Source organism: Micromesistius poutassou (assembly GCF_964030765.1).
Source record: "Micromesistius poutassou genome assembly, chromosome: 20".
NCBI lineage: Eukaryota > Metazoa > Chordata > Actinopteri > Gadiformes > Gadidae > Micromesistius > Micromesistius poutassou.
In genome coordinates, this window is record NC_140290.1 from 14,266,168 (window position 1) to 14,378,667 (window position 112,500).

At 46.1% G+C, this 112,500-nt stretch overlaps 10 protein-coding genes and 1 long non-coding RNA gene across 15 annotated transcripts; 4 read left to right on the top strand and 7 right to left on the bottom strand.

Moving 5' to 3' along the window:
* Nucleotides 1-16,712: 16,712 nt before the first annotated feature.
* Nucleotides 16,713-30,192, bottom strand: sh3bp5lb (SH3-binding domain protein 5-like, b; the record flags this gene model as incomplete). The annotated part of the gene is made up of 6 exons (XM_084484454.1): nucleotides 16,713-17,456; nucleotides 19,676-19,849; nucleotides 22,981-23,142; nucleotides 29,297-29,425; nucleotides 29,585-29,647; nucleotides 29,938-30,192. 6 exons carry the CDS (start codon nucleotides 30,190-30,192, stop codon nucleotides 16,713-16,715), a joined length of 1,527 nt encoding a protein of 508 aa, XP_084340580.1.
* A 520-nt stretch (nucleotides 30,193-30,712) lies between these two features.
* Nucleotides 30,713-37,744, bottom strand: gtf2h4 (general transcription factor IIH, polypeptide 4). Its single transcript, XM_084485143.1, has 13 exons — nucleotides 37,481-37,744; nucleotides 37,290-37,394; nucleotides 36,941-37,072; nucleotides 36,613-36,798; nucleotides 36,304-36,412; nucleotides 35,984-36,052; nucleotides 35,596-35,679; nucleotides 34,463-34,625; nucleotides 33,475-33,605; nucleotides 32,757-32,804; nucleotides 32,290-32,368; nucleotides 31,141-31,202; nucleotides 30,713-30,929 (listed from the first exon to the last, which is right to left on the bottom strand). The coding sequence occupies exons 1-13, from the start codon at nucleotides 37,594-37,596 to the stop codon at nucleotides 30,819-30,821; spliced, it is 1,395 nt and encodes a 464-aa protein (XP_084341269.1). The 5' UTR covers nucleotides 37,597-37,744; the 3' UTR covers nucleotides 30,713-30,818.
* Nucleotides 37,745-37,902: 158 nt separating this feature from the next.
* On the bottom strand, nucleotides 37,903-40,839 carry polr1h (RNA polymerase I subunit H). Its single transcript, XM_084484988.1, has 6 exons — nucleotides 40,744-40,839; nucleotides 39,573-39,759; nucleotides 39,278-39,397; nucleotides 39,059-39,159; nucleotides 38,837-38,946; nucleotides 37,903-38,422 (listed from the first exon to the last, which is right to left on the bottom strand). Exons 3-6 carry the CDS (start codon nucleotides 39,393-39,395, stop codon nucleotides 38,398-38,400), a joined length of 354 nt encoding a protein of 117 aa, XP_084341114.1. The 5' UTR covers nucleotides 39,396-39,397; nucleotides 39,573-39,759; nucleotides 40,744-40,839; the 3' UTR covers nucleotides 37,903-38,397.
* A 2,692-nt stretch (nucleotides 40,840-43,531) lies between these two features.
* On the bottom strand, nucleotides 43,532-50,064 carry mgat1b (alpha-1,3-mannosyl-glycoprotein 2-beta-N-acetylglucosaminyltransferase b). 2 transcript variants are annotated; one of them, XM_084484654.1, is made up of 3 exons: nucleotides 49,756-50,064; nucleotides 46,454-47,742; nucleotides 43,532-45,149 (listed from the first exon to the last, which is right to left on the bottom strand). In XM_084484654.1, exons 2-3 carry the CDS (start codon nucleotides 47,324-47,326, stop codon nucleotides 44,448-44,450), a joined length of 1,575 nt encoding a protein of 524 aa, XP_084340780.1. In that variant the 5' UTR covers nucleotides 47,327-47,742; nucleotides 49,756-50,064; the 3' UTR covers nucleotides 43,532-44,447. The 2 variants fall into 2 exon arrangements, with proteins under 2 accessions (XP_084340780.1, XP_084340781.1); XM_084484655.1 differs by lacking the exon at nucleotides 49,756-50,064 and adding an exon at nucleotides 48,773-48,912.
* Nucleotides 50,065-50,213: 149 nt separating this feature from the next.
* vars2 (valyl-tRNA synthetase 2, mitochondrial) lies at nucleotides 50,214-68,639 on the bottom strand. Its single transcript, XM_084484529.1, has 30 exons — nucleotides 68,441-68,639; nucleotides 68,103-68,324; nucleotides 67,934-68,015; nucleotides 67,731-67,831; nucleotides 67,183-67,304; nucleotides 66,688-66,754; nucleotides 66,252-66,349; nucleotides 65,872-65,953; nucleotides 64,644-64,763; nucleotides 64,108-64,216; nucleotides 63,916-64,004; nucleotides 63,605-63,695; nucleotides 62,541-62,668; nucleotides 62,332-62,435; nucleotides 61,556-61,637; nucleotides 61,221-61,297; nucleotides 60,694-60,781; nucleotides 59,204-59,297; nucleotides 58,793-58,863; nucleotides 58,392-58,517; nucleotides 57,792-57,896; nucleotides 56,879-56,947; nucleotides 56,658-56,736; nucleotides 55,142-55,272; nucleotides 54,151-54,303; nucleotides 53,088-53,351; nucleotides 52,656-52,767; nucleotides 52,013-52,212; nucleotides 50,969-51,118; nucleotides 50,214-50,631 (listed from the first exon to the last, which is right to left on the bottom strand). The coding sequence occupies exons 2-30, from the start codon at nucleotides 68,313-68,315 to the stop codon at nucleotides 50,551-50,553; spliced, it is 3,288 nt and encodes a 1,095-aa protein (XP_084340655.1). The 5' UTR covers nucleotides 68,316-68,324; nucleotides 68,441-68,639; the 3' UTR covers nucleotides 50,214-50,550.
* A 67-nt stretch (nucleotides 68,640-68,706) lies between these two features.
* ppp1r11 (protein phosphatase 1, regulatory (inhibitor) subunit 11) lies at nucleotides 68,707-70,545 on the top strand. The gene is made up of 3 exons (XM_084484728.1): nucleotides 68,707-68,993; nucleotides 69,320-69,428; nucleotides 69,895-70,545. The coding sequence occupies exons 1-3, from the start codon at nucleotides 68,916-68,918 to the stop codon at nucleotides 70,077-70,079; spliced, it is 372 nt and encodes a 123-aa protein (XP_084340854.1). The 5' UTR covers nucleotides 68,707-68,915; the 3' UTR covers nucleotides 70,080-70,545.
* A 1,969-nt stretch (nucleotides 70,546-72,514) lies between these two features.
* On the bottom strand, nucleotides 72,515-74,847 carry cUnh6orf47 (chromosome Un C6orf47 homolog). Of its 3 annotated transcripts, none has more exons than XM_084484725.1 (3): nucleotides 74,655-74,847; nucleotides 73,099-74,459; nucleotides 72,515-72,725 (listed from the first exon to the last, which is right to left on the bottom strand). In XM_084484725.1, the coding sequence occupies exon 2, from the start codon at nucleotides 74,004-74,006 to the stop codon at nucleotides 73,104-73,106; it is 903 nt and encodes a 300-aa protein (XP_084340851.1). In that variant the 5' UTR covers nucleotides 74,007-74,459; nucleotides 74,655-74,847; the 3' UTR covers nucleotides 72,515-72,725; nucleotides 73,099-73,103. The 3 variants fall into 3 exon arrangements, with proteins under 3 accessions (XP_084340851.1, XP_084340853.1, XP_084340852.1); XM_084484727.1 differs by having other exon boundaries at nucleotides 73,095-74,459; XM_084484726.1 differs by having other exon boundaries at nucleotides 73,099-74,475.
* Nucleotides 74,848-75,108: 261 nt separating this feature from the next.
* Nucleotides 75,109-77,380, bottom strand: LOC311364923. The gene is made up of 10 exons (XR_014639312.1): nucleotides 77,324-77,380; nucleotides 77,032-77,074; nucleotides 76,800-76,849; nucleotides 76,589-76,625; nucleotides 76,347-76,397; nucleotides 76,140-76,174; nucleotides 75,908-75,957; nucleotides 75,686-75,733; nucleotides 75,450-75,497; nucleotides 75,109-75,332 (listed from the first exon to the last, which is right to left on the bottom strand). It is a non-coding gene; the product is annotated as an uncharacterized lncRNA (long non-coding RNA).
* Nucleotides 77,381-80,390: 3,010 nt separating this feature from the next.
* sacm1la (SAC1 like phosphatidylinositide phosphatase a) lies at nucleotides 80,391-91,494 on the top strand. The gene is made up of 20 exons (XM_084484399.1): nucleotides 80,391-80,433; nucleotides 81,622-81,719; nucleotides 82,344-82,418; nucleotides 82,764-82,891; nucleotides 84,483-84,632; nucleotides 84,922-84,981; nucleotides 85,076-85,109; nucleotides 85,356-85,457; nucleotides 85,831-85,916; nucleotides 86,252-86,338; nucleotides 86,443-86,511; nucleotides 86,641-86,720; nucleotides 86,977-87,075; nucleotides 87,215-87,353; nucleotides 87,636-87,705; nucleotides 87,872-87,944; nucleotides 88,674-88,767; nucleotides 88,878-88,970; nucleotides 89,735-89,792; nucleotides 89,952-91,494. Exons 1-20 carry the CDS (start codon nucleotides 80,405-80,407, stop codon nucleotides 90,086-90,088), a joined length of 1,761 nt encoding a protein of 586 aa, XP_084340525.1. The 5' UTR covers nucleotides 80,391-80,404; the 3' UTR covers nucleotides 90,089-91,494.
* An 809-nt stretch (nucleotides 91,495-92,303) lies between these two features.
* LOC311364944 (tRNA selenocysteine 1-associated protein 1-like) lies at nucleotides 92,304-95,934 on the top strand. Its single transcript, XM_084484453.1, has 9 exons — nucleotides 92,304-92,441; nucleotides 92,757-92,854; nucleotides 92,938-93,037; nucleotides 93,159-93,208; nucleotides 93,659-93,790; nucleotides 94,274-94,390; nucleotides 95,270-95,465; nucleotides 95,568-95,598; nucleotides 95,720-95,934. The coding sequence occupies exons 1-9, from the start codon at nucleotides 92,418-92,420 to the stop codon at nucleotides 95,875-95,877; spliced, it is 906 nt and encodes a 301-aa protein (XP_084340579.1). The 5' UTR covers nucleotides 92,304-92,417; the 3' UTR covers nucleotides 95,878-95,934.
* Nucleotides 95,935-96,610: 676 nt separating this feature from the next.
* Nucleotides 96,611-106,574, top strand: stx12 (syntaxin 12). Of its 2 annotated transcripts, none has more exons than XM_084484443.1 (10): nucleotides 96,611-96,692; nucleotides 97,164-97,335; nucleotides 97,469-97,538; nucleotides 98,551-98,650; nucleotides 99,050-99,187; nucleotides 99,679-99,722; nucleotides 99,843-99,948; nucleotides 100,442-100,514; nucleotides 104,075-104,157; nucleotides 105,003-106,574. In XM_084484443.1, the coding sequence occupies exons 2-10, from the start codon at nucleotides 97,236-97,238 to the stop codon at nucleotides 105,093-105,095; spliced, it is 807 nt and encodes a 268-aa protein (XP_084340569.1). In that variant the 5' UTR covers nucleotides 96,611-96,692; nucleotides 97,164-97,235; the 3' UTR covers nucleotides 105,096-106,574. The 2 variants fall into 2 exon arrangements, with proteins under 2 accessions (XP_084340569.1, XP_084340570.1); XM_084484444.1 differs by having other exon boundaries at nucleotides 96,614-96,692; nucleotides 97,177-97,335.
* The last annotated feature ends 5,926 nt before the right edge of the window (nucleotides 106,575-112,500 follow it).

The following is a 112,500-nucleotide window of genomic DNA, read 5'->3' on the forward strand; positions in this document are numbered from 1 at the left end:
ACACACGCACGCACGCACACACACACACACACACACACACACAGTTCCTATGGTAAAATGTGTGACATACATGCATGCATGTCTTACAAAAAAAAGACATGTAAATCCAGTCGCACACACATAAATACACTCTCTTATAGAGACGCAACACACACACACACACACACGCCCAAACCCGCACACACACAAAGTTTCCAAGGTAAAATCTGTGCACGTATAGACATATAATGTAAACATACAGACACAATACACCTAAACACACACACACACAATTACGCACACACACACACACAATTACACACACACACACACACACAGAACTGCACACACACACACACAGACGTACAGATTTCTATACAGACACATATGCTAATTCTAAAGGGCTGATTATGGTCCCACGTTCACGCAACGCAAGGGTGATTACAGACCCCTTACGTCCTCGCGGACCCTCCTCGCGTCCGCCGCAAAGGGTGGCCGTGCGCCTCCAAAAATGTTAACCTTCCGTCGAGGCCGGCACAGCCTCAAGGGGCTGTGATTGGTCCGCTCACTCAAACCCGACGCAGAACCATAAAAGTTCACGACTGCGTGGAAGCGTCTGCGTGGGTCGTTGCGTGCGTGGCGGGGAACGGCGTGGAACAAATAATCAGCCCCTCGTGCGTGACCAGGATCCAGGGGCTGCCCCACCGTACCGACGGCAGCGTACACTAGCGGACACGCACACTCGCTCACACACTCACACCCAAAACATGTGTGTGTGCGTGGCCGTGGCTGCTCCTGAGCAGTGGGCCGCGGTGGGGTTCTGCTGACCCGTTCGTCTGCTGGGGGGGGGGGGGGGGGGGGGGGGCGGGGGGCGGGGGGGGGGGGGGCGACAGCGCCGGAGATCCTGGGACTGCGACATTTCAAAGGCTGAACCCTGAGACGCAGCTCTTTGTTACACGACAGGAGAGGTAATATCATTTCCCCCCCCTCACCCCCCCCCCCCCCCCCCCCCTCCAATCTGATTCTGAAAAGATGAAAGACATCCCCGAGAACAATGTTATGCAAATGAGAGGGAGACCGAGCGAGTGCGGATGGGAGAGAACGAGAGAAATGTAAGAGAAGAGATGAGGGAAGCCATGGAGAGAGAGAGAGAGTGTGAGAGAGTGTGTGAGAAGAGAGAGAGAGGGAGAGAGAGAGAGAGAGAGGAGAGAGAGGGAGAGAGAGAAAGGTATGGGGTGCACCGCAGCATAAATAGAGAGAGCGTAATAGAGATAGAGTAATAGCCATGAGTGCGGGACGGAAAATAAATGACTTCTTGTCACGTTGCGGAGAAGAGATCGGAACGCAAAGGAGTGTGTGTGTGTCAGTATGTGTGTCTGCGTGTGTGTGTGTGCATGAGTGTAGGTCTGTGTGTGAGTGTGTTGGTCTGTGTGTGTGTGCGTGTGTGTGTGCATGTGTGTGTGTGCATGAGTGTAGGTCTGTGTGTGAGTGTGCGTGTGTCTCCGTGTGCGTGTGTGCATGTGTGTGTGTGTGTGTGTGAGTGTAGGCCTGTGTGTGAGTGTGCGAGTGTGTGAGTCTGCGTGTGTGTGTGTGTGTGTGCATGTGTGTGTGTGTGTGTGTGCTGAGGGTTGGAGTAAGAAGGATAATGGATGACTTTCTGGGTGTTTTTCTTCCTGTGCTCCCTCTTGTCCTTTATCCCCTTCTCCTTTCTTCCTGCCTGTGGCTCAGCGAGCAGAGAGGTACATAAGGTGTAGGGGGAGGAGAGTGGAGTGGGGGGGTGGGGGTGTGGGGGGAGAAGCCTCGACAAGGGGGGGGGCGTGGCTGTGGGGGGGAGAAGCCTCGACAGGGGGGGGGGGGTCTTTAGTGACAACCGTTGTGTGCCGGAGCTGCTTCTGTGACCTCTCTCTCTCTGCTTGGCTGCCCAGCCTGGCCTGTTGCTGGTCCTCTCTCTCTCTCTCTCTCTCTCTCTCAATGTCTCTCTGTCTCTGAGGTGAGATCCTGGACTTCCTTCGTCTGTGTTAAAGCCACCCCAGGATGAATGGGGGTCCACGGTGGGGGGCCTAGTTCTGCTGGGTGGGGGGGCCCAGGTCTGGTGGGTGGTGGGGGGGCCCAGGTCTGCTGGGTGGGGGGGCCAGGCAAGGCGTCTGTTCCTCTGCCTGATGTAGAGCAACATTGTGTGTGTGTGTGTGTGTGTGTGTGTGTAGGGAGTAAAGTCACCCAGCGGTACAGTTACATTACATTTTTGTAAAGAATGATGAAGTAGGACAGGAAAAATGCACAGGAATTAAAGCAGTGTGTGTGTGTGTGTGTGTGTGTGTGTGTGTTTTCAAGGCCTGTTAAAATGTAGACCCAGAACAGAAACAAGGCCTTTTGTAGTCATATGGAAATATGGAGGACATGCTGACAACTGAACCTTCATAACACCCAACATTATTAACAGGAGGAGGAGGAGGAGGAGGAGGAGGAGGAGGAGGAAGAGGAGGAGGAGGAGAGAGCTAGGGAGTGTAGTGTAGGGGTGAGAGAGAGAGAGCTAGGGAGTGTAGTGTAGGGGTGAGAGAGAGAGAGCTAGGGAGTGTAGTGTAGGGGTGAGAGAAAGAGAGCTAGGGAGTGTAGTGGGGAGGGAGAGAGAGAGCTAGGGAGTGTAGTGGGGAGGGAGAGAGAGAGCTAGGGAGTGTAGTGTGGGGTGAGAGAGAGCTAGGGAGTGTAGTGTGGGGTGAGAGAGAGCGAGCTAGGGAGTGTAGTGGGGAGGGAGAGAGAGAGCTAGGGAGTGTAGTGTAGGGGGGAGAGAGAGCTAGGGAGTGTAATAATAATAATAATAATACATTTTATTTAGAAGGCGCCTTTCTTGGCACTCAAGGACACCGTACAAGAGTACACAAAAGCAATAAAAAAAAAAAAAAAAAAAGGAACACTTAAAATTGGTTAAAATTGGTTGTGGTTGTTGGTTGGCGTAGTGGTGGGGAGAGAGAGAGATCTAGGGAGTGTAGTGTAGGGGGGGAGAGAGAGAGCTAGGGAGTGTAGTGGGGAGGGAGAGAGAGAGCTAGGGAGTGTAGTGTAGGGGGGAGAGAGAGCTAGGGAGTGTAGTGGTGGGGAGAGAGAGAGATCTAGGTAGTGTAGCGTAGGGGGGAGAGAGAGGGCCAGGGAGATTGGGCAGGTGGCCAGTTGTAATGAGCATGTGCTCAAAGGGTGAGAGTGCTTAAGTACTGGCGGCATGTCAACAGCAGGACTGCCCATCCATGAAGGGCCGTTTATACGAGCACCCAGAGAGCGGGAGGGAGGGAGAGAGAGAGAGAGAGGGAGAGAGGGAGAGAGAGAGAGAGAGGGAGAGAGAGAGAGAGAGAGAGAGAGAGAGACCCTGGGCAGCATTGACTATTTGATCTTTGTTTAACATGCTCTCCCACTTCATTAGGGTCCCATGAGAGGGGGAAATGAAAAGGCGAGACAGACACATGACGCAATATACACAGACACACACACACACACACACACACACACACACAGGAATACGGAAATAAATTGCCGACATGGAAATGTCCACACAGATGCTCAGAACATCACGTCCTATTCTTATAGCCTGCACGGAAGAATACACACACACACACACACACACAAACACATACACACAAACACACAACAAATACTTAGATGCATATAATATAAAAAATATATATATCTTATAAAGATGTTGCTCACCAATTTGTTTTGAGACCATTCAATATTTTTGATTCCAAAGTTTTTGGATCATTTTATACTTGAAACGGCCACAACATCACATTGACATTAATCAAACATTATTATGTATTCCATTTTGGACCGGGGCGCAAGCGAAAGAAAAAAAACAACAACACATACAACCATGTCCCAATGTATAAACTTCTGTAAGTCAAACTCCTCAGCTAAAGTTTGAATAACGCACAACTTTCCACGGGGAAAGAGGAGCTGAACTCTTACAACTTCCTAACAGATCTCACAGCGCTGGCCTCAAGGCGAGAGGCTAGCCTTTATGTTGAGAGGGTATTGATTTCTCCTCCTAATGGTATTCCAGAGAAGACAAAGTGACCTGGGGTGTACCTTCAGAGATATACTTACACAGCCCTGAGTTCCTACAGCTCGCCAGATAACAGACCAAAAGAACTTCTCTGTGTAACGACCGGGGCTGTGCACTGCAGTCAGGTTTAAACACACGTGTCGAATGGAGCGGCGCAGAAATAGTGTACCGTCATCGCACCTAATTAATCTGGCCAACCGCAATCTTGTCAGTTTGCCCTTCCACACACACACACACACTGTTAGACTTCCCCCTTCCTTCGCATCATCCAGACCCCATCTTTCTATTCTTCACCAAGAATGGCCTCCTCCTGAAAAGTAAATGTTGTGAATGATTCACACCACTGACAAAAGCCCACTCAGCTTAAACCAAAGTACCAGAATCTGCACGTATCCGATACACCTTACGGTGGTGAAACCCAAGGCTTACACAATGGTAGAAAATAGACAAGAGGAAAGAGAATTGACTTTGCACTTTGGTTTGAGAGCTTTTAAAATGAGGAAAGTATAGTGTAACTCATATTACCGGAAAGGAAGAAAACACACAGTCAGTGAGAGAGAGAGACGGGTAGAGAGACAGATAGAGGTAGAGAGAGGGAGTGAGAGAGACAGACAGAGGGAGAGATAATGAAAGAGACAGGGAGAGAGAGAGAGACAGAGACAGGGAGAAAGAGAGAGACAGGGTGACAGAGGGAGAGACAGAGAGAGACGAGACAGAGAAAGAGAGACCGAGACATAGAGAGGTAGAGAGAGACAGAGAGGTAGAGAGACAGATAGAGGTAGAGAGAGGGAGTGAGAGACAGACAGAGAGATAATGAGAGACAGGGAGAGAGACAGAGACAGGGAGAAAGAGAGAGAGACAGGGTGACAGAGAGACAGTGAGACAGAGAAAGAGACAGAGACAGAGAGGTAGAGAGAGACAGAGAGAGAGACAGAGAGCGAGAGAGACAGAGAGAGGTAGAGAGAGATATAGAGAGGTAGAGGGAGAGAGAAAGAGACAGAGAGAGAGAGAGAAAGATAGAGACAGAGAGAGAGAGAGAGTGTCATCAGTAAGCCGCTCCATCCTCGGTGAGTCTGGCAGCCTCCTGCCTCCTGGGCCGTGGCGGCAGGGCGGGGGGCTGCTCATCGTGTCACTATCTGTTCTACATGCCGCCCCTGCTTGTTGTTGTTCCCTTTGGGGTCTCCCATGTCGCCCCCCCCCCCCCCCCCCCCCACCGCCCACCGCCTCCTCCCTTCCCCGTCTCACACCTGCTCGCTTGCCTGTATCCAGATAGGGTCCAACTCTACAAGGAAATGTATTTCAATAATATACTTAAGAATAATTGTGAAAATGATAATAGCATTTTAAAATGTCCAACCATATATACTTGAGCGCAGGCACCACCGCTGACATCAGTGTGAGCAGAGTTCTAATGAGGCGCTGCCTCTAGGCTACCACCACGACAGCAGCAGACGCAGATGTGTTTGTGTGTGTGTTTGTTTGTTATGCCAACCAGGGAGCGGAACACAAGTTGTGTGGTTTGCATCCAGCATAGTTGATTATGAAACACCTGTAAGTGGCAGGCGGTCTTGCTCCAGGGCATCACTGCCCTCCACATTGTTACCTTAATGCCGACATTTTCAGCAACAAACACTTGGCTAGCGTTCATGTTGGCCTACCGAGCTAGTTTCCAGAGAGGTAAAAGCGGGTTGGCTGGTAACCGCAAGGTTGCTGGTTCGATCCCCGGCTCCTCCTAGCTGTCCTAGAGTGTCGTGGTGTCCCTGAGCAAGACGCCCCACCCTGACTGCTCCTGACGAGCTGGCTGTCGCCCTGCGTGGTTGACCCTGCCGTCGGTGTGTGAATGTGTGCATGAACGGGTGAATGTCAGTCAACACTGTAAAGCGCTTTGGATAAAAGCGCTATATAAATGAGGACCACTTACCATTTTGTTTACATGTTGTCCTACAAAGCTAGCGTTCATGTTGTCCTACCAAGCTAGCGTTCATGTTGTCCAACCAAGCTATCCTTCATGTTAGTATTTATTTATTTATGGTTTATTTGATAGGGACAGATACAGTGTACATAGCCAAACTGAGAACAGCTATCCAATGCAAGTATCATAGTGCTTCTAGCTGATGCTAATTTGTTGTCCTACAACAGTCTAGCTGGCTCACTCCAAATGCTCAAACAGTCTTTTAGTTGAGTTGAGTTGTATTGATTTATTTACACAATCTTGTTAAATCAATAAAAATGATCGTCATGAATACACATTAAAAAAATGGAGGATGACAGCATGTACAATGCCGAACTCTGCATTGCTGACTCTGCGCTATCCTGGTTCACATCCTACCTGACAAATCGCACCTCGGGTCACATGGAATGGTCCAAACCCTGCACTCTCGACACTGAGCCTTGAGAGACACCTCAAGGCTCCGTACTGGGACCCTTCCTCTTCTCCCTCTATACTAGATCCTTGGGCTCTGTAATCGCATCACACGTTTTTTTTTCCTATCACTGCTACGCTGACGACACTCAGCTATTCCTCTCTTTCCCCTCCTCTGACAGCAACCTGGTTCCAACACGCATCTCAGAATGTCTGGCAGACATCAGCACTTGGACGACTGCACATCACCTGATCCTTAACCTCAACAAGACTGAGCTCCTCCTTATGCCAGGGAAAGACTGCCCTCACATGGTCTTATTGGTCACTGTCGAGGATATTACGGTCTCTCCATCACCAACCGCGAGAAACCTCAGTGTGGTACTGGACAATCAGTTATGCTGCACAGCGAACATCACCCCGGAGGCCTGATCATGCAGATTTGCCCTCTACAACATCCGCAGGATCCGTCCCTTCCTCACAAGGAAAGCAGCTCCTGGTCCAAGTGCTCGTCGTCTCCTGCCTCGACTACTGCAACTCGCTCCTGGCTGGACTCCCTGCCTCTGTGATCAAACCTTTGCAGCGTATCCAGAACGCTGCAGCACACCTAGTGTTCAACCTACCAAACCCCCCCCCCCCCCCCCCCCCTTTGCCAAAGTTTTAAAATTGCACTCTATCACACCCATATCTACAGTGTCTGCATGTCTTTCATTTCTATATGCTTTTGCACAAGGTGTTGGTGCAAGCAACACACCCTATATAGCAGTCAGTTTAACGTCATCTGCGCACCTATTCTGTTTGTTGCCATACACATTCTGTGTTTGGAGAAACTGGGGCAAAATCAAAATATGTGCTTAAGAGAGGGAAGAGGTGAAGCCACTTCAATGAGACAATGCGTTCCTTTACACAGCCTCGTCATACCCACACAACGCAGCCAGATGGGAGTCTGTCCATGGATTGGTGGATTTGGTCGGTCCTAGCATGACACAAGCTCCATTAGCTTGTGATGTTTGTCGTGCGCGTAGCGCCAATAAGACCATGGCAAGCATGTCAAGTCTATTATTTTGCAACAATGTAATTCTACTTACTTAGTATTTGCCTTTAAAGCCCTCAGAAGGCCTTTTGTCATTATAAATGAACAAAAGTTGTGCGCTGATTTGTTATGGGGATTTGAGCAACTCTTTTGCCAAAGAATCTTTAGATATTAGAAAATTCTACATATATATATATTTTTTTTTTAATATGTAATGCTCTGGGTACAGTTTTATCATTTGGATTAATACATAGTCATGGATAAATCACGTATGATCAATATCTGAATATATAAAATGCCTAAAAATTAAGTTTGGTAACCAATAAATTGAATAACTAATAAATTGTTGGTAACCAAATAATTGTAATTCTATTAATTGATAAAAAAAATGTTTGTTAACTGTGTTTGAAGTTTTAGAAACGAGTTATTAACACAGCAAGACCGAAATTTGTATTTAATTTTTTTTTACATCATTAATTATCTCTCCTTTAACGCACTGATTTTTGTTGGTGTATTCCTGTTGAGTCTCGAGCACTAGAGATTTTGCTGCACATTTAATGTCCTGCATGCTGAGGTGTGGATGGAGGAAGGCACGACGCTGTAGTAAGAAGCTATGAGGTCTCAGAGGCCCGGCAAGGCAAGGGGGGGGCAGACAGTGTTCTGGAGTCTGACAAAGGCTCGTAGTGACACAAGTGAAAAACATAAAGAAAGCCGTTACTGTTTACTATTTGATGAGTACTATATTCATGCTCTGCTTCATAATTAAATGATTATTATCACATCATAATAGTTTCTGCTACATTTTGATACATATTTTAGAATGACGATCCAATTGTGGATTTCTATGAGCCTACACCTATGTAACTTGGACAGGCTGTTGTGTGTGACATACGGCGGAGATTGCTCACTAGTGACTTTCTGGTGTGGATTGTGATGTGTCTCAGCCCCGTGAGGTTGGGAACACAACACTGGGCACATCAGCAAGCATATCACTGCACCTCTGCCAGCACTATCCAAATGCCTCTCACCTATAGCAGGTCCCGCTACTGCAATAAAACCTGATATAGTCTTCCAGATTTATTTAAAAGGCTGCTTCGGTGAGACATCCTGTTTGAATTTATTATATATTCATTGTGTGTTATTACATTCCCGAAGTGCCTGTATCAAAAACAGCCATCGCAATATAGATAGTGTTCGTATTGCAATATTGATATAAATTTAGTAAATTCTGCAGTCCTGGTGTTATTATTAAATCTGTGGCGCTAAATGTGGAAAGGGGAATATGGCCCTGGGGGATTTATGTCCTGCAGAACAGAAACTCCTCTTACCTCTTACCCAAGTGTTTTAATGCCCTCCTATAGGCCTGAGTCATACAGATAACCCCTAATCCCGGAGTGTGGAGAAGGGCTTCACCTTCTAAACGTATTGACACAAGGAGGAGATACACTAGCTCATTAAACCATCCCCTAATAGTGTAGAGCTCATCCAGAAGTATGGATGGACAACACCGCTAGCCCTAGCAGTGCTGACACATGACTATGATAGACCAAATACTGACAGGAGTGGATGTTAATCAAACCAAGCCAAATCAGGGGTAAGAATCAGCTGTACCTACCTTCTAAAAGGTACCTTTATCCTTTGCTTCCATGACGCAATAACATCATGTTAGGTGTCTCTGAAGAAGATAAATTGGATGGGTTAAAGGCAGATGCTTTTGTTCTGATAACCCTGTTCTGTTAAAAGTGGCCATGGTACCTGAACTCAGAATTAAGGATTTTCTCCATGGAAAACCCTATTAGAGAGACAATATTAATGCCAAGATAACATGGAACAGGCCAATATGGAAGGAGTTCCCGATGACTGTGTAGTGTGACCAGGAAATGACAGCAAGAAAAACAGAAAAACTGTGCCAGCCTGTTCCAAAGGAGGGACCTTATATTGGTATTAGTTTAATTAATAACTCAGTCCATGAGTTATTAATTAACACCAAAACAACATAAAATATGCTGTCCTGCTACAGTTAGTTTTCCACTGAGGAGCAGTGATTTGGTCTGGCTGAATTCCTTCCCTGCAGGGGTCGCTAACACTGATGAACAGCAAGCTAGCCCTGCCTCACTTCACTAATGCACTGCAATTAGCCTCCTCTAGGCAGTACACACACGTACACACACAGACACTCACACACTCATTGCAGCTCTCGGCATATAGAGGAATTACACACACTTGCTTTTCCTCGTCTAGTGCACACAGACACAAATACAATGATTCCATATGTAGAGCAATACACACACTAATAACTGACTAATAACCATCTGTGCCTCATAACCATCTGTGCCGTACCGTCGACAAAAAACCATTACTGGACCCAGCAAAACCTTCCATCACAAAGCCGGGATGAAACAAATCACAGCCCCTTTGAAAAGAATGCATTGCTTACGAATGCAAAATATGAAGACGGCAATCATGACTATTCATGGTGACTGGGGGGACCGGACCGCGTTAACCTTTGTAATTACATTAGCATGAGACATGAACGTCCCCGGCGCCACATGTTCCACGGCGGGAACCGAGGCAACGTGCCGGCGTGCCTTCACGGGCCCCCCCTTCGTCTGCACGCCCGGCTGAACCGACGTCAGGGGAAACCACGACGGACAATTAGACGTTACAACGATTCAATCAGCCCAGCTTTCAGTCTAGACTCGGCTTCTGTCGTTCGGTGACATGGAGCCGTCGTGGCAGCAGAGCGAGAGCGTATTGTAAAAAAGCCACTGCGTATCTCACACTTCCTCCAGGACAACGACACCCTCTTTATGGACATTAGTATGCATTGGCGACCACGTACCGAGAGCCTCGCTGAAACACCACCCCGACAATGAACGGGAGTGTTTGTTCCATTCCCCCTCAAAAGCACAATATCTGGGAGGAAAATAAAGGTGTCCGTCTGGGCTAGGGGGGTCATTGATATTATATATTTTATGTCTGTAATGTTTCCACAGACCATTTTTTTCCGCTGTCATATATATATATATATTGTGGCCGGATCTCAGTGGAGTCTTTGTTTTTATTGGAATAGTCTGGAGAATGAGAATATATGATACAGCCTTGGATGAAACCATGTGAAAGCTCACACTCACACTATCTCAATCTATGTTCCCTCATGGGGCGATGTTGTCACAAACACACCATGGGTGTCTCAGAGACTTGAAGGAGTTCACCGAATGTTCCTTTATGCTGAAGGGTAAGGCTGAACCCCATGATGGAGCCTTTAAACACCTTTAAGCATGGCAGGTATTACATCACAAATCCGTAAATCAACATCCTCTGTGGCTGTATAATGACGCATGGCAATTATAATGAAATCTTAATAACGTGTGAAAATATGTGTGTGTGTGTGTGTGTGTGTGTGTGTGTGTGTGTGTGTGTGTGTGTGTGTGTGCATCTTATTAAAAAGCATAAAGCAAAGCTTTGGTATATGATGAACTGACCAATGAATGCATATTGACGACGAGGGGGGCAGGCGTAAAGGTAGCGGTCTCCCCCCCCCCCCCCCCCCCCCCCCACACACACACACACACACACACACACACGCACACAAACAGATGTGCGTAATTGGTTGGCAGCAGCAAGCCATCGTGTTTTATGACCACAAGCCAGGCTGCCATTATTATTAGCGACCGAGCGAGCCCCTACCTCCAGCAGCACCATGGACAGCGACAGAGCCCCTAAACCACCCGGCCAACACAATCACTCGGCGGGCAACGTGGCTCCAGTTCAGCTGGCTTCAGTTGGTGGATTTGATGGAGACATTAGCCAACTGATGTTTCCAGTACAACACATTACACAAACAAGACTCAAGAGTAGTTATAGTAGCCTATAGCGATGCACATATACCCATCGTCGGATTGGTAGATGTTCACAAATCCTATTTTCTAACGACTATTTTGCATGAAACCAGGGTCCACGGATCCGGATCAGGAACCGGTTCAGAAGGAGCTCGGGTCTCCTCGAGACCTGAGGATGATGATGATGAAGCACACAACGCATGGCGAGCACGGAGTAGACGGAGCACATACTGCACCACGATGACACGGCAGAACAAACGGCCAAACTTACTGCGCCTCTGAGTTTGGGGTTGAGGACGGCGGGTCCCGCTGATGACTCGCGGAGGGAGGAGTGCCATGGTCCTCCGGCGGCGTGTGCGCGGGCGTGTGCGCGGCGGCGGCGGGCGGGAGAAAGCTCGGCGTGATTGGACCAGGGGCAGCTACGCGAACACGCACGGTTGAGCGCCAAGAGCCAGGCGGACGGGATGCTAGGCGGCTAGGCTATCAAACACTGTTTAAAAACACCGTTTCACCGTGTTCCAGATGTTTCACCGTGTTACGGGTGTTTAGAGGTCCAGAGCCGCGGTGCGACGCTCTCCTCCCGGGAAAGTCCTCACAGTCCTCCTGCCCTCAGTGACGCCTCGACACTACAGTCAGACAGTTCAGGCTCTCACGCACACACACACTTGTGCTTTTATTAAGTGCGTTTGGTAAACAACGGTTTACGATTTCGTTAAATCAAATATCAAAGTGCCAAAATCAAGAACAAAGTTACACAGGACTGAGGTTTCGGTTAGCGTCTTCCATAGTAACTAAACACAGTGTGGCCGCTGCCTCGGAATGGTACTCACACACGCCCGCCGCCCGCTCTGCTGCCATGCTCCAGAGCATTAACAGCCCGTGTCCACAGTAATGTATGCAAAAGTGTGTTTCATGGAGACTAATGTCCGGAGAGCGTTGAGGTGGATTCATTACACGCTTGTTTCGTGGACCCAAATTAAATCCTGTCAGTACATCAACGACAGCGGCATGGCATCGGGGAGAGAGCGACGGTTCACATAAACGACGTTACACGGTGCACCGCTGCCTCTCTCTCTCTCTCCCTCTCTCTCCCTCTCTCTCTCACCCTCACCCTCTCTCTCTCTCTCACCCTCTCTCTCTCTCTCTCTCTCTCACCCTCTCTCTCTCTCTCTCTCTCTCTCTCTCTCTCTCTCTCTCTCTCTCCTGCTCTCTCTCTCACCCCCTCACCCTCTCTCTCTCTCACCCGGCTCGCTCTCCTCACGACGTCATTGGGAGACAGAGACGTGGCTCCTGCTCTGCCTCCTCCTCGTCTGCAGTAGAACAGCAGTACACAGCCACGGTACGAGGGGACGAGTCGCGGAATTGAGGGGTGGGAGGGTGGTGGTGGTGGTGGTGGGGGGGGGGGGGGAATTAGAGCCGCGCATTGGTTGACGTTCAGACAGATGGCGCGCTCACATCCTAGATAAATAGTGCAGACCTCCCCCTCGCCGCTGATGGCTCCCAGCGACTGACCGACTGACTGTCACTGGCTCAGGGACGACTGTGCTCGGGAGCGATGTCACTTTGATCTATGGAATAATTCTTTGACGACAATAGAATCGTTTCGGTGCTATAGGCTATGCTGTGACTGTTGTGTGGTGGCGGTGGTATTGGTGTGTGTGTGTGTGTGTGTGTGTGTGTGTGTGTGTGTGTGTGTGTGTGTCTGTGTGTGTGTGTGTGTGTGTGTGGTCAAGAGAGAGAGAGAGGAGAGAACTTAAGACATTCTGCAGATGCATTGTCTAGAATAGATGATCCGATTTATTAATTGTTATGAATGAATATTGAATTTGTTTTATATGTAGATATGGTAGCAGAAATAATCTAAGCGAGAGCAAAATAGATCCAATCATTGCTGAGTGAATATAGTCTTAACAAGTGCAACAAGTTGTTAATTCTGGGGTTTTTGCTGAACTTCTTGAGGCAACATTTAAGACTTGCTCATGAAGGTCTTTGGAGTTCACATGAATGGACGTGTTGCAATCAGACAATGACTCGTATCAACCTGAACTCCGGCAGAGCACAGAGCGTTTGTCTGACTATCGATCAGCTCCCTTCAAGCGTGAGGTTTCCTGATCCACCCTGGGGTGCCATGAGACGAGGAGAACACAGCAGCTTCCCCCAGACCAGGCTGGTCCACAAGATGACTTCCCTCCATATCCCTCCACTATCACAGCCTCTGTGTCTTCTTCACATCTCCTGCTTTATCATGAGTGGGTAGACGGGATGTGTCATACTGCCTGTCTGCCACACACGCGCACACACACACGCGCGCATGCACAGGTGCGCACACACACACACACACACACACACACACACACACACACCTAGAAACAGCACCTTTCTTTCAAATATCTTCCTACAAGGTTACAGGAATCAGACTGCCTCGACTGAGACTTAAAAACAGCTCGGTAAAAAGGTCTCAGACAGCAGTTCGAGTGTCTGGAATGAGGCAGTGTTTCATCTGGCATTAGGTGTAGAGCTGTGAGTGTCAGACATTACCAGCCTCAGTATGCATAAATGTTCTCTTTACATCTGTTGTGAGGTGGGTAATGCGCATGCATTTGAGACCCCCCCCCCCCAAACAAAACACAAAGCTCAATGCAATAACGATGCTGAGAAGTCATTGATACACGCATACACACACACACACACACGATAGATGTCAGTTATGGCTTTGTTGACCTAAATCCTCACTATCCCACTACGCCTACGTGTGCTTCCAGTAACAACCCCCCATCATGAAACAATCATTATCATTTACATGCCTCATGTAACTCCCCGTGTGTACCCGCCAAAGGTCACCTGCTCCCACGAGGACACTAATTACCCATCTGCAACCCGCCAATACTAGCATTTATGTATTTAGTATACTTTTTAATATTTGCTTTGGAAGGGGGGGGGGGGGCGGGGGGGTGTAACGTGTTACGCTGCGATGGAAAATTATTGTGGTTGTTAATGTGCTCTACACACACACACACACACACACACACACACACACTCTCTCACACATGCCCAAATAAACCAAGCCATATTAAAATACAAATTTAATAGTTGAAGACGGCTATGAATCCAAGATGCTGATATTGATCATTGAACAGCAGGCCTCTACTCACTCTGTAATCATGACCTTTTTCATGGGCAAATAAAATGCACGCCACAGTCGACATCCAAATGAATAAATACGCAGTTTTGAATCATTTGATTAACTCAATAAATACAGATAATTAGACATCATTTAGAATTAGAGGAGGTGGGGCAAACGTTTACACCAATTTACAACAGGGGTGTATATGAAGCATTTACACATGTACAACCATTCCACCTGGTTAAAGGTGTAGTGCAAGGTTAGTGGCATCTAGCAGAACAGGCTAAATGGAAATGGAATACCATATTCCTCAGTATGTTTTAATTAGTTTATAATCCTTTAATATCAACATCTACCCTCTTCCCGGGATAGGACATCATGTTTCTACAGTAGCCCAGAACGCTAATTTGCTATGACCTATATTTTACAGACTGAATAACACACAACTAATTATATATATATCAAGGAGCTGTAGTAGACCATAAGATCCTTATGTCATACTACTGCCACCTTACAGGGCAGTACAGGTAACTCTCCTACGTCGTACTAAAGGTAGATTTGAGGGGGGGGGGGGGGGAGGAGAGAATTCATTTGATTTCAATCTGGAACCTCACCAGTAGATGTCGCTAAATCCTACACACTGCGCCTTTAAAGTCCAAATGTTTATGTATGTCAGCCAATCCAATCTATTACTTTTAGGCCCAGCCTGTTCAGTTTTGGGCTGACTAGAACATATTGATTGACTCAGAATAAATGCTGTCCATTAGAAACATGCTTCAAGGCTCCACAAAGTGTTTTCCAATCTGCATGTAGGGTGTTAGAGATTTATGTCCATTGTCACATGTTTAATACATTAATACTCCCATTCACAACTATTTAGAGACTGTGGTTACTGTACATCACTGTAGTGTGACATATACATTTGAAAATCAAAGATAATGTCTCTTTCCAACCATAGTATTAATGTTAGCAGTATAGGCAATAACGGTTAATACCATGAACAGACCATCCCATGGATATGTGAGAATATGGCTGAGGGAAGTGGTCATAGAGGCTGAAGGCACCGCAGAGACACAACTTCTCAGCTATCAGTTAATCATGTGAGCCTACTGAGGTAGGGATCATGTCAGTATCAATTATATAGGCCAAAGTTCATGCTCGTTATTCATGTTATTCATGTGTGTAAATTGTCTAAAGCGTAACCTCCAACCACTGGCCATGTTTGACTGAAAGCGGGGGTCTGAACTCCCTGTTCATGTAGCGGACTGCAGTATTTTAACTTAGACCAAGCGGGGGTCTGAACCCTGTTCATGTAGCGGACTGCAGTATTTTAACTTAGACCAAACGAGCATATCAATGTGCAAGACAATCTTGATCTCTAGATTGTTGTTAACGCAAGAGAGCCCATATAGGCATCAATGGCTAAAAGATTCAATAGGAGATCTCCAGAAAACTAAAACCTACAATCCATGATCCGTGTGCGATCATGGTGAGCGATGGTGTTCTCCGGGAATCCTTGTCCACCCATCCCTTTCTCATGCAGCTCCTAGCCTAACTGTAGAAAACACCACGCCATGGGTTGGCATGGCACTAATAGTATTTCCTCAGACTAACCTTAACAATAATACTTAATATGAATTGCATGTCAAGGTTTTCAAGAGAGACAAGAGAATACGTATGGTACACAGATCCACATGTACATGACTATTGTCAGTATATATATAGCGTGGATATATATATTGCGTGGATGTGTGTGTGTGGATAGGTTGATTTTGTGAGGTGGCTGTGACACAGACAGAATGTTACTTTGTCTGCCATAAATATAACAATTTAGAAGAACTATACTTATTTTAAGTCACAAAAAACAAAGATGGGCAGCACACCGTCCATGCATTATTTATGGCTGGTAAATTTAATCCCAGTAGAAAAGATCTTGCACCTTGAACTGATTTATGCAGCCAAGCTCGGCATTCGTCTGAATTCAGAGAAACGACTTATCTTAGCGTAGCTTAATTTAGCTGTCTATAAAACACTGAGTGGCGTTTTGTTGTGTGGCTTGCTTTGTTTGTTTTTGCATTTACTTCGACTCTGTAGGATGCTGTGTAGATAGTCTCCCCAGACGTGAGCAGAACATCACCACAATATGGCCCTCTGCTTAAAGAACCACATCGCCCTTCATTCATTTGCAACTAGTGAACCTGTCAATGCCCCCCCAGAGTTCAAGACAATGGGGGGCAACGTTGTCTTGCATGCCTGAACCCCTCCGTCATCAAAGTCCCAATCTGTTCCAATCTGATCCAATCAAGGCCATAAACCGATCCACGCCTTCATAAGCTCACGCTTCTGTTGTGCTGCTTGACAAAGCTCTCATGTCTCTTTCTGCTCAGTGCACCACTCGTATGAGTCGCCCTATCAGGAGCCAGCAGGCTGGTTCCCGATAGGACGGTTCCTGATAGGGCGGTTCCTGCCACCACGGCGCCCGCCGCCGCCGCCGCCGCCACCTCCGAGCTCTCCGCCCGCCCCCCGGCGTCCCGTCCCCCGTCGTGGCTCGTCCTCTGGCCCCGGGGGGCCAGGTCCCGCTCCCTGTCCGCCTCCTCGCTGACCAGGCTGCCCGGGTCGCTGAGGTCCCCCAGGTGCCCCACCGAGTCGCACTTCTCCAGGTCCGAGGCGATGGTCTGCAGGCTGGCCACCGAGGCCGCGTCCCCGCCGGCGTCCCGCTGGCCCCAGCCGAACTTCCTGTGCCTCTCCACCCACTGCCTGGTCTTCTCCCCGTCGGCCCAGGCGCTCTCCAGGGCCCCGGCCCCCAGGGACCCGGCCCCCAGGCCTCCTCCTCCTCCTCCTCCTCCTCCTCCCCCCCCCGAGGCCCCCGCCGCCCTCACCTCCGCCGCCTCCGCGCCCACGGGAGAGCTCCGCGCGCCGCAGGACACGGGCCGCGCCCGGCCGGCCGGGGCCCGCCCCCTCTGGGCGTGGATCTGCTCGCTGATCTGCTCCAGGTTGCGCAGGGCGACGGAGTAGCGGGTCTTCACCTTGGCCACCCGCTGCTCCAGCTCCACCACCTTGGCCTTGTGCTCCTGGAGAGAGATGGGAGGCTCAGGTCTTCTCGTGTCGGACGGCACTGTGTCAGATCGTGCGATGGGTTCGAGTCACGTAGCTCAGTCGCACAAGTCACGTAGCTCAGTCGCATAAGTCACGTAGCTGAGTCGCATAAGTCAAATAGCACTCACCAATTTGGGGGGGGGGGGGCATCATGCATGTGTCTGAAACACACCACACTGTACTTACTTTTGTTACGATTCTACTAATACAATAGTCCTTGCATTTCTATTAACCGGATTTGTGCCATTTGACAGGTAAACCACCGTCTCATTCTCAGAGATCCTGAAACCCATGGATGTTGTACAAATCTGAACCTGTATGCGCGTGCGCTCATCAAGCAGGGTTCTCTGGTAAGCGGGGTCGACGTGACCACAGGCTGAGACGGTGTGTTCCATTTCTTGAATCTAGATCCACTGGTGTAAACAGCACCATCCTAACTCTACCCACTGGTTATAAGTGTGGGGGCGTCTAGTGAAGCCACTTGCAAGCATCTCAAAGAGCTACCGATTGGCCTACATTCATGTCCAATTAGGAAGCTACGTGGAACAAGCTCAGGATGTAGTGAAATAATTGAGCTCAGGTCAATAATATGCAAATGAGTGTGATGGGGAATTAATCAATGTAGGGGGCAAGAAATGTCCTCCGCCTTCAGAAAAAAGCCTGAAGGACTTGCTCCTTCAAGGACTGGTCCGGGAGATCAAAGCGTCGGATCTTCATAAAAATCGTTAGCCTCATTCATAATTGCCTAAGTCATATTTTGGCCAAATTGTATTATATAACCTAACGCTGCTGATTCACTGTGCCTCATTGTCTATATCCTTAGCCAATCAGAGTGCCTTTTACATTCCATAACCACTATCTGCCTAAGTTAGCTTTTTTGACTTATTTTACTATTTGATGCTAAATACATAATGAAAAATATTAAACTAATATTAGAATATGACTTAGCCAATTATGCTTTGAAGCTCGCGACATGCTAAAGGCCCTTTGGCAGAATGGGTATAAGGATGTACATTCTGCCAAAGTATATTGGTAACAGAGGTTTTAGTGAAAAGAGACGGCTGCCATGACAATCACCCAAACTGGTCTGAACTCGCTGTAGATCGCTCTGGATATAAGAGTTTCTTAAATTACTAAAAAGTTAACAGTAAAAGAATAGTGGTGTGACCTGCAAGCGTTTTGGCATTCACTTGTCATTTTAATCAATCTAACTTTACTGTGGTAGCCACTAAGAATTATACTGGAAAAAAAGGATTGGCAGGATTTTGCAACACACTTTCCCATTTGGGATAATGGAGAGTTCCCTTTACATACTTCAAATCTAAAGTCAAGTCCGATAATGTATGCTGTGCTCAATTATCTCATTTAACTAAAATTTCCACTCAGCCTACTACGGCGGAGTACCCCTAAACACTACAATGAGATGTTTGTTGAAATACCATAATTTGATTGTCTTGCAAATTACATTTGAGTTTCTAATTAGCGACGAGGCAAACTCAAACATTTTCGGCAACATTTTGAGAGATCAATTTGCCTGTATACCAAACCTGATACGCAGTGTACATATTTGAGATTGGATATGACTAACCTGATCCAACATCTTCTATTGCCGTGATAAATGCTATTTCAATAGCGACAGCCATTGCGCAATATACATAGATAGTGATGAACGCCATACTTTGTTTTTAACATGCCAGTTGTGGCACAAAAAAGTTAGTAAAATATGGTTAGAGATCTCATTAGATCTGAACACTTTTTTCGATTTGTACAAGGCGTAAACTCAAAGTTCTCGCAAGCCCTGGCCTCCGCTTGCATGTGGATGACATGAGATAAGTACCCCGATGGTCCACAGTGTACTAAACAAGGAGCCACCACAGCTCTAGAAGATGTCAACAACAAGCAACTCTTGTTAATATAATTCGTCAAGCAGCTGCATGCAGTTTTTGATGCCTGAATAACGTTATTAGTGGGATTTCCTGGGAGAGACACGTTTCATACTCAGGAACGGAAATGTTGATGAATGTCTGCGGGGAAAATATGAAAGTCAATGCGTGGCGTCCACCAAGGACCCTCCCCAGAGGAAGACCTTGATGGATTCCTCACTGGGGGACTGGCTGTACCGTGAGGGCGAAGGAGGTCAAGGTTGGTTTAAAACATCACTGTCATGTTGCCACCGTGCACTGCTGCTACGCACCTCCAGGATGTAGTTGAACTGCACTTTGAGCTCAAAGTAGGGCTTGGACTTGACGATGACCTTCTTCAGCGCCTTCTGGAGGTTCTGCACGCGGGCCTCGGCGTCCTGACACAGCTGGGTGACGCGCTGGTGCTCCCGCTCGCTGCGGAGACGCTCCTCCTCCGCCTCGTTCACCTAGGGCATTGTGGGTAAGAGGGAAACATCTGAGCAGGAGAAACAGGGCCTCCTGAAGCCAGCTCCCACCAGGGCCTCCTGAAGCCAGCTCCCACCAGGGCCTCCTGAAGCCACCAGGGCCTCCTGAAGCCACCAGGGCCTCCTGAAGCCAGCTCCCACCACCAGAGCCTCCTGAAGCCAGCTCCCCCACTAGAGCCTCCTTGCCCTCCAGGATAAATAAAGTTGTGTGAATTGAATTGAATTGAAGCCAGCTCCCACCAGGGCCTCCTGAAGCCAGCTCCCACCAGAGCCTCCTGACGCCACCTCCCACCACCAGAGCCTCCTGAAGCCAGCTCCCACCACCAGGGCCTCCTGAAGCCAGCTCCCACCAGAGCCTCCTGACGCCACCTCCCACCAGAGCCTCCTGAAGCCAGCTCCCACCACCAGGGCCTCCTGAAGCCAGCTCCCACCACCAGGGCCTCCTGAAGCCACCAGAGCCTCCTGAAGCCAGCTCCCACCACCAGGGCCTCCTGAAGCCACCAGGGCCTCCTGAAGCCAGCTCCCACCACCAGGGCCTCCTGAAGCCAGCTCCCACCACCAGGGCTGGGGAGCATCGTTAGCGGCAGTAGACCCCCAGGCACCGCATGTCAGATCCAATCAATCTCTTCACACAACAACAAAGTGACCTTTACAGTTTAATAAGAAGAAACAAGAGGCATGTACACCCGACCTGCACACAGTACACAGTATACCCACGGCAGAGGAACGACAGCACATTTATTGCCTTGTGTATTGCGGGTAGTTGAGACTGCAAGTATTGAAACAGCATTAAGAACATGCATGGAAATGTGAGGACATAGCCAGGAGGACGAAGAGATCGCGGCGTAGCGGTGTCGCGGTGTAGCGGTGTAGAATAGATGCTTTCGTGAGTAAAAATAGCTCTGTCGATAAGCACATCCAACCTTGATATAAAAAGAAAGAGACATTAATCATCATTGATTAGCTGGAGCAGCACTGCCCTGCAGGTCAGTGTGGTTCCACACTCCATACTAATCAGCCGACACACTAACTACACCACCTTCCATGCACAACCCATGACCTGTGGTATTTCATTCAGCTTGCCATATTCCCCATGGTAGGCAAACAGGCCAGTGTAAAATGACCTGTATCAATTTGGCTTCTAAGCATTGGTTAATGTATAATTGAACGAAGAATTGAGTGCACAGGGTAAGGTTAAGGTTGTTTTATGTACATTATTTGTAAGCTGCTCCTCTGAGATTCGTCAGCATGCAGCTTACATTGCTGCATGCAAAAGATCAGTTGGGTCTTTGTGAGAAGACATTTCGTGACCGACTCGTATGACGATTCACTGTCATTTGGTCCCCAAACTGAACTGATTGACGCACATTCATTTGAAAAGACAAAAGGGCTACATGCTACGTTTTTGACCCATTAACACGCACAATAAGAAGATGTGTCTTTTAGTATCGGTCCTAAAGGGATCCGACACATTCAGTGCACAGCAGGCAGAGCAGCGCACCACATACACTGTGAGACTTTGATGTCAATTTACAGCGACATTCTAGCAGTGATCTAGTGTATTCAGGTTTTACAGTACAATGCTGTGAAAAACGGCGCATTGTGGGAGTCTCAATGATCACCTCTACTGGCGAAACTGCTGCCAGTACTTTTACAGTGTAGCTACTAGGTAGAGAACGATTTAGTCCTCCCTATCAGCACCACTGAGCAGGAGCCTAGCAGTCTGTCAGGCTCCCAGAGAAACCGCCATTAATTACCATTCATGCCCAACACACTGTAATCAGCTTCAGTTTCAGTTTATCGTTCAACTACAAGACATTTCAATTTGGCGCATTGCTGAGATATATCCACGGCTTTCAAAGCTCTTTGTTTGGCCCGCGCTGAACTGAAGTTCTGCCCCCCAAAGCTATCAATCACAACAAAGAAGGCTGTTCAGGAATCCTAATGAGCCTGGAACAAAAATGTTTCCTCATCTGCAAGAGCCCTCGTGTCTCCTGCTCATTACCGGATTAAATGGCGATTCAAGGTTGACTTGAAAAGAAAACCCAGCACCCCTGACCGTTTCTGTTCACTGAGCGAGTTTCTGATTTGGCTGATTCCTCTCCTTCCATCTTCTCTCGCTTCCTCTGACAAGGACAAGTGGAGCGTGTGCAGGCAGACACCCCTCTCCCCAGGTGACTCCCTCAGCTCCTCCTAGATGCTCCCAGGCCATCAAAGGTGATAGCATCTCTCCAGCACTCCCTGGCTCTGCCCCCTGGGTCTCGCCCCCCTTTGGTGGTGTCACGTACCTCCAAAGGGAGGCCTACCAGACGCCTGACGCCCCCAGCAGTGGGCTCCTCTCCCCACGGAGGAAGCCCTCCTCCTCTCCTGGATCCCTGAGCTCCTCTCAAAGAGTCAACCCATCCTTGGAGCGAAACGTGTCCTGGAGTCCTCCTCCCTAGTGGGGCCTGACATCACGTATGGCCCCCATATATTATATAATGCATACTGTTTGTCCTGTTTGTCCTTACTTTAGCATTTGCTGTACTCTGGCATCTCTTTTTGTTTATACTTTTATTGTATTGAATTAATATCCTGTGTCTTCCACTGCTGCTGTGCTGGAACAAATGCAACGCATGTCCGAGTGACGCTGTACCTTAGCATTAGCATGTCCGAGTGACGCTGTACCTTAGCATTAGCATGTCTGAGTGACGCTGTACCTTAGCATTAGCATGTCTGAGTGACTGTACCTTAGCATTAGCATGTCTGAGTGACGCTGTACTGTACCTTAGCATTAGCATGTCTGAGTGATGCTGTACCTTAGCATTAGCATGTCTGAGTGATGCTGTACCTTAGCATTAGCATGTCTGAGTGACTGTACCTTAGCATTAGCATGTCTGAGTGATGCTGTACCTTAGCATTAGCATGTCTGAGTGACGCTGTACCTTAGCATTAGCATGTCTGAGTGACGCTGTACCTTAGCATTAGCATGTCTGAGTGACGCTGTACTGTACCTTAGCATTAGCATGTCTGAGTGACGCTGTACCTTAGCATTAGCATGTCTGAGTGACGCTGTACTGTACCTTAGCATTAGCATGTGACGCTGTACTGTACTGTGTACTGTGACGCTGTACCTTAGCGGTGGCGTGGTTGAGCATCTCCTGCCAGGTGGGGTCCAGGGTGTTCCTGTCGGCCAGGAGCCCCTGCTCCGCCACGTACACCATCTCCCTGGACGCCGTGTGCATGGACACGGCCCTCTCGTAGCGCAGGGCCGCCTTCTGGGTCTCCTGCTGGGCCTGGGACGGGGTTAAAGGTCACGTCACGTTCATGACCAAAGGCCGAGGGAAAGGTTCCTACTTACTCATCGTTAGGGCTACCTCACGGAAAGAGCAGGACAAATATAACGTTTAGAGGCTGAAGAGCGGACAGATTCGTCCTTTTTACGCTTCAAACAACCCAAGGGAGGAAAAGGGGTTCTCAAAGAATTCGTTATCTATGAATTATGGGAGTTTAAAAAAGTAATAAACATGTAATTGAAGAGGAGAAAAGAGAACGTAAAATAACAGTTATCAAAATAAAAGCTGGTTTGTGTAAATAAATAACATCCCGACATTTTTGTACGTCGGCCCTGGACATACAACTCTAATATCTTCTGTTATGCTGAAGTTCACAGGGAAGCGATGTCTGGATTCCATTCGGGAGGAGATAACACAAAATGGTGTCTTTTGGATGTACAGCAGAGGACAGGTTGGACGGATGGGCCGGCGGCCACAGAGGACAGGGAAACCAATATTGAAGGTAAGATCGATGACTGCTTGACGAGCATGGATCTTTATGACAGGGAGATATGTTGTGGCTCACTCCATAGTTGTCAGAAGGAAGGTGGTAGCTGTTTAGTAGGCAGTATAATATACAGCAGTGAGGAGGGATTTTGTGTTTTATATTCTGCAGACTAGCAACACAAACATTGGCAATAACACGATTATTTGCTTGGATCTAGATTTTTACACCTTTGAAAATGATGGCACTGCCAATTTCAAATTAACTATCCATTATCCCCCTTATTACGTTCAATTAGACCACTATCTCTTATCCTCCTTTTTTTCATTCGCTCAATTACTGCCTAGAATTATCCTGTGCAATGTTGATTATATAATTCTTCAAGGAGCACATTTTAGGCAATCAGTTCTGATCGATTAGAGGCAGATCACTCAGCTTGGGCTTTGGCTCTCTAACGATATGGAGGCTATATTGACGTAATCTATATGCTTGTCAACCACATGAGGCCCCTAGTTTATTGGGAAAACGTATCAAAATTATATATTTTCCGGTCAGAATAACCTTATGAAAGTAATGCATAAGTAGAATGTTCAGTTCAAGTACAATTGTTTCATATTTTAAATCAATTTCATATACAACAAAGGCTTGAATGAATATTGAAGGCCTAGCAAATACAACAGTTCAAATGAAAGCAAATACATTTTGCCAGGTAGTACGTTTTGTAGAATTTTGGTGTATTTTAGTGTCTCTCTTTCGTCACATTTCTTAAGTCTATGAACAGGCCAGTGCCTCTCCTACTGATACCAGGTGTTATTTCCAACATTCCTCCATTTGTTATGTCCCGACAAGGACGAACCAACCTGGTCGTCTGGGGCATAGCCAGGGCCGTATCCCTTATCAAGGGGGGAGACTGCTTCTGTTCTTTTGTTATTTACATGTTCTTATTATAATACTCGCCCAAAACCTTCGGTTCGGCGAGAAGAGGGATCGACGAGCCAAGGAGCACGTCAGGAGACTGCTCCTCACCACCTACGCTATAGATTATTCAACCTGAGTCTGTATCTTGCTGTATTAGATCCTGGAATAAACCATCCATTCGACCCTCTGATCCAACCTTCAAGAATTACTACTACTATTGGGAAAATACACAACGCAGAGACTATACGAACAGTTTAGAAATAAGCTGAAATCTAACATTTGGTGCCGTGACACCGTCTTGAAGAGAGAGGAGTGAGAGGACATTGCCCTGTCGTCGAGAAGACTGCGCGCCCTGCCTTGCAAAGACGTCTGATTAACGCCTGCCCTGCTGAGGGACCCGCATCTTCAACCCCGGCTGAAGCAGCGCATCTTCATGCGCCACGTGGGAATCAACGGTGACTGAATCTCATTCCACACTCTCGACCAAGAGAAAAGAACAAGAAAGTAATCTAAAATAATATACACACACATAACCATTATAGTTTTTACTATTAGGCTGCACTACATATGCTGAGTAATGAAGTTGTGTCATTAAGAGCTTGACAAATTGTGTAACTATATTAGTGATAAAGAGCGCTCAATGATCACTGAATATACGAATGTGAAAGAGTAAGGACCAAGTTCCTTTAGGTCGTGGAGAGACGACGTGTGTCTGGGTCAGACTCCCAGGATAAGGACCAAGTTCCTTTTGGTCGGGCCAAGTCCCCGAAAATTGCATGCAGGGTTACTCAAGTGGTTTGTTCACCTTTCTAGTTGGTCAATGCGCCAAATTGATGTGTCCTGGATAGAACTTAGACGTTTGTTTTGTCCAGGGGTTTTGTTTTACGATTTGCTAGGCAAGGAGTTAAACCGTATTTGTGTTGAATTCACTGGTGAGATTACATGAATCGCTAGAGGGTAGTTTTTGTGGTTTGTTTTTGTGTTTTTGTGTTCACTAGAGGTTTGTTTTTTGTGTTTTGGTGTCCGCTTGGTGTTTTGTTTTTTTGACGTTTTATTGTGAACAACCTCTTCTACTGAATGAATTCTCCTGATGATGTCAGAATCGCCAGGGTCAATGATGCCCAGGGTGCACACCCTGAAGTATTTGCCACAGGCAGTTCCGAGCTCAATGTTGTTTCCACTGTAGTGGTGGACGCCAGTCTTGGCCAGCATAGCGTAGTACTCTACTACCTCAGACTTCCTGAGAGCAGGGCAGTTGTTGGCCAGGATGACCAGCTTGGCTTTTCCCTAGCGGATCATCTTCTGGGACTGCTTGTAGCCCAGCACGTACTTTCGACTTTTCATAACCAGCTGGAGTCGGGAGTTGATGGACTCCATCGACTTTTTCGTCTTCTTTGCGGCCACGATGTTTGCAGTTTAGTCCGATCCGGCCAACAGTGTGTTATTGGCAATATGGCCTTGGTGTGAAAGGTGTGAATAAGCTGAAATCTAACAGTTTAATATTTAACAGGAAGGGCAGAGCTAAACAATTATCTGGCCACCTTATTCACCAGTCCTGGTCGATCATCTCTTGAGACATCTTCAATGTTTTGACCTTGTCTACCAGATGACATTTAGACACTGAAGCCTGCTGAATATGTATGCCAGCCAGTTTCACCAAAACCTGCTGCATCACTAGCCTCTGGTATTCAACCTGAATATCTCTTGGTCTGGGCTGAACCGCAATTGATTTCCATTGAATCACAGCATTGATTGTTTCAAAATCTTCCAACCATTAAATTACATGAGAGCTTTTTGATCAATCTAATTAGAATAGAGCAAAAACAAGTTTACCTCTGATAAAAGCCTTCTGTGCTCATTTCTGTTGTATTTTTACGAGTGTTTTTCAGTCCAGTTTTGATTGCTCCTTCGATTTCCACACCTCCTCAGCGCCACCATTGTTTTGAAAGTGTGCACTCCGCAGCCCTCGTGTGTCCAGTGTTGACTGAACCTCCCTCCCTGAGCGCAGAATGGTGCTTTCAATTCAACATTTTGGAAAAAAGGATTTAAACGGGCTCAAGGCCAGACTGCACTCTAGAGAGAACTAGAATGTGAACTATTGAGCTCAGGATGGTCTCAAAAGGCTCCTGGATCACCACTTTGAGAGAATGTGTTAACAACTGTTTTAACAGAGACGAGACTCGCCCCCCCCTACGCTCTTCATAGAAGCCCCCCGGACCTTCACACACTGGTAGCTGTACTAACTGCCTCCAGACGGAGGCCTCGTAGGGCTCCTCGTAACTCTGTCTCCCTCTTCCCAAACTGGTTCATTAGTGCAAGGAGAACCGCAAGGTTCATAAGATTCATCCCTAAGGAACACCAGTGTTAAAGCTGGGGTAGGCACTTTGAAGAAACCAGCCAGAGTAAGCTACATTTTTTAAAGGAAAAAAAACTCCCCTCCCTTCAGGCATCCCTCCACAGCCCCGCTCCTAAAACACAGGACTTGCTCGCTAGCTTTAGGACCGGGTCTGCCTAGCCTTGTGGAAGACCCCGGTCATACGCAGTCAGTGCACGGGTAGAGTGTGTGCAAGTAGCCATGTAAGTAGGGAGACAGACCGGTAGGCCATCCAATCATTTCATTCAGGCTTATAACATGGCTGTAATAAGCCTGAATGACGGGCTTATTAGGGTCCTGTGACAGCCGCAGATACCGGATTTTATTTGTATTTTTGTCCGAGCATTTGATGCATCGATTGCTTTCGGGATGTAAAGAGAATTACAACAAATATTTTTAAAGATTGTTCTAAAATAAATTGCCTTCGCTAGCTTTAAGACGATGTTACGATTCCTTGGGCAGTGCCAGGGATTGAAATTAAAAACTTCAGTAAGCTTCCATTGATTAATGGAGATGAATACAATAAAGATGCTTATAAAAACATGAATTATAATTCCACTTGAATGGCCCTTAATGACAGTAAGTTGTGTAAGTTTGTTATAATAAGTGTTAAGTTGCTCAATATTCCGACAGCCACCACCGATGTAGTGTTGGGTCAGTAAAACGGGTTTCCCATTCCCTCTGCTCTGCTGTTAACAGAAAATAAATGATTCTGGTATCCTGTTCCCACTTTATCCAATCAGGGAAGAGAACTTCAGAAGGAGGCAGTCCTCTCTGGACGTTGACGGGCAGCGAGCAGGCTTTAGGGGAATCGCTAAACAGGCACGGCAGCCGATTCCAGCACGCTGATTCAGCTCAAATTCAAACACTATGTGATAAAAAAAAAGGTGGTTGGGTCTGAGAGTTCTAGGATGGAGGCGTGTCATCGCCATGGTTCCAACCAACACAAACATTGTAAAATAATGTTTTATAGCTATTACAGCCATTGTGCATGAGCGTTATAGTGAGCAATGTTGTGTATGAAATGAATCACACAACGTGATGTTATACGCAGTGAGTGTCTGAGAAGAATTAACCTCTCTCGAACGTGGACATAAAAATCAATCAATGGCAAGACGGAGCTACACACACACACACACACCGTGGCATTACACTATAATTGTCTGTGAAGCATAACCTGCTCTCGGGCCCTGACATCAACATCAACCACTGCCCAGAAAGAGCTCCACTCACACACCTGGCTGCTTCTGCTCCTTTGCCGTGACGTTGAAAAGTTTACTTAAAGGCCGTCTCAAAAGGAACCAGTTTGGAGCGGAGTGGAACATTCACAAATTGTTTATGGAGACTAAAAGAAGTGTATTATTTCTATATATATAGTTTTTCACTATAGAATTTAGTGAAAAACTGGAGTAGAATCCGATGTCTTTGCCAGTTACAATGATAAAATGACATACTATGTTGATGATCATAGGGCAAATTACAACATTTAAAACAAAGAACTGTTGATTTTGGGTTCACTGCCCCTTTAAAGGAATCCCCTCATGTTGCTGACTAACACTGTTGTATCTCACTTGTGTGAGGTCAACTAACTTTTAAAATAAGCCCATCACCCAGCAGAGTTTCTAGTTAATTTGTTACTTAGCCTTATATAATAGCACAGGCCGGGGTCGAGACACTTCCAATGGCATGCATTTGTCTGGAAAGGAATGCTGTACCAATCAGTGACACACGGCTCCTGCAAACAGGACAGAAGAGTCTTGCTGTGAACAGCCTTTCCCAGTATCTCTGATGGTACTTTTCCCTTTCATGGTACGGTATGGCACGCAAGCAACAAGTTCAAAACAGAGTCCCCCTGTGTCACTGTCCCCCCCGCACAACACAGTGGAGGAGTCTGGGCTTTACCACAGGATTAGGTTTGACATTAAGAAAAGATATTACGTAGAAATTGTGAGAATATAAATATTGGATACAGAATTAAAGACGGACTGAATGAGGATTGCTAAAAATAGAAAGACAGTTTTAGTTTTAGGACTATGGTGTAAAAATAAACTTTTTACACACAAAATGAAACACTGGACTATTATGTTAGCTTTTACAGACATGTACGCTTTAATATTGATGTCTGTCAGTCTGTGTTGTCCTTTGCAATGTTGTGATATTTAAGATGGTTTGTGTTTCTGAACCAATAACATATCTCAAAGGTTGACGATTGAAACTTTAAGCTATAATCAATATGGGCATAGCATGGGCTGGTTGTGGAACGCACTGAGATGTTGGATTGGGTTGAGACCGGGGAGCTGAGCAGTAATGAGCAGCAAACTTGCTGAAATGTTGCATTTCAACACATGACACATTGACATGAATGCGCAGATACACACCTCTTTGGCCAGTCTGCGGGCTTCATAGTAGGGCCTGGCCTTTTCAATACATGTGCCCAGCTTCGCATTTTGAGCATTTAGTTTTCTGGCAGAATCTGTGAGTATTTTCCTGTAGCTAGACCTGGCGTCCTGCAATGGAAATAAAAAGTTTTTTTAGAAGTAATCAAAAGCACACCAAATAAAACACATTGATTGTATACATAATGAATGAGATTACAATTACAGAGACAGTTGTGTTTCAGTCAGAGAGTGTGTTTGTTGATGGTCAGTGACAAAGAGCCTACTCACATCCAGCTGCAGCTCCAGCCTGTTGATCTCATCACTGGCCTGATTGAGGTGCTCCAGCTCTCCCTTTAAAGACACAATTCAATTATTTCTCAATTATAAATCATGTGGTCGGACCGGTAGTTGGATAGCACTTAACAGTTATATATAATATTAGACATGCATTATATAATTTGAGGTGTCTGCAGGTCTAAAATACAACACCAGAAGTCTAAATCAAGCCCATATTTAGTTATAACTGCATACAAAAAATATTGTCTTTTAGCTTATAGGTAACCACCTCATCTAAAAAAATGAAAGATATTAAAGATACACATTGCTACTTTTTAACCCTTTGTGTGTTTATCTATTCATGCCTGAATTCTCGGGTCCAGTTCCTCTTCATATTTATCGCCCCCGTCATCATCGTCACATTTCTCCTGCGTGTTTGTTTCTCCCTCATCCCCGCATTCCGGCTTCATCTTGCCGGCTGTATTCCTGCCATGCCCTCCTCTTTCTGTCAGCCTGCTGTCTCCATCCTTCGCCTCCTCTCCCGGGGTCTCCTCCCGCAGGTCCCCCGGCTCAGGCTCTCCTGAACACGGTAGGGGTTGACGCGAGCTCTCCGGCTCCATTTGCGGCCTGCTGCGATCTTCTCTGTTTATCTCCGGTGTTTATTTAATATAACTAGACAGCGTGGTACTCTGCGCCGAGTGACATGTAAAGCCTTCATAATGTAACTTATGTCCTGATATACTCGGTTTAGACTAATCCCCCATCATCCTGGAGAAGAGGTGCTTCATCGGGATGCTGCGAGCTGATTCCCGCAGTCCGATCTGAAGGCTTTCTGCTGGTCGACTGGAGATGCTCCTCTCTCTCCTCACCTCAAACCGTATTCTTCGCGAAAAGTATTTACTTTGGGTAAATGGAAAGTATTCCATTTCAGTTTTGTAGAAATATTAAAGAGACCTTTATCAACATTTGGGCGTCATGTCCAAAAACTATTTTGGGCGACCTAACAGCAAAATAACAAATACGTCAATAAGACATAATAAATTATTCCCATGACGGCTCAAGAAATTCACAATTAACTTTCATATAAAATTTAATTCAAAATTGACATTGGGTAGCATAAGTCTGCTACATCCATGGAGGCAATAAACCATATCGGAGTCCACATTACTTTCTTTTCAAAAAATGAAACAATTAAATATATACAGTGAATTTTCACTGCTCATTCCCATCATTTTCCGCATTTATTTTAAGTGTTCGATTTTTGTCTCTTCCAGAACTTCTTCACTTCACTGTGTCCTTGTTGTGTCACCACCATCACTCTGTGTGGAACATTCTGCCACACCAAACAGCCCAGACCCTGAATAACAAACATGAGGTTATCCATCAATAACGTTCCTTAAAGAGCAGTCAGCATTATGTAGATAAGCAGAACATAGAAAATGTAATTACATGTAAAGTGAACCAAAATTCTGTCTGCGACATTGCCAGCAGGTCGGGACCAGTACTTATTTTGGATGAGTGTGTCCTGAACAAAACTCATTTATTCTGATTATTAAAACCAATCTGACCTGAGCCCGGTCTCTCAACACCTCGAAGTCTGCCTGGGAGAGGAACTGGTTGTAGAGCACTCCTGGTGGACAAGAGAGGAACGGCAGCATGAGTAAAGCTTTTCAGAGGGAGGAATAACACTGGGAAACATACAAAGAGTAGTGAGATCATAGGGCAAGCACAACATTACTCCTCCAGTCACTCCATCACAACACACAACATTTCTCAGAGAAAGAGTTACAGCTCAAGCCATTATTGAGTCAACAGAGAGGGAACAGTCAGTCATAACCTTCAGGCAGGACGAATGGAGCGACGAGAAAATACAATCAATCAACATCGTGACTCAGACATCAGACATCACTCGCTGGAAACAATTCAGAGGCTTTGGTCGGTTTACTTTTTGAAAAAACAAACAGGGTTTGAAGCTCTAATTCATGTTAATATTAAAAAAATAAATAAACATGTTCATTGTTGCTTTTTACTGGAGAATAGAATTTGCACATTTATTAGATATGAAACAAATATTAAATGATCACGTAAAAGCTAACCCGTATATAAATGGAAACTGCCAAGCTCTAATGATAACAGAACACGACTAACATCTACAAATAACAATACACTACTTATATCTACAAATAACAATACACGACTAACATCTACAAATAACAATAGCTGTGTTCGAACTCGTTCCCTATCAGGGATATAGTGCACTGTATAGGGTGCTCGCCATTTTGTAGTGGTGTTTGAATTCTCAGTGGTTAATTTCATTCACTACATAGCGAACAATAAGATACCCAAAACTTGAGTGAACAATACGATGTTCCCTACATGTTACTCCCGTATACCACAATGCGATGCGGGCGTTTATTTCCTGACACAAATGACGTTCAGAAATGTTCAGCGTGGTGTCCGATTCTCTGTTCGTCCCCTATAGAGTTCCCTAGATCATAAACACTACATAGGGAACAGTGAGTGAGTGAATAGGGATCGATTTCGAACACAGCTCATGTCAGTCGTGTGCCGTGCTAGCAAGGTGAACCTTGGGTAAATCAGCATGCGTGCGTGTGTGTGTGTGCGTGTGCGTGTGTGTGTGTGCGCTGGGCGCTGGGCGCCGCGGCGGAGAGACGCTAAGCAGGGTCAGGCGCCCGGGGCGGCGCTGACTCACTCACCCTCTGTGAACTGTAATCGATCTCTCTCCAGCTCCCACAGTCTGATCTGATCTGTGATGGTGGAGGGCACCACCGGCGTCTGGTGACGCACAAAGGGAGAGGTGAGGCCGGGTGGAGAGAGGTGGCGCTACGCAGCGAAAGCCGCGGCCTGATTAGTCAGTCTGAGGGTGAGGGGGTGGGGGTGGTGGTGGTGGTGAGGGTGGTGGTGGTGGGAGGTGGTGGTGGTGGAGGTGGAGGTGGGAGGTGGGAGGTGGTGGTGGTGGGGCTTTAACGGTCCAGTCAACTTTAATTACACAAACTGTCCCATTGTAACAAGGGCTGGTGGATAGGGGAGGGTTGGGGGGGGGAGGCAGTAAGGGGAGGGGTGAGGGTAGGGGGGGGTAGTAATGGGAGGGTTCAGGTTGGGGGGGGCAGTAAGGGGAGGGGTGAGGATGGGGGGGGGCGGTGGGGGGGGGGGCAGAGCCTACCTCCTTCAGCATGACGGGGTGTGCCCGTGTCCTCAGGAAGTGGATGATCTAGAGGAGGAGACTCGTTTTACACCATGAACAAAGAACAGCCTGGATGACAGAATTGGATTAACAATTGTGCGGTCCTATCTTTTTTTTACTTTTTTTTTACTGATTAACAATATCTTCACTTTCATAACCTTCCACTAAGGGGTGCATCAATCTTTTTAAATGGGCTTTTTCGCCTAAGCTAGTATCCATCATGTTATTTTTATAATTATTACTTTCTGTACAGCTGACACTGTGACCCAATGCTTATGATAGATTTCCGAGAGAATATATGGGATACAAGATTATCCCAGTTTCACTAGATACCAACTGAATACAATTTCAATGCTTTTTCTCTATTGCATGGAAGGACAGAATTAATCATAATGACACCATTATTGGTGTCATTATTATTAAGATTTTTAGATGGCGCCCGGTTCCCGTACCCAATATTTCCTTTGGAGGTCTTTGGTCTCTGAGTGGTTAGAAGGGCTCTCCTTTAGATCGTGTTTCGATTAGTCCTAGCTGTTTGCGGGAGTTCATGGTTAGGGTTAGGGTAAGGTTTAGGGTTAGGGTTAACCCTTACCCAAACCCTAACCCTCACCATAACCAATTGGAGGAGAGCCATTCTAACCAATCAGAGGTGGGAATCCCAGATTAATCCCACGGAAAAAAGTATCGCTTCCCGTACCTGTTGTGCGGTGATCCCGTTGGCGATGGCCTGCTGCACAGACTCCCTGGTGACCTGGCCCACCACCACGTTGGGGAAGCGGTACAGCATCTCACTGAACAGGGCCACCAGAGCTATCTGGAGCTCCGAGTCTGGGAGGAGGACATGCTGAACAATCACCACCACGCAAGCCTTCAATCAGCTACTGCTGACCAATAGACCTCTGAAGAATAAGGCCCGCCTCCGAGGCTCCCGGTTCCCTCGGTCAAATGTCTATGGGAAATAACATGTGGTTTTTGAATGATCATGCATAACAAACTCTGTAGGTGGTGAAGAAGTAAAAGCTGAGTCACGTTTTGAACTGCACACTTCTTCCATCTAGTTTCGACTGGGTTTTTGGATTGTCAGTGCCGTTAAAGTAGTAATCGATTATTAATGCTACTTTAACGGCACCGACAATCCAAAAACCCAGTCGAAACTAGATGGAAAAAGTGTGTAGTTCAAAATGTGACGCAGCTTTTACTTCTTCGCCACCTACAGAGTTTGTTATGGACGATCATTCATAAACCCCATGTTATTTCCCATAGACATTTGACCGAGGGAACCGGGAGCCTAGAGCCGGGACTTATTCTTCAGAGGTCTATGTCGGCTGTTTTTCATTATGAACTACCTAAATGATTTTCAAAAAAAAAATCCTTTATGGATTAGTAAAGTAAATCTTACTATAATATGTTATTGAACATATTTATAGAACTCACACATTTAGTTTATAGCTTGTGGTTTATTCTGAAACAAAATAAGATTTCCCATAGTATATTCCTACTTAATGTGTCAGAACACTTGACCATTACCAATGCTTTTTCCTATACGCAGAAATATTTTAAAAGAACCATGTTGGTAACACATTACAACTGCTTAACAACAAATACTATTGAAACAAATATGAACAAATGCGCGGAACAAGTGGTTCCATGAAGTAGAGACACTGAGAGGCAGCCAGTGGACATACTTGTGTAGGCATATATGCGGTAGTTGGTTTCCACCACGATGAAGCTGGTGTCCACGGTGCCAGGGGCCACATCCATGGGATTGGAGGAAGAAGAGGCCTTGGTGGTGATGCCTGCGGCCAGCGTGATGGCCAGTCTGGTGGGGTAGTACCTCCTGGACTTCCTCTATGGCGGGACGGCAAATAGAAAACGCAATACGCGTTTTAGGACACAAAGATGTAAGGATTCAATGTTTCCTTTTTTTTGAATGGATGAATGAATGAATAAGCCTTTCTGATCCCTTTGATGCTCTGATATACTACATTGTTAGGTCAAACAAATGAACAAACACATGTTATTAATTCTTTCATATATATGTTCTGTACAGATTGTATTACCCTGCCATCATCCTCTGTCGTATAATGATGATCTGATACAGTGTGTTTTATAGACTGCTACTGGTCATTTTGTCAACAGATGGAGCTATGGTTGAGTCTTAATTGTTCACAATTCACTTTTGCAATTCTTTTGTGTTCCTTCTGTGGGGAGAGCGCAGGACAATGGGTCTAGCCATGTTCTGCGGCATCTGCCTGCTTCACGTTACGCAACAAGGGCTGAAAGGCCAACTTGAGAAATGGATCTTTAGAACTCCCAAACGTTAGATCTATCACCCTTTGGGAAAGCGGAATGGGGTGTGTTCATATTGATGGTATGATAGTATTGGTGAAATGATCCCAGTGGGGGATTTGTGCAAGTAAAAGGTCACGCTATCTTATGGTTCATGTTCAAGCCACTGCAGGCAGGCTGGTTCAGCAGCTGTTGGTTGTAAAGGTGAATATATGTTTTCTTTGTCATGCTCTGAAGCTATAATCATTGGTGTTGTAATTTGAGAAGCTTTAAACATTAGTGTTGTACTTTGTGTGTCTTTTGCAGTTTTCACAGAGCCAGTGAAAAAATAATAACCCCCTGAAACTCTCTGCATCTTATTCAAGTCAATCGATTACCATAGATATTGTTTTTATTATCGCCACATATGTTCAAACTAATACAAATATAACTCAATCATTTCCCTAATAGACTAGACAAGTACATATCCAAGCATGAAACATGCATAAACAGAGCGGGTGAAGGGATGCTGATGATATCTACTCCTTACCTTCCTCTGGAACACCAGACCAAACTCCCTCAGGTGCTGAAGGAACGTGAGCAGCGATTCGCTCATCCCCTCCACAGAGTAATCCTGAGGAAACAGGGGGTTTAAGCGTTATCAGGATCACGGTCAAGAGATAATGATAAACATAGAAATCACCACCAGTTGGGCTTATAGTAGTATGGTACATTGTCATGTGGGTTAGATGAGAGTGATATTTCCCTTTTTGAAAAGCAACCATCACACATGGGTGGGTGGGCTGACAAACCAGACGCTAAGGAGGCTTACAGAGGAGCAAGGTCCCAGCGAGCGGAGGCAGACGAGACGGCCGCTCTACACCTCAGAACACCTCCCCTCTTTAACACGTAGCGGCGGTTTGAGAGAGTGAACTTACTCTGCCAAGAGTGGAGAAGCTGAGCTGGAATAAGAAGGACAGGATCTCCACCAGGTCCATGCCCCGAGTCTAGGACGGACAAACCGACAAACGCTTTCATTTGGACCTGATAGGGCTTGGTTTGGGAAAATGAATGATGCAAATGTACCACTATTACTGCATCATTTACCAAACAGAATGTATTACAACTTTACTACAATTACTACGACTATAATTAAGTCATTTTACTCAACTACACAATCATCAGTTTATTTACCAATAAAGATCAACATGAATCTAAGAAGGGAGATACATTCGTGCATGATAGAGTGGATTGGCACCTGTGCGGTGTTGAGGTACTGGAGGGTGAAGTACCACAGCTGACTGGCCGTGTCCAGAAGGAGAAACTGGAACCCAGCAGAGGTGATGCAGGGCGCCTCCCCTGGGTCACTGAGGAACAACAACACAGCAATATCTATCTACTATATCTATGTCTAATAGATCTATGTCTATTCACATTGCAGCTTGCCTGTGCTTGCTGCCGTGTCACTGCTGTGTGTGTGTGTGTGTGTGTGTGTGTGTGTGTGTGTGTGTGTGTGTGTGTGTGTGTGTGTGTGTGTGTGTGTGTATGCGTGCGTGCGTGTGTGTACCTTCTCATGAGGCCAGCCTGTGTGAGCAGCTGTGCTAGGTCCTGGCTGACCGCAGCGTTGGGGGAGCCCACCATAAAGTGTAGGATCACCTCCCATCGCTCCATGGCGTAGCGGTCCAGGCTGCCCACGTCCCGCGCGTGGCGGTCGGGTCCGATGCTGCTCCCCTCGTCCGACCACGCTTTGCCCCTGCGCATTCAACCCAGAGGGAAAAGAACAAGCGAAAGACTGGGTCATGCGAGGAGTATGTCAACTACGATGGTTCCCTATCAAAATAGACCCATTACAAAAATGTGTGGGGTTAAAAAAGTGGTAACAAAGAAATACGTACCCTCCAAGAAGGGCAATCCTGAGATTGTCTTTAAAGATGGGGTTTAGGATGTTGCCTTGCAGACCACCCTGTAACTGCTGTGTGTGCCACAGTCTTAGACCGGTCAACACGGAGACACATTCATCGTGATCTCTGTTTTAGAAAACGAGGGGCAAAACGAAAAGACATCGGTGTTACACAATCCTTCCGTCTCTGTCCGTTGAAAATGTGGTGTCCGTGCACCAGCCGCATAATCAATGATATGACTTTGGATCGCTGTTATTACTTGCATACTATAACATCATCCAAAAACACTGAAAGAAGAAAAATAGGAATAGGAAAAGAGAAGCTAATAAGCTGCGTAGCTTACTTTTGACTGTCTTTCTTCACCCACAAAGCCAGTGCTGCCTGTGGGAGAGGCTGATCTAGAAACAGCATTCGCATCACATAATTCTTCGCCAAGGCAGGCAGCTCTCTGGAAAGGATGAGCGTACGATTATTTTGCAAATGATGCTACGTATTCACAAACTTCTATCAAATGAATGATTATCCAAAGCCCACCTGTACACTGCTAAACATGTTGCCGGGTGGTTGTACAGTCTGTCCAGGATCTCTGGATTCAACTCTTTCAGGTATTCATGTAGATTTTTACATTGCAGTTGGACGCGAAGCTTCATTTTCTACAAAACAGTAACGGCTATGTACGGTGAGCCAACCCGTAAACACGATCAACCCTCAAGTTGGGTTTAAGAAGTCGTTCAATTGCCGAATGGACTTGTTCAATATAAATAAACAAGCGGTTTCCTCGTTCTGCAAGTTCTCAGGAGGCGGCCATGTTGTCTGGTCACGTGATAAGGTGCACGCGCAGAGGATGCAACTTGTAATAAAATAAATAAAATAAATACGGATGATCAAGTTTGTAACGCTTTAATCGATATTAAGTTATTATTAACCATTAAATATGGTTTCGAAAAACGTATATTTCCACAATGTTCAATTTGCTTGAAAATTCATGATTTCATATATAAGACATCAGTGATTTCTTTCAGCGATGACCGATGCTTTTATAAAGGTTGTACAAACAGTAAAACTGGAGCCACCAAACATTTATTAATAGCTTTTTGGGGATTTATATTTCCTTTTTTTTTTTTTACTGTGTACTTCAGACCATATAACATTGTAATGTGGTTAATTTCTTTCTTTGTTTTTATAAAAAAAAAAAATGCTTACAATTTGTGGGTTTAGCTTGTATTCATGTAAAACGATATAATCAATGTAATCCAAACAAATACAAATATATATTAACATGCTACTCAGTCAGTGACACTGAACATATGCCATTATAAAACACTAACAATGCATGACAACGCCTATGACTCATTGGGAACATGGCCCAGTGTAGTTTATCCAACAAAGCATTCTACATCTGGAGCTCCCTGCATCATGGTAGCAGAACGCAGAAGAACCGCCAGACCTTCTCAGGAATCCTCCTTTTCTTGATATCTGCAACGTACAGTTCAGACATGGAAGATCAGTGATGTGATCAGTCTCCTCGTGAACACAGTTGTTTCAGAAAGGTTGTTTTAAGAATTTACCCAGATGAACTATGGATACATTTCTACAATTTCATACCAACACAAACCATTTATGAAAACCTTTTGGTGTGCATCCCCAAAGTGCAACCACACACACACACACACACACACACACAAAAAACAGTTTTGCAATGTATATACAAATATCATAGTGCAAGACCTCTACAAACCAGGCTTTACAACATCGTATGCACATACATAACCATGATGTAAAAACTGTCTCGGGGCAACTGTGGATACATTTCTACAACACAAACAAATATTTAGTTCATACTTTTTGGTGTGCAACCCCAAGGTTCTGGGCACAAGAACGAGACCTTACCTGCAGTGTATACAAGTAAAGAACACAGTCTGTCCTTCATCCGCAGACCTCATCTGCCTCGTGTGGTAAACCATACCCTCCTTGTTACAGCGGGAACAACGCCGGTCCGTCTGAAAGGTTCAGCCACAGCAAAAAAAACAAAAAACGGATCTCATTAAACGTACGTATCAGACTACAGAGTCACCCTTTGTGTTAAAGCAGCCCGTCGATCATCCTTCCTACCACAGGTCCCTTGAGCTCGGAGTCCTCCTCCTCCTCCAGCATCGACGACTGTTCAATGGGGTTGAACACGACTGTGGATCTGATCTCCTGACCAGCAAACACTGTTTAGGAAATCAAGAGTCAGAATCGTTTCCAAATCTCGGTATTTGACAGCATATCTGCTTGACGGACGTCAATCCAACTGAAGAATAGGAATGTGAATGGAGCGCGCGTCCTCACGTCTGATGGAGATGCGGAAGGAGCACAGCGGGCAGGTGACGGTGTCCTGCGCCCCGGGCAGAGGCAGCACCGTGCCGCACTCCGGGCAGAAGTTCGAGTCCCCGCTGAAGCAGGACATGGCTGAGGAGAAACAAACCCCAGGCCGGCGTGAGGTAACGTTACTGTGACTTAAGAGTACATGCTATCCGACGTTCGGCCAAACCCACTGGGAGTTGACTACTCCATGCAGCTGAACCAACACGTGTTAGTACTCTTCGTAAAGTAAGTTCATGAATTGACCTTAAATAGGACTAACCTTTGTTGTCCTGTTTAAGCTCCTGGCGTCGTCCGAACACAAGTGTGTTAACGACACACGACGAACAGTCGGAATGATGCGTTAACAAATGACAGCACCACTTTAAAAGCAGGCTGGAAGGATTTGTTTACAGAACCTCGCAGCTTTCCCGGCGCGTGTTGATGACGTCATCGCAGTCAGCAGCAGTCTGATTCATCAACAAACAAGCATGTGTGGTTTAAGATTAAAATAATATATTTATTATTTTTCAGTCAGGCTTTACGAGGTGAATACAAATGTCAATACAGCATTGATAACATTGATTAATGTTTTATGATCAAAATATGACATATTTCGGTGTTGGTAGTTATTGTTTTACAATGGACACTTTACAATGGATGTAATAGGTCTGTAAAGCCTGTACAACATCACCGACTCTGTCAGAAAGGCAATGATATATTATATATAACATCAGGTTTATCGGATGAGCCTTAAAGACCCAAATAGTATGTTGAATAATAAATCATATGCCTCCAATGTTGACAGTGTAGAAGAGTGTGATAGCACTCAGAGCATATGGAGAGAGCATATGGCTCAAAGGGGTTGAGAGAGAGATTATTGCAACATAGATGATAAGCCCTATCGGCTAAGGCCAAATTAATCAAAATGGCCATGAATCTCATCATAGCGGACAACACCATTGTCAATACCATGCAGAATAATATTACGATTAATTGGAAATCAATACTTGGCCACTGCACAGACTTTGTGGTAAATCAAACTAGGGAGAGCTTCATAAGGTCTGTATCCGTCTCATGACCGCCTGAGACTGTTCCCTGTTTTCAGCCACACACACACACACACACACACACACACACACACACACACACACACACACACACACACACACACACACACACACACACACACACACACACACACACACACACAACGTTGTATGCACATATATAACCATGATGTACAAACACTCTCGGGGCAACAACGTGATGCCAGAAACTGGCATCACGATGACAATAACAATGTGTTGCATATATTTCACAGAACCACGTTCTAGAACCGATGCAATTCAGATTGAATATACCATCAACCAATAGAAAACCGGCTCTCCAGATACTCAGCAAGGAGTACGAGCTATTCTTGTGCCCAGGGAAGGACTCGCTCCTCCTCCTACCTGTGAGCGGAGAACCCCATCAGGGTCCTCACTATGAGGGGTCCCCGCTCCCCAGCATATCAAATGTCTCTCTTTCACAGTTCCTGTAGATTTGCATATCCCTTGGAATAAAACCAAAGCTGCTTTGGCACGAGTGTCACCAGCAGGTGGAAGTGTTGTTCTGCGGTTTTCCGATAGAGACGACGATGAAGAGGCAGTGCCCTCATGCGGCGGTGGTGGTTGGTACGCCAGTCCCTGAACTACTCCGCTGACCCCTGGTTAGTCCAATGCGACAAGCAGCATGGATCGTTTTGATCATTTTGATCTTTATACAAAAAGTACTTATTATTTTGTCGTTAAATATGAGGGTACAATGTATCAATTATCACTGTTTCTTATAAGAAAACATAAAGAATACATCTACAAACTTTGTACTGTTGACCTCATGGTTTGACCTGAAACAACCCCCATATCTTCTCCACAAGGCGACTGCAGTTCAGTGACCAGTGTGGGAGGACATTTCAATCTCTGTCCTGGCCATTTCTGATTGGCCACAGGCTAGGAGAGGAGTTCCTTAATGCCGAGGTTCAGACTTAAAGGAGGCACTTAAATTCGGTTTGGCTAAACCAACGTTTCCAGGGAAGCTCACCACCATCGTTTGAAAGGAGTGCCAACGAAATGCCCATTAATGTGCTCAGCACATTCATGACTCATTATTTTCCATGAACATATGCAATTTCCTCAGAAGTAGGCCCATTATTCCTAGAACTCACTATTATAGCATTTAACATTTGATATGTAAGCTCTGTCAAACCCTGGTTACCGAAAATCATCATCATCATTATCATCATCATCATCATCATCAAAACATTCGTCAATGTTAACCAACTGGGCATCGCCATAACATGGACTGATGAGAGAAGACAAGAACAACAAGAAGACTAAACATGGCAGGAATCCCATTATAATATTGTATTATATGTTAGGGAAGCTAGAGGACAGTTTAGTGAGTCTATAAAACACATCATCCACAGTCATCTCAACGTGTATTCTCACCTTGATATGTGATAACCACACTTTCATTTACGTGTTTGACTTATTTATCCTGAACCTATTTCTTTACACCTTAGTTCAGATGTGGGGTGTATATAGAGACCTCTACCCATGGCTTCTGGAGAACTTTCCTCTCTGTGAGGGACATAGGAGCAGAACATAGCCCACCTGATTTCCACCTCTTTATATCGAAAACTTGCATTGCATCTTCAGAAATTTTAGGTAAGGTAATTACAAAAACAGCATTTTATACAATGAGCTAAAATCGAATTTGAGTAAATACTGAGCAATTATTTTCCCCCAAACAACAAAACATAATCTTCATGTCAATTCAGTTGTGACGAGGTCCAGGCTGTGGTGGTGAGCGGTCTTAATGTCAACCTCAGGGACCTTCTGACCTGCAACCCACAGCCCAGCTGAAGGGCTGCTGGTTCCCAGGCTGCTGCTGAGCCTACTGGCCCAGCACACAGCCCAGAACCCTCTGGGGGAACAGGGAGGGCTGGCCTTGACACAGGGTTAGAGACAACCAGGCCTCTGCTCCTGACACCCTGGACCTCAACGTCCACTACTCCCCCCCGCCACAGGCCTCTGTGAGCCCTGAGGAGCTCACAGAGGCCTGGGACGACCGGGACCCCCCCGGCCCAGGGGTTGTTCCGGCAAGGCCAGGACCTCAATCACACCGAGGATGTCTTCAACTGGCTAGAGCAGAAGTACTGCTATGAAGAGAGGGGACAAGTCCACCAGGACAAAGCACCCCGAGGGCTGGTGCTGCTCTCAGCAGACCTCAGGAGCGGGGTGGTGGTGGTGGCCCATCCCTACATCATGAAAATCTCCAAGATGATGGAGGTGAACTGGAGGACTGAACGACGAGAGGATCATCAGGATGGTGGCTGTGCTCCACCTCAGTCTCCAGCTGAACCTTCAGACGGCCATGAAGCACAGTGTGCCGTCCCGACCCATGAGCTACAGAGTAGTGGTGAGGAGAGGAGCCTGCGACTGCAGTCCGCTCTCTGTCCCGTGGTCATAGAGGGGAACACCCTGGCTGACAGCATGACTGAAGACAACAGAGTGCAGGCACTTTAACCTCAGGAGGCACCAGTGTCATTAGTTCTAGTTATCATTATTGGGGTTCAATAAGTAGGAGAGTGTAGTGTAGTATGTAGGAGAGTCTTTAGTCAAATCAAACGAGATGGTATTTCTAAACTGTGTTTGTTTCTTATTTCTGTGCAGTTTTCAAACAGTACCTCTTGTGGTGGAAACCCAAAAGATGAGGAAGTGAGGGATGCGGAATTGACCATTTCTTTTTGAAGTGCGTTTAGGTAGAGTCCAGATGTAGACGGGCCCAGTTTCAACCAAGTGTGTTATCTGGGAGCACTTTTTTGTTGTGACATAACACAGCTGACAGAACATAATAAAAACCACAATAAAAACCACTAATAGAACAACAATGGAAATAAGCGTTTCCAGCCTTTCAGTTTTATCTCCAGCATGAGGTGCAGAACATAAATAAAGAATTTTAATCAACTAATGCTTGTTTCAATCTCTTACTCTTCTGCTCTCTCTCTTTACAATCTATTCACATCTTGAGCCAGAACCTTGGTATTAGCTGTTGGATATTATTAGTTTTATTCCATCTTAAGAAAGGTGTAGGCGGTTGCATATTGTATTTAGATCCATAAGATTGCAGCAAACATTGGACTCGCACAGTGTGAGCAAATATCAAAATAGTTGGCTTTATTTGTGATGTATTAAAACTGTAAACGCATCAGGCAGTGGTTTTACACATTACCGTGAAGAAATGGCAATCTTTCCATTCTCTCAATCATTTCCCAAATGAAAATACAGTACAATGATTACCGTTACACCCAAGTCTTTCAAACACGTCAGAAAAGAAAATATTGGTTTTTCAACAAACCTAACTTCACCAAACCATGGGTTGGAGATACAGGACAGTAGTTCTAACCGGGCCTATGTGTTCATGGTGTTGACACTAACAGAAGGAACATGTGATGCCAGACCAAATGTTTGGATATTGAGTCAATGCAGCAAGAACAGCCTTTTCAGTTCTATTTCAAGGCAAGTTAAATAAAATTTCATAAAATAAATCTCAGTTGTCATATACAGTTCTCTCTGTTAAAAGCTACTATTTTAATCCTGGTTCATTCACACATAATAAAGTACTACAATTGCACCTTTCATTCACCAACCCAAGTGATTCTCAAGATGGGCATTTTCGATTTGTCTGATTTAATATGGAACTGTATTAGGGCTACTCAGTAGGTTTTTAAGATATAACAAAGATCTGCTAGAGCAGAATAGTGGACCCCGTTAGTGATTACATCACTTATGAAGCCTGTAACCAGGAGCCGTTCTGAGGGGTTTGACCTGTAGACAAAATAGAAAGGCTGATCATTTACACACATGACACCAATCATAGTTGATCTAGTCATTGGAAAGCCTTCATAAGCTGGTTCTTTTTAAAGGTTTTATCCATTACAGCTCACTGACTTCACTTTTCCTACACCCCACCGCTGTAAATCCTCTGATCCTTCAGCGGCTACGAATGAAAGCTCATAGTTAGTTTCATTTACACCGGTGATCAATTCTTTGGTTTCAGAGGTTCTGTCCGCTTCAGCCAGACTCTTGACTCTTGACTCTGCTCTCGGAGCCCCTCAGCTCCAGCTCACGTCGTACTTGGTCCAGCCGTCGGGGGGGCTGAGGAACACCCTGCGGCCGCGGTGCAGGAAACTAACCACGCCTCTGTAGCCCGTACGGGGGACCCCCGACTTCAAGTCATCCATCACCCCCAGGTTGCGGGCCAGCACCTTGAAGCTGTCCCGACTGGAGTACTGCACCCGATAGGGCCCCGTCCCCGTCAGAGTGCTCCCCTGCAGCAGGTCCTCCACCCTCACCAGGGGGGCGCCGTACACCTCCTTCACGAAGCGCACGTCGTACCGCTCCTTCACCAGGTGAGACAGGTCCTGCTTTGTGAAAGGCACAAATTCCCCGTTGAGCTTGATGTAGCGCAGGTACTGGTCGAAGAACTGACCCAGGCTGACCCCCTTGCGCCCGAAGGTGATGGTCCGGGACACCTCTGGCCGCACGCACGAGCGGTCTCGCCGCTGCTCGGGCTGCCGCATCCAGTCGTCCCAGAAGGCCGAGGGCCACTTGGGCTCCAGCTCCTCCCACAGGTCCTTGAGCAGCATCCAGCCCAGGCCCGGGAAGAAGTCTGTTCTGTAGAGCAGCTCCGCCTTGCCCGGGTCCACCAGGGCGTCCCGCCCGTTGTCGTTCCAGGCCGACACGCACCACAGGCTGGGGTCGGCGCGCAGCACGGGGTACAGCGCCCGGAAGTACTCGAAGAAGTCCGGCGCCACCTGCCAGGGAGGGAGGAGGACGTTAGGGGGGAAACGTCGTCCGCAGACATGGAATACAGTTGAACTTCACAGTAAGGCTCAATCATCGGTTCACACGAGAGTCTCGACTCTCATGTTCTAGGATTCTGAACCGATTCTCAACTTCCAACTTTTTTCCCCCTTTTTCCTCCTTGTGACTCAAGTTTGCCTTAGTGGCCGTTTACATGTTTGCAATCTGTTGATGCAACTATTTCAAATGTAAATCCTACTGATTTGACTCCACTGATTTAATGCCATAATATTTCGAGCAACCAGTCAAGAATCGTTTCGGTAATTGGGAGATTCTTTTGAATGGAGAATACAGTTTGAATCAAATTGTAATAATCAATGCGTAAGTGTAATTGTGAAGGATTCACAACCCTAGTTTTCCGGCAGACGAATGTGTCTCTCCCACTCAAGGTGTGGATGCTGTTCTAATCTTCCCACCGGCCCACCATATGGTGCTTTGATCTGCCAAACGCAGGTAAATCGGTGGCTGTGGGGGGGGGGGGGGGGGGGGGGGGGGGGAGGGGGGGGTGGGCGTACTGCGTGAACGCTTGGCTGGGGCGAGTCTCTGGTGTGGACCAGTTCCAAGGCTTTCAGTGTGAATCCAGAGCTTTCAAGCTTCCATCCACAGTGGAGCGCTGATTGTTGAGGTCATTTATTTTTCAACCTAAAATGATGATTCATTGCTTCACACGCGAGAAAGGCCCATGTTGTGTCCTTGCGTCAGCTTCAGCTACACATGTTTTTTTTTAATTTTTATAAAAGGACCCAGTATTTAGTGTAGGGCCGGCCACCTGTTGATTATCAATTTAACTCCCAAATGAGTTGTCATAATGACAGTAAACATTTTACTGGGAAGTATCAGTGAAACCAGTTGAATTTATTTGAAAAAAAAGTAAAGTCATCGCAGGGCTTTTTCTGTGGTTAAAACAAGGGATTTTTATAGAGAGAAACAACACCCCTCTCTCACTCTAGATACACACCCGCCCCCACCAACTCTTCACACAGATGGGATGTCTCTTGCTGGGGCTAGATCACTGAAAATGTGCTATTCTGTAAATGTAAAACGGGATCAGAGCTCTCCACTCTGAATCGACCTATAGTGTCTTTAAAAACGCGTAAAAGGTGAACGTTTTCAAAACATTTGATAGTAAACGTCTCAAACAACTGCAGCAACAACTACTAATGCAGCATTTTCTATGGTAACCATTGAATGAACGAAAGACTGAATTTAATGAAAGAAAGACAGACAGATTGCCACTAACGAGGTCCACTAGTACCTCCAAGTCGTCCTCCACGATGACCACGGTGGAGTGGGAGAAGGTGTTGAACACCTGGTTCAGGGCCCAGCGGTAATGCCTGGAGATCTTGTAGTAGCCCTGGAACTTCCTGTGCTCCGGTCGCACCCGGATGTCGGACAGGTCTGGTTGCCTGATGTGAGTCACCTGATCGCCGTACGAGCCAATCACGCGGACCGTCTCGGCGTGGCCACAGTCCTGACTGACTATGATGGGGAACAGCGTGGCAGAGGGGCGGTACTGGATCAACCGATCCAAGCTCCGCCTCACCGTCACCCGGTCGCAGGCGATCACCAAGATGGGAATGATTATCTGAGGGCTGGTGACGGTGGTCCCCAGCTCATTATTCGGAACGGGCTGCTCCGGTATCTGAACGGCCTTCTGCTCTGGGCCCGGAACGGGATTCAACTCCTGGGAGTGTTCTGCCTGGATTTGGTCTTTCGTATCTGAAGGGTCTTTTGGGGGAAGCGGCGGTCCGGGCGGCGGTTTCTCCGGACGTTTCTGCGGCTTGTTGGCGCCGCCGCCGCCGTCGTCCATGGCCCGCTTGCCGAGGTCTTTCCGCTGAGCCCATAACGACCGGTGGCTCTCAATTTGTTTCAGCAGTTTCTTCTGAGTCTCCAGCTCCGCCTCCACCTCCTCGGCCAACCGGATCACTTCCCCGGCCAGGTTGGCCCCGCCCCCCCGGGCCCCGTGGTCGCCCCCCCACTCCTCCTTCCCGCCGGGCTCAGCGCCGGCCCCCGCCTCCCCCAGATTGCCGACGGGCGGACGCCCCCATAGGTAGAGCAGCAGCAGAGCATTCCAGACGACGAATAGGAAGGCTCCACACAGGATCAAAGAGCCTTTTTTGCGAACCATGACCCAATCACAGCAAAGGAGGGAGAAAGGCTGGGGGAGAAACGCAACAGGTTGGGACAGTGTGTGGAACAATAAATTGCCCCCTTTCACAAGCTGGGGTGTCACTCACAAGGGAGGGATGGAGCAGGCAGACAGTGCTGGGAACAGGGAGGGGCGAGGCAGTGGCGGTCCACTCATGGTGAGGGGTGTGGCCTAACTCTGGTCCGGTGGCATTAGAATGGGTGAATTCTTTTTTTTGTGACCGTTTCTGCAGGGGATGAATTCCTTTCTGGGACCGAATTCCGAGAGGACAAAAGGAGGTAGGTGAGGTGGGGATGGGTACGGGGACGAGGAAGCAGTGATAGAACAACAGGAAAACAGGGGTCACCCCACGGTGAGGGAACGTGATCCGTGGATGTTATCCGTCGGCCATCGTTCTGCAGAGGAACAAAAGGAACAAGGTTTGGACACGAGACGAGAGTGAAATTAACTCAGCCTACATACAGGAGAGGATGCAGATTCGGGAGGTGGACGTCTGAGTGCCACCTGGAGCGGACACAACTTAAGAGCATAGGCATGCGTGGAACAAATGCAAGCCAGACGTTTACTTTTACTGCGTGTGCCTTGGCTCACGGCAGATGGGTTGACAGGATTTCCTGCTGTTGCCCTGGTGATCTGCGAGCCGTCACTGAGGCTGAACCAAAATGTCAGCAGATCTGCTGAAAAACAGACCTTCCTGTAATGCAACACCCAATCCCATCCTGTGAAACCAGACGTTTTTAGTGCCCCCCCCCCCTCCCCCCAGTACAATGCCAAGTTTAACTGATTGGTTCAACATTTAGAACACTTTTATTTCACTGGCAAAGAGTTGCCAGTTAAATGGCACTCAATTGAGTTTTTAAACATTCGCTGACATTTTGTTGGATAATCGAAATGTCGTGGTGTTTGCTTAACCAGGTTTGTATTACACACACACACACACACACACACACACACACACACACACACACACACACACACACACACACACACACACACACACACACACACACACACACACACACACACACTAAACCAATTAGAATAAATATAGGTTGACAATAATCTCCCATAGGTAGGCAATTGTCGGCCAGGAACAAACTATCGGATTACCAACAGCTCCCATCTGTGCTTACCGCCCTGGCTAACTTCAATCAGTAGTTACAACACGAAACCTAATTGAACCAAAAGTTCTCTAGTCAAATAATGAAGCAACTGGCAGGACTTGAGTTGCAAGAGGAAAGGAAAGGGAAATGAGTAAATGAAGAAAAACAAGCATTAAGCAACGTTTCACTTAGAGTCATGTTATTTTAGAAAGTTACGATTAGTGGGGAAAACGGCCCTGGAGATCTGTCTGACAATACAGCATGACAGGCTCGACTGAAAACCAACCATCATCATCTAAAACGGCTAGAATCGGGTATTTACCTGTATGCGGGAGCCACCTAATGCTGTGCAGTGCCTCTCCAGGACCAGTAGTGACTTAGTGAGTAGGGACCAAGGAAGCTGGTGTTAAGTGACTTACAGTAAGGAGGGACCACAGAGAGGAGGCTGTTTTTAAGGGAGCACGACGCGGTGGGAGGGATCTGTTGCGCTTAGCTATCCTTACTGTACCGACAGCGATATATGGTTTGACCTTCTTCTGATAAATGTACTTATTGTAAGTCGCTTTGGATAAAAGCATCTGCTAAATGTCCTGTAAATGTAAATGTTGCTGTAGCTGTAAGACCCCCCCCGCCAGACGAGCCCGCCGGTCCCCTGTCCCCTCCTCCCGCGCGGTCTGCAGCACCGTGTGACCGAGTGAACGTCTGCAGCCTGCAGCCCGCAGCCCGACATGTGTCGTGGCATCGGTCCCTGATGCCATGTCAACAATACGTCGTTAAGTCGACGAACAGCCTATGCCGACAGTGACACGTCTCGGAGAACACACCCATTCAACGTTGACAATACACCGGCGGTCGTCACCGTTCATATTTCCACTAGTGCAACATAAAGACAGGAACAGTAACTGTTCCACAGCGGGACCAGGACGGGGGGGAACACGGTGTTACATGTTATTACACCACCCTGAGCTAGCGGAGCTCCTCTTACCGTCCTCCGTAGGAAGAAAGTTAACTAGAACTAGTGCCATCATTAGCAACCGACACAGATGAAGCGTTGTCGTCCACCCGGCAGCAGCTCGGTGCCTGAAGACGACCGAGGCGCCCCGACCCCCCGCAGCGCCGAGGGAGAAGGTGCCTCCTCGCTCGGTCTCTGGGAGCAGACACCTCCCCCCGAGTTAGCTTCAGCAGCTAGCTTAGCTAACCAGACACACAGTGACAGTACCAGGGGAGACCTCCTTTATCACAGTCACACACCTGAAGGCAAATGTCAACCTCTTATTCGGGTTGAGGTGCATTAGTCGGACTTACCCTTCACATGGCTGGTTGCTGGAGACGGCGCTTCATGCACACTGGAGCTGAAGAACCAGGCGGACTAGCTTCTGGCTAGCAGCTCCACCACCAGGGTACCGCCGTCCAGTTATTCACAACACACTGGATCACTCCCCCGGCCCACTCCCCTCAGCTCCTCATCATCCCAACATCATCTGTTCGCTGTCTCGCTCTAAGATCAAGACAGGGGTTTTATTTGACCGCCAGCCTGTCCGATGACCGACACCATGCATTCAGAGATAGATATAAGTCCGCCTGCTGTGAAGCTCTCAGATGGATCTCCTCCACTCAGCCCTGCAGACTAGATCTGGGATCGGGTCCAGCCTCCATGATGACGGCGATGATGTGATGATGCCGCGTTTCATTCCCACCGCGTTTCGAGTCCACTTCCGGATCGGCTAATTAAACAAATCCACGTTCAGCCACTTCCACCCAACCATGCTTTATTTTCTGTTTCGGTACACGTTTAGTCAGATCATTTGCGTTGCTAAATCGTTTAAGTCCATACCTTTCCGGTGCAGGTACCCACAGTACAGCAGTGAATCATAGTCACAAAATGTCCACGTTGTTAAACTTATGTTGGCCAAAAGACCAATGTGTAGCTGGAGGCCATCCACAAAAATAACTGCACTTTATTTATATTCAACATTTTGAAGAGCAACAATTATGCACTAATACATAATACATTAATTACATCCTAATCCCTTTATGTGTGCAAAGTGGCCTTGCAACACAGCTGTGTTGCAATGCAAATTCAGCCGTGCGTGTTTACGGTTAGGTGCGGCCAGGCCTCAGCGCGTCCAAGGCCGACAGCTGCTGCTCGATGCTCTGCGTCTCTTTCTCCAGCGCGGATATCTTCAGGAGAGAGATGTGCAAAGGAATTAGAAACACTAAGATACATCAATTAACTCATGTTTAATGTAATGCAAATGTACTCTTTTGCAATTCATTCATTTCAATCGAAAAAAAAGAGATAATAATGCATCAGAACAGCAGTGGAGTAAATGGCTAAAAGGATTATTTATAGCAAATGAGAGTGTATGTATTTGCATATTTATCTAAAATCTGCATTTCCGTCATTTGTATAAGCCTATCAATTAGTGAGATATTAGATAATTACACAATTACAACGTCAGCCATTTTCAGACAATAATACTCCAACATAGTGAAACAAGGAGTTGATTCTGCTCACCTTATTGTCCATCTCCTGCCTCACGTGCTCCGGCACCTTCTCCAGGTACCCGGGGGCCTGCCTCCGCGACAGCATCTTGCTCAGCTTGGGCAGGAGCCCGTCTCTGCGCTTGGAGAGCTGTGAGATCTGCTGGTCCACGTTCCTGCCCCGCTGCCAGGAGGGAACACAGAACAGAAGCTCTCACCGGACTGGCCTGACACCTTTAAGTGCCGATTGTGGTCCCACGTTCACGCAACGCACGGGGGTTACGGACCCCTTACGTCCTTGTGGACCCTCCCTTGCGTCCACCACAAAGGGGCCGGATGTGCGCCTTCTAAAAAATTGTAACCTTCCGTCGAGGCGACGCAGCAGCAAGGTCCGCTCGCTAAAACCCGACACAGAACCATAAAGTTTCACGACTGCGTCGAAGCGTCTGCATGGTCATTGCCCGGCCCTTATTGAGGTACTCGGAGCAGAGCCCAATTCACACCAAAGACAATGAAGTCTGTCCCCCACTGGTGTGACCGGACCTTTAATCATCGGCACTGCAGTCGTAACCACGAGGGAGTGGGCGACATAACAAATGTACAGCGCTGCCTTAGAATTCTAAATCAGATGTGAACGAGTCCAACGGGACCTTTTTTGCAGAGGTGTCCTCGCATGACAAACAACGCTGTTGTTCATAAACACTATTTATGGCTCTGCTCCTTTTGCCCTGTACCCGGGCACAGGGAGTGGACCAGTGAAGATAAGTGTGTACCCCCTGGGCCCTGGTGCATACGAGGGGTGGGACCCATGTGTTTGTCCTACGATGACATTGGTGCACTCTTTTACAGGTGGACCATTTATGCTTCTTTTCATGCAGGCTGTTGATCTATACACAGAGAGTAAATTACGTTTTTGCATTATTTTATACTTTTGTATCATATTCACAAATTCACAACCTGACCTGTAAAGTGCTGTGGGAAACTCTATTCAGACCATCGACTAGAGGAAGAGGAAGGACACGTCACATTCGGTCTGGATTGAGCCCCGTTTCCAGGACAGGGTAGAGGAGGTCATCACCTGAACGTTGAGGTGCAGCTGGCACGAGTGGTCCACCGTGCCCACGATGCATCCCTCGGGGGGCGGGGGGGCGGAGGGCGGGGCCCCGGGGGCCCCCTGGGGACAGTGGATGTGCAGCGCCGAGACGCGGCTCAGTGTGTGCACCGCCGGCAGGAAGTGCAGGAGGGCCTGTTCCTGGGCCGGGGAGCATACCGCCCACACTAGGACACACACACACGGACACACGCACGGACACACACGGACACACGCAGATGGACAGACACACACGGACAGACACACACGGACACACAAGGCTTGGACATGTTCTTGAACGTAACACAACGACAAACAACGATGCAAAAGTGTTGTTGCGTTCTGTTATTTAGTCTAACTACATTCATTTATAAAAAGAATTGTATTGACTTTATTAAAGTCAATACATTCATAGAAGTACAGTATATATTCCTGGCCCGCCACACAGGTCCTTTAAAGCATTAGAGCATAAATCGAGGGTAAAACTAAATGAAGGTAGCACTTTCCCAACGCTGGGAGCCCGTGTGACCACAATCAATCCCACCCACCCTATCGAGTAAAGTGCACTTCTTCAGCCTCCTCTTATCACCATTAGAACAGAGTTGACCACAGGGCATTGATTCTCACTCACTGTCCGGTCTCTCTTTTGTCATCCCACACTGCGCGCGGAGGGAGCGGGCCACTCGCACCACTTCCTGTACCAGCAGGAAGTCGCTCTCCTCCTCAGGGGAGTGCCAGTGTTCCTGGCAGGACAAAGGAGGTTTCGAATGCAGTTGAACAATGCAGTTCAAAGGACAAAACAATATAACTATGACAATGATGATGTCGTTGGTCAGGGAGGCCGTGATCAAATTTGGAAACAAATAAATACATTTATGAGACATTGATTAAATTCATAAGCATTCATTAAGTTTGTCATCGCAGATTCCCCCCCCCTGAGGGTCCAATCAGTAGTGCCCCAGTAGTGTGCGGTACATTACAGGAGTGGGATGCAGCAGTATCGCATGAATATTGCATGAAACTGCAGCATTGTTTCTTCGATTGACAGGTCACACTTCCTCACCAGATCGGAGGAGCGCGGGAACGGCTGGAGGCCCACGCTGCCGCCGCCGCCGCCGCCGCCGCCGTGGCCCCCGCGGGCCAGGAGGGGGTGCAGCCTCTGCCACAGCTCCTCGCTGAGGTAGGGCATGAAGGGGGCGAGCAGCGCCAGGGGAACGCTGACGCAGTGGTAGAGCACCGAGCGGGCCGCCCGCCGCTCGCTGGCCAGGGGCTCCCCCGGGCCCCCGCCGCCCCCGTCCTGCTGGGTCAGCAGGGGCTTGATGCACTCCTGACACACACACACACACACACACACACACACACAGGGGCGTACACACACACAGGGGCGACGCAAGCACACACAGGCACGCATGCAAACACGCACACCCACACAGACATACAGGCGCAGTGCGTGCACACACACACACACACACACACACACACACACACACACACACACACACACACACACACACACACACACACACACACACACACACACACACACACACACACACACACACACACACGCAAAGACATACAGGGGCACACACAAACACACGTGGGCACACACACACACACACACACAGGCAGGCAAGGACGGACATGAAGATGGAAGATAAAATCAGAAACACAACACACAATTTGAATCCCTTCTCAGGGTGTGCATGCTCTGGGTTTCTTGGGGGCCGTTGCATCACCATTTCAGGGCCCATAGGGTAAGAGGCTTCTGCCTAGCCCCACAAATCAGACTTTAGATAAAAAAATATAAAGTCTGACAGCACATAAGCTAAAATGTGGGTTAACGGAGCATTTTCACTTGCACATTTTTCCTTCGATCAATGATGCCGTAATTACGTTGGCCCGTAATTACTGGCTAACGAACACAAACGGGGGCCGACACTAGTAAACTCTCCCCGTGGGAAGACCAGCAGGATATCCTGTGCCCACACCAACGCTCTGAGCCCAGGCTTCTGTAAAGGTCTCCATCAGCATGGTGCGGTGGAGCACGAAGACACACACACACACACACACACACACACACACACACACTGTGACGGCCTGCTGACGGCGAGCCGCCCCCGTACCATGTAGACGTCGCAGAGGCTGTGCACCCAGAAGGAGTGGACGGCGGCGGTGACGGCGCTCAGCTCGTGGGCCTCGAACCCGCGCTCGCACTGCAGCACCGTGCTGTGGAGCCGCGAGCACACCCAGCGGTCCATGCTGCTCCGCGGCCGGGTCTGGGGCGCGCCCCCGCAGAGAGACAGGGGTCAGCGGGGACACAGACACACCTCGGTGCTACTTCGGATTGTTGTTATTAAAAGGTCCCATGACATGCCACCAGGTGTGGGTGTGATTAGCCGTTACACGCCGTTTTGAAAATATGGCTCTTCTGACGTCACAAGATCAGTGTACCAGCCTACCCAGTGGACTGTAGAAAACGTTGCTCATCTATCCGTCACACATCTAGGTGGACACGCACACTTGTGATGTCAGAAGAGCCAGATTCAAATTCAAAGATTTCAAAACAGCCTGTAACGGCTAATCACACTCACACCTGGTGGCATGCCATGGGACCTTTAAGGTGATCAAGGAGTGTGTTTAGCAGCACAAAATCATGTTCCATCAAATCCATCGCTATTTCATGTGATTTCAGCGTATTGATTTCCTTGGATGCGATTGAGTGGGTCTATTACCCACTCCTGGCTATTGTTCCTTTACGTTCTTCAGTTCCTGTTCATTGCTTTGTAATCAAGCAATGTTTGGTACCTAGAAAGTAGACTTTTACAACTGTAGGCATCCCTCAACACATCATTCACCTCATGGGACGCTTAGTCCGGAGATGCAATTCAATATTCACTTAGATTTTCTTCTTGCTCACGTTTGCAAGCATATTCTTTTTAATAACCTATACTTAAAACACCAAATTCTAAAGACAATTTAAAAAAGGTCAAAGAAATGGGATACAGGCATGTTAAGGAAAAACACAGCTCTGCTTATAATCCATGTGATTTAGTATAATAAAATCAATATCCATTAAATCTTCTTATAAATAACATAATAATAATTCCTCCTCACCTCCGCCAGTGTGTCCAGCTCGTGAGCGCCGTCCCCCAGCACTCCCAGTGTGAACCGCACCGTCTGCCATATCTTATTGCAGAAGCGGCGGTAGCTCAGCACCTGGGACACGGACAGGCTGATGTCCTCCCCTGACCGGACACATCAGGGAGGTGAGGCCACGACAACGTTAGAGACACACACGGGCCTCCTATACTCGCTGATGTCCTCCCCCGACCGGACACATCAAGGAGGTGAGGCCACGACAACGTTAGAGACACACACGGGCCTCCTATACTAGCTGATGTCCTCCCCTGACCGGACACATCAGGGAGGTGAGGCCACGACAACGTTAGAGACACACACGGGCCTCCTATACTAGCTGATGTCCTCCCCTGACCGGACACATCAGGGAGGTGAGGCCACGACAACGTTAGAGACACACACGGGCCTCCTATACTCACTGGGAACACACTCACTCCGTCAAATGGAGAAAAAAGACCCAAAACGTGACAAAACATGACAAACAGCGTCAGGGAATGACGGGTTCGATATCAAGAGAGTGGGAGCCTCGAGACCCATTTAAACATGCATTGGTCTGGTATAGTTGGCTGCTGCCCGTGGGTCCTGCTGGGCGGAGGGTCTCCACCTCCTCCACCCCTGGCTGGGCGTTGGGGTTAGTGTAGTCTCCTGGGTCCGTCTCCTGCTGCTCTATCGCTCACTCACTCACTCATCGTACCACACGTCGCGTCGCGCTCGGGCTCTGTGGTCTGCATGTGCACGTTTGCGTTACAAAAACAAGCTGTAATTCTATTTCTAAAAATGAAACTTGCTCTACTTGCTACATCCTGTCCCGACTACCCCTTCCCTAACTGGGGACGGCAACCGGAAGCAGCTAGCTCAAGCAGAAGGCTTGAGGGCTTTTAGTTAGCCTTTATCCAGGTTTTGGCATTCACAGCGCAAAACGTTGTTATGTTATCTTCAAAATGATATGCCGTTGACCACTTAATCAATTAACAACTGAAACGCTGACCTGATGCTGAACTTTGAGGTGGCGTGCACAGAGCACTGAACTAGGCCTGGGCAATAAAACAATAAATGATCGTATCGTGATAGACTTTTGATCAATATCAATATAAAACATGTTCAATGTATATTGATAAGAAACTGGACCACCAAATCTAGCAGCTGGGTTTGTTACACAAACACGGTTCCATACTTATTTACAATATTTGAGTGTTGTTCATTGTTGTATCGACATTGGAGTATTGATCAATGAAGAACAGTGGAAGGTCAAATTAAGTGTTAAACATTTAAACAGTAAAGTGTTTAAATCCAGCATGGGAATTCCTAGTCTTTTTAGGTCATTCAAATGATCAAAAGTAATCGACATCGATCAATATGATCAAGTTATATCGAGATATGTCTTTCAGCCGTATCGCCCAGGCCTACACTGAACCAATGACCCTTTGAGGCAGCGTGCACAGAGCCGATTGGCCGACTGAGGGCCTCCTCCCTGGAACAGAGAGCCACTCACCCTGGGCTCGGTGAGAGCAGAGCGCGAAGCGCAGAGCGTCTGTGCCACACTCGGGGATCCCCTGGGGGAAGTCTCTTCTCTGGGAGGGGAGAGAGAGCATCAGAGAGGCAGAGAGAGAGGCAGAGAGAGAGAGAGAGAGAGACAGAGAGAGAGCATATCTAGCCATGTTTACTCGAGCAGAGCCGCAGTGTGTTAGTGCGTGGGCCGTGGTGTGAACTGACCTGTGCCTCCATGGCGACAGTGAGCTCCCCCGGGTCCAGGTTCCCCTCCCTCACCTTCTCCTGCAGCCTCTGCAGAGAGACCGGGAGGGAGGGAGGGAGGGAGGGAGGGAGGGAAAAGCAGTGAGGAGCAGGGAAGGCCACAGTGATGGGCAGTGTGCAGCTTCCATGTGCAGTTCATCATAAACGGTTGGCTTAGCTCAGGAGGTAGAGCAGTTTGGCTTGTAACCGGAAGGTTGTTGGTTCGATCCCCGGCTCCTCCTAGTATCGATGTGTCCCTGAGCAAGACACCTTAACCCTAACTGCTCCTGACGAGCTGGCTGTCGGCGTGCATGGTTGACTCTGCCGTCGGCGTGTGTTAACCGTTGTAAGTCACTTTGAATAAAAGCGTCTGCTTAATGCCCTAAATGCAAATGTCAACTGTAAAGCAAAGGTTTCAACTCTACTGAGTGAGGACTAGACTCAGACCTAAGAAGGGGTTCACTGCATCGACAAACGCCAACGCACACCATCATCTTCGTGCCATTGGCTGTTGGCTAACGCGGTCCCATAATCCACTGCGGTTGGGTGTTGCTGTCGGTCGGGGCAGTGTGCTAGCACCTAAAAGGTCCCATATTATACCACCAGGTGTGAGTGTGATTAGCAGTTACAAGCCATTTTTAAAATCTGCCTCCAGCGACATCACAAGTGGGGGCGCGTGTGTGTGTGTCCACCCAGATGTGTGCTGGGTAGATCAGTCTACCAGCCGACCCAAGTGGACTAATCCGTCACACATCTAGGTGGACACGCCCACTTGTGATGTCACTAGAACACAGGAAGAGGCCGGTTTTTCAAAACCCCTCTCTGGTCAAACACGCGTGACGTGCGGGGGGGGGGGATGTGTGCGTCACGCCCCCCCAGTCGGTGCTCCACCCACCTCCAGGGACACGCCGGAGATGACGTCCAGGGGGTCCAGCACGTTGCCCAGGGACTTGCTCATCTTCCTGCCGTGTCTGTCCCTCACCAGAGAGTGCAGCAGCACCTACAGAGGACCCCGACCCCCCCAGGTGGTCTGGTGAGGAGACGTTCCCCCACAGACCACAGGGCTGACTACATGAAGCCAACGCCAGGGGCTACTCAGCACTAGTGTGGTCTAGTAGAGCAAAGTAGAGGAAACAAGGGGGGGAAACGGGCGATGTTCCAGAAAACCCAACACTGTACCAGCTGGCGTTTTCATGGCTTTCGGTTTTGACTATTTTTAGCAGATTAGGGTCACTTCCTCACCTCGTGGAAAGACATGGCATGCTGTCCGTGCCACGCTCGCTGCCAACTGCTCATTATGTAGACTGATCTAGTGCCGCTGTCCAAAGTAATCTGATCGCTTTAAAGATATAAGATGCAAAGTATGCAAAGCTCCTGTTCACTCGCACGCATTCCATTTTTCTTCCTCACTCTGCCCCCGGTGGCCCCCGCCCGGTACTGCAGCCGAAACGGGGACGTCCCGGGGACCATTGAACGGGTTGATCGGGAGGCAGACCTGTTTGAAGGGGAGTTGCCCGGTCAGCTCGGTCCCCAGCATGACCATCCGGGCCACCCAGAAGAAGAGGATGTCGCTGCCCGTCTCCAGCACCGAGTTGGGGTAGAACCGCTGCATGTCGGGGGTCTGGGGGTCAGGGGGGGGGGGAGACAAACGACAGAACCAGAGAGTGAGGACTGAAAGCTCTCACACTCTCACACTCAGGCCCCGTCCCAATACCTCCCCTAACCCAAGATTTTTGCCCTAACCATATATTTTGCGTGTTCTCGTGTAGGGGTAGGGTGTCCCATTACTGTAGGGAGTCCGTCCTCATAGTCAGTCCTCAAAGTGTGAGAGTGTGAGAATGTTCTCCCCCCTGTTCGCGTTCACAGCTAAACTCGACGAGGAGGAGGTGCTGCTACCTTCTGGGGCCAGCCCAGCATGGCGAAGGGGAAGAGAGCCGAGGAGAACCAGGTGTCCAGCACGTCGGGGTCTGCCGTGGGACACAAAGACAAGACAGACACGCTGATTGGGGGAGTGTGTGTGGATGCTGGTGTGATCAGCCTCCCCTGGCGCTGGAGTCTGATTGGACTCTGAGGCTGGGGGGGGGGGGGGTGAGGCTGCTTGAACCAGCATCCACACACACACACACACTCCACATAGATCCTTTAAACCAAATGTATGTTAATGTGTTCTCTATTATCCGCTTTATTATCCAGCCAGCCAGTCAAATGCAGTGTATTTGAATGGCCCGTAATCCCCACGATTTTGCATAGATTTTTCTTTGAGTCTAGCGTGTGAATAACGCGGTGTGGGCAGAAGGGGCGAGTCACCCTGAGTTAAGGTGAGCGAGTCTGGATCCACTCCGCACCGGGCTGCTGCTCGCTGCCGGGCCTCCTGCTCGCTGCGCCCCCACACCCACAGGTCCTACCGGGATCACAACACACACACGTCAGTACTGACACCGCAACACACACACGTCAGTACTGACACCATCACACACACACACACACACACACATCAGTACTGACACCACAACACACACACACACATCAGTACTGACCCCACAACACACACACACACACACACATCAGTACTGACACCGCAACACACACACATCAGTACTGACACCATCACACACACACACACACACACACACACACACACATCAGTACTGACCCTGCAACACACACATCAGTACTGACACCATCACACACACACACACACACACACACACACACACACACACATCAGTACTGACCCCACAACACACACACACACACACACACACACACACACATCAGTACTGACCCCACAACACACACACACACACACACACATCAGTACTGACAACACACACACCAGTACTGATCCAACAACACACACACATCAGTACTGACCCCACAACACACACATATCAGTACTGACACCACAACACACACATCAGTACTGACCCACACAACACACACATAAGTACTGACCCCGTAACACACACACACACACACACACACACACACACACACACACACACACACACACACACACACACACACACACACACACACACACACACACACACACACACACACACACACACACATCAGTACCGACATGATGGCCATAGGCCTTTAACAGAGAGCTGGAAGAGTGGATATGAAAACAGGTGCAGTGCATATCGTTTGTACTGGGTCTGTAGGCAGGCCAGTGCCCATGATTATGCGTTTAAATATGACCCGTGTTCACCCCTACTTTCACACCTCTGTGATAAAAGGATTCAGATTCTCTTGTAATTCCAATGCTGAAATGGATTCTGTATCAACACTGAGGAAAGTTGTCCATTGTTGGTAAATAAGTTGTAGTACATTATTGTAATACGTTTTTTTAAATAGTTTTAGAATACAGGAATACTATATCAGACTATGTTCTTGAGTGGATCTCATGGCTAGCAGACATGTACATAGAGTATGACAGACAGGTGCTGTGAAGGACGGACTTCTTCTGGTTTGGTTTTACACCGAGGGAGGCTATACTGAACGATATTCAAACGCCCGTATATAGTCGTATTCAAACGCCCGTGCGGGCGGTGATGTGGAACAGTGAGGCAGGACCAACGAGCTATACTGTGACCAGTAAACAAAGCTGCTGCCACCCTACTTCCCCTTTTGCTAGGAGCTGGACTGAGAATCATTACTATCGGTTAAATAAGGGATGCAGGATTAAGCAAGCGAGGGAAGTAGAGAGCAAAAAAAAACATTGAAAAAAAAATGCAGCTTTTAATAACAAAACACAAAGAAAGATATGGATGACACAACCCAGGTCTGACCTCTCGATTGGCTGATTGACCAGGAAGTGCTACTCGGTAGGCGGGAATGCGATGACCCCACCAAAGCTGTCTGGAGACGCACCAGTCACTGACGAACAGAGGAGCAGTGTGTCAGTGGGCTATATGTCATCACAGTGAGGCGTCTCTATCAGCTCTGACAGAACCAACACTCCTGATTAAGGCCTTTGTTCTACGAGAGCGTCCCATGATACGACCTCCTGGCTCTGCTCACTGATCTCACACGCTGAGAATGGGGTGATGCTTTTAGCAGAGACTCGTCAATTGTTGGACCATTCGGAGTGATACAAAGGCATAGTGTAAATTGATCCGAAGATACGTCCATATTCGCGTAGGAGTATACTACGCTGATTCAGGGAAAAACATGTTTTACTCTCTCACAGTATATGAATCAATAACCTTGCTGATGTCCAGTATCATATCACAACATCAACCTACTCCCACCCCACCCAGGAGGACGGCTCATTGGCCGCGTCTCAGTGCATGGATGTAGAGGCAGAGAGGCACACCTCGTGTTGGACAGCCACTTTGTCCAGGTCTTGGTGTGCAAGTGAGGAACAATTTCCAACCGCCCGTCCTCCACTGCCTGGGAAAGAGAAACAAACACAACAACGGTTTTCAACCCAAGGGGGAAGTTTGTTTTTTACACATGCACACGCTCAGAGCAAAGAGTAGAAGTGAAACCAAAAGGCATGAAGTGTACACACAAAACACAAACAGCCGCTGAAACAACCAATTCGGGACACACAGCAGTGCCCTTGTGTGTTTTAAAATAGCCTGCCTGTGTTGCAGAGAGCAGTAGTAACTGTAATGCCACCAGAACACCATAGTTCCCCTGTGCTACCTGGATCGCCCGGCCGGCCATGTCCTCACAGCGCAGGAACCACTGCTTCTTCAGGAGGGGCTCGATCACGTCCCCAGAGCGGCTGTGAGGAGACACTGGAGGTCAAAACATGTTCAGCGTTCCTCACTCGATGGCCAGGCAGATGGCTGGGGGTCACGCTGTGGCCTGCGCTCTGTTGTCGTACCCCAAGAAAACCTCCTCTACGTCGAAGATCTCCGTTGTTTATGTCGCTGCGCAGCGATCTGCGTCGTCACACGCGAACCTAACCCCGTGTGGATGGTGACGGCTTAACGACATTAGTTTAACAAGCAGGGTTTTCCTGTCACTTGAAATATCATTCTGGAAAATCCCTGGTAAAATGAGACGATCTGTAATATTATAATTGAATAATGTTGTGGACTGTTCCATGCGATCGTCGCACTGCAACGGCCAACTACACTGATGATTGAATAAACATCATCAAAAAATCGAATTACAAGAACAATGCTGCTTTAAGGTTGGTCTTGTTGCATTTCCGAATGGTTAGATATATCACTTGTACATTGGGTTTCATTAGACGGCTCCCTCTAGACTAGAGAGGTTAAACACGTGCAGGGTTAATCCCGAAATGAAAGAAACGGAATGCACTCTGTTTTCTTTCCTATTAGTCCCTGATAGAACCTAAAGGAGACACTCTCACACCTCTCCTGCTGTACCTGCACTTAGGTAAAGACATTGTCCTTTAAGTCGCTGACAGAACCCTAAAGGCCCAGCTCTCTGAACCTCTCCTGCTGTACCTGCACTTGGGTAAAGACATGGCATGGTCCTTTTTATTCCTGAGCAGCTTCTTCTCAGCCAGGGCCTCCAAAACCTTTTCTCTGGCGTCAAAGCGCTTCACACCCTTTTGGAAAAGGATTGAAGAAGGAAAGGCAGTGTTATAGAGATTGGGGGACATCTCCACCACACATAAAACAGGTGACTTTAGGATGTTGTCCAGGCACTGTACCTCTAGCCACTGGCCACAGGAGGGCGCCATGGTGCCATCGCCAGAGATCACAGTGAGACATGGCAGAGAGTGTCTCCGGGAGAGCTCAAAGTCCACGTGGTCGTGGGCCGGGGTGACCTTGACAGCGCCTGTAGGACCCCCAACCACAAAGTTAGTTCTATATTAGCTAGAGGTGCTGTAGATTAAAGAGCCATTGTTTCCAAGTGTCATTTGTTAGAATTCTGTCGTGTTGGTGTTGGTGACTGAAATGCTCGGAGAGAATATCTGCTTTAAGTTGACTGCCTGTAAGAGCCCACTTCGATTTTAGACCACTCCCAGCTCCATTCTGACCAATCGGGACAACTCTTCTCCCCTCATCTTGCCTATCAATAGGCGAGTTTCAGATCAAGCATGCGTTGCGTTGCCTCGCATATCATAATGCATTCTGGGATAAAAAACGTCAGAAATGCTGGTGATAACTTCCCTATGCGACATGTCACATGGCTTTTAAAAACTCTGTCTGCTCTTCTGCGCATACGGTCTCAAATAAATGTGGACATGAGACACTCCCCTCAACGTATCAAAACGTTGCCCTAGTTGGTCGGAATTACCACGTGGAATTTCCCACGTGAGAAATGACATAACTCCTTTCAAAGAGGCGTGCCCTCTCCCAAACCACACTTGTTCAAACTACGCAGAAGTGCACCTGTGTCCGACTTGACGTGGTGGGAACTTGGGACGTGTTTCTGACTAGTTCCGGTGGATCTTCTCAAGTCTCGTGCATGCCATGGGGTCAAATGCAGACAATCTGAAACACGGCCTATTCACAGGGGCTTGAACTCAACTCTCCTCAGAGGAAGAACCACACAGGGAGTGGGAGCAGAGAGGGAGGGGACTTTTATGGACTTTTATGGTGGTTTCTAAGTCTTGCTCACTTCCATTCTTTGAGTTTGTTAGAAAGCCAGTTAGAAACCCCCTCACTCACAGAACACATCGCCTTCAGTAACATGAGTAGAGGTGAATAACTCAAACTGAAACAACTCATCCATTTGTTGTGCACTCCTAAGGTGGTGGTGGTGGTTCACCTGTTCCCAGCTGCATGTCCACCATCGTGTCCGTCACTATCGGGATGAGTCTGTCGGCAAAGGGGTGTCGGCAGTGTTTGCCATGGACGGCCTGCAAACAGTTATCTGAATCAATCACCAATTCATTGAAAACTGAACAGCTGATTTGACAGGAATTCACTTTTAGTGTCCATCTTTGTTTGTTAGATCTTTGGACGGGGATTGGGGCAACGACACAACCTTTACTCTTTGACTAATCAATGAATAATCCTCTTGAACAATCAAGCTGAAATATGTGATGACATATGTGATGGAATCCATCCAATCCTTGCCTGGTATCTAGGGTCGTCTGGGTGCACTGCTATGGCAACGTCTCCCAGCATGGTCTCTGGCCGGGTGGTCGCCACGGCCACCTCTCCATCTTCAGTAAGAGACGGGACTCAGAACCATAGCAAAGAAATACACCAAAAGAGACGAACGGGCAACAGTTTGGAGTTACACAAAGATGGCGCGTGTTTACTCACCCTGGCCTTCTAAGGGGTACGCAAAGGTAACCATGGTTCCAAACTCCACCTTCCTCTCGTAGCCGGGCACGGACAGCATGGTGCGCCCTGAGAGCTCCTGGGCGTCCACCTGCACAACGCCAAAAAGGACGTAATATCGGCCGATCACAGGCGAGTCCTGGAATGTGTTCAGTCCTCCTCTACAAGCGCTCACAGAGGGAGGCTGTCACACCGCAACTAGAGCTGGATGATGTTTGACAAAATCTAAAATGTCAGCACATTCCTTCTAAATCAAGAGCATGATGATGATGTTAAATATTCATTTAATTCATATTTTTAATATTAAAATATGAATTTCATTGAATGTAGAAAAAAAAATTTGGATGTGAATAGGTGACAGGCATTTAATGCTGTTTTTATAATTACAAAACGCTGAAATCAAGAGTAACTTAGAAGAACATCATCGATATTAAATTAAACACTGGCCAACAATGACCAGTGCGAAGACCAGCTGGCGAAGGAGCCTTAAAGAGGCAGTACAGTTCACACTAGGTCACCTCGATGTCAGAGATGGCTGATTCCAGGGCACAGCTCCAGTTGACCAGCGCCTCGGAGCGATAGATCAAACCCGAGTCGCACAACCTCACAAAGGCCTCGGTTACAGCTTCACTGAACCCCTGAAACACACACCACGTCCAACTGTCACACACCCACCACCTCCAACTGTCACAGACACACCAGACTTTAAACGGCATTGTTGTTTCAACAACAGAATAAAGAACATGGACAGTCAGGTGATTACCGATTTCATTAATTGTGTTACTGGGGACAGTGTAACATTGGCTGTTAAAATGTGTTTACTGTACCATTAGGGGCATTAAAACCTTATCTATTAAACATGGAGAGGGACATTTATTTAAACATAACCTAGTTGAAACTGTATTCACAAGGTTCAACTTCCAATTTAACAGGGAATGAACATCTAGAAGCAAAGGCACACACACATAGTTTATTGTGGATTAATCTGATAGCCCTCTGGATTGCTGGCTGTGTCCATATCCAGAGGGCTGTATATTTCAGTTGATTTGGGTGAAGGTCATTAACCATTTAACAGAAACAATTGGTCTGTGTCTAGAGTTTATGCAATACCATGTGTGAGCCAGACTATGAAGGGCAAAGAAAATACGCTTTTCACAGAGGGGTCATAGTAGGACAAACACACTAGTCATCATGGGCTCATAACACTTTTTATGGCTCTACTATTTTTGTGCATAGAAATATAAACAGACGCCACATTGACTGCATCGGGCGATGCGATACGCATGACTGCCATAATTGCCATAATTTAAAAGGCCAAGATTGCCATGTTAACAAATACAAATACATTGGGGATCTGTTGTTTGTCTGGAAAAAATCCACTATAAAGTTTAAAACTATATATAGTTTTATTATTTTATTGATATTTTATTGATTATGATTATGGTTAATAGAAAACGATGAATCAAATCGGTGAACTTTAAATTACAGAAAACAGAAAACATACAGAAAACAAAGCTCCCGCGTCCCCAATATAGCTTGAGGTTGACAAACCAACGGCTAATTCAGATTCAGATTTTATCAGTCACATACATACAATGCAGTGAAATGTTAACAGTTAATGCAGCCTCTCTATATATATATATATATGTCAATTAATTCATTTAACAGGGTCCTGGTAGTGGACTTATCTTCACTAGTTGAGTCTACTACCCATGCCCTGCTACATAAGAGGAGCATCCATCTTACTTGATCCATGGTGAAGCAAGCTCTGCTCCAATCCAGCGAAGCCCCAAGCCTCCTCAGCTGTTGGTAGATCTCATCTCCCTTCCTGCCACCACCAGACAACCACATAGCAACATACATTATCCATCAGACTAGCACAGCGCTTCAGTATGCTGACAACCACATCCTTGCACCACCACCACCACCACCATCACCACCACCCAATAATTCATGATTCTCCTGAAAAAACCCATAACAACCTGTGGTTCATTATAGAATGGTCATGAATATAGGCCGTAGAAGTGAGTTAGGGGTTTTGTCTTCCTGTGATATATTGTGAAAACAACACTGAATGCAAATGGCTCTCTGTTTGGAGGCCAGGGCGAGGAGGAAGGAGGACTCACTGGCTTTTCCACGTCCAGACCTCCTGTAGGAACTCCTCCCTGGTGAGATCCTGTCTGCGTTTCCTCTGGTCCCGGAGCAGTCGCTTCTCCACCACACTCTGGTGGGGAGAAATGGGAGTAATTAATATTATAAATATTATTATTATAATATTTCTTAACCAAAAAATCGATTATTGAAAACATCTCTATTGAATAAATCAGATTACAATGAAAGCTGCTATGCATCATGGGATATAGAGGGGGAAAAAAAAGTGTACAAATCAGTTGTATACTTCTTTTACAGTGCATTACGGGTATTAAGTAGCGCACTATTGGGAACTAGATTTGTACACTCATATTGTGGACAACACTTCAAAAACAATGGCGCATTAGAATGCATGTGCATTATACAAGGGAACAGGTAGACCCATTGGAACCGGGCCAGATAACACCTCACCTGTGTAGCGATACCTGCGTGGTCGCAGCCCGGCACCCAGAGAACCCGGTAGCCCTGCATCCTCTTCCTGGATCAAGCCCAGTGGTTAGCATCACATTAACATCCAGCTGCTGATGTACATTACATTTGCCTTTAGGGAATTTAGCAGACGCTTTTATCCAAAGCAATTTACAATAAGTACATTTGTCAGAAGAAGGAGAATCAATGTATCGCTGTCGGTACAGTAAGGATGTCCATAGAACCAAGTACCAACAATCACTAGGATAACCCATTCCCAGTATACAACAAAGCTAGCTAGGATAAGATGATACACAACTAAGTACTAGTAGTACAAGTGCCAGGACATACAACAGACCTTAAGTGTGTACATTAAGTGCCAGGATGTACAACGTACAATAAGTGCTGAGGAGGGGTAGGAGGGGGTGGCTATGCAGAGTCTAGGTGAACTCTCATTCATTCATATTCATTGAATGCCTACGAATAGGAAGCATTTACCATCGAACCATGGCGTCCTCTATGGCCACCGTGAGGGCGTGGCCCAGGTGGAGAGAACCCGTGACATTGGGAGGCGGGATACACAAGGTGAAGGTCCGGTCCTGCGCGTGTGGTACCCTGTCCTGGATAGAGAAATGCTATGTCAACGCAAGGAGGCCTGCTTTTCATACTGCAATAGCCATAGGTCTGTCTGAGATACACATACATATATACATACATATACATGTGGAATGCAAATGAAAATCCCATACCAAAGCTATTGCAATGTAAAAACAGAAGATTTACAATATAGATATTTTATTGTGTTAATCCAATCGCAATTTCATTTGGGTAATTGATCAATTGTCATCTACTCCTGAAGTGACAATGTTATATTTCAACAAGAACTGAAATTAAATTCTTAAGAGTTAAAGAGTACATAACTCATTAGTCATTAGTCATTAAACTGTGTCACAAGCAGAGACCATACAACAATGACAATAGGCTGATCCATACACTACGAACACTAAAATACACTACACATATGGTTTGCGTAGACAAGTCCTCACGTGATACTCTGGGGTGAAGAATCCCTCCTTCTCCCACCACTGGTACCAGCTGGCCTCTACGTATTCTGGACTGTAGGACAGTGGGAAAGGCACGCTGGTATCTGCAAAATAAATACATACGAAAGATACCTGATATTACCTGATACCAAAAACCTTTTTCTAGTATATACCTTTTCTAGTATGTTTACCACAGGAAAACATACCTTTCTTTGCTCCAGGAATTGTTGAGGCACTGTATTGTATCTTATCTTTCTCGCTCCATCTAATTTCTTTATCCTCTGCATTCTGTAAAAAGCCCAAATTAAAACTGTTAATTTAGCAATAATTTTAAGTTGTAGGTAGGTAACTTCATCATTAAACATTTGTTATTACATTTTCTGTAGTGGCCAAAATTAAACTCTGCTTTTGTTGTCTCCGTTTCTGTTTCTCCGTCTTCGTCCGGAGAGATGTGTTTGCTTTGGGGGAGGAAGGTGCTGAGGATTCTGGAGCATCATTAGAGCAGAACCTGGGCTGACAGGAGTCCCATGCTCTGATCCTTCCTCTCTCCAACAACCTCAAACAGAGGGCACAGTTCGCCCTCCACATCTTTAAACACTAGAGACAGTAAGTAGAGAAGAGTAGATGGATAACCGAAAATGTGATTTCTGATCACTCTCAAACAGTAATGAGACAACATATATAATACAACATTTGTAACCTTGCTACCTTACCTTCTACCAATCCTTATATGCTCATGTGCGTTGCTGTGACTTGATGGGTAACATATAAATGGGTTTCGGGAAGCAAATAGATATTCCCCCATACAACATTTTTATATAAATACTGAATAAATATATCATTTGAGTGTGTTTGTGTGTAAAGGTGTCAGAATATAAGAAACTAGATCCATTCTGACTGACAGATTGCAAATAATCGGACTACATTAATATAGGAACCGGAAGTGATCCCGGTCCGTCTGCGAACTGCTTCCCCTGCGCGGCGGACTGTTTATGTCAGGCATCTTAAACGGCCGTGCTGCTTAACGTGTGGTAGACTAGTGTGCATGTACGCGTCGTCCTTAAGGAACAGGAAGGAGTCGTCTGGCCGAAAGAACATCTGATCGCGTACATTTTTCGGTCACCGACAGTTCTCCCTGCGACGGCAGGCCCCGCAGCCACGGCTCAAGTGAGCGGCTCGTCGTGCAGGATGGCGGAGGTTCCAGGGACGTCGAGTGAGACGATCACCGAGACGGTCTCCACCAGCACCCCGCCACCGCCCCAACAGGTACACCGCCTCCACACGCTGCACCCGCCCGGAGATATTACTCATTCAATAATAGTATTACATTGTGTTAAGTGTCGTTTTGCTCTGATGAAACAATTGTTTCATCTCTACGACATCGACCAATAGTCATTCCCCCCCCCCAGGACTGGCATATTTGTTAATCAGATTGGGGTTATGATATTGGTTTATACAGGAGGGCTTTTCATGCTATTCAGTTAACGCCTGCTATGTTCCTCGAATGCATATACGTAGGCGCTATACAGAGAATACAAAGATCAGAATGCTTACATTAAATCAATATGTCTCCCCGTGTTCATAAATAAAAGGAGGGGAGAAGCCTCACAATCAAACTGCGGAAGAGAAAGACCGAGAAGAAGGTGGAGTGGTCCAGCGACACGGTGGACAACGAACACCTCGGCAGGAGGTCTTCAAAATGTGAGTGTTCCGTTCGCCCTCATTGCTTATGCAGTGAAGATAATGTAGCGTGATGTTGTGAGCTTATCTTTAAAGAAAGTAAACGTGTCAGCTGTTTTATGTGTAGGGCTGTAATGGATAGGGTGATAGGGTTCAATGTATGTAGTCTTTCAAAGCTGAAAACGGTTTTAGAAATTCTGATCTGCTTCACACTTTGTCTTCGTTTCTTACACCCATACACATGCTGATCTTTGCCTGATTTGACAATCACAATGTATTGTTACAGCTACATTACAGTATTTTGTATAGCTTATAACATCTTTTATTGTAATGCACTCAGAATCAAAAACCCAATCGGCCAAAAATGTCACATTATGGATGGAAACATCCCTAATGTATATCTGTTGTAAACCGCAGTGTGTATAGCTTCCAATGCAATTGATTGCTATTAGGGTAAAAAACAACAACCCGTTGACCTCCTTGTTAGGTTGCTGTGTGTACGAGAAGCCCAAGCAGTTTGGAGAGTCCTCTTCTGAGAGCGAGGGGGACGACGACGACGAGGGCTGCGGCAGCGCGCATTGCATCCTGGGGCACAGCAGGGGCGCCCATGGACAGACGGGCGGCCACGGCACAACGGGCCCCCAGAGCTCTGGGGGGTCCAACGCCCACTAATGCCCGACGGTGCCGGGGTCACACGTGACCGCGGCAGCGACATACATGACACTGCGCTCACTTTTGTTCGGTACTGTCACACTATGTCACGCGTCCCTTACGCAGCCACAGAGTTAGGAGCCCTCGTGGTTAGGGGGTACACTGCAACGAGGCGCCACCTAGCTATCTTACTTTGTTGAGGGGGTGCAGAAGTAATTGTGTATATAATTCATCTAAATTCTCCTTTTTTCTTTTTCTTTTTAAAGATGACCTTATTTATTTGCTTGTATTGATGCTTTATTTGGTTATACCCGCCATGCAGTGGCTATAGTGTGTGATGTAACTTTGAAATGACAGGGTGAGTCGACGCTCTTTTTGGTCAGTTTTCTTATAAAAAGTCCAAGGAATCCCTTTCACTATTGATTGAGGGTAATCCGATGCAAACCTGAAGGTCTTAACAGTCACCCTTCTAAAGACAATGTCTAAAATGACATTTTGACTGTACCTAGTGGAGTTAAAGCACCGTCAAATATATTTGAAACATTGGTAAATTGATATTCATATCTGTAATCTATGCTCCCATTTCCGGTAACTCCATTTGCCCTGTAAAATTTGGCTGAGCAAATTATGTTTTTTTTTTCATTGTCAAATTGTCATCACTTTTTAATTCACATTTTAGTAGGTATTTTCCAATCCTGTGTAGACAATCTACGGTGTGAACAGTCAGATGGAGATGGTTGTCGTACGGTGTCAATGCTCAGGCCAAGGAGCTCAATCCCCATGCAGCACTGAGGGAGGTCAAGGTGGCTGATTCTCTTTGCTTTTTCCGTGAGACATTTGGAACGGGACAGAAGGATGTCACCAACAAGGGTGTTCTATTTTGACGGGGCTAGAACACATTTGTGCTTTTTGTTCCAGCACAACTGTGCGTATGAGTCAGTAATACCTTTAATCTGTTTGTGCTGTTCTATTTTTAAAGACACTCGCCAAACATTGCCATTAATCGCCCCAGCATGGTTATGAAGAATTGAACATTGCCGTATTAATCTGAAAGCTGTCTATTGCGCTGGAGGCTGGGGATTTGTGTGCTTTTAGTGGTGTGTATTTCAGAAAATAACATCAGGATTGACAAGTGAATAAACAAGCAGCACTTCTCGGGTTTAAATTCAATGTTCTACAAATTTTAATGGGATAAAAACAGCGACGCTTGGGGTGCATGGCTGCTGGCTAAACCAATGAAAACAGCCCTGTTCATGTTTGATATGTAACTGTTGATTGCATAAATGTCATACACATCGTCACCAATGAACATTGTACTTGTAACACATGTATATACCAGAAGAAAATCTAGAGCGGGTTTAATGTGAATAAAGGTTTTGAACTGAAATCGAAAAGTCTGGTCAATTGGAATTAGACTCATACATGTTTCTTGAAAAACATTTTCAAATATTTCTCTAGTGTATTTTCCCAAGCACTACAAGCTCAAACAAAATCAACTGCCTAACAAATTGAAAAAACTAAAATTGAAATGGAGATGGGTACAGGCGACCAATTACTAAATCTAAAGACTTATGTGGGAGGCACGTTTCCCCATAAACAAAGCCCTGTAGTTTCAACATAATTAAAACATACAATTTTAGAGTTGAAAAAAACCAACATTTTATTTACCAGGAGGAACTATTGTACAAATGTGACATTCCATAATATGATTTAATTCAGGACACTGCTTACATTTCCCCAGCAATTCCCACTTGCTTTATCATGACAAGCATAACCAATGTGTTGCAAAGGCAATAATTCTAGTTGTCCGTTTCTACAGTGATCCAGCACTAGAAGTGAAAAGGGTATCAATCAAATACTACAAAAATATCATTCCCTACGAGGCAATTGTAGTAGTAAGACGAAGACCAGGCAAAAAAGTATTTTGGTGTTATGACAAATACAAAACATCGCACTAGTTTGTTACATAAAGAGACCACAGGTGTGATGCATGGTTGGAACTTAAAATGCTTGTAGACATGACAGGTGGATCAGAGGCCCATGCAATTGGAAAATACCAGGTACTTTGAATTCCTTAATTTTAGAAAAAGGTGTAGTGTGCAAAATGTGCTATGGCATACCAAGTCTGCATTTGGTATTCAGCTATTTTTCCTTAATCATTGTATGGCCTTATTACCTATATATAAATATAAACACACATGACTACAAAACCCATCATGTTTACATCGCTCAGCTCCAGAAATGTGTAATCATCCATCAATAATCAATCAAACAAACAATGTTATGGCACAGGTTACTGCATAAGTTGCACAAGAACATGTATTAATAACTGCTGGTATTTAGTGTTAACAGACAGAAAAATGCAGCAGACATGAAAAACAACCACGGAACATCCTTTCATTGTCAAGGTTGAGGGCCGACATGAAATCACTTCAAATCGTCCAAAACGTTTGTAAAGCAAAGCTTTGTCTAAACAAGGTACCGTGGTCGTGTTAAGAATAAAGTGAAGTAAGCCCAGCGCTACGGTCTCAGTCCAGCAGTGAAATGTTTTCCATAGGGATTTCCTTGCTCCTTGGCAATAATACACTTAAAACAATTAGATTGTTTTATTACATCTTTGAGTTAGTATCCCAAAATACACCCATTCATTCAGCATTAGGAGGCCGCCTGTGGGAGGGGGGGGGGGAGAAACTTTAAATAAAGTCACCAATAGATTTAGAACAGCAATTATGATACAAAAACAATGCAAATAATTTCACCTATACAATGTACTTATTATGAAGCAGCGAGGAAAACAAATTGCATTTGTGTCAGCGAGAGTGTGCGTTCCTTCCACCAGTCACTGAAAGCAAAGATAATTGTTCTGTCACTCTGTACTTCCCAACCCTAACATTTGGGATTGAAAGGACAGAAGCCCCACAGACTCCCATATCATTGGTGGTTACGCCACTAAGAGACAGTTGTGTTGGTCTTCATATGAAAGTAGAGGCCTTACTGAATGAAAAATCTAACTGTTTTGTACCAAGAATGATTTACCTACTTGACTCAGAGCCGTGCCGGGGCCATTGAGGAGCCATGGTTGTCTTCATGCTGTTCATCGTCACTCAAAGCCTCCTTGACCCCCTCTTGAATATCCTCCTGGTCCCCCTCCTGCTCTCCTCCCGAGATCACACTCTGCTTCACACTGACAGAGATGACCAGAGCTTGCGCAATGCCAAAGATCAGTGCAAACTGAGGAAGGTACTCCTGGATCACCCAGAGCAGCCCCGCCATCCCGACCGTGGAAACAAAGAACATTGCCATCCCGTGAAGCCACAGCCTCAACGCACCTTGGACCCCAAGCACCTCCAGGATCAGCTTGGTGGGCGGGGACACGGTCCACAGGAAGCCGACCACAACAAGGTCAAAGAGGTGGCGCAGGAAATTGAAGCAGATTTCATAATGCTCGGGTAAGACCTCCCCTTTCCAGCTGTGTACAAACAGGCCAATGGTGGACCACACTCGGGTGAGGGTAGGTGGTGTAGGGGATGGTGGAGGTGTTCCATAATCTGAGAACTCTGCATCATTGTCCCATGCCTCTTCACCTTTCCGTTGGCTAAGCTCACCTAATTCGGTTTTTGTTGGCGAGGAAGAGAATGGCATGATCTTATTCCACCAACTGGGGGCACGCTCGGCTTTCCTCAATTCCTGCTTTCCTGCCCCAAAATCGGTCAGATCCATAGACTGCAATTTCTCATGGGCCTCCCAAAACTCTTCTGCCCCACTTGATTGGTCCTTTTGATAGTTAGCCCATGCCCAAGGACTTAAAATGCTGAGGCCCCAGAAGCGGCTCTTCTCACTTGTCACAGAGTCTATAGTGGTCTTTTCTGACTCGGCACTTCTACCCCACAGACGGTATGAAATCGTGGGACGCACCCATCCCCACACCTTTCCGATTACAGCTGTCATTTCCAAAAATAGTGTTCTTAAATCTGTGTAACCAACTCTGTTGATATGAAAATTATGTCCCTTTTATTAGTGGACTAGATCGCTCAGTGTTTACTTGTCAGCCTAGACAACGGCTCCACTGTTCCTTCTTGTGAAGGAGCGGGTCTAAGGCGAGTTAGACGCCCGGGGCAGAGGGCTTATCAATGGGCGTTAAACTAAAAGCAAACATCGATCCGAACACATTCCCTGGATGCCAACACGATGGCCTCTAAACAGGTGGTCTTCTGAGCGGATCGAAAAACCTTTGTTCTTCTCCAGGAGAAGACTTCAGTCAATCCAAACCCCACCAAATAAAGGAACCTACGAATGTCATCGGGATGTCCTCGGTGGTTCTAAAGGTCAGCAGCGGAGGAGCTAATGAGTTAGGGGCTCCTTCAGATGTTAGATGGTCTTCATGCAGACCCGTCCTCCTTCCTGTCAGGAGAAAACTCTGTAAGAACAGGATTTCGACTTGAATGTCCACGTTGACAAAAAACAACTTTAACCTAGCTTAACCTAGCACTGACTAGCATTCACCTCAAACAGCCAAGAAAAAGGGTCGATATTGTCGAGGCATTTAAGTTACAAGGATTTATATTATACAACTAGGTCGTCAAACTATTCACTCACCTTGTTGACTATGACGTAATCTCATCGACTGGACTATCAGGTTTGTATTAAAGCATTATATGGCGGAAATATGGCTAAAATCGACCCATCCGTGGTCCAAAGTTTTAGAAGCATGTGTAGACCGACGATCCATGAGAAAGGACCGGTCAGAATGACGGCCAGTCGGGACTCACTGCCATGTCAACATACGACCATCTCCCACCTTACCGGAAACCACAGCAGCATCCGGTTTGTACTCACTCCACACTGCTGGAGGCGGTCCTTTAAAGTCATATTACTGCAAGGCATTTGGGATCTGAACATTCTCCAAACTTAGGTATAAAAAGCATTTAATAAAATGCCATGTTAAATATGCGAAAATTCCAACAAATACATTACTATGCCTTTGACCTTCATCATTAACGTCAGAAAGCATTATTTATAGCAGTCACAAAACTGTACAGGCTGATTGATTTAGAAACCCATTTATTGAAGTGCAGTTTAAGGACATTTCACAAGCAGTGTTCATTTCTGAAAATCCCAGTCAAGACTAAATATTTTTTCAAGCATTTTTACATTTATCAAGTCTTTATTACAGACTGTTCCACAAGACAGATTCAGTTTAAGACATTTCAAGAAGGTGTAGGGCAGCACGTCAGCAACACCTCACTTGATTTGAGTTTTGATGAAAAACAGCACCTGTAAGACAATAAAAAAAAACAATTAGCATCAATTTTGAGCATTTGCAGAAACCGTACGATATGAATAGGTAGTCTCCAGGGCTTTGCCACAACCTGATAGGAGCGGGCTACTCACCGAGTCAATACAGGCTTGTTCTCAGTTTGTAATCGATCAGTTACGCGTCTATTAAGGGAAAATACACCATTAGTATAAATTACAATGAACAGCATTGAATGACCCGACTACAGTATGCCAAGTCAGCGTACTGTGAAAGATCTTCATGAGTGATAGTCAGAGACTCTAGTCTAGTGAATTCATCATTACAGCATGCCAGTTATAATCCGCCGAGGCAGAGGCAAAGTTAAACTTACTGGACGTCATCCTTCAAAGTGTCTCCTGCTCTGCCAGGGTTTATACATCTGAAAAGGCAAAATATATTTTTAATTGACAGAACACAACTGTAAAAAAAAAGATTTTTTAACATGACTTCAGTCTCAGTGCGCTGCGAGTAAGCTTCATGTTTTGTCAGAAGAACCTTATAACAAATCATCATCGACTGATAGAAGAGACCACGTTGTAGCGAGTACACTTACAGAGGGAACAAGGTCTGCACCATTGGAGGATCCGAATGTTTGCGTCAAGTCTGTTTGAAAGACAGGATTATACAGTTAGCATCCACTGCAGTCAACATTCAAGTTAAGACAAGCAGCATGTGCTTGTCAGCGTACTGTGAAATAGCTTCATGGGTTAGTCAGAGACTCTAGTCAAGTGATTCATCATTAAAGCACATAACTGTCACAGACGTCACAACCCAGTAGTACTTACCGGTCACATGACATGTGCCTCAATCCATCTTCAATCTGAAGTGAAAAAAGTAGCAAAGTTAGACCCTAGTTGTGTGTCCACAACCAAATGGTTAAGTGTTAAAATGTCTCAGTGCGCTGCGAGTAAGCTTCATTTAAGTCAGTAGAACCTTATAACAAATCATCACTGACAGACTCAAGATTGCGAAGTTGTTGCAAGTACACTTACAGGAGGGAATGAAGTCTACACCATTTGAAGAGCCAGACGTTTGCTTTAAGTCTGAAAGACAAGGATAATACGGTTAGCATCAACTGCATTTAACATTGAAGTTAATACAAGCAGCACGTGCTTGTCAGCGTACTGTGTAAGAACTTCATGAGTTAGTCAGAGACTCTAGTCAAGTGATCATCATTAAAGCACATTTCTGTCATCATTAATTATAAATTATTATTAACTTGATTCAGACTTACCGGTCACATGACGTGTGCTTCTCAAACCATCTTCAATCTGAAACGAAAAAAGCAGCAAAGTTAGACCCTAGTTGTGTGGCCGCCACCAAGTGGTTAAACATGTTAAAATGTCTCAGTGCGCTGCGAGTAAGCTTCATTTAAGTCAGAAGAACCTTATAACAAATCATCACAGACTGATAGAAGAGATCATGTTGCAAAAGAGTACACCTACGGAGGTAACACGGTCTGCACCATTTGAGGATCCAAAAGTTTGCGTCAAGTCTGTTTGAAAGACAAGGATGCAATTGGTTAGCATCAACACAATGACCAGTCAAGTTAAGACACTCAGCATGTGCTTGTCAGCGTACTGTGAAATAGCTTCATGGGTTAGTCAGAGACTCTAGTCAAGTGATTCATCATTTAAGCACCTTTCTCCGGTCATCATTAACTTGATTCAGACTTACTGGTCACATGTCGTCCACCATGGAGCCTCAATCCATCTTCAACCTGAAATGGAGGAAAAGTTAGCCTTCAGTTGTGTGAACGCTACTGAACAGTTGGTTTGCTTGAAATCAAAACGGCATCGAGATGCACATTGACTTCAGCCCTTTAAAACCAGTGGACTCTGTAGGTACAAGTCAAAGCCGTTTGCCTGTCTCAGTGCGCTGCGAGTAAGCTTCATTTAAGTCAGAAGAACCTTTTAACAAATCATCACCGACAGACTCAAGGTTGCAAAGTTGTTGCAAGTACACTTACAGGAGGGATATGGAAGTGTGCACCATTTGAAGATCAAGATGTTTGCTTCACATCTGTGAAAGACAAGGATAATACAGTTAGCATCAACTGCATTTAACATTGAAGTTAATACAAGCAGCACGTGCTTGTCAGCGTACTGTGTAAGAACTTCATGAGTTAGTCAGAGACTCTAGTCAAGTGATCATCATTAAAGCACATTTCTCTGTCATTGTTAACTTGATTCACACTTACCGGTCCCAATGAAGTGTGCTTCTTCAGCCATCTTCTATCTGAAACGAAAAAAGCAGCAAAGTTAGACCCTAGTTGTGTGGCCGCCACCTAATGGTTAAACATGTTAAAATGTCTCAGTGCGCTGCGAGTAAGCTTCATTTAAGTCAGAAGAACCTTATAACAAATCATCACAGACTGATAGAAGAGACAACGTTGTAGCAATACATGTGGGACTTACAGACGAAGTGGGCAGCAAGACCGGTCCAGTCAAGTCTTCAGTTAGCATCAGCTGCATTGTAAACATGAGTTGTTTACATCCTTGTATATGATGTTTATACAATGGAGCACTGCAACATCTCCGTACTTGCATTCAAAACCAGTCTTGAACAGCAGCCGCCATCTTCCTCGTCTGCAATACAAGAAAAGGAAGAAAGCGGTTGAAACATAAGCCTACGTGTGAACATTTAACATGCACATATCGAATTTAATAAACTAAGCATTTATCAAAAACACTAATCATTAACTCACCGGTTACAATTTTGTTGCATTTGTTGCATCCTTTGGCAGTGTTGAAGCGCTGCTAAACGTTAAACTCATTCTAGTTATTTACCATCATATCGCAGTCATTATTTGTAATAGTTCAAGTCCCGCTGTAAGTACACAGTCGCGTCCCCCAGCAGCACCATCCGCAGCACAGTCAGCGGGCACACGTGGGCCACTTCCGCCACGTGGCAACACGCTAACATGCATGTTTAGATTGTCACTACTAGCCCACTTAATCCTTAGATGATAATTTAATAATGGTGATGGTAATGGTGTGACGCGAGCCTGCCTGTATAACTACTATCTCAGTATGTGTCTTCACTCCACGACCAACGGCAGCGAACCACTGACCAAGAGGCCCAGGAAACCGTCCCGCAGCCTTTATATACGGGGTCCTCGGCAGGTCCGTTTTGGTCCTTCTGTTTGCCGTTTGAAAAGTCCCTTTCCATTCGTTTATATTGCGGGTTATTGTGATTGGTTTGTTTTATTGTGTTAAGGCAACGATTGTAGCTTTAAATTTGCAGTATAAGTGTTTGTACTACAGGTCCGGGTAGGTCATCCTTTTCAGATAATTTTAATCGAAACAGCCTCGCAACACTTATTTATTTTTCATTAACATTAAATACATATTTATTATACTATTTTTAATATTGAATTAGCATTTATTTTCAATACTATCGCTATTGATCCATTCCTCAATTATTTGGTAGGCTATAATTGGTTCTTTGAGTCCACACTGCCACCTACAGGATGTGGCGAGTGTCTGTTCAGTTCTGATCGGTCACATCATGTCATACAGGAGAATAAACACTTGTGGATGTTGATTAAATAATAATCCTTTGCTTGATTACTCGATTTGGTTAGAGGAGAACATGACATAGTCAGCTCTTTGTCTGGTTATGTGTTTTAAACTTGTGTTGTGACTATCTGTTTTTTATAGCTTTTAATATTTGTTGACGGCGCACACAGCAGTCGCACACAGCAGGATTTTTATAACATCCCACATTTATTTATAGCGTAACATCTGATATGTATATAGATTTTGTAATTCTTTATTTTTCACCCACTTTGGCAATGTAATTTGTGGTTTCTCATGCCAATAAAGCTTTTTTGAATTGAATTGAATTGAGAGAGAGAGAGAGAGAGAGAGAGAGAGAGAGAGAGAGAGAGAGAGAGAGAGAGAAGGACACAACACTGGTTACCGGTTCTGTCTCGAATTCCAAATTGGGTGGCAGGTCTTTCAGCACCATGGCCCCCAAACTTTGGAACTCCTGCTGTGACTGTTCCTCCTTCCCTCTCTTTAAAGTGATGGGCAAAAATAACCTAACGGACACATTACATTACGAATATAGTAAACTCTGGGTCCAAACCTAACGAACACAACACACCACACATTCAAGAGGGTCAAGATGACCCTCGAGCCCCCCTGCGGAGAACACTGCCACAGCTAGATGGCGAGGACACACATATCACACAGAAAGACAACACAACCCGGAGGCTCAAGGACAAGAGAACCCTCGATAACCCACACAAAGTCTACCACACACACCTGGCTAGGAAAGAACTATAAGTTTCACATGCACCGGATCACGGGGTGCTCTTCTGAAACCTCCACGGGGGCGAAGCTCCGGACGACCTCAGCGCTGTTAGGGGACGTAGAATATTCGATCTCTCACGCTTTATGAATCAGTATTACCCTTGCTACTTTACTCAATAAATCCGAGGCCCTCGTGCTGACAGACTTTATTACCTCTCCGTCTCATTTTATCTGGTCAAGTAACTAGACATACTGTTTTTCCCAACAAAAGCTAATCTCAAGACCTTTCTGTTTCAAAAACACTTCTCCTCTTCCACCACCACTGCATAGATCCTCTGTATATATTATTTATTTATTTAAATTAAAATTATATTCGTATTTGTGTTGTTAAACTTCGTGTTGTGCTGTCTTGTTCTGTGTGTGCTCATGACACTGTAAAGCGACCTTGAGTGTGAGAAATACACTACATAAAATAAACATTATTACCGTATTTATTATTACAGACATAGATCAATCCTCAACCGAATGCAAAAACTATGCTAAGGTAAATACCATAGGCTGTCTAAGGTAAATACCGTAGGCTGTCAAAGGTAAATACCATAGGAATACTGCTGCGTATCCCGCCCATCGACATAGCTCATGAGGTTGCCAGATTGGACAGAAGTTAGACATGGCTCACAATGGTTACTGTCAACTCCTGAATGGTGAATGCAGGGAAAATACTTGGCAAACCGGCCCTACGTAACTTAGTATTCATACGTCACTCAGGTTAGGTAGTGCATCAAGTGAAGATGGCGACCGTCTACGAAAGATACAATTTGTGAGTATCAAAAGGCGTTTCATGTTCACATATAAATGTTCTGGTGACATGCAAACAATATTGGACACGAATGCTATGCGATGAACTGAAAGCAGCGTTCTCCGGGCTGAATGTCTGGTGTTCCGCGACCCGCCGGCGGAGTGGTCTGTCACTGCCGGGTTTAGCTAGCTGGCTGCTGGGGCTGGACTCTGGGTGGATCTCTGGGCTAGACGGGATCCTGACACACCTCGATAGAGACGAATATGTCCTGACACACCTCGAAAGAGACGAACGATCAGGTTAACGCGAGGGACGCAATGTGCAGCGGTCCAGTGGGTTATTGTAAAGGGTTCATTTTGATGCCTCACTCTGACAAAGCACAGGCATCTGCATGCAGTGCTGTGTCAGCAGGTCAACAGTTTGGACTCTATGGCTTCACGATCACTCATTCAATGTCACTTATTACATACCGTTGCATGTAACTTGTAGCATAATAAATCGAACTAAATACTCTTATACTATCGCTATTGTGAATAGATATATGACAGCTGACACACCCATACTGACATCATGGAGGTACAATGCTTCGCGCTGTTAACGTTTGGATTACGACGTCCAAACAATAGAAGTGTTGTGTTCGTTAAACTAAGCTCTCTAGCTTATGGTCTTTCAAATAGTTACGTGTTTCACCACAACTCCCTATACTAAAATGTAGGGCTCTTGTCACTGGGTTATTATATAACTGTTGTATAGATTTAACTGTTGTTAAATCTACTGCTCATTCTCCAGATATCTCTATAAAGTATGGTGAATTATTGTAGATTTGTTCTTAATTCAGATGAAAATAACCTTGATAATACAGGAGATTGAAAATCTTCAATCAACTTCCCCTAAAAGGTTTTTGCCCTTGATTTGGAAGAGTCTTGTAGTTGGTTATATCGATGATGAGCATCTTACTGACATAACCGCAACCTTGCATTTCTACACGTTCCTGTCAATGTGGTTTCAAGGTTTTTATGTCATTTTTCAAGCCCCAAATGCAGCTTTGGAGAGAACTTGTATAATTATAATATAATATATTGTTGAGTGTTTCTAGTTTGGCGACTCGATCATCTTGCTAGACAAGGAGTGTCATTAATCGCCCAATGAGACGTTGAGCCGCCATGGTAGCAGACAGCAGAACCTACAGTGTTCCTCCTCCCTCTCCAGGCACACCACGCCTGAGAAGCTCTTCATTGAGGCGTGCGATGAAGGGGCGGACGCGGTCCTGGCCATCGACAGGCTGTCAAACGAGATGACGTTTACAGGTAGACATGAGGAATGCAAAGTTGTCGTATTCGTTTACTGTTTCCACCAAAAACGACTAAAGCAGGATTGGCAGTCATGCTATGGATGGAATTATCTGTCTAGCAATGGCGTAATTTAAGTTTTAGTGAATCCTGCAATGAGTGCAGTCAGATTTACCTCAACACTGTGGAGCAATTGGCGTCATAATCTTTATGTAAATAATTGAATATGGACTGTGCATGGTCTTTGAGATTTGCCTCTTAACTTAACATATTTATCTGTCTGTATGTCTTTGTATGTATTCTTCTACTATGGACCATCGTTGTGTCCTGAATAAAGATTGATTGATTGATTGATTATCTGAAATCAATACACAGGCTAATACATATGTATCATTTTGAAACACGTTGTTGGACACACAAATGCACACATACAAATGTCTGATAAGACCTAGTGATGGAAACAAAATGAATGTCTGGCCTTCTCCAATGCATTTGATTATAAATAAGTGTCCTCTTTGCCAAACCTAACAGATTGAGTCATTTTTACATTTGTATCTGTCCAGGATGGACCGATCCATCATGATGGTGGTTAATGGTGGTTAATGGTGGTTCCTCATGCTTCCTGTGTTTTTCTGTTCCCAGTGAAAAGGGAGGTGCCGCCCTCCGCCGTCACCAGGCCTGTGTGTGGCGTCATGGGAACCATCCGCCTGGTAGCAGGTGGGTGTGGTGCAGCTCATCTGGGAGATGCTTGGACAGAGAAGGCCGGTTCTGATGCCACCATCTTAGAGCTTCTTAGGACATGCATTTTCTTTCCCTGGTTTAAAAGGAATACATGAAAGAAATGTTTTACATTGGAGCATATCTTCTGCTTAATCATCGCTCTATCAAAATCATTATTGTCCCAACACATATCATTACTTTATGGAAAGTGGGATATTTGTATCCGTCACTATTGCTGAGTGCTGCATCTGGTGTGTGTTTCTGCCACGATGTCCCGGTCAAGGTTATTGATCAGTGGAACATAAGAGAAGCCCTGATTCTGAACCCCCTCTGGCGATGTAGGGATGTACCTCATCGTCATCACCAAGAAGAGGAACGTGGGCAGCCTCCTGGGACACGCTGTGTGGAAGATGGTGGAGTTTGAAATCATCGCCTACAAGAAGACGCTGCTGCACCTCACTGAGGCTCAGGTCAGCATTCTAATGCGTCTCGTACTTCAAGCACAGTGTTTGGTTTACTGTTTAAACCCTGAAGCACATGTGAACAATTATACCAAGACTTGCTAATACTGTAGTATCACAGAATGGTTTTATATATATGTGGTTTACCGCTTACCATTTACTATTTATTTGATTGAACCGTAAACGTTCAAATGGCTAATCAATCAACAGGCTTCATCTGTATTCAGTGTCCTTCAGTTGTACCTTCCTTTCACCACTGAATTATGGAAGCTACAGTGGTGTCTAATAGCAGTTGCCAGTGTGCATTATTAATCAAGGCTTCCACTTAGGCTCTGCTCGTTTAAAAGCCGGCAGACTTTGGACCAGTGCCATGTTATCTATGTAAGGTAGACACACCACTGCTGAGCAGCAGACTGCTCAGGGAATCAGGGAATTCTCCAGATCTAGACCAGAACTTTCCCCCTTGACCAGAAATGCTTAGACGGTTTGCTTTGTTAGATATGCCATGCATTCTGATCGTCTCTAAACGAGGAAAGCACCAACATCTTCTTAAGTGAATTGTATATCAGATACAATTAGTAGGCAATGGTTACAGCAGTAACTTATACAACAAACACAGGTCACGCTTTGATAGGTTTCATTTAATGTCCGGTGATGTCATCACGTCCCATGGCACAATTCTTTACCAGAAATGTAAAATGCTCAGAGACAAGCAGAGACATTGCAGGTCCCAAGGTTCTATATTGATATAGATATATGGATATGGGAGGATGGATGGATATATTGTTACTATTTGGAAATGCACCTTTCTTTGGAGTACTGATTAGGTAACGGAATACTGAGAACCAGATGCTACCATGTTCTCGCTCTGTTGGAAATCGCTCAGTTGGAAAGATTGTTCACTAGTCCCTCTAACCTCTGATGTTAAAACGAAGGGATTGTCAGGCCTAGTTCTACAAGATAACCGGCTCAGCAGCCCTGATCCTATTAGCTTGGATAAAAACATTTCCGTATGCCTGCCAATGGTGGTTGTCTGAGGCTGCAGACCAGCGCCTGCACACTGTCCCACCTGCAGTGATACATTAATCTACAACGTTCGGTGCTAGACCTTTATCCGGCAAATGGTTTATGACAATGACAAGCCATCTTTTATATTGAGTGGTTTTACGTCTGCCACCAATCCCATTTCCCATGTGCAGTAGCACGGCATGAATACCAAATGTCAATTTCCGATATCATACAACATTAACAACATTGTACCCCAAAATGCTTCCATTAAATAGATTACTGAAGTTAATTATTGCTTAAAGCCCCAAAGGCTTAACTGCTTTCCCAAAAAGATGAGCTGATATTTAATAATAATGCTATATAATTGTTATATTCAAAATATATTTCCTTCCGAGACATTTTTCATGCTACGTGAAGTCATTGACCCATATACAATCTTATCAGTCTCTGGTGGTCGTTTCATGGCAAAAGTCAACCCAAGACTTGTGTAAATGCAGTATGTTGAACTCTATGTTGAATATTGTTATTTCCACCATGACGAAAAAAGCCCTGAAACATTCTGACGCGGTGGCCATTTTGTTTTTGCGTTTAGTCTCAGGAGAACAAGACGCTGCTGTCCATGGTGAGCAGCGTGCTGGCTACCGACGGCTTCTACTTCTGCACCGACTACGACCTGACCCACACCCTGCAGCGGCTGGCCAACACCAGCCCGGACTTCCAGGAGATGAGCCTGCTGGAGAGGGTAAGGCATTCGTGTCAGATTGCGTGTCGAATTTAAACTTGGGTTTGTTTAGGATGATCTCCCATTATGCACGACCAACAATAACAGATATTGTCATTGTTATTGAAGTATTTTACTCGTCACTCTGTCCAGGTGCGTTAGAAACCTGCTAGTGCAGCACTTGTTATGGTGCAGGCAAACCAGTCACCATTGAGTCTGCCTCTGTGGAGAAATATCGTTAATCTTCATTAGATTTCTGATTCTCAATGGAGTGGAATGGGTGGTTGACGTTGATCCCTGTGTGGTGCAGGCGGATCAACGGTTCGTGTGGAACGGGAACCTGCTGAGAGAGCTGGCGGCCCAGCCCGAGGTGAGCAGCGACGCCCTGCACACTGTAAACACTTGATTGTTCCACCAATGGAACCGTGAAACTCGGATTAACGGTGTTTTCTGTTCCTGTGCAGCTCCACAAATTCGCCCTCCCTGTTGTCCACGGCTGTATCCTTTCTCATCCATTTATTGTTCCTGCCTGTCTGTGAACCAGTCTACACTATGATCTTCATGTCATGCATTTGTGAGAGCTGGCCAGTATCACTTTTGGGTAAAAAAAAAAAAAACAGTGTTCCCAGCAGTATTTTGGGTGACTGTTTCTGAGGAGGAGATATTTGGGTGGGTAACCTGCCTGTTCCGGGCCCTCCTCACTACTCCCTGGTGAAGCCCCTCTCCTTGACTTGTCTGGCTCAGTCGTCGTCATGAAGCCATGCCGCATCAACGGGAAGATCTTTGAGTGGGTCCTCATCTCCAGGAGGAGCTGCTTCCGGGCCGGAGTCAGATACTACATCCGAGGTAAAGGATCCCCCTGCTGGCTTAAAGAAACACCAGAGACTTCTCTGTTGGGAAGGTCTGGATAGCACTCTGCCACTAAACATTGAGCTAGCAAAGAAGAAGTAGATGATGATGTGTTTGGACGTTTGGTTGAGCCCTTGGGATGTAACTGTTTTTAAAAGTGAATGTTTTATAATGAAAGTGATTCAGTTTCTGTTATGTTTTATGTTTCATAAATCGTGGCAATGGGTATGGTATTGGTGTAGGATTCAAATGGTAGTTTTAGTTTCCTATTAAGATTTGATGTGGTGGATATCAGGCGTTTGAGTCACCCATTCCTCGAGCTGCTAAGCGTCCGTAGCTCCTGACTGTGAGCTGGTGTGTGTGTTGGCAGGGATCGACTCAGAGGGACATGCTGCAAACTGTGTGGAGACGGAGCAGATTGTCCTCTATGACGGGGCACAGGCCTCTTTTGTCCAGGCAAGTACCGGCAAGCACTAGAACTACACGCACTAGAACGGCACGCACTTGAACTGCACTAGCACAAGCACTAGAACTACACGCACTAGAACTGCACTAGCACAAGCACTAGAACTACACGCACTAGAACGGCTAGAACTGCACGCACTAGAATCTTCAGAGGGCATCAATATCTAGGTACTTGTGATCCTTCTTTTCCATTTCCAAAAATAGTTCTAAAAATGATTTGATCTATTTTTAACTATTTTTATTTTTAAAGCGAGTCAACGTGACTGAGGCCCCATTTGAAGGAGTTTGCCTCCCAGTTCCTGTCTTAACATCTTGACTCCTCACAGACACGCGGGTCCATGCCCTTCTTCTGGTCCCAGAGGCCCAACCTCAAGTACAAGCCCAAGCCCCTGATCAGCAAGACTGCAAACCACGTATGAGCCGCCCCCCCCCACCCCCCCCCCCCCCCTTCACCAGTACACCGGAGCCCTGTGCCTCCCCCCGCACCACTAAGAACCTCCTTGTTTCCCCTCCCCAGATGGACGGCTTCAAGAGGCACTTTGACTCTCAGTTCCTGATCTACGGGAAGCAGACCATTTTAAACCTGGCACGTTTTTTTTCCTTCCACTTTTCTTCCGGTTTTGTTGGATTAAAATTGATTTGTTAAAATTCGTTATCATTAAAATATGGTGTTAGTCAATAAAGATGTCATTTTGTGCCTCTTGAAACTTGCCAGGTGAACCAGAAGGGTTCAGAGAAACCACTGGAGCAGGCCTTCGCCAAGATGGTGTCCGGGGCGGATAAGGAGATGATCCAGTGAGTATCTTCATCTTCATTACGGCTCCTACCAAACCCTGTGGTTTCTCTTCATGATTTAACTCGTCGTAATATGTTTATGACTTTATAGTGTTTTAGACCAACGAATAAACAACAACAAAAATCAAATATGAATATAAAATGACTGAATGATGACTGAAGAATTGTCCTGAAGCCCCATCAGCTGGCCTCTGCCTAACGAACACCTGTGTTTCCTCCTGTCTGTCTGTCTGTCTGTCTGTCTGTCTGTCTGCAGCTACATAGCCTTCGACTTCCACAAGGAGTGCAGCCGCATGAGGTGGCACCGTCTCCAGCTGCTGGTGGACGCCGTGGCAGAGAAGCAGGAGGAATATGGGTGGGTGTGTGTGTGTCTGTGTGTTGGTGTGCGTGTGCACATGCTGCTTTAATGCAAGCTTTCCCCCCCTTACTCAGAGTGAACGCTACCTGAATACAGGTTGAACCTCTTGTCTCTCTGTCTCCGTGCGGCATCTCAGGTATTTCATGGTGAACGCCGAGGGGAAGACGCTGGCCCAGCAGACTGGAACATTCCGCAGCAACTGCATGGACTGCCTGGACCGGACCAACGTCATCCAGAGCCTGCTGGCCCGCTGCTCACTGCAGTCCCAGCTCCAGGTCAGCCCTCCAGAGGGTTCTGAGTGTGATCCCCATGTGTGTCACCATGTGTGTCACCATGTGTTCTCAGTGTGATCACTGTGTGTGTCACCATGTGTGTCACCATGTGTGTCACCATGTGTTCTCAGTGTGTTACCATGTGTGTCACCATGTGTTCTCAGTGTGTTACCATGTGTGTCACCATGTGTGTCACCATGTGTGTCACCATGTGTTCTCAGTGTGATCACCATATGTGTCCCCATGTGTTGTGTAATGCCGCGTTGTTCTCTGGATGTTCTGCAGAGACTGGGCGTGCTGAACGTGGGCCAGAAGGTGGAAGAGCAGGCCCAGTTTGAACGCATCTACAAGAACGGTAAGCGTGACCCGCAGAACGGCAGTTCTTCCACAGTGTGGACCTGATGAGCCTGATGACACGTTCAGCTTAAGGTAGTGCGGTGTGAAGAAGCACAATGTCCATCTAAACTAGTCTTTCTTCCCACCGTGGACCCTGCCCCGCTGTCTGTGTGCTTTCTAACCAGCATGGGCTGACAACGCGGACGCATGCGCTGTGCAGTACGCAGGAACTGGGGCCTTGAAAACAGACTTCACAAGGTACACCGTCATACTACAAACGACATGGGTTATTCACGATTTGACCGGAGGTTGACCAATGTCATCTGGGATTATATATCTATAAAGTGTATGTTGCATTTGCTCAGAATTGGAAATGTCCCAAAATATAAAGTGGTCGTTAGGATCGTATTGCCAGATACTGTGGCTTTTGCCCTCCAGAAAGTGTAGGACCATGATTAATGTAACTGTTGAAGGATGGGGCCACACTACATGGTTTTCAAGGCTAATTGGGGTTTGTCAGATCCCAGACTCCCAGACTGAGTGTGTGTTTGCCACAAATGAAGAGTGGGAGAAACTGAATGCGTGTCTCCAACTTCAGGAGGTTAAAAGGGATTATATTTGTTTTTACATAATGTTACATTACATACTATCAATCATAGGCTGGCTATTCGTGATCCTGTCCCTCTGAAATGAATTGTGTGAGAGCCAGATTCCATGGCATCATGCTGACAGTGTGTGAAGAGACTGAAACGATTAACATATCACCATACAAGACATTCAGATTCTTAACGTGTGCTGAGATGCTTCACCTCATCGTCAATGACAATCTGTTCTTCAATCAATTCTTCAACCTGACCATTAATCAACGCTAAACGGATGGCAGTTACTAGAACCTACTTCTACACAGCGAGGCACTCTAACTCTGGCGATAGAGATAAACGAAAATGACCTGTTCCACCTTGACTTGTGTAACGGTAACCGTTTCAGGACTGGGAAGAGGACTCAGATGGGTCTGCTCATGGACGGCGTCAACTCCATGGTGCGCTACTACAAGAACAACCTGTCGGACGGCTTCAGACAGGTGCGTCCAGTACCGGCCCGACCCTGCTGAGGATATGTCACGCACCCCGACAAGCCACCGGTTGGTGAGGCTCACTTGACGTGTAACGAGGGATTCATCTCTCTGCGCAGGACTCCATTGACCTGTTCCTGGGTAACTTTGCGGTGGACGAGAGCGGCGGGCCCACCCCTCTCCGCGTCCAGAAAGACTGGAAGTTCCTCACAGTAAGCGCTTCACCGTCTTCGCTGTTTTAAACGACACAGCCACTGAAATCACACGGATGGCACCGATTATCGCAAACTGCTGTCGGTAATTGCCTTACAATAGATGAACAATTTGCCCTCGTTATTATGGCACGCAGCCGTCAGACAGTGGCGACGCAAACAGCCGCTCCAAGGCCACGTGTGCCACCGCGGTGACCACGTGACCATCGACTAAACTATTCAGACGCTTATTGTTTTACGCTTATCAGCTAAAACTGCCCAACCAGGCTCATTCAATCTGGCCCCCTAATCACCTCCCTATATATATAATTGGCTCATTCATTAATTTTCCCTCACTCTCCACCTCAAGCTGGTGTGTGGTGAGCGTTCTGGCGCTGATTGGCTGCCGTGCATCATCCAAGTGGGTGCTACACATTGGTGGTGGTTAGTGAGGTCCCCCCTTCACTGTAAAGCGCTTTGGGTGACTTGAGTGTCTAGAAAAGCGCTATATAAATTCAATCAATTAATTAATTAATTAGTTACTCCATAATGGAGTGCGGTTGCAGTCGTCAGGGCTGGTGGACCCTCTCACACTCCACCAACAAATCAAACCGAATCAGGGCTTTCCTCTGTGCTCCTTCCCTCTGATATCTGTTCCTGATCCGTGACGGCACGGTGAAGTGCGGCAGGCCTTTTGATTTCTTTGTAAGGTTGAGGTAGAGTCGCCGGTCTTGGATGACGGTCTCTTGGGTATGAATAACTCATTGTTGTTTTCCCCTGTGCAGCTGCCCATCATCATGTTGGTGGCCTTCTCCATGTGCATCGCCTCTCTGCTGCTGGCCGGTAAGTTCTGGCCTCCTCCATGCTTGAATTTATGCAGAAACAAACATGACTTGCACGGTATCATCCGGTTATAGATATTTATGATTCACTGGTTGTTCAATTTGCCATATCACCTTTTTATTTGATGGATAATAATCCCCCCCCCCCCTCTCCTCTTAGGAGACACCTGGAGTGACACCCTGGCATACGCCGCCATCTGGGGCGGGGCCGGCCTGCTCACGGCCGCAGTCATCATGTTCTATGGAACAGATTTCGTGGACGCCCCCAAGCTGGTCCACAAGGAGAAGATGGACTGAGTGTGTGAGTGTGTGACTGTGTGAGTGTGTTTGCAAAAGGAAAAGATAATTTCCTGGTCTTCCTCTTTCTCGGGTTATAGTTCCCTCCCTGTTTGCTTTGGGCTGCACTGCCTGCTGCTCTAGAACAGAGGTCACCCATAGATATATCGGTTCTTATCTTTCTGGCTCTCTCTGCCATGATTTCCTGCTGCACACGGGCTGCTTCTTATGGTTTACACAAGTTCTTGTTTCTGTATCTAAGGCCAGTGAGAGTCATGAGGGCTGGGTTGAAGTATTGGAAGTAAGTTGGCATTTTGCTTGCCAAATGTGTGCACAGATCCATTACTTTTAAAAGCACTTAAATTGTCCAATGGAACAATCAAATGTTCCACGAAATATTGATTAGCTATGTGGTAAGAATCGTGTTGCAGCTTGCACAGAGGTTGGTTTCTAGAAGTATTTATCTGGTATATAGGTCTCTTTCATCCAAATAAATTCCTGGGTGATGTTATTTATTAATTCTAACAATGGTTCTAAGGAAATTATGTCTGGTCTATTATTCTAGATCTGTGCTAATCCAATCTGTCTAAAATTAATCAAACCTACATACTTAATGCGTCTTCCTATCAACTTAATTGCAGAGTATGTATGCTGATTCTATTTTAGTATTGGCTCTTTGTTATTTTTGCACTTTTGGAACGATCAAATGACATGAATGCTCATTTCCAGATTGTGAAAGAATGTTCCAATTCCACTATTGAGGACCAATGTTGCTCCGTGGCTATTAGTACTCCAGATTGATCCGTTGATGTAATCTGTCCATTGTCTGTTTTGCGAGAGAGCTTTTGGCACTACTCTGGTAATGAGTTCAAATCCCTGTGTGGAAATTCTGCCTTAAAACTGTGCCCTTTACTGAAGAGGGCATGGATGTTTTGTTTTCTCACATGCTCATACATTCTAGAAGAACAGGTGTGATTTTAAGACTTGCTGTGTATGGGCGGATGCTAAGCCTTTCTGTTTTCATGTTCTCGCAAATTGTAGCATTTTTAGGAACCATGTTCAGAACAGATGCATCATTATCACAATTGTTAGTGTATAACATTTAAATAAAGATCAGGAGACGTTTTTCGATCCTATCCTTCATCATATATGATTGAATGGGACGTGTGACACTTGGAAAAACTTGTGTTCCAATGCACAAACATCCATTTGCAAAAAAACCCTCACCTAGTTTGACTAATTATGCATCCATTCAGTACATTGCACACATTTATTTGAATAGCTGCCGGCGTTAACATCAATATAGCATACTGTGGATGGGTGTCATGGTTTAACCGATATGTAAATGCTACGTGTTATGGAAGCCTTGTTATGACGTGTAAATCGAGACCAGACCACGGTGGCTCCGGGACGTTGAACTGCTGACAAACTCAGAACAGTCCGCTCATCGGTGGAACTCTTCCTTTCTTCCAAGTATAAAGTTGGAATAGTTTGTGTTCCAAAGTTAAGTTGGATGTTCGTCTAGGCACAGCTGTAAGGAATTGCTTGGGGTTTTTGGGATTATTATTATTAGTGATGCAGCAAAATTATATTTTACTCAATGGAAAATTATATATCGTAGAAGTACCTCATTCCATTTACAGTACTTCTATACACTGAAGGTATTTTGATTTTATTTCAGTGGGTTGTGGGAAATAGGATTGTTTTGTTTATTTGCTGTGGACGATGTATATTAATTTGTGTTCCTCCTCAACACAATGTACATCTATCTGGTTCAATAAATTCAGTTGATTTCCAATAAACTAATGAATAGCCTAATGCAGTACTTGATTTATTTTCCCTGTTTTCAAGAGTGAAATAAGAGTTAAAATATTTTTCCTTCTGTATTGGGCTAAACTAATAGACCATTATCTTGTTTTAGGTTACAATACAAAATATGTGTAGTATTTACACACACGCACACGCACACGCACACAAGTCTTTATTTATCATATCTTTCAGCCTGTACCTATTTCACATGGTATTTTTCTGTCTTGCACTGGCGTTTCACTAGTAATAAATTAGTTATTCGTGTTTAAATTCATGTTGTAAATATTCAATATATCATATATATATTCAACGACTTAAGATCGCAGAAAAAGTTTCTACTCAAAGACTTCAGGTTCTGCTCCAAGACTGCAGGTTCTGGCCCTTTAATTAAAACTCGTCCTGTGACGACGCGAATTTCAAGCGCCGCGTTCATCTCGTAAACCAGGAACCACAGGACAACACTCATGTTTAACTTCTCTGGATGGTAGGAAACTGATTAAAGAAACCGGAGAGAAGTCTCTATTCCAATCGCATCGGCACCATGAGCACACTATGGATGGGGAACGTGAGTACAATAATCGGTTTCAAACTATAACGTGTGGTTACCGCGCGTAACGTTACACTAAAGAGTTAGGAAACAAATGGCGTCACCTGGTGCATCATGCGTGTTGAGGGGAGACCAGGAGAGATCCAAAGTACAACTACTACAAAGTACAACTACTACTATCTAGATCACTCTTCATCCAAAACAAGGTGTTACCAAGTTTGGTTTTATTCAATGGGTCGTTAAATAAATGAAGAGTTGTGCGTCAGTAATGTAGAGTGAGTTTGGCTCCCGTGGTGGGACTGTTTATGAACCGTGTGAACCATGTCCTCCCAGTTGGAGCCCTACATGGACGACCAGTTCGTCACCAGCGCCTTCCGCACCCTGGGCGAACAGGTCATCAATGTGAGGATCATTCGCAACAAGATGACCGGGTGAGTAGTCCACCAACTGCAGAGATGATGTCGAAAACAGTCCAGTCAGTCCTGATCTGAAACCAGGTTGTTCCTCTACACAGCGGGGGTCTGGGTTACTGTTTTGTGGAGCTGACAGATGAAGCCACAGCGGAGAGATGTCTACGCAAAGTCAATGGAAAAGTCCTTCCAGGAGCCAACCCGGTAACTATTTAATCACACTGGTGATCAATCACATACTTTTATTTCACATCTCTACTGGAAGATAGTAATGGGAAACTAACTGGTAAACGTGTGTGTGTGTGTGTGTGTGTGTTGACCACAGCCCAGGAGATTCAAGCTGAATAGAGCTACCTTTGGAAAACAAGGTGAAAGGTGAGTTATGTTTTGTCTTGCATGTGTTTTCCACTGCATAGTATTGGCAGACGCAGGTGTTGTGTTTCCGCTGCAGAACCGACCGTGAAAGCAGGAGGGCTCTTCGAGCAGTAGCCTTTCCCGCTAGTAGAACACACGGATATTAATAATGTTATTTTCAGACGCTTACTTCAAACTCACCCCTTCTATATAGAAAAATAATCAATATCAATCAAGGATTTGGGCAACACAATGGCACTTCCATTAATGTCCAAAAAAGGGAAAAGTCAAAGCCCAGTGTCCAGCAGGGTACTAGTAGACAGGGAACAGACGTCGTTGGACTCTTACATAGACCCATTACTAAAGCCATGTTGGTTGTTGCTTCACTTAAGTCCACTTTAAAGTAGAAGGCAAACACTCCGATGCTGACAACCCTTGCTTTACTGTCTGTTTTCTCTGTGTGTGCTGCAGTCAGAACTTCTCTCTGTTTGTGGGGGACCTGACCCCAGAGGTGGACGACGGCATGCTCTACGAGTTCTTCTACAACCGCTATCCGTCCTGTCGCGGAGGGAAGGTGGTGCTGGACACCACCGGCAACTCCAAGTGAGTCGGAGAGACTTGAAGTGTTTGAGATTGGTGAAATGAAGTCTTCTCCCTTTGACTTTATAGTATTAATTGCTACAATGATTTGCTGGCACTAAAAAAAATCGATGTATACTGTACGTATTTAAGAAATTATGCATTGTTTAGTTTTGTTTGCCTATCCCAAATGGGATTATAAATCACTTCCATCACGATAATGTACTTTCAATCTGTATGACAAACGTTTATGCAACAAAAAAGAACAAATATACGCAGGTACAACACATGTTCCTGTAGCTAGTATATCTATCTGCCTATATAGCAAAACAGAACAGAAGATACGACTAAACAAAACGCTGTGCGTGTCTCTGTTTCCAGGTTTTGGTCTTGCATTACGTGGTCATCTTGGCCCCGGCTCTATATCAACCTCTACTGCTGTTATGTTGACGCTTGTTTGTGGACGTTAAAAGGTTGTGATGTCCGTGTTCTGCTTGGTGTTTCTAGGGGCTGTGGCTTTGTCCAGTTTCCAGACGAGCGGCTGCAGAAGAGGGCCCTGGACGAGTGTCAGGGGGCCGTGGGGCTCGGGGGCAAGCCGCTCCGCCTCAGCCTCGCCGCAAACAAGTAGGAACCTCAAGTCCTCACGGCGCCCGGGCGTCTAAAGCGGTGGACTGCAGAAATCCCCGACTTGTGTCTAATTATATTTTATTAAGGATGATCAAGGTGTGCATTAGGCATCAGAAAAATGGTGGTTGGCCAAATCGATTGCAGTCTCACAGAATTTCAGTCCATGGCTTCCCTTTTATAACTTCAGGCTGATTCAGTGGGTGGAGTTAAGCCACGTTTGTATTAACATAGTTGTTGACATTTGTTGGTGTCTAGTGGATACAGTGCTCTCCGGTGTATTATATTGGTATGGGCAGGATTCTGGATTTATGATCATTTATGATCATGGTGCTTGGGTTGGTTATGATTTGAATTATAATTCTACATTCTGCGACTATGCAAATTTTTTTCTGCGAATACAACCTTGTCAACAGTGGGCTGAGGAACTAGGACCAACCTGTAGGAAGGTATCGGCATGGAGGACAATGATGTTCTACTAAACGCTGTCAATGCACTTAGTGCTGTGGATTTAAAGGGGGACCGTCACACTTATTTAAACTTTTTTATTTTATTTTAATTTAGTCTTCATATCCCTGTTGTAAAATAATTGGTTCAGATTTACTTACTTGCTTTAGAACGCAAATGCCTGACCAATGAGGTCAATCGTCCAACAGCCCAATGGCCTTCCGCCGGCACAACACAGACCTCAGACTGTCTCTGACTACCAGAGACTGTTGACATGTTGTTTATATTTTTGTTTTTCGATTTAATAAATGAGTCCATAGCTTGTGTTTTATAGGGGCTGTAAGTGAATAGCAAGCAGTTCCCCTTTAAATTCAACTCAACTCTTTCCCCTGGCTTTGTCCCTGGTTGTGACACCCCCCCCCCCCCCTCCAGGACCAGACATCCTCCCGAGAACAAGTCATGGCAGTCGAACTCTGCAGCCTACAGACCCAACTACCAGCAGTACGACCCCTACCAACAGCAGGCCCAGTACCCCGGCTATTACCCCAACTGGGGCTACGACCCCAACGCGGACGGCTACGGATACAATTACAGCCAGTATTACCCACAGACTGCAGCACAGCCTCAGGTACCTTCACAATGACCTTCTTGGGTGGGAAATGCGTTGTCCAGATCTTTCATTGACGTGTGAAGCGAGGTCACGCTAACGTGTGGTTTGTTTTTTTTAAAGGAAACTGAGACTCAGGAGGAAACCGTGGAAGGTGCGCATTAAGATGAATTTCCTCAAACAGCGGTTTCTGGTTTTTAATTATCTTTTTTTAACGTATTTAAAATACTAACACACAACATCTCTCGCTCCGCAAACCCTGTTCACTTTTGCAGATCCGAACCCCGAGCTGGATGTGGGGGAGGCCAACAGGAAGTTCATGGAGCTGAGCGAGGAGTTGTACGACGCCCTGATCGACTGCCACTGGCAGCCGCCCGCCGGCGCCACAGAGCTCGGACTGACGCTCAGTCTACCAGAGGCCGTGCATTGTTGACCGTGTTGTTTTATACTTTTTTGTTTTTTTCCATTTAATAAACGAGTACATAGCGTATGTTTTTGTGATATTGTTTCTTTTGAAAGTGCCACGGTTGCACCGCCCTATCGTGTTGCTGGTTGATTCAGCTGATATTTTTTTATTAGTAAATATTTTTTGTTGAAGTAAATGTTTGGGTACAATTGCATAAACGAATGGGTATTTAAAAAAACATGAGTATAGCCTACATGCATACAAAAAATAGGCTCCATGTTCATTTATTTAAACAATATTAAGTTAGGAACATAATGTGCTCATATTGTTAGGGAACTTGCTTGTAATGGATAAAAGGTTATTTAAACGCCAAGGCCAATCGCATGCCTGTTTACGTCATCTATTGGGGAGCAGAATGTCACGATTCTTCTGCTAAACGAACACGGGTGGGATACTCTGCTCGGGGCGTTAGAGACGCCCCTTGTTCAATCAGCACAGGGAACCACATGAGAGTCACAAGATGCTCTAATGATCAGGGTCTTAGGCCGCTGGAACGCAGCCCGGCACATGCACGCGGCTCACGAGTCTTGTAGACATTCTGGAAGAGGACATGGTCGTTAAATTCTGCTTAAATTTGAATTTTTTTTCGTTGTGTTTTGATAGTTGATAGTTGTGTCACACTGATAGTTGTGTTGGGGTGTATGGGTTGGGTTGGGTGACTGAAGCCTTGTCATCACGTGACACGCACGTTTTGCGTGACGTCACCACGCACAGACCAGGAAGCCTTTGACGTTAGGGAGGAACGGCATAGAAAATATCCGCTATTTGAAACATCCCAACAAGTAAGTAGAGATTGTTTTTATGAAAGCCGGTATATTAACTAGCCAGCAAATGTATCCGTTTTCTGCGGAAAAGACCTGCCGCTCTGTGCTGTCTGTGTGAAGTTACCTCTGAAGGGTCATGGCTAAGTGGTTAGCATGGCAAGCTAGCTTGTTGTTGGAAGCAGCTGATCACAGACGCTACTTGTTGCTTTGAGATGGACTTTGATGGTCATTATACGGCATCCTGTCAGCATAAACTGGCGGCGGAGTGTCGACGTTCTTCCAGCTAAATGACAGAATGGATCGAGGTGGTTTAAAAAGTTAGCCAGCGGTGACAGCTGTGCTCTGCGGGCGGCACCACGCACCACTGGGAGGGACTGCAAAATCGATAACTCTGTCTGAACGATACTTCTGTCAAGCTGTCTTCTGTGTATTTCGGATTCAATACATACGGCTGTACATCGTGGGACTATTTGTTTTTTTTTCCTGTAGAATCGGGTTCCAGGCTAGTTCGCGAACATCCCCCAGCCCTCTCCAGCAGCTCCAGCATCGGGTCCCGCTGAGATGTCTTACGCCAAAGCCGACGGATACCGGTCGGTCCCGCGGGACTTCGGCTCTGTCCTGCAGACATGCAGCGCCAACATCCAAAAGATCACACAAAACAGTAGGTGTTGCTCCACCTCTCTCACCAAGCACTGCACTGCACTGCTGCTTGTTTGTGGGTTATAATGGGTTATGTGTATAACATCCTGATACTATGTACAGGTCAATCACTGTTCGTTGTTTTCCCATTACAGCCGCCCAGATCAAGGGCATCGTTGGCCAGCTGGGCACACGACAAGACAACAGTGAACTTCAAGATCGGCTGTAAGTGTCAGAAACATCCGCAACTCTATGCATCGTGTCTTGGCTGACACAAGATCACCTCTTTTAGGATGTACGCCGATTCTAATGTCCAGATACCACTTTTTCACTTCCGATACCGCAGCTTTGGCTATCTGCCGATACCGATATCAGTCCGATACTTTGTTTTACTCTCAAACAAATAATAATTCAAATAAAATACATGGAAGCACTTTGCTCATGATTGCCGATTAGCCACCTAAAAACATCTCACTAAAGAAAAGTTGAAATCAAGTGAAAAGATTTCAAAAGTCTGAATGGAGTAAACAATGTAAATATGCACACCATTTAAAAAATGTAAAATGGTTAGAAACAAATAAAGTGAAGAGTTAAACAAATAGCTAAAGTGATAAAGTTTGAATACATTTGAGTGTGTGTGTGTGTGTGTGTGTGTGTGTGTGTGATCACTTGTAGTAAGTGTTATTGACGTTATTCTTTCACATCTAGTCAATCGAGATGAGCTCACAAAATGAAATGATCAGGCTTGTACCTTTGGACTCCTTGGAGTCTCTTTCATACGACTGATTTTGTAGATAGCATGACATGAAAAAGATTGTTTACGTTAGCATTTAGCTTCTACCTTAAGAACATCTGATATGTAAGAAGCAGCTAGCCTCTAGCCATATAACTGGGGGTTCGCACTGACAAACGTCTGATACATAATAATCATACTTCAAATCGATTTAATAATTTTAATCAATGCAAAGTCCGAAATGGGAAGTGATCTGTGATCTGATCTAGCCCAAGCTGGAACGTGACCGCGTTCAACAGGTATCTCATGCGGTAGCTCTCATGGGCATGCGACTAATTGTCTACTACTGTTGTTGTCACGTGACACGCTCTCCCCTCCGATATCCGATCCAGCGTACTATTATCGGGCCATTATCAGCCAGATGCCGTGGATCGCTTCGGGACATCCCTACTCATTAGCAAACAAAAACCCCAACTCTCTTGACTCCTCTGTGGTGTCTCACAGACAGCAGATGCAGCACAACACCAACCAGCTGGCCAAAGAAACCAACAAGCACCTGAAGGACCTTGGCTCCATCCCCTTGCCCACATCCCCCTCAGAACAGGCAAGTACCTCTGGGGGTCGATGTATGGACCTGGGGGTCTGGTCTAACAGGGGGGGGAGGAGGGGGGTCTGTGGTCCTGGGGGTCCACTCTGGTCTAACGGGGTGGGTCTGTGGGGGTCTGTGGTCCTGGGGGTCCGGTCTTTCGGGAGTGTGTGTCTGGTCCTGGGGGTCCAGTCCAGTCTAACGGGGGGGGGGGTCCACTCTGGTCTAACGGGGGCGTGTGTCTGGTCCTGGGGGTCCACTCTGGTCTAACTGGGCGTGTGTGTCTGGTCCTGGGGGTCCACTCTGGTCTAACTGGGCGTGTGTCTGGTCCTGGGGGTCCACTCTGGTCTAACTGGGCGTGTGTCTGGTCCTGGGGGTCCACTCTGGTCTAACTGGGCGTGTGTGTCTGGTCCACAGCGGCAGCAGAAGCTGCAGAGGGACCGGCTGATGAGCGACTTCTCGGCGGCGCTCAACAACTTCCAGGCGGTGCAGCGGCGCGCGGCCGACAAGGAGAAGGAGTCTGTGGCCCGCGCCCGCGCCGGCTCCCGCCTCTCGGTGGGTCCCCGCCCCAACACAACACAACACAACACACCACACAACACAACACAACACAACACACAACACACCACACCTCGTAGTAGTGATCCACCGATATATCGGCCGGCTGATATTATTTTCGCAGATTTTTTAGTATTTCTTATTTAAAAAAAATTTCCCGGCATGATTTAGACTTCAAGTTCAATAAATGTTCCTTTTTTTTAATTGAGACTTGTAACATTTGTTACCATCATTGTGTCATTTTTATGAAGTAAATTGAGGGAGTAAAAGCAGTATCGGCTCTAAATATCGGCTCTAGAAAATCTGTATCAGGGTATCGGTCATCGGCTAAGGCTGATGGAAAAAAGAAATCGGTATCGTATCGGCCCTAAAAAAAAAATCCATATGGGTCGATCCCTAGCTCATAGCCCGCGTGTTAGTATGCACTGGTTGTCTAAACTAAGTGATGTGAGGGAAGTGTGTGTGTTGACGCTCTGGTTTCTCTTTAGACTGAGGACGGCGCCGGGGACGACCAGCTCGTCTCTTTTGACAAGTAAGACCACCAACGCCGAGTTAGCATCTCTCCACATCGACCACACCCCTCTTTACAGCCTTAACCCGGGTTGTATGGAGGCCCCGTTTCCTAGCTGTGTGTGTGTGTGTGTGTGTGAAGCCAGGAGGACTGGGCTCAGACCACCATGCAGAAGGAGGAGGCTCCCATCACGGAGGAGGACCTGGAGCTGATCAAGGAGAGGGAGACCAACATCCGGCAGCTGGAGGCGAGTCGGCCTCTCCACCACGCCGGGCTCAGTGCAGGGCCTGGCGGACGACCCCGGGGGCGTCAGACCACCAAGACGTTCAAAGGATTATGTTTTATAGGGCAAAACGTATAACTCTCAGAGAAAGATGTGCCTAAACAATGTCTGCGTGGCAGGAATACGATATAGGTGACCGAATGTCCACTGTGGGAGAAGAACAATAGTGGCTATTTAGTTTGGGAGCTTGATGGGCCAGTAGTTAGATCTTGATTTGGGTCAGGGTTAGAGGATATCTTGATTTGGGTCAGGGTTAGAGGATATCTTGATTTGGGTCAGGGTTAGAGGATATCTTGATTTGGGTCAGTGTTAGATGATATCTTGATTTGGGTCAGGGTTAGAGGATATCTTGATTTGGGGCAGTAGTTAGATAATCCTTGATTATAATTGAACATGCTTGGGCAACCTCATTGATTGTAATATCTGCATGTTTATTCATTTTATTTTCTCATTTCAGTCGGACATCTTGGATGTGAACCAGATCTTCAAGGACTTAGCCGTGATGATCCACGACCAAGGAGACATGATCGGTGAGTTTCATTTCGTCTCTTGATGAGAGTCATTTCTGATTCCAATGTTGAGCAACTGACACATGGCACACTGACAAATAACCCAGTTAATCAATAAACATGCAATGATAATTAATGAGTGCTGATAAGGCCACCTTGGTTAGCCTGTGTGGCTGCATGGCTATAGCACCATGGCTATAGCACCATGGCTGTGGCACCATGGCTATAGCACCATGGCTATAGCACCATGGCTGTGGCACCATGGCTATAGCACCATGGCTATAGCACCATGGCTATAGAACCATGGCTATAGCACCATGGCTGTGGCACCATGGCTGTGGCACCATGGCTATAGCACCATGGCTGTGGCACCATGGCTATAGCACCATGGCTGTGGCTCCATGGCTGTGGCTCCATGGCTATAGCACCATGGCTATAGCACCATGGCTGTGGCACCACTATAGCACCATGACTGTGGCACCATGGCTGTGGGCCCATGGCTGACGGTAGGGCTGTGCGATATGGGAAAAAATGAATATCCCGATACATTTTTTCCATTTCACGATATACGATATATATCTCAATATTTTGAAACCTCCTTTAAAGGACCCCATGAAATTGCACTTTTACCCTTTACTGTTTTCACTACAATCCCTGCAGACTATATACCATTCTTGGTTAACTTCCCAGGTGGTTTCCATCAAAACATGTGAGTGATTAATTACAATTGAGTTGAAATAAATAAATAATAATATTCAAACAAAGCACAAACTACAAAAACAATCTTCAAAATTACAAAAACGGGGCAATATAAAACTGAGCAGCTCAGAACAATAAAAGAGAGAGTGAGAGTGAGAGATTATTATTATTAATATTATTAAAATATTGCTAAACTTCCCCCATTCTAAAGGAACATTTGATTCAACTTCGACACTAATCAATGACACCCACAGACAGACTGCAACGTCACTCAGGCATACCACAATGATCTCAGCACAATAGAACAGTGCTATAACTGGCTGATCACTGATGAGAGAGAGAGAGATTGATCGATCAATTTTTTAAGAACACAAGCCTATCAACGGCTTCTGGTTTCAGAGATGCTCTGTGACAAGTGACTACATTGCCACTGGTACTAAACACTCTTTCGGATGGAGAACTGGTTGCCGGCACACACAGGTACTTCTTTGCCAAATGGCTTAAATTTTCCTCATGGAGGAACATTTCCTCATGGTTCTTCCACCATAGCAATGGATCTGATTCACTTTCTGCATCAACAGTCTGCAAGTAAGTAGACAACTCTGTGGCCAGCTGGTCCTTGCTTGAAGTTGTAGAGGATGCTCTTGCCTTTTTAAAGAAGCTTCCTAGGGTCTTCTTTTTAGGGGGCTCTGGCCCTGTTGATGCATGTGGCTCTGCTACTGATGGCGCAAGTGGCTTCACACCACTGTTCAATTCCATAGCGTTGGCGCGCGTGAAAAAGCGTTTTTTTTTTAAAATGGTTTGTAAATCCCGGCTTGATACAAGATCCTGTACATATGGAGATTGTTGATACAGTAGATTAATAAAAAAAGCTTGTCTGAAGGCACGCACTTTGTAACTCCCAGTTGTCAATGAAATGGACAGTAAAACTCAGATACGGCTCTGTTGTTCTACTGGACCATAAGTCAGTAGTGGAAGAGAAATATTTCGCATCTTGCAGATGACGGGCCAGCTTTTCTCTCTCGGAGGTGTATAATTGCGGTATTGCCTTCTCTGTAAAATGCCGGCAACTCGTATTTGGGATGGAGTGTTTTTATTAATTTTCGGAAGCCTGGTTTTTCTACTATACTTATTGGCATCATGTCTTGGGCGATGAAGTTAGTGGTAGCGACGGTGATATCGCTCCATCTCTGACTCGTTTTCTCATATGGGGTGGCTTTGGAGAAGGAGGCAGCTATGGTCATTTGTTTAGCTGGTGGAGGGGTTTTAGCTGGTGTGCTTGATGTTCGGAGTTTAAGAGACTCTTCATACTGTACCGGGTGAGTTTTGAGGTGATGGAACATATTTGTAGTGCTGCTGCCTTTCGTGATGACAGTTTTTTTTGCACACTTCGCGTATTGGCGTGTTTTGCTCCACGTCCTCGATATCCAAAAAACTGCCAGATCACTGATCCCTTATTAGTTATTTTAGGAACCAGTAGTTTGTCCGCTTCCATGATTCATTTGTGGGTTGAATTAGCTTAGGATACGCTGTATACACTGAGCCAGCCAGCGCTGCAAACCGTAAGAAACTTGAAAATGATTTCCCTCCCTTTCGCACCTAGATGTCGCGTGGGATTGGTTGGTGAGAGTGTGGCGCAAGTTTTTTTTACCACTCATTCACGTTACTGCGTGAGGGAGAAAGCCACCGGAGAATGTTTTAAAGGTCTCATGGCATGAAAATTTCACTTTATGAGGTTTTCTAACATTAAGTTGAGTTCACCTAGCCTCCCTATGGTCCCCCAGTAGCTAAAAATTGCATTAGGTGTAAACCGAGAAGTAACTATCTTCGTCTTTGAAAAAAGGATCGCTGAAACGCTTCGATTTGGCTTCCGGTCCCGTATGACTTCATACGAGACCAGGGGCATCATTTATAAAACTCTGCGTAAAACCCTCCCTAAAACATTGCGTATGCCCAAACCTCAGAATCTGCGTACGCACAAAAATATTCAGATCTATAAAACTGTGCGGCGCACACCTCTACGCACTCTTCTCGTTATTAATAATATTAAGTTTGTGCTCGTGCACGAGCGTGCACAAGCGCCATGCTCCTCCCAAGGTCGTCCCATAATAGTCCTTAAAAGGTCAATGCTAATTAATCAATGAATATTCCTAGTATATAAGGAGCCTTTGCTGACCTATCATTACACGGGAAAACACGTGTGCATTACACATGCTCGCGTCTCATACCCCTCGCTAAATTCTCGAGCAATTCCAAAGCTGCCATATTTTAGCCCGTTAGAATACAGAGGCCAACAGGAGCATTATTTATTGGCCTTGTGCCAATAGGATAATTAATTACTATGTCCTATAGGCTAATTTAATGTAGGCCTACATATATATGTATCAGGAAAATTAATAAAACTTAAGTGATACAGTTGGTCTGGCCGAGGATTGTGATTTGAAAGGGTTGTAGTGTGTTGAACATAATATTGCCTGAGCACCTACAGTGTTCAGTGTTCCACTATAAACACTAGTGCATGGTACCGTGGCCGCAAGCTGCTCAGGGCCACACCCCCACCCTCCACCTTGACCCGCCTCTAAAAAAACGGCGTGTTTGTGGAGAGCTCATTGTGGGACTGGCTCGTAGTAGCTGTAACTCTGCACCAAGGCTGAATTTCTTGAACGTCTTCAAGTACTGTATTAGGGGCCCACTAATACCTATATCTCGGCTGCCGCTTGAAAAAACCCAGATGAACCCGTAAAAATACTCGATACTTACGAAATAATCATTTTATGTATCTCACACAGCTGTTTCGGAGATATATCGAGTATATTCGATACATCGCACAGCCCTAGCTGACGCTGTGTGTGTGACTCCCCCCCCTCCTCCTCCGTGTACAGACAGCATCGAGGCCAACGTGGAGAGTGCAGAGGTCCACGTGGAGCGCGGAGGGGAGCAGCTGCAGAGAGCAGCATACTACCAGGTGAGGACCCCCCACAGAAACCAGGCTCAGCCGGGCCTGGACTAAAGGCTGGGCCTGAGAGGCCGTACAACAGGGCAGACGTAGATTCGGTATGCTATGATGCTGTGAGGCCAGTGATGGTGAGGTGTCCGGTGTAACGTCAGAGGCTGATAGTCTGGAGGGTAGAGCTATGGTCGGACACTCCTATGGTAGGACTGTGCTGCAGTGAAGTCTAGGTCATGATCTGTAGGGTGTGGTCTAGTGATCGACCGATATATCGGCCGGCCGATATTATCCGCCGATATTTGCGTTTTTTACATGTAACGGGATAGGCCTATTCTTTTTTAAATTTATTTTTAAAATATTTTTTCCCGGCATGATTCAATAACAGTTCAATAAATGTTCCTTTTTTAAATTGAGACTTGTAACATTTGTTATCATCACTGTGTCATTTTTATGAAGAAAATTGAGGGAGCAAAAGCAGTATCGGCTCCAAGAAAATCGGTATCGGCGTATCGGTCATTGGCTAAGGCTGGATAAAAAAAATCCATATCGGTCGATCCCTGTGGTCCAACCCTCAGGCAACACACGGTAAACGCTTGAAGAGCTCCGTTTCCATGAGCAAAACTTCCTTTACCGTCCTTTACAAAAGTGGTACGACTATTGGACAGACAGGGAAGGAAGGAAGGAATAGGCGTCCATTTATTTTGCACTGGCGCGCCTAAAAAATAAATCACAGCTTGATTGCAAGACAGGAATGCCCTGAGCCTGGGATCCCGGTCAGCCTCCTGCCGCTCTTACGCTGTGTGTTTGCTGTCTCTCTTTGTAACCACCACCCCCCCCCCCCCCCCTCCCCTCGTTCACAGCAAAAGTCTCGTAAGAAGATGTGCATCCTGGCACTGGTCATGTCCGTGGTGCTGGTAATACTGGGAATCATCATCTGGAAGGCGGCCACATGAGGGAGAAGCCGCTCTCCGGCCCACCCTGCTATTTATTCCACTCCTCTCCGGGCCTCACCACGGGTCCTTGTGTTGTCCTGGTGGGATCGATGAAAAGCGTCTCTGTAGAAAAAAAACAACAACCAACGAGCCACGGTGTGGAGATGTAACTTTCAAACGTGATCACCGAGTCTCGAGTCTCAAGTCTTTTCTCTTTCTTTCGTTGTGGATCTGAACCGTGGGGTCGGTGGCAGTGTGAGACCGTCCGACTCTCTCGCTCTCAAATTACTTTATAGTGTCCATCTCAGTTCAGTCTCGCTTCCTTCTGCACTAACCAAACTAAACGCTAACATCCGGTATGAATGCGATTTCACAGAGCATGAAAAACAATTGTTTGATGTACATTTCCTTCGCTGTATAGATCAGTATTGGATGGAGTTGTTGTCGTGGTTTTTAACAATCTTTACATTGACACCGGTTATTCTCAGCACCATGTAGTATGAGGAGCCTCAGCGGCCATGCAGGGAGTAAGACCCCGCTGGTGGAGAAGAGGGATGACAGAAGTATCACAACGCTAGTATCTTTGTTCACAAAAAAACACTTGCACAAAAACACCTATTAATAAACACTGCAGTTATGGGGTGACCATACAAAAGTTTAAAATCACATGAGGCCAATTAGGAAGGCAGTTTCCAATAAGCTGCATCGTTCTACCAGAGAGAGAGCTGACTGTGAATTGGATGGTCTCATTCCTCTTTTAGAAGTTGCTTTGCTGATTAATGCAACTTGTTTTTGTTTTTATTTGCTGTGAGCGTCAAAGCTGCAGACTTTTGTTGCTACTGGTGATGAATGCTCAGTCAGAGCTGTACAAGAAACCGTGCTTAACTTTAACCGTAACATTATATGTAACATCAAAATGTATGTAAATAGCAAAACATTATAAATCACATGACAAACATTCTCGACATTGAAAAGAACTGTACCTGTAAGAACAGCTGTTTTTACCACTTATTTTGTATTGATTTCTATAAATTGTCTATGCTATATCAATTTGTCCAGCAGAAAAAATTAAATGCTTAAATTCATGTGATTACGTTTTTTTTAATTTGCCCTTTCATTCTAGCTATCTCAACATGTAGAAATCTGCGTCATTGGTTCATCTATACACGCTCGTCATCTTATGAACATCATTAGATGCATAAAAATAAAATGGTCTGACTGAGTGAGCTACTGGCAGGAACTAACCAGCAGGTGTCACTGGAGTGTAGCGCTGACGTTTTTGTGTCATAGTTGACGCTGCAGGAGTATTGAATCTATGCAACCATGCACCAGGTGACGACTGGCTACAAAAAAACAATTTTTGGAAAGTTTTGGATGGAGGTGGATTTATTTATTTGTTTTTTGGGGGGTGTTTGTTCGTGACAAAGTTTCCCGTGTACAGAACTGTGACTTTGTGGTAAACTTAAAGGTATTAAATTGGCCTACAAATATAATAATTTATACATGAATATGATTTCCATTCTTTTGAGTTGTTCAGCTGTTTCATTCCGTACCACAGAAATCTAAGAATATAAATCTAAGAATAAAAAAAATAGAAATACTTTTTGAAAGATTTCCACAGCTGTGCCTTATGTTCTCAATGTCTGCGCTGCGATGTCTGATATGAAACATCTGAGGTCCTTTTGTAAGTAATGACCAGACTCATCCTCATGAATAGAGCATGGACATATCTTACAGTTGGGCAATAGTTCTCACACCAATCATTTGGTCCATCAAGGGGTCTGTGGTTGTTTTTCAAAACTTTTTCAAAACAGTCTTCATCTGGCCCCTCCCACTGGAAATGTACAGGGGAGGGGGGGGGGGTAATTTGGTGACCATTAGCGAGTCACTTAATAAGCCTTGATACCGTTCATGCTCTGTTTCAAGCATGAACAATTGCAGCAATCACGCCAATTACATCGACATGGCAACAACTTCACAGGGACCTGGAGGCCCCGCCTCCTCCCGTCCTACCATGGTGCAGACCCCCTCCTCCCCCCTCTTCCCATCCTAACATGGTGTAGACCCGCCCCTCCTTCCGTCCTGGTGTAGACCCGCCCCTCCTCCCGTCCTGGTGTAGACCCGCCCCTCCTCCCGTCCTGGTATAGACCCGCCCCTCCGTCCTGGCGTGGTGTAGACCCGCCCCTCTGTCCTGGTGTGGTGTAGACCCGCCCCTCTTCCCGTCCTGGCGTGGTGTAGTCCCGCCCCATCCTCCCGTCCTGTGTAGACCCGCCCCTTCCTCCCGTCCTGACGTGGTGTAGACCCGCCCCTTCTCCTCCCGTCATGCCGTGGTGTAGACCCGCCCCTTCCTCCCGTCCTGGCGTGGTGTAGACCCGCCACCTCCTCCCGTCCTGGCGTGGTGTAGACCCGCCCCTCCTCCCGTCCTGGCGTGGTGTAGACCCTCCCCTTCCTCCCTTCCGGGCGTGGTGTAGACCCGCCCCTTCCTCCCGTCCGGGCGTGGTGTAGACCTGCCCCTCCCCTGCCGTGGGACAGAGGCCTCTGAAACCTTGAGGCTCAGGAGAATGATCTTTTTAAAGTCTGTTTCAGTTCCTTTCATTTCAAATGGTCTTTTTTTCCCCCTGTATGTGTGTAGAGAGTAGTTGTCGTGAGAGGGATTGACCAGGGCATCGACCCTGGAGCTGGTGGTGGTCTCCCCTGTGTGTGTGTGTGTGTGTGTGTGTGTGTGTGTGTGCGTGTGCGTGTGTGTGCGTACATTCTCAGGAAAGCCCTTTCCGCCTGTGCAAGGTGACATTCTGACACATGTGAAGTATGAGGTGAAGGAAGACGTGGCGTGAGAAGACGACTGCCCCGAACGACTCCACCCTGCCAGAGCACTCTTTGAAAATCACTCTCTCACACACACGCACACGCACACACACTGCAGCCACAACGTGATGTGTGCTGTTACCTGTTAGAAAGGTAGCATTTGGGAACAATTTAAAAAGTCTTTAAGTTAATTGTGGTGTGTGTGTATATGCCGGGGCCCGGTGTCCTGGGTCCCTGGGCCCCCCCCCACTGGTGCCCCTCTGATGAGGGCTCTGAGGGAGATGAATCAATGCAACAAGAGCCCAGAAGCAACACGGCTGTCAAACCAATCACACATCGCACACGTCTACAGCATTACGCTGACATGTTCACGGTCAACAGTTGCGGACAGCGTTTCATTATTATTTTTATTATTATTATTATTATTATTATTATATCCTTCATTTAACCAGGTTTAGTCTCATTGAGATTAAAATCTCTTTTACAAGAGTGACCTGGCCAAGATGGACAGCAGTACACAGTTCCAACATAAAACACAAGTACAAGTTCAATACTAAGTGCAATAGTAATACTACATGTAGATCATTGACTAGAACATTTGCAATACTAAAACATTTGCAATCATAGTCAATACAATACATTGACTTTAACGTCCACACCATGGAGAGCAACACAATGTGTGCTCTTTTATAGGTCACGTGTGTGTCTTTCAACTGGGCAATGCAAGAGGCAGTGTAAAATACTTACAGTACTTGTAATGTATATGGGAGTTCACACACGTACCCGTGTTTACATTCCAATGTCTTGTGGCACATTTTCCATCAGGTTCAATCCAGGATAATTAAGAGGTGGAATGGATTACAGATGTGGGTGAGCGTGTGTGTGTGTGTGTGCGTGCTTCTGCATGCTTGTGTGTATGTTTTGCGTTAGCTCTGTGTGTGTGTGTGTGTGTGTGTGTGTGTGTGTGTGTGTATGTGTGTGTGCTTATGCATATGTACCTGTGTGTGTGTGTGTGTGTATATGCTTTTGCATGCGTGTGTGCGCTTTTGCATTTGTGTGTATGTCTGCATATGTATCTTTGGCGTTAGAACTGTGTGTGTGTGTGTGTGTGTGTGTGTTAGCTTGTGCATGTGTGTTTGTGTGTGTGTGTGTGTGTGTGTGTGTGTGTGTGTGTGTGTGTACGTGTGCTTGTGTGCGTGCGTTTGCATACCAGTGTTTTCTGAAGTGGACCATGTACAACATCAGAGCTCCAGTAGAGCAGCAGCTGTAGCATGGAGCTACGTGCTGCACTCCAACAGAAGATCCGTTGAACTACAGGACACCCCAGAGTGAGACATCATGAGGGCTACTGCTGTATGATCTGTGTTCATCTGAGCTTTGGGCCCTAAAACATGTTATTTATTATTAGTATTATTTCTTATCTTTATCATCATTTTTTCCTTCATGTCTTTTGATCGAAATCACTGGACTAGTGTTTTGCAGTTGCTGGGAAGCACATCTTATTTTATCTTAAAAGAGTGGTCCCAGATTATAACAAGGTTGTATGTCGGGCTTTATGTACTGCTGAGGACAGCTGAAAAGGTATGTTTAATGCTTCAGCATTGTTTTACATGCATACACACACACACAATCACCCATAGAAAAACACAAAAATTAACAAACACACACACACACACACACACACACACACACACACACACACACACACACACACACACACACACACACACACACATGTACGCACACACACACACACACACACACACACACACACACACACACACAGAAGAGGACAGGAAAAACATAGGAAAATCCAGTCGGGCACAGACTCCCTCCGCTCCGTGCTGGCGGGCCAGGGGGCCAGGGGGCCGGCGAGGGGGACAGGAGGATTCCCCCGGCTCCCCCCAGATCCAGGCCTGCTGTACTTGTGGTCTGTGTGGGCCGGCTGCTCCGCTGTTGGCTTTCATGCAGATCTGCGGGTAATGAACACCAGATGAAGGATTCCCTCGAACCTCGGGGAAACACAGCCTTAAGCTGCAGCATGGAGCAGCGAGTCCGGAGGGAGTGTATAGCTATATGTGTATAGCTGTATGTATGGCTGGGTTAGTGGCTATATGAGTCCCATCCAGACTCTTTATTTTGATGTGACCCCCGCTTCCTCCCTACCTGTCATAATAGTTCCTCCAGGCACTCAGGCTCTGAGTCTTTGGACAGCTTTATTCCCACCCAATTATGTAATCTTTCACACATACACTACCCACCACACCCATTTCCTACAGACCCTTAGAGGGGAACTCACTTTAATCTCTGCCTTTCTACTACAGTAATAATAATGTTCCTATCGGAGCACAAGTACCCATTGCTCTCCGATTAAGTCTAGACATGCTCTACAATTCTAAAATGAACTTTTACGACTTAGACGTTTGCTCATTTGTACCAACAAACATTTTATATGAATAAAAAACAACCCTAAAGTTCAGAGGTGTGCCTCTGAACAGTTCAATAATTTCAATGAAGTCATTCCCAACTATCAACAAGGCCTGCTGGATTCCTCATGATTTGTGTTGTCAAATGAGTGGTTAGAAACAGCGTGTGTGCAGCCCCACAGATACACAGTGTGGGGAGGGCAGCACATTTACCATGTCTCCCACCAGGCTGATTATATGTACGTTTGGGTTTATGGACTGAAGATGTGTCATCATTAGATAGGCAGTGCTCGCAATTTATTATTGATCAGCATCTGAAGCTGCTTGCATACACTCCCAATAAATCACCAACTGCCAACTACAGAATACTGGCCGAAGTTACACCAATTAAACTGAAAACACAATCCAACAACAAACTGAAAACACAATCCAACAACAAACTGAAAACACAATCCAACAACAAACTGAAAACATAATCCAACAACAAACTGAAAACACAATCCAACAACAAACTGAAAACACAATCCAACAACAAACTGAAAACACAATCCAACAACAAACTGAAAACATAATCCAACAACAAACTAAAACATAATCCAAAAACAAACAACAACAACAGCTACCACAGAGCCAGTGTGCGTATTGGTTGAGCCAATCAAGGGGCCGATGAAGAACCTGAGCCAATCAAGGGGCTGATGAAGAACCTGAGCCAATCAAGGGGCCGATGAAGAACCTGAGCCAATCAAGGTGATAATAAGTCCCGCCTCCGAGGCTCCCGGTTCCCTCAGTCAAATGTCTATGGGAATGTCGGTGCCATTAAAGTAGCATTAATAATCGTTTACTACTTTAACGGCACAGAAAATCCAAAAACCCAGTCGAAACTAGATGGAAAAAGTGTGTAGTTCGAAACGTGACGCAGCTTTTACTTCTTCGTCACCTACAGAGTTTGTTATGTACGATCATCCAAAAAACCCATGTTATTTCCCATAGACATTTGACAGAGGGAACCGGGAGCCTCGGAGGCGGGACTTCAGAGGTCTATCAAGAACCTGAGCCAATCAAGGGGCTGCAGAATGGCGATGTCCCCACAGTGTTCTTCATCAGAGGTGTTTCTTCAGCAGAGGTGTTCAATGTGAGGATAGGCTGCTGCTGTCCTCTTCTGCTCTGCTGCTGGTGAACCATGAGTCGGAGGGTGGGTCTGCACCCGCGACCTCAAATCTCCAAAAACATGAACAACAGTGTATTGTTGGTTTTCTGAAGAAACGTGGATGAAATGTGCATGAGAGAATAAAATATTTTTCATTATACCCACCCTGATATAATCATGCAAAATGCAGGGGCTCCATAAAGTAATTTAGCACTTAAACATCTACAAAAAAACACATTCTAGCTGTCTGTCTTTCTCACCATGTGACAACGACATAATTCCAATACAGTACGTGATGTGCTGGGTTTTTGAAGTCGACGCGCTATTGACAAGATTTTCAACAGTGGAAATGTGACATTTTATACAAATGCCCCCAAAGTTTTCTGGATTCTGGCTGATTATATATAGCTTTAGGTTTATGGATTAAAGATGTGTAATCATTAGCGTTATCAGGGGACTCCTGATTTGAGGGTGTGTCCTTGAGACTCTTGGTATACACACACACACTCACACACACACACACACACGCATTCACACAAACACACACACACTCCCACAAGCACATGCACACACACACACACACACACACACACACGCAAGCATGCACGCACGCACACACACACACACACGCACACACACACACACACACACACGCACACAGACACACACACACACCCTCCCTTCCTAATTCCTTCCAGACGGCCCAAATGTTGAGGCTGGAAGGACTTCAAGGGTGTGTGTGTGTGTGTGTGTGCGCGTGCATATAAGTGTGTGTGCATGCATGTGTACGTGAGTATGTGTGTCTCTATGTGTGTGTGTGTGTGTGTGTGTGTGTGTATGTGTGAGAGAATGTACTCTGGTAGAAAAGTGTTTGATGTCCTGGGCGGAGTGGGAGAGCGATGGTGCTGGGGTTGGGGTTGGGGTTGGGGTTGGGGGGGGGGGGAACGTGATATTCCACGCGGGCCACTTCACTGGACCGGGGGGACCAGAGACTTGTGAAGGAATTGTATCCCTCCCTTTGGTCCAGGAGGCCGGTCGTCTTGCAGCT

Excerpts from the sequence above, each read along its gene's own strand:
- gtf2h4 (XM_084485143.1), bottom strand. The coding sequence starts at position 37,596 with ATGAAGCTTCGCGTCCAACTGCAATGTAAAAATCTACATGAATACCTG. Across the intron at positions 36,799-36,940 it reads AGGATTGCCCTTCTTGGAGG|GGGCAAAGCGTGGTCGGACG; the intron begins GTACGTATTTCT and ends TTGAATGCGCAG. Across the intron at positions 32,369-32,756 it reads ACCCCGTCATGCTGAAGGAG|ACGCCGGTGGTGCCCTCCAC; the intron begins GTAGGCTCTGCC and ends GTGCGTCACCAG.
- polr1h (XM_084484988.1), bottom strand. The coding sequence starts at position 39,395 with ATGTCCTGCTTCAGCGGGGACTCGAACTTCTGCCCGGAGTGCGGCACG. Across the intron at positions 38,947-39,058 it reads CCGAGCTCAAGGGACCTGTG|ACGGACCGGCGTTGTTCCCG; the intron begins GTAGGAAGGATG and ends TGAACCTTTCAG. Across the intron at positions 38,423-38,836 it reads TTTACTTGTATACACTGCAG|ATATCAAGAAAAGGAGGATT; the intron begins GTAAGGTCTCGT and ends TGTACGTTGCAG.
- mgat1b (XM_084484654.1), bottom strand. The coding sequence starts at position 47,326 with ATGGTTCGCAAAAAAGGCTCTTTGATCCTGTGTGGAGCCTTCCTATTC. Across the intron at positions 45,150-46,453 it reads TCGTGGAGGACGACTTGGAG|GTGGCGCCGGACTTCTTCGA; the intron begins GTACTAGTGGAC and ends CCTCCCTGGCAG.
- vars2 (XM_084484529.1), bottom strand. The coding sequence starts at position 68,315 with ATGTGGAGGGCGAACTGTGCCCTCTGTTTGAGGTTGTTGGAGAGAGGA. Across the intron at positions 64,217-64,643 it reads CAGCCATCTCTGACATCGAG|GTGGACGCCCAGGAGCTCTC; the intron begins GTGACCTAGTGT and ends GGCGTTGTGCAG. Across the intron at positions 63,696-63,915 it reads CAGACGACCCTAGATACCAG|GCCGTCCATGGCAAACACTG; the intron begins GCAAGGATTGGA and ends AACTGTTTGCAG.
- ppp1r11 (XM_084484728.1), top strand. The coding sequence starts at position 68,916 with ATGGCGGAGGTTCCAGGGACGTCGAGTGAGACGATCACCGAGACGGTC. Across the intron at positions 68,994-69,319 it reads CCCCGCCACCGCCCCAACAG|GAGGGGAGAAGCCTCACAAT; the intron begins GTACACCGCCTC and ends CATAAATAAAAG. Across the intron at positions 69,429-69,894 it reads CGGCAGGAGGTCTTCAAAAT|GTTGCTGTGTGTACGAGAAG; the intron begins GTGAGTGTTCCG and ends CCTCCTTGTTAG.
- cUnh6orf47 (XM_084484725.1), bottom strand. The coding sequence starts at position 74,006 with ATGACAGCTGTAATCGGAAAGGTGTGGGGATGGGTGCGTCCCACGATT.
- sacm1la (XM_084484399.1), top strand. The coding sequence starts at position 80,405 with ATGGCGACCGTCTACGAAAGATACAATTT. Across the intron at positions 85,110-85,355 it reads CCTCCCTGTTGTCCACGGCT|TCGTCGTCATGAAGCCATGC; the intron begins GTATCCTTTCTC and ends TGTCTGGCTCAG. Across the intron at positions 87,706-87,871 it reads TGAACGCATCTACAAGAACG|CATGGGCTGACAACGCGGAC; the intron begins GTAAGCGTGACC and ends CTTTCTAACCAG.
- LOC311364944 (XM_084484453.1), top strand. The coding sequence starts at position 92,418 with ATGAGCACACTATGGATGGGGAAC. Across the intron at positions 92,442-92,756 it reads GCACACTATGGATGGGGAAC|TTGGAGCCCTACATGGACGA; the intron begins GTGAGTACAATA and ends ATGTCCTCCCAG. Across the intron at positions 92,855-92,937 it reads ATTCGCAACAAGATGACCGG|CGGGGGTCTGGGTTACTGTT; the intron begins GTGAGTAGTCCA and ends TCCTCTACACAG.
- stx12 (XM_084484443.1), top strand. The coding sequence starts at position 97,236 with ATGTCTTACGCCAAAGCCGACGGATACCGGTCGGTCCCGCGGGACTTC. Across the intron at positions 99,188-99,678 it reads GCGCCGGCTCCCGCCTCTCG|ACTGAGGACGGCGCCGGGGA; the intron begins GTGGGTCCCCGC and ends GTTTCTCTTTAG. Across the intron at positions 100,515-104,074 it reads CGACCAAGGAGACATGATCG|ACAGCATCGAGGCCAACGTG; the intron begins GTGAGTTTCATT and ends CTCCGTGTACAG.